This window comes from Sciurus vulgaris, assembly GCF_902686455.1.
Source record: "Sciurus vulgaris genome assembly, chromosome: 1".
Lineage (NCBI taxonomy): Eukaryota > Metazoa > Chordata > Mammalia > Rodentia > Sciuridae > Sciurus > Sciurus vulgaris.
Window position 1 is genome coordinate 211,096,117 of NC_136461.1, and position 136,120 is coordinate 211,232,236.

Genomic DNA, 136,120 nt, shown 5'->3' on the forward strand with positions numbered 1-136,120 from the left:
AGTGGGGCCATGGGAGCCACGCCAGGACCCTGGTCAGTTGGGCACCGCTGGGAGGCCCAGGCAGCATGCTCACCCTCTCTGATCAGGTGGGGGTGAAGGAAGGGGGACCACATTTTCCTGGCTGGACTCCTGCTCTGCAGGTGGATACACTAGTCAGGGTGGACAGGCAGGGCACCAGGGCCAGAGTTTGTGCTCCGAAGCCTTTGTGGCTAGCCAGAGCCACTGAGTGGCCTCTGCAAGCCCCAGCAGGCCAGCGGCCCTGGCCCCAGGGCTCATGCAGGTCCCCTCTGCTCTTTCTCTTCCAGCTGCCACTGGTGGCCATGGGCAGGCCCAAGGGCCCTGGACTCTAGGAGCCATTGCAGCCCTCTCACCTGAAGCTGGGCTCTGTCCCTGTCTTGTCCTCACCCCACCCCAGCTCCTGGCCCCCTGCCCCTGCCCCTGGCCCGGCCCTGCCTGCAGCTGGACCCTGGCATGTCAAGGCCTGGCCCTCGCCTGTCTGCCCAGCCCGCGGAACCTCGGCGGCCCCGCGAGCTAGGATGAGGGGCCAGGCCGCCGCCCCGGGCCCTATCTGGATCCTGCCGCTCCTGCTGCTCCTGCTGCTGGGGCGCCGGGCGAGGGGAGCCTCGGGGGCAGACGCGGGGCCGGGGGCCGAGCCGTGCGCCACACTGGTGCAGGGCAAGTTCTTCGGCTACTTCTCGGCAGCAGCCGTCTTCCCAGCCAACGCCTCCCGCTGCTCCTGGACCCTGCGCAACCCGGACCCTCGGCGCTACACGCTCTACATGAAGGTGGCCAAGGTGTCTGCGCCCTGCCGCGGCCCCGGCCGGGTCCGCACCTACCAGTTCGACTCCTTCCTGGAGTCCACGCGCACCTACCTGGGGGTGGAGAGCTTCGACGAAGTGCTGCGGCTCTGCGACCCTGCGGCTCCGCTGGCCTTCCTGCAGGCCAGCAAGCAGTTCCTGCAGATGCAGCTCCAGCAGCCGCCCCAGGACCACAGTCCGGGGCCGCCGGGCCCCAGGGACGACTTCTCCGTGGAGTACCTGGTCGTGGGCAACCGTAACCCCAGCCGGGCCGCCTGCCAGATGCTGTGCCGCTGGCTGGATGCCTGTCTGGCTGGCAGCCGCAGCTCCCACCCCTGCGGCATCATGCAGACCCCCTGTGCCTGCCTGGGCGGAGAAGCCAGTGACCCTGCCTCCAGCCCTGTGGTCCCCCATGGGGACGTCTGCTTGAGGGATGGCGTGGCGGGCGGCCCTGAGAACTGCCTCACCAGCCTGACCCAGGACCGGGGTGGGCACGGCGCACCAGGTGAGTGACCAGAGGCAGCCCTGTGGGCAGAAGGGCAAGGGCAAAGTGGTCACAGAACTCACGGCAGGTGTGTGGCAGCCCCTTGTCCAGCAGGAGGTCTGCCAGGGGCTGTCACCACAGGCACTCAGGGCAGGATCCTGGCCGCATGGGCCCCATGGCCGGCACTTGCTGAGGGTTAGTGGAGGAAGGAACACCAGGCCGTTTCCAGCCAGCTGGGGGAGTTTAAACTCCTGACGCGAGAGGGTCCTTTCTTTTTCTCAGCAAGGGCAGCTCTAAAGGGGCCGAGCCTTCTGTGGCCAGTGACCAGTGGCCAGGGCCCAATGCACAGGAACAGTGGACGGAGTGGGCAGGGGGCTCTATGGAGATGCTGCCAGGAGGTGAGACCCTCGCCTGTGGCCCGCTCTAGGGGACACAGCAGCCAGAGTAGTCTGAGGGTGCTGCCCTGGGAGCTGCCCCTTCAGGAGGTGGGAGGCGCCAGGAGCCAGCAATGAGCCGCCACTGCAGCAGCGACGGGTGTGCAGCCATGTGCAGGCCTGGCCCCTGCTAGCAAACCCGGGGCTGCTAGCTTTCTTGAGGTCAGGGAGGTCGCTTAGGCTGAGGACTACATTCACGGGCTGGGAGACGTGAGGGGACAGCAGGGTCAAAGCCTAAGATGGGTGAGTGCTTGGTGTGTCCTGCAGCCAAGGGTCTCGGCCAGTCCAAAGGGCGTCGGCCTCTGAGTTTCCTCTGGGGAGGTGGGAGCCCTCATGGAGCAAGCACAGACTGGGAGCCATGGGTGCTGAAGGTCGGGGTGCAGCAGGACAGTCCTGCACACGCCTGCCCTGTGTCCTGAGCCCAAGAAGGCAGTGCGCCTCCAGACTTGGGCTGGAGACCCTGGCTGGGCCAAGTTGGGCAGGGGCAGGAGGCTGCAGGTGACAGGCTACGTAGGAGTGACCACAGGGGCCTGGTGTTCAGGGGCGAGGCTTACAGAGGGCTCGATGTCTGGAGGCCACTGTGGGTCAAGGGGCCCTCAAGGACATCCAGGGCCCTCAGCCCCTCCAGAGCCAGCACCCCGGGGGCTGGGCCCCATAAGCCAAGTGAACCAGTTTCTAGCTGGGCAGGCTGGAGGTCACTGTGACCTTGGCAAGGGCAGCTTCTCTGGCACAGCAGGCTTGGGAGTGGGCCAAGTGGACCTGGGGGAGAACGGAGCAGAGCGTGGAGTGCTCTTCGGGGAAGTGGAGGAAGGGTGACGGCCGGCGTGGGTGGGGGACACAGCAGGGTGGGGCTGGCGGTCACCCGCAGATCAGGCTCAAGGCCTGCTCTGCCACCCCTGGTCCTCTGCACGCAGCCTTGCTTACCTCATCTGCAGAATGTGGCCACCCTGCAGGGCTGTTCTTTCAGCTTGGGTGTGACAGATCGCGGGGGCCAGACCAGACACAGACCTGGGCAGTGCTGGTCAGGTAGTGGCCACACAGGGAGCTGCTAGGATGTCAGAGCAGCATGGAGCTTCCTGGCAGGAGCTGGGACCTCTCTGGGCTGGCGTGGTGGACGCACGTTGCTGGTGGCCCATGGAGCCTTGGTGCCGGGGCAGCACGGGGCTCCACTCCTTTCCTGGCACCTCCCAGGTGCAGCCCTGTGGCAGGAGCCGTAGTGTGATGGCCAGGCCTGTCCCTGCTCTTGTATGTGATCTCAAGGACGGAAGGCCCTGGGAGGGTTGGCAGCAGAGGAGAGAGCAGAATGGAAGTCGGGGGTCCTGGCGGGAGCTAGGACAGAAAGCGGTGTGGGCAGGCATGCAGGAGCTGGCTGATGCTGGCCTGGTCAGGGCCCAGCAACAGGGGCAGGAGGAGGGCTTTCAGGAGGAGCCGAGGGACTTGTGGATGAAATGCTATGGGCGTGGAGGCAGGAGAGACTGGGCTGTTTCCTTGATTCTGGCCAGGAGTGAGGACACCCACTGGGGTGGGGAAGTGGGGGTGGCAGACGCAGAAAGGAGGAAGATCTGGAGGTCAGAGTGAGACAGAGGGTGAATTACCTGGGGGATATCTGTGGGGGTGTTGTGCTCAGAATGTGGGCACCTGGAGCACAGGTTAGGGTCAAGCTGGGGCAGGGCTTTTGAGCTGCACCTTTGGAGCCCAGAGCCTGGGTTCAAATCCCAGCCTGACCCTGGCTTACCATTCCCTCTGGGCCATCGCCATCAGTCCCCTCTCCTAGCTTTCCCCATGAGTGAGAAGTGGTATGAGGTGTCCCTGAGCAGAAGCAGCCTCAACGAAGAGACATCAATATCCTTGTGTGTTATCAGGAGGAGACTCTGAAGGGCCTGGGACAGGCACGGGATGGAGGCAGGGGTGTTGGAGATGGAGTGTGGGCAACTGGGGTGTGTGCACAGACCCTGAGAAAGAATGCTAGGAAGTGGTGCTCCGGGCAGGCGAGAAGGTGTAAGTGCATGCGTGTATGTGTGTATGCAGGGCATTGTGCTCATGTGCACATGTGTGTGCAGCGTGTGGTACACAGGTGAGGAGTAGACGGGCTTGTGGGTTCTGCATGCATGAACATAAGCATGCACCCATGCACGTGTGCATGTGTAGTGTGTTGTTCACCTGTATGTTCACACAATCATGACCCTGCACGTATGTTACATGCCTGTGATGCACGTGCATGCATACAGTGCATTTTCTGTGTGTACAGTGCATTGAGTTTACGTGCAGACAGTGTATTGGGCGTGTATTCCTGCCATGAGTATGGTGTGTGCACCCACGCATGCTGCAGACTGTGTGTGTATGAGATGTGTGTGCACACACTTGTGTGTGCGGGTGCAGAGCGTTATGCTGTGCCTGGTGTGCGTGCACGTGTGTGAGACCGTGTGTGCACAGTGAGGGGCTCTGGGCAGCTCTGTCCGCCATGCAGCGTGGAGTGCGGGCTGCTGTCTTGCGGGAAGACGGCGTGGAAGCGTGTGGTTGGCTCTGGCGGAGTGAAGCAGGGTGCGTGGCACAGCGTCCCTGCTCAGACCCTAGCACCCTCCCGGCACCTAGGAGGCCCTGCTGCTTCCTAACCACGAGGATGAGAATGAGGAGCGCTGGCCGCAGCCGTTTCCCAGGCCCTTAAGGGGTCTCCCCAGGCTCCTGGGGCACCTCCCCCAGCCTGCTCAGACCTGCCTCTTGGGGGCCCACCATGCAGTTTTAAATGGAGCGACCACAGTCTGGCCCCGCCCTGCCTCCCCCTCCAGCATGCGTCACCTTGAGCAGTGCGTCACTTCCTGCACTCGTGCCCGTCACTGGCTGTGTGTGCTGAGAGGAGGCCGGCACCTCTCACAGCCCTTCCCTGGGGTGCGGGGCAGCACTGGCATGCAGCAGGTGCTCAGCAAAGCTTGTGGGTAACAGAGATGTCAGGGTACCAACCCGAGTCGCACAGCTTTGTAAGCAGTAGGCTGACAGAGACTCCTTGGGTTGCCACCTGGGCTTCTCCCGAGTGCCCTCTGTGTGGCGAGAGGAAGGTCAGGTAAATTCAGGAGAGTGGGCCGAGCCTGAGCAGCAGCAGCCCAGCCTCCCCCACGAGCCGGTGCCCAGGACCTCCGCCTCGCCTCCGCCCCCCGTGTAGCCCACTGAGTGAGGTGCCCGACCGAGCTGGGGCACCGGCAGGCGCGGGCGACCCGTGGCCCATTTTCAGCCCTGCCCCCACCAGGCCGGTCCAAATGCCACATGGCCACGTCACGCATCAGATTCCACAAACATTCCTCAGGCCAGAGCAACTGTCCCTCTCCACCCAGCCCTCCACGGCTGCCAGGCCTGCACCCACCCTGAGTCCCCGTGCCGTCCCCATCCCTGTCTCCCCCTCCATCTCTCAGCAGCTTTCTGCCTCTGGTGAAATGGGCATTTCTCTCAAGGGTTGTTTTAAATATTCATGTTTTAATTAAAGAATTTTATTGCAGAAGCGACATGTAAGATAATGAAGAAGCAGCGTCCTGGGGGCGGGAGCAAGTGTATGGGCGTCCCTGTGTGTGCATGTATGCCTGTGCGTGTCCCTGCGTGTCCCTGTGTCCTGTGCGTGTGTACACATATGCCGGGGCAGAGGCGGGAGGCTCAGCTGGACTGCCTGTCTGGAGGTGTGGACATGTGGACACACGTGCCCATGCACGCTCTGCCAGGCATGTGAGGGGCCTGATGGGCTGCAGGCCTGGGGCTGACCTTCCCCCTGGCCCTGCTTCCAGGGCCAATCATTATCGTGTCCTGGCCATTGACCCCCCGTGCAGTCCCACTCCCAGGAGCCCCACTGAGTCCTGGGAAGAGCTGGCAGGGGTCTCACTGAGGTCTGAAAGGCCAGAGGGGCAGCATGAGGGCCAGTAGAAGCTGGCCTGAACTTGGGGGAGGAGGACTGGGGTTGAGTTTGGGAGTGCTAGGGAGACGATGGGGCTGGGGAAAGCCCCAGGGTCGCCACTTTCAGGGATGTTGGGCTCCTCTCTTGGTCAGGGTGGTAGCTTTTTGCACAAGCATCAATTTAGAAAAGTCTAGAATACAAGGCTTCAGTGCCCTCACAGACGACGTTTGTCCAGGTGGAAAGAGCAGGAGGGCTGTGGAGGTGCTGCACTCTCGAAGCTGCCAGCCCTTGGAGGCAGAGCTCAGCCCTGACCATGGGCTGTGAGAAAGGCTGAGAGTCATGGCCTCATTTAGGCACTTCCCAGAAAGGCAGGGAGAAGGGACATCAGCTTGGCCACTGGACAGCCAGAGGCCCGGGGACGAGCAGCATCTTGTCCAGGATGGCCTGAGGTTTCAGACTAGTAATCAGGGCACTGTTCTCAGGAACGGAAGCATCTGGGAGCATCTGCCAGACCCAGAGAAAGAAGCAAGAAAGTTGGGCCCCTGCAGGTGTGGGCCCCTAGTGCGCAGGAGCCTGCTTCCTCTGTGGTGGAAGTGGGACAGGACTTGCTTGTGGGACCTGTGTGAGCAGGTGCTCCACGGGAGGGGGAGCTGCCTGCCCAGCAGGAGGTGGGCTATTTCAGGCCCTGGGGTGACTGGCGGGAGTGGGGCTGAGTGGGGGAGGAGCTGCAGGGAGCCTCCTGTCCTTGTGGTCCTGTGCTCGTTGAGAGGGGTCCTATGGCCAGGGTCGGCCGGGCACCCCTCCTGGAAGCCTGGGCAGAGGACCGTTCCTGCACCTTGCAGAGTGCCCGAAGACCCCAGCCTGGCCGGGCAGGGGGAAAATGGGCAGCAACTCAGGTGCTGCGCAACCTGCTGGACTCGGGCGCCCTCTGCTGGAGGAGGCTGGGAGCGCAGCGTTCCTCTCCGAAGGGGATCCCGGAAACTGGGGAGGCCGGGTGGGGGAAGGGCTCCCGCGGAGCCCCGACGCAGCCCATTTAGGGCACAGGATCTGGAGCCCCTGCCTTCAGGCCGGGTCGCCAGGGTGGGAAGGACACCCGAGCCCCCTCACTGTGCACCATCGTCCCTGGGTGGCCGGCCTGCCTGGCGGCCGATAATTGGCTCTATTCATCGCCATAATGAGATGGAAATGAGGCTTCCAGACAGAGGGGCATTGAGTGGGGGAAGAATAGCGACTTCTTTCCGGGACCGGAGGGGCAGCCCGCCCCCCAGCCCTGCCTACTCCTCTGCTGCCCCCTTGTGTCGCGCCGGGCCCTGACAGTCTTTGTCCTGTGTGATGCACCGCAGGGGACCCCAGGACTCCCCCTCTGGCACCGACTCTGGCATGGACCCATTCACTGGGCAAACATTTATGGAGTGTCAGCTATGTGAGGACACACATTAGAAACGAAAATGGTGGTAAAAATAGCAAATACCTTCTCTGAGCATTCATTAGTGGAGAGAGCATAGCCAAGGTTGGGGATCAGTCTGTGACTGGGATCAGGGCTCAGTATGTGGTGTTGGATCAGGGATCTTATGCCCAGGGTCAGAGGTCAGTTGATGATGAGGAGCAAGGTTCAGTGTGTGACCAGGGTCAGGAATTAATCCGTGACCAGGATCATAGCTCAGGTCAGGACTCAGTGTGTGACCAGGACCAGGGCACAGCCTGTGATTTGGATCCGGACTCACTGTAACCAGTCAGGGCCGGGCTTGTTGGGGGCAGGGGGGCAGTCCATCCTCTGTGCCAGTGGCCCCTCTCCCAAGCCTCTCTCTAAGTTCCCTTCTCTCCCCTCCCCCTCCACATCCTCACCACCTGGGTCACCAAGGTAACCAGCCCTGAAATAGTGGGTGTTCTGGCAGCTGAGGCCTAACCTGGGTCTATCCTGAAAGGCTGCGCAGCAGTTGCCATGGGAACCGAGTGGCATCCTCCGATTAGCCTGGCTTGGACACCCTCTCTCTCCCACCCACTGCCAGTTTCCACACCACTCAGGCTTCCTCATGGGGGCTGGGCTAGGCAGCAAGGGGGCAGGAGCAGCACTGGCACCCGGACCTGTCTCCAGGCCTGCCTCTGAATCGCCCCCTGCTCTGTCTAGAATCAGGATGGGATGGCATGGCAGGTGAGACCCCTGCTGCTGGGTCAGTCCTGGCAGGTGGCCTTGGTGGGGAGGAGTGGGATTTGGAACCTGATCCGGTTGAAGATCTGAATCCAACCTGGGTCCTCTGCGTGCCCTGAGTTAAGGCCTGACTGGGCAGCTGCTGCCCTGTCCTGTCCACTGTGCCTCCCCTTGCCCTCGGCTCTGCCCTCCTGGGGTGGGTGTCTCTGTTGCCTCCGCCTGTGCCCTCACACCGCCTTTCCGAGGCCCTTCCACCCTCTTTGCGCTGGAGACAAGGTGAGATCCGTGCGGTGTCCACACTGGTAGCTCCTGCTCAGGACCTGATGCCCTTACCTGCCCACCTCAGCACCAGTCAGTGCCCGCTCTGGAGACACAAGCCTCACTAGCTGGGAGGCTGCCCCTGGCTCAGTTTCCACTGCTGAGACAGGGTGAGACCTGCCTCGTGCGGGGGGCCAGACTCTGGTGCTGGCACCCACAAAGAGCAGGGCTCGAGGGCCAGGGGGCAGGGTGGGCCACCCATGGGAGGCGAAGCAGCCTACCCTAAAGGTGAGGACCTGTGCCACGTGATGGCACAGTCCCTGAGTGGCCTCTTCCCGGCTGGGTGGAGGGGCACAGGTTTCCCTTCATTTACAGCCCCTGTGTTGTCTGAGAAGTGGGAGCAGCGCGTGCACCCCCACCCTGGTATGGGACACTTCAACCAGACTGAGAAGGGGCTCAGAAGCACTGCCCTGCTTCCCTGTAGCCTGGCTGTGTCCTGCCAGGCAGACATGGACTGGCGCAGTGGACAGGAGGCCTGGCTGCCACTGGCCTTGGCTCAAATGCTCAGCTTCTCGGGAGCCCATGGAGCTGTGGTTCTGAGCGGGGGGCAGCTTCCTTGTGAGGGGCGGAAGGTGCCTCTCCACCCTTTGGCCCTGGGGGAGAGCAAGCCCCCCAGCTGTGACTGGGATTCCTTGCCCTATTTCTGTCACCCACACTGGTGCCCCCTGCTGGCCCAGCCCAAACACAGATGCAGAGGAGATGGGCCATGCAGGGTGCACAGGCCAGACCAGGCCAGGGGTCCACTCTGACCAGAAAGCAGTGCTTACCTGCTGACCTTTCCAAGCCCTTTCCTAATGTTGATCCTACTGCTGGTCAATCCCAGAAGCCAGCTGTTGTCCTTGGGCAGTGATGGGTGTGAGGCCAGGAGGCGATCCAGGGGACCATTTGGCTGATGGGGCTACCCATCCTCTGGGACATCCTGTGTCCCCATTCTCACCCCATGAGGTGAGGGTCCATCCTCTAAGCCACAGGGAGGCTGAGGCACCAGAGGCCCTCCCTACTGCCAGGACCCACTTGCCCTTCGCCAGATGGTTCTTGGTCCTTGGAGGGTCTCTTGTGCGCTCTTGGGCAAGCTATCCGGCTCAGTGCCTCCAGCGGGCAGTATGGGGCTCTGTGGTGACCCTGGCAGCACCATCACCAGCCTCCTCGCCTCCTCCTGGACAGGTGCAGGTCAGGGGTGTCCTCTGCAGAGACCCTGTGCTCTGGGCGGAGCCCAGCCATGAACAGGCACCTGGGGAGGGTTAGCTGCTCTCTGAGTCTACCCGACCCTGCTGCTCTGACATCCGCAGGAGACCAGTGGATGACAGAAGCGGAAGCTGTGCTGTGGAAGGTGCCCCGCAGGAGGCCTGTGGCGGCAGCCCCTCCCCCAGCCTTCCACTGCAGCCTGGGTGCTCTGGCCCGCAGATGGGAGCAGCCCTCCCCTGCTCCTTGCTCCTGGGTGGCTGCCCAGCACTGGCACTTTAGGCAGCCCTCAGTGTTCCCCAAGGTCCCGGGGCCACCAAGGGGCAGAAGGTCTGGTTGTTGGTGGAATGCAGGCCAGTGAAGGCCATGGACTGTCAGGGCCAGGGTGGAAGGAGACCCAGGAAGGGCTGAAGGGGGTGGCCGGAGTCAGCAGGGCCAGAGTCCTGGAGGCCTGTGTCGGGAGCTCAGCAGGTGGTCACCTCTGCTGGGTCTAAGGATTCTGCCAGGCGAAGCCAATAAGTGGGTCTTTGGGTCCCAGGCCGGCCCCGGTGTGGGACCTTGGTGGGTGTGGGGTTGGGTGGGGCTTAGGCAATGGCCAAGGCTAGCCCTCCTCTGTGCAGGTGAGGCGCAAACTCAGGGCAGCAGGTCCTGGGTCAGAGGGCGTGTCTGGTGTGCAGGAATGCAGGCCTTAGCAACAGAGCCTTTTTGCCCTGGGCCGCGTGCTCAAGACAGCCTTGGGAGAACACTGTCCTCCAGCCAACCCGCCTGGGCTGCGCTGGGTACCAGCCCCATACTAGGACCTCCTAGCACAGGACTGAGCTGAGCTCTCCAGAGGGTGCCCAGGAGCTTGGTGGCCCTGGGTTCCCCAAGGCCCCACCGGGCACTTCTGCCACTCTCAGCCCAGCTGGCGTGCTGCTTTCTGCTGGCCTGGTTCTTAACCCGGGTGCGCGCTCACCGCTCCCGACCGGTCCTGACCCCGCCCTCTGGTTTCCCAGGCGGCTGGAAGCTGTGGTCCCTATGGGGCGAGTGCACGAGGGACTGCGGAGGAGGTCTGCAGACGCGGACGCGCACCTGCCTGCCAGCGCCGGGCGTCGAGGGCGGCGGCTGCGAGGGGGTGCTGGAGGAGGGTCGCCTGTGCAACCGCAAGGCCTGCGGCCGTGAGTGCGCCCAGGCGCGCGGCGGGGTGGGCGGGGGCCTGGAAGAAGGAAAGCGACGGTGCAGGCCGCGGGGATGGAAAGCGCACGGCGCGCTGTGCGGGTCTGACGGGTGGGGCCGGTTGGGCGAGTGATGGGGCGGAGCCTAGCCAGGAGCGACGGCCAGGCGGGCCAGTGGAGACAGGTGAGAGCCGGGGGCGGGGCGGAACCGAGCCAGCTGGGACTAGGGGGCTTCCTTCTCAGCTGCGCGCAGTGCCCCTCTTCCCTGCCCGGAGCGCTGGCCACTCCGCCAGATCAGCTCCAGAATGTATCTCTCTAATAAGGCTCTCTAATGACCTCATGCATTTTTTAAATGCTCTCATAAAGTTAAATCAGGCTCTAATGAGATTGTCATTCTCTGGGTTGTTTTTTCCTTGATGAACTCTCCTGGGGAACCAAGCTCATCTCAGGAGCCCAGGGAGGCCCCTGGGCATTGGGCAGGGGTGGGGACAGTAGATGGTATGTTGAGCAGGAGGGAGTGGCAGCGGCTCAGAGGAGCTGTCCTGCAGGTGACCGCTGGCCTGCCAGGCCTCACAGGCTGAGAGGGAGGGACCCTCAGCACCACGTCTTGTGGGCCCATGTTGACCAGAGGAGGAGGGCTGGTGCCAGGCCAGGTGCTCTGGGCCTGGTTTTCCTGCTGCCCAATGGGGCCAGGTGGCCCTGGTCCTTGCATGTGGATGGCCCAGTGTGGCCAAGGACACAAGACACCCCAGCCGGGATGCTGACCTGAGTCTACCCTGCAGCTGCTGGGCGTACCAGCTCCCGGAGCCAGTCCCTGAGGTCCACGGATGCCCGGCGGCGGGAGGAGCTGGGGGACGAGCTGCAGCAGTTTGGGTTCCCGTACCCACAGACGGGTGAGCTGCGGGCGGGATCCAGTGGGGAGGGTCCAAAACTAGGTTTTGGGTAACTGGTCTAAGTAAGTACTGCGATGGTGAGCTGTAACTAAACAACTTGCCTGGTTAGACTCACCTCTTAGGTGCCCGGCTCTTGTCTGCAGGCAGACTGGCTTTGGGGAGCTGGCGTGAGGTGAGGGTTCTGTCCCTGCCAGGCTGCGGGGGCCCCATGGGGGCCCAGGCCGGCCCTTGAGCTGCAGGCCCCCTGGGAAAACTGGCAGTCCTGGACAGCAGCCCAGGCCAGCCAGCCGCCGGCCACTTCCTCCTGGGCAGCCTGAGGGCTGGGCTGTGCTCTGGCTGTGGCCGTGCTGTGATGGGCAGTGTGGGCCTGCAGGTGACCCAGCGGCGGAGGAGTGGTCCCCCTGGAGCGTGTGCTCCAGCACCTGTGGCGAGGGCTGGCAGACCCGCACACGCTTCTGCGTGTCCTCCTCCTACAGCACGCAGTGCAGCGGGCCCCTGCGGGAGCAGCGGCTCTGCAACAACTCCGCCGTGTGTCCAGGTGGGCGTGGCCTCGGGGCGCCAGGGGGCCGCAGGGCAGCTGCCACCACCCCAGAGGGCAGCAGCGCCTTTCTGTCCCTCGACAGTGCATGGAGCCTGGGATGAGTGGTCCCCCTGGAGCCTTTGTTCCAGCACCTGTGGCCGCGGCTTCCGGGACCGCACGCGCACCTGCAGGCCCCCCCAGTTTGGAGGCAACCCCTGTGAGGGTCCCGAGAAGCAAACCAAATTCTGCAACATTGCCCTGTGCCCTGGTAGGTGAGAGGGAGGGCCCGGCAGGGGCAGGGCCGGGCAGGGCTGGGTGGGTCCCCACCCAGGAGCCAGGAGCGCGTGGTGTGCTCAGAGGCTGCACCTCGTGCTGCCCAGGAGGGGTGGGGTGCCAGCCGGGCACCAGGTGCTGGGTGTTCACGCTGGCTTCCCGTCTCCTTCCTCCCCCGGGCCGGGCAGTGGACGGAAACTGGAATGAGTGGTCCAGCTGGAGCGCCTGCTCGGCCAGCTGCTCCCAGGGCCGGCAGCAGCGCACACGCGAGTGCAACGGGCCTTCCTACGGGGGCGCCGAGTGCCAGGGCCACTGGGTGGAGACGCGGGACTGCTTCCTGCAGCAGTGTCCAGGTCAGGGCCCCGCCCGGCAGGCCTGGCTGGCGGGTCTTGGGGGAGGCCGGGCCCCGGGGTTTGTGGCCTGCATGGGGCCAGGGGGGTCCGGGGGCCCGGGCAGGAGGCCTCCACTACTGGGCACCCTGCCGCCTCAAGTCTCTCTAGCTCCTGCCCCTCAGTCCCGGTCCCCGTGTCCTTGCGACCCCATTCCTGCTCCCACGCCCGTTGCTCCCTGACCCTATTCTCTGGTCCCCATCGCCTGTGCCTCTGTCTGGCCATCCCTGCAGTGGACGGCAAGTGGCAGGCCTGGGCCTCCTGGGGCAGCTGCAGTGTCACGTGTGGCGGCGGCAGCCAGCGGCGGGAGCGTGCCTGCTCCGGGCCCTTCTTTGGGGGAGCAGCCTGCCAGGGCCCCCAGGATGAGCACCGGCAGTGTGGCACGCAGCGATGTCCGGGTGAGACCCCTCCCGCCCTGTGGCTGGGCCTGGGGAGGCGGGGGTGCCTGGAGGCCCCGTCCCTTCCCGGCACCGGCTCTCACCATGTGGGTCCTCCTTGGCAGAGCCACACGAGATCTGTGGCGAGGACAGCTTCGGAGCTGTGGTCTGGAAGGAAACACCAGCTGGGGAGGTGGCTGCAGTCCGGTGTCCTCGCAACGCCACAGGTGAGGGCAGGGGTGTGGGGGCTCTTGTGACATCTCCGTGGAGATCCCCCAGGCACCTCTCTGAGGCCCAGAGCCCAGAGAGCCTTGTGTGCACCTGATGCTGAGTGGCCTGGGCCAGGGGTCCCGGACCGCAGTGCGGGCACACTCGGGGCAGGACCCATGCCATGCACTGATGATCCCACGTGGGCCCTGAGGAGCCACTGGGGGGTGTGAGAGGGTGTGGGGAAGTGGGATGGGCTCCATGGGAAAGGGGCTCGGCCATGCCCTGGTGTTGGCCACCTCTCCTGTGGTTTCTGTGCCAAAAGACAGCAGACAGGGAAGGTAGGGGCTCAGGTCAAGCCTTGCCTCTGCCCTCATTTACTGTGTGGCATTGAGGAAGTGATCCAACCTCTCTGAACCTTAGTTTCCTCACCTATAAAGTGATGCCTTAGGAAATCCTCCACAGGGGAGTGGGGTCCTGGGGATAGGGACAACGGTGGGTGCTAGGTGCTGCCAGCCATGCCTGCTGCTCCCTCCCTTTCCTTACACATTCTTGCTGGCATGCTGCACATTCTCAGGAGTGAAATGAAGAAAATATACGCCTCGTGGCACCTTCCCCGGCCTCTGTCTGTGCGTGTGACTGCGCCTCCGGGCCCGGCCTCTGTCTGTGCGTGTGACTGCGCCTCCGGGCCCGGCCTCTGTCTGTGCGTGTGACTGCGCCTCCGGGCCCGGCCTCTGTCTGTGCGTGTGACTGCGCCTCCGGGCCCGGCCTCTGTCTGTGCGTTTGACTGCGCCTCCGAGCCCGGCCTCTGTGCGTGTGAGTGCACCTCCGGGCCCGGCCTGTCTGTGCGTGTGACTGCACCTCCGGGCCCTCTCACTTTTGACCCTATCCTAAACCAGTGGCCAGCGAGTGGCCTCAGGCCACTCTGTGGCTCCTGCTGGGTGACAGGGCTGTGACAGTCCCACATGGCTGTCACCTCCTTTGTACTGTCAGCTGTCCCTGTTCCTCTGACTTCCTGCTATCAGAGGGTGAGCCACGTCTCAGGCCATCTATCCAGATGCCAAACAGCCCCTGGAACTACCCCGTGTCCCTGGGCCGTGTCCCTGGGCCCTGCATCCCACGGATGCCAACGGGGCCAGGTGCCGCTCTCCCCAGGGCTCTGGATGGGGAGGCGCCCTGCGGTGGGGCCAGGGGCCGGAGAGGCCCGGGCAAGCGGCTCCTGCGGGAGCGGTGTGGGACTCCTGGGCTGGGCGCTGAGCCCCACCTGAGAAGTGGGAGGTCCCCCAGGCCTCATCCTGCGCCGCTGTGAGCTGGACGAGGAGGGCATCGCCTACTGGGAACCGCCCACCTACATCCGCTGCGTCTCCATTGACTACCGCAACATCCAGATGATGGTGAGGCCGCAGCCCAGGGCTCCTCTGCCTGTCCCCACACGCCCACCTGGACACGAGGGGGCTGCGGGGGCCCTCCAGCGTGGCAGGCCACACACCCGCCTGGACGCGACCGCCTCAGCCCTCTCCATCCTTCCCAGACCCGGGAGCACCTGGCAAAGGCTCAGCGAGGGCTGCCTGGGGAGGGGGTCTCGGAGGTCATCCAGACGCTGGTGGAGATCTCCCAGGATGGGACCAGCTACAGCGGGGACCTGCTGTCCACCATCGACGTCCTAAGGAACATGACGGAGATTTTCCGGAGGGCCTACTACAGTCCCACACCCGGGGACGTGCAGGTGGGCTCTCGGGACCATCCAGGGGGCGGGTGACTGGCAAAGTGGATGGAAAGCCATCCTGGACCCCAGTCAGAGGCTGAGCTGCAACCCTGGCTGTAGTTGGGGCTGTGAGTCCCCAGCCTATGAGGAAGCCTCAGGCCTGGTCACAGCCAAGCTCTGGTCCGGATGACGGTTTGAGCCGGGGTCCTGGCCGCACACCCATGCCTTGCTCTCTCTTGGTGGCCCTTCTTATTTCCAGAACTTCGTGCAGATCATCAGTAACCTGCTAGCAGAGGAGAACCGGGAGAAGTGGGAGGAGGCCCAGCTGGTATGGAGGGGTGCAGGCAGCCCTGGGCCCCAAGCCCCAGGCCAGCCCCGGGGGCGCCTCCTGCTGGGTGCATGGCTTTAGGTGACCACTTGACCTTGCAAGTCAGTTTCTTCATCTGGAAAGACAATGACTTGTCCTGTGGGCTTGGTGGCAGCACAGGAACCAGTTGACCTCATGGTGTGGCCAGAGGACCATGAAGTGGCAGGTCTTTCTCGTGTGGAAGAGCACTCAGCCTTCCTTCCTCTCAGGCTGACCTCGAGTCTGCCTCTGCGCCTGTCCCAGCGCAGCCCCTGACCTGGGCCCTGAGACATGCCCCAGTCTGGGGCCCCGTGACATCCAGCAGCCTCTCTGGGTCCCAGTGACCCTGTCCGCAGAGTCGGGTGGATGCCAGGGTTCACTGGCCCTGCTTCCTTCCGGTGCTGGCAGATGACCAGCGGGACCCAGAGAAAGAAGAAACGGCAAGGGGAGGGGGTGGGGAGGCCAAGGAAGGTGGCGCTTCCCCCGGCAGCATGTGCCTCCCTCAGCTTCCACTGCCCTCCCCAGATGGGTCCCAATGCCAAGGAGCTCTTCCGGTTGGTGGAGGACTTTGTGGATGTCATTGGCTTCCGCATGAAGGACTTGAGGGATGCATACCAGGTGACGGACAACCTGGGTAAGTCTGCCCTCTCTCTGCTGGCCCTCCACGCCCTGCCCTGCAGCCCCGTGCTGGCCGTCTGCCTTCGTTTTCCCATCTACATGAAAAGGCAGGGCCTGGGTGGGCGACAGGAATCCGTTCTGGGCCTGCTTCTGTCCCCGAGCTCTGGGATCATCACAATGACCATGGGCACCTTAGGCACGTCCCAGTCCCGGGCCAGGGCCCGGAGGCTGCACAGCAGGTCACACCCAGGAACCCGCCTCCAGCCAGCCCCTTGCCCGCAGCCCTGGGGCCAGGCTGTCTCCCCGTCGCTCCCTCCAGCCAGGAGCACCTTGTCAGGGGCCTGGACCTCCCAGCTCTACAGCGCTGGCTGAGCCTGCTTCCTCTTTAAAAACAGGATTCTAATGGCATCCATCTGTAGATAGGATGTGGAGGGCCACGTTAGACTGGCCAGGGCCCACCCTGGAGGTCAGCGGCAGCCCTCCTGGCAAACACACGCTCATTCTACTTAGTGGTCCTCTCCTCGGTCCTCCGACCTCCTCTCAGGCCACAGTCCCCAGCCCTCCTGCCGTGGTCAGCCTCCCCAGGGGAGCCTAGGAGGGAGCACTGGCCCCCGCCGTGATCTAGAAGCACGCAGGAGGCGGTGTCCCCTCCCTGGGGGTTGGCCAGCTGAGCTTTGCTGGGGCCAGTCGGGCCCTCTGGCCCTGTGATGTTGTCCTGGCGGCTGCAGGCGCAGAGTGGTCTGGCCATGCAGGTGCCATATCTCCTGCGATGGAGGCTCTGGTGCTGTGTGGCTTTCTTCAGGGCACTCAGGACCTCAGAGCTGGGTTGTCCTGGGGAGGCCACCTTTCAAACGCAGTCAGTGGCCCCAGCCTAAGGCCGCCATTCCCAGGTGCTCTGAGTGCTGCGTTTTCCTGAGGTGCAGGTAGCCGGGCTTCTGCGTGGCCACCCAGGGACAGGGTGGAAGGGGCTCCCCGCCCTCCTGCCCCAGCGCTTCTTGGTGGAGGGCCAGGCCCTGGAGGGGCACTCCTGCCTCTGGCAGCCTGCCCTGAGCTTGTGGGCTTGCAGAGCCAGGCCTTCGTCACCACGGGAGACCCTGGCCTCCTCACAGCCTCATTACCTGTACCTCCCATGTACCCGAGTGCCCCATGGACCCCACCCCTCTGTCTCTCCACCCGTCTTCTGAGCATCCGGGACCCCTGCTCATCAGCAGAAGAGCCCCCATGGCCCAGCACCATCCAACTTGTCCCTCCAGGGGCAGGCCTGGCTTCCTCCCATAGCCCTGGGACCCTGGGATGAAGGTGGGCCAGGTCCTCCTCCCTCCTCGGGCCTCCTTCCAGATCATTCTCTTCCCACCCCAGCTTGAAATCCAGGTGCTCAGACCCCAGGACCCAGCGGGGAGCCCAGGGTAGCTAATGCCTCATCAGTAACCTGTGACCTTGGGGATGCAGTATTCACCCGTGTGCCCCCATATGCTGACCCCTCAGTTCCCTGGGGCCCGGGGCGTGCCCTGGTCCAGCTCCTGAGTGCAACCCTGAGTCCTCCCTTTGGTACTCCCCACCCCTGCCTGACCCCATCACTTGCCCGGGCTCTCTACTCGGTCAGTGGAGTGCCCACAGCGCCTCTGGTGTGCTGGCCCTGCCCCACTGCATGGTGCAGCTTTCTCCCAGGCCCGCCCTGCATGCCCGTGACAACTGGAAGTCACCAGCAGAAGACGTCCTGCCTTGGCCCTCCTGCCACCCAACCTCCAGTACCTTCTCCACTCTCCCCACTCACCCCCACCCCAGCCAGGCAGACACACTCTGCTCTCCATCGGGTCATTGGTGATGTCCACCATAGAACCCTGTGGTCAGCCGGGCATGGTGGTGCATGCTTATAATCCCATTGGCTCAGGAGGCTGAGGCAGGAGGATCACAAATTCAAAGCCAGCCTCAGCAACTTAGTGAGGCCTTAAGCAACTCAGGGAGACCCTGTCTCAAAATGGATAATAAAAATGGTTGGGAATGTGGCTCAGTGGGTAAGCACCCCTGGTTGAAAACAACACAAGAAAATCCTCGTGGTCTGTCTTGGTGCCTTCGGTATCCTGGCTGCTGACTCCTGGCAGCCGCCCCCCTCCCCATTGCCTCTTTCCCTTCTCCAGACCAGCCCTCCACCTCACAGGCTGGACCGTCTGCTCCTCCCTGGCAGCTCCCGTCCCCCTGAACAGGGGGCCCAGGCTCCCCGCCTTCCCGCACCCATGCCGTCCCACGCCTGTCCCTCACCTTCTCAAGGCCTTAAAATCCCACGCTCCAAGGACTGGCCTCCACCTGCAGCCTGGCCCGGCCTGGCTCCAGCTCGGGGCCCTGCTGCCTTCATGTCCACCAGGTCGGGGCTCCTGTCCCGCTCCCCGGTCAGGCCAGAACCGTGAGGTCGCCGCTCCCTTGGCCTGCATGCCTCCCCTCTGCCCACTGCTGGGACAGCACCATCTTTGAGATGGTCCCTGTGAGCACCCTTGTCCCTTTCCTCCCTGCCCTGGCAGGACAGCCGGGCCTTCCTGGCCTGCCGCCTGCCCTCTGCCCCTACTCACGGGCTCCAGTCTCGGCGCCTCTTCCTCCTCCTCCCTGTTCCAGGGACGTGCCCTCCTCAGCCCTGGGCCTGCCCAGAGCTGCCTCGATAGGAGGACTTACCCCACCCTGTCCTGTCTATATCCCACGCTGGGCAACCCAGGAGAGGTCCGTCTGTCCATTGTGCCTCTCAGGCTGCAGACCAGCAGCACACGGCCGGCACTCACAGAGGAGCGGCAAGCGTGGCATTGTTCCCAGCACTGTGCTGGGCGCTGGCCTCCAGGGGGTGGGCTGTCTCTGTCCCCAGGTGACCTCACAAGGCCAAGGCCAGTGAGGCGAAGCCAGGGTGTGCAGCCCTGCCTCTAAGCTGGGGCACCGGCCATGCCTGAGCTAGGCTGGGCAGGGAGGGGCAGCCTTTGGGGCCCCAGAGCCCCAGGATGGCACCAGAGGTTCTCACGCTCCCCTAACTCCACATCTACGTGAGCGACCCCAGGCCCAGGGACGCCAGGTGAAGTGAGCAGTGTCTGCCTGGGGGGCGCCAGGAATGAAGGGGGCTCAGAGTGGACGGGTGGGAGGCTGAGCCCCTGGGCGGCGTTCCCGAGGCCTGGGTTGACTGGGCAGCATTTCTCCTTCAGTGCCTGAGAGGTGGGTCTCTGCCTGCACAGTGGGGGAGACGCGAGGGCAGGTCACAGACTGGGAGGTGGCAGGCCATGTCCCAGAAGGGAGGCAGGGCCGAGCAGGCACATGGCTCCCTGTGGATCACCCACAGCCACAGAGCCATGCCTGAGCCCACCTTTGACCCTTTTTGGGCCATGGAGACAGAGTTTGGGCCTCGGTCCTTTTGGGGCTGGGCAGAGTCCCCTCTTGGATCATGCTCTCTGGGTCTCTGGTTCCCCATCTGTGACCCCTATGGGAACCTGCCCACCTGGGAGTGAGGAGCCATGTGGGGCCAGTGTACACTGGGAGCTGGAATCTGCAGCTGTGGTGCCCGGGGTTACAGTAGGGGCTGGGAGGTGGCAGCTGGCAGCAGCTGATGGATGGCCCATTCCCCCAGAGCCCTGGGCACCTCTGTGCCATTGCCCCAGCCTGCTCCCAGCTCCCCAGGCTGAGGCTCCTGGCCATGTGACCTGTCTCTGTTTTGTCCCCTCACCATGCTCAGTCCTCAGCATCCATAAGCTCCCAGCCAGCAGTGCCTCGGACATCAGCTTCCCCATGAAGGGCTGGCGGGCCACAGGCGACTGGGCCAAGGTGCCAGAGGACAGGGTCACCGTGTCCAAGAGTGTCTTCTCCACAGGGCTGGCCGGTGAGGGCCCTTGGGGCAGGGGCTGGGAGGAGCTCGGGCCCCAGAGTTGGAGGACCCATCACCAGAGAAGTTCCTTCTTGGGTCCAGCTCACTTCCCCAAGGGACAGGGTTGCTTCCTGCTACTTCTTGGCTCTCCAGAGTCCATGCCCCTGCAGCAAGGCAGTGCCTGGGGGCCACCCTGAGCCCCAGCGGGCTGAGCTAAGTGACAGGTGGACTGGTTTGTTGCAGGGGGAGGGGACTGGCTGGACTTGTGGCAAGGACCCCCATTCACATTGCTGCCGGAGGGACACAGTTCTCCTTCCACCCGAGCCCCAGGCAGTTGCCCCAGGTCCCGGCCAAATGCTGTTGTGGGTGGAAGGGATTCTCTGTGCAGGGCCTGCAGATGGGCAGCATGGGCACGGGTGACCGTGTGCTCTCTTCCAGAAGCTGACGACACCTCTGTGTTTGTGGTGGGCACCGTGCTTTACCGGAATCTGGGCAGCTTCCTGGCCCTGCAGAGGTGGGCAGGTGGGGTGGAAGGAGCCCATTATAGGAGACATGGGGGGGGCCCTGGGAGGGTGAGAGGAGGAGGATGGGGTAGGCTGGCCTCAAAGGGCCAGGAGGGCAGGGGCCCAGAGGCCTGGAGGAGGGGTGGAGGCCTGCACCAGGGAGGCCAGGCCCAGCCCAGCCTGACTGCTGCTTCTGTGGCTCCCACCAGGAACACCACCGTCCTGAACTCCAAGGTCATCTCCGTGACCGTGAAGCCCCCGCCTCGCTCCTTGCTCACCCCCTTGGAGATCGAGTTTGCCCACATGTACAACGTGAGTGCCCCACGGTGCCCTGACACCGGCATGTCTGTGCCCAGGCTCCGCAGGCTCTGCCTGAGGGAGCTGCGTTTATCTGGTACAGCTGGGGAAACTGAGGCCCGGAGGTGCAGCGACTTGCCCAGGGTGGCACCGTGGCTGGACAGGGGTGTGGAAATGGGACGCTAACGCTCCCCCAGGATGCTCTGAGAAGCCAGGCGCAGCTCGGGCTGTGGTGGGGCCCCGCCCCCGCCCCCGCTCCTGACTCCCCTGGGAAGCCCACTCCCCACTGAGTTCAGGGTGCCCTTGTGCTGGGAAGAGGGGGGACACCTGTGCTGGAGCCTCAGGGCAGACGGCAGGCCTAGCCCTCAGGGCCTCTGGAACTTCAGGGCACCTGGGACGACGCCTGGACTCCTGCAGCTGCTGCCCGTGGGACAGAGACAGGTCCCACTCCCCAGGTGGAGCCTGCGGGGTGCCTGGCTGCAGAAGAGACCTGGTGCCATCACTGCTCACCCCGGGCCCCAGGGAGGTTAGGGTCAAAGCTCCTGCAGCCCCATGGCCTGTTCCCGGATGGGCTGAGGGCCAGGACCCCAGAGTCAAGTCGTCCAGGTCACACACACGGGATAGGGCAGTGTCAGGCCACAAACCCCAGGCCAGGGCTGTGGGACCTGGTGGCCCTGTCCTTTCAGCTGTGTGACATTGGGGTTTGCTCAGCCTCTGTGCTGCTACCGTTTTCCCTTATCCAAAAGGGTTGGGTAAGGACTGAACACCTAACCTGGGCTCAAGGGAACAGAGCTGTCCAAGGCCACACAGTGGGCGAGTGGTGGGGCCAAGCCAGCCAAAATGACCTTGGACCAGTCCCACCTCTGCTCTGGGCCTCAGTTCCTTCCCTGTGAAGCACAGCATGCCTGGAATATCCCTGGGGGATCAGGCAGTGGGTGGCCATCCAGTGGGGGCAGGTGGTCCTGACCCCCCTCTTCTCTCCCAGGGCACCACCAACCAGACCTGTATCCTGTGGGATGAGACAGATGTGTAAGTTCTGGGCTTGGTGGCCTTGGGGCTGGGGCTGGGGGCTCCCTTGGAGTGAGGTTTTCGGTGGGGGGTCGCCGTGCCCCATCCACCATGTAGTGGCCTCCTGCCCAGGTCTGGCTCTGGAGCTGGCCAGGCCTGCCTCCTGCTCCCTTCCCAGGGAGGTCCACAGCACAGGTGAGGAGGGGCGGGGTCCTACCTCCTCCAGGCTCAGAGCGAGCCATGTCCTGGTGTTCAGTGTGCAGGTGGGCGCCAGGCGCTGAGAAGCCAGGAGGGCTGATCTGCAGACCAGGCAGCTTGGGGGAGTTTGGGAGCACAGCCATGGCCTTGGGTGTGGGGCCCTGGCCTTTGCTCAGGTCCTTGTTACCCGCTCTGTAGGCACCGGCTGCTCTTGGCCTCCACAGAAGCAAGAACAGGTGGGATGCTCGTCCTGGGCCTGGAGCTGCTGGGTTAGATGCGCCATCACTCATGGGGGGGGGGGGGAAGGAGGGTCCCCGCATCATCAGAGGAAGTGTGTGCAGGGCCAGAAGCACGCCCTCCAGGCCCGGAGGCTCCCACCTCAGGAGCAGGTTGGAGAGCATCTGGGGCTGGGCCCACGGGATTCAGTGTGCGCTGGGAATGGTGCCAGCAGAGCTGGGTCAGCTGCCTGCACCCCTTCCCCAGACGGGCAGTGTGTGGATGCACTCAGCCCACCCCGGGGGCTGGCTTCATGCTGCTGTGTACACGTGTCCCGATTGGCTGGTGGAGGAAGGGTGTCAGGAAAGGCACAGCCAGAGCCTCAGCCAGTTCAAAAGGCACAGGGAGGCCGGGAAGGGCGGACGGGATGGGTGCTGGCAGAGGGGAGGTGCGGCAGGATAGTTCGGGAAGTTGCTTATCCATCTGCCCACCTTCTGATCTCCAGTGACCTCTGCTGAGTCACTGCTGTGTGAGCCCTCAGCTTCCTCCTGTCCCCAGTGAGGAGGGACAGTGGAGTGGGAGCAACCAGGCCAGTGTAAAATGTTGAGTCACACCATCTGCCAAAGAGGGGAGCCAGAAGGGTCAGTGGCAGGTGGACGCAAGCACAGGGGTGTTTGAGAACAGCATTGCGACAGAGGAATAGTTGTGCAGAGACCCTGTGGTGGGAGTGTGCAGGGCCAGACATGCTACCTCACCTGTCTGGAGCCAGCCTTCCTGCCTTGGATCTGGAAGCTGGGCTGTGACGCCTGACAACTTGGGGAGCCAAGGCCCCAGCTTCTGTTGCTGCCAATAGCTTCCTTCAGGTTTTCCAAGTGGTATAAGCTCCTTGTGCAAAAGAGGGTATGAGGAGAAGATGCAGAAGGAAAAGTATCTCCACGCTTCCTGTCCCCAGGTGGCCGTCTTCAGAATTCTTGGCGTTTTGTAATTTCGGGGGTGGAGGTGGAACTGCAGCTGTAGGCCCAGCCTGTCTCCCGCTGACACTGGCACAGGCCCCACCCCCAGAACCCTCCCTCAGGGCTGCTTGCCCACCAGCTGCTGCAGCTGCAGGTACCCTGGCCCCTCCAGGCTAGCCCTTGGGGACAGGAGCCTTCCTGCTTTCTGCTAGTGCAGATGCTGGTGCAACCAGTGACCTGCCGGGACAGCCCCGCCCACATTTCTGCCGGTTCAGGACTAAGTCAGAGACACTGCCCCTGACCCAGGGTGGCCGAGAAGGACCTATAGGCAGCCTTGGGCACCTCCTTTCATGTGGCTGGAGTCTGCCTGCTCTGGGGCAGGAGAACCGCAGGCAAGCCCAGGGGCACTGGGTATCGGCGTGGCCTCCACCTGCCCCTACTCTTGCCGCTGTGGTGGGTGCTCATGACCTGCCCACCACCCCAGATGGACTGTGCCCCCAGGCACCAGAGAACTAGACCATCACAGGTCAGGGCCGTGACACCACAGATGGGTCCCAGATGGCTGTCAGCTGCTGTCTGAGTGGAGCCTCCACCCAGCCTGGGCCTACCCTCTGTGCACTGTCTCTTGCAGCTGAGGCCATGAGAGGCCTGTGGTCCAGCAGAGAGTTCATGGTGACAGGCCTCTGTCCCAGTATGGGACAGCAGAGTCTAAGAGGGAGGGCTGGAGTCTGTGGCGTTGGTCTGACTGCACCTTCCCCTGCCCTGCCTCTCCCGTCATGGCCGGTGGCCACTCCTCTCCCTGAGCACCAGGGAGCAGATCAGGCCTGTGCCACTGTGGGCCTGTGACATGGTGCGCAGGAGGAGGAGTTCAAGGGTCTGAGAGGAATGCTGTGTGCAGGGGAGGCTTGCACAGGGTCCCAAGACAGCCATGTGACCATCAGCTGTCAAAGGGACCTCTTAAATCCATAATAATGAGGACCCCAAACCCCAACCTTACAGAGCCCAGATCCAAATTCAGGCCACACACTGAGCCCTGAGCCTGGTCACACACTAAGACCTGAGCTTGGACACACACTGAGCCCTGAGTCTGGACACAGCTTAGTCTTGACCCTGATCAAACACAGAGCCTTGACCCTGATGACAGGCTGAACCCTGATCCTGGACTCATACTGAGCCTTGATCCTGGCACATACTGAGCCCTAAGCCTTGACATACACTGAGCCCTGACCCTGTTCATGCACTGAGTCCTGGTCACACACTGAGCTCTGACCCTGGACTCATACTAAGCCCTAACCCTGATGACAGGCTGAACACTCCGTGTCTCAGCTGGAATGACTTATCCATGCTCACATGCGCCATGTATGTGTCATGTGCTTGTGGGACCACCTCCTCTTCCAGCCACATGCAACAGTCTACAATGTGACACACTGATCTTGGAAAGAATGAGCTGGAGTTTTCCACCCCCAGTGCAGACCCTCCGCCTACCTTACCCTGAGTAATCTGAGTAATCTGCACACATACCTGGTGCCCAGGGGCTCAGCATCAACACACAGGGGCCTAAGAGACCGGAGTCCCTGCTCCCCTTCATAACCCACCTTCTTGGGTACTGGTACCCTGGATCACCTGGCCCTGAACCCTGGCCTGGCAGCACAGCCCAAGGGCTCCTGCTCCCCCACACCCCTGCTCCAGCCTGGTCAGTGTCGGAAAGGCCTGGGAGCAGCAGTTCTGGGTGGGAGACAGGGAGTTCCCAATGGTTCAAGCCAGAGGAGGCCACTCATGCTGTAGCTCGCCCTGGTACTGTCCCTCAGTCTCATGCAGTGTATCAGTGCCCCAGAGTAGGTGCGGCCTCTTAAGGGTGGATAATGGTTTCTTATTAAGTGGTGGCTGGATGACCAGCAGCTGAGGGCTGAGTGGGTCCCTGTTGGCGGCACTGGGCAGAGGGTGTGCAAGGCAGAGGTTCAGGAGCACAGGGCGATTCCTGAGCAGCTGAGGGAGGAAGAGAGGGATGTCTGAGTGCATGCTGGATGGTGACCAGGAGGGAGGGCAGGTGGGCTGTGGATGAGCCCATGGGTGCACGGACGGGGCTGGGGGAAGGCTGTCAGTTTCCTAGGAGTGCCTGACAGACCACCCAGATTACCAAGACTGGGTGGCTTCAAACGACAGAAATCTATTCCCACAGTTCTGAAGGAAGGGCACGGGCAGGACTGCACTCGCTCACAGGCTCTAGGATGGACTCCTTCCTGCCTCCCTCTGCTCTGGGGCTCTTGGCAGTCCTGAGGTCCCTGTTTATAGCTGCCTGGCAGCAGTCTCAGTCTTTGCAGGGCCTGTCCCTGTCTGTGTCCTCCTCTTCCTATGAGGACATTAGCCCCTGGATCTGTGGCCTTCCGTAAGTCTACTAAGATTCCTCTCTAGATCCTTAGCCCAGTTACCTCTGTGAAGGTCCTACCTCCAAACAAGGTCACATTCACAGGGCCTGGGGTCAGGGTGTGGCGGTATAATGAGGGGACACCAACCAGCCTGTTGCAGACTGAGGTGGAGCTGTGGGTATGTGATGGGGGCCAGGCTGGTGAGCTGGTGGAGGCCAGCTGCCCACTTCGAGAGTTGAGCTCCCTGGTGCTGAAAGGACAGCTCCCTGCCAGCTTCATACAGAGACGTTCCAAGTATTTTACAGTCTTTTTAAACCTTTTAAAAATCCAGAGTTTTGCAGAATATAAAATCAGAGCTGGCAAGATCTTCAGGGACCATCTCGCTCCTCTTGAAAAGTGCTCTGCCGGAGGCCCAGCACGAGGGCTTGTTCAGGTCGGGGCAGAGGCCTGAGGGCCTCCTCATGCTTTAGTACGCCAGCCCAGGGGAGAGCTCTGGGAAAGGCCAGGGCCCCGGGCCCGCGCCTGGGGCCATACACACGTCAACTGTCCAGGCTCTGAGAAGTCCTGCAGTAGGCTCCTGTTCCACAGGGTTGGAGGATCCCTGGCTTTGCTCCTGTCCTCCTGGCATAGAGCTCCCTGGACCCGGCCAGCAGAGCAGACAGGATGGGCTGGCAGAGGGTGTGGTCTGTGCCACACCTGATCCTGCCCTGGAGCCTGACCCTAATCCAGCACCGCTAGATCCTCTGTTTGCTTTGTCTGCCTGTTGGTCCTTTGTGAGCCAGTTTTACAGATGTGGAGACTGAGACCCCAGTGTCCACTGACCTGCCCAGAGCGAGGGTTGTTCCAGTGAGGTCTGTGCTCTTCCCACTCCTGCATACCCACCTCCTGGCAGAGGGCCCAGGTCAGATGCAGCTGTGCAGGGGGACCCTTCCTGGATCCCTGCTCCCTGCCCAAGTGAGCATCCTGGTCCCTTTAAGAGCCTAGCCCCTCCCCTACTGTCCTGGTTCCCTTGGAGAGGGCAGTGAGGGGGCAGGCGGGGGCGAGCGGAAGGCAGACTTGGCAGGGTCCCCAGGTAGCTGTCGACAGCTGGTTCCAAGCCTGATTTCTCCCACGCCGGCTGGTTCCTGATGGGGCAGAGGAGTTGGCAGAGGGGGGGCAAGGGTGGGGGACGGGCCCAGCACAGAGGCCTCTTTGGTAGCCTGGGAAGGGCCTCCACACCCTGGTGAGCCAGGGAGCGGGGAGGGGAGGATGCACTTGGCTTCTCCTTTTGGGGTGGGGCTAGGGACCAGGAAGGATGGAGTGCCACTCAGGTGAGACTTCTGGCTGGCCTCTGCCCCAGCCTGAGCTCCTTTCCGTGTCTCTGAAGTCTCCCTCTGGTGGTCCTGGGCCTCCTTGTGTTGGAGGGGTGGGGGGCCGCGAGTTCCTGCTGCCCAGGGGCAGCCTCCTCAGGCTCAGAGGGGACTCTTGTTGTATGGCCTTCCCTCTGTGGATTTTCTGTACCCAACCCTGGGCCCTCTTCTCCATAGGCTTCATCTTCCAAAGTGGTGACTCCAATCCAGCCAGTCTGTGGGACTGCTCCCAGTGTGTCCCCCAGAGGACAGGCCTCAGGCCTCGTCCACATGGTCCTCATAGCATGCAGGAGTCGGGTGGGCCCATCTTTATAGGGTCCCTCTGGGGACAGGGATCACTCACTATTCACTCGTTCATTCGGTCCCTGAGCACATGTGACCGCGTGACAAGGACTTGCCCCCTGGTGCTCCTGTGTGCCACCCCCTATACAGGACAGCAGGATGCCTGCCCCTGGTGAGCCATGTCCCGATGGGTAGGGCCCTGTGCAGGGAGGACCAGGTGTCAGAGCGCTGAGGCCTGCGTGGACTTGCTGCTGGTCTCCCACAGGGGGCTGCTGGGGCCCACATCCCACGAGCTGGGGTCTGAGCTGCGCCCCCAGCTCAGGGTCTGACTCTGCCCACATCAGCTCTGCAGGCCCAGGCCTGTCTCCTCAGGACAGCGGCTCCAGGGCTGCTGTAGCGAAGGGGACAGCATCTGCACCTCCCAGTCCAGGGAGGTGCCGCCCGCCCCGCCTGGCGCCTGGGAGACAACTGCAGGCTGCTGGCTGCCAGCACACTGGAGCCACCCGCCCCTGCCTGCTGCCCGCCCCCTGTCCCCTCTGCTCGCCTCCTCCTCCCCTGCCCCCTGCCCCTGCCAACTCTTACCCTGCAGGCCCTCTCCCTCACCCCCCCAACTCCTTTCTCTTTCTAGAAAAAACCCTACCCCTGTGTCTGGCCTGTGGCAACCCCCATGAGGTGTGGCTGGGAGGTACTTCACACTGGAGGACAGCAGCCAGGTGTGGCTGGTCCAGCCTCCCTCCCCACCTCCTGGGGCCTGCTCTCCAGGCCCACCTTTCCTGCCCCAGGCTGCTAAGCCTTCCACTTAGATACTTCCTGTCTGTCCCCCATGGCTGTGCCAGTGGGCAAGAGGAGCAAGGCCCAAATGCTGGCCCTACTCATTACCAAAGAGGTCATGGGCAAGTGCGCTTCCACCTTGAGCCTTGGTCTCTACCTCTGTAAACAGGGCTGCTGCCATGGTTGAATGGCATGCTGGGGACTTCCCAGGGGGACAGGAGCTGGGCTCACTGTGAGAGGTGACCTGGAGCTCACCTGGGAACAGGGCATAAGGCACGCTGGCTGTACTTTGGTACAGTGTGTGTAAAGGCCCAGAGGTGGGAGTCAGGGAGCAGGGCCCTCTGCAGGCCTGGCCTCCTGGACAGCCCCTACCCATGTCCCCATCTTCTTTTAGATGCATGCAAGGGAGCTGTCTGGCCTTCGGGGTGGCATTGGGGTGTGGTGTGGAAGGAGAGAGCTAGGCTCTCTGCCAGCCCAGATGGGCAGACCTCAGTCAGGACAGCAGGCTGGGAGGGAGGCCCTGCTCGCCTGAGGCCTCACAGCAGCCTTGTGGGTCTTGACCCCCCCACAGTGACCCTGCAGAGCCTACCAGCCTCCCTCACATCCAGATTGACCCCAGCAACCTGGAGAAGGCCTGCCAGGGTAGGGGTGTAGCTGCAGAGGTCTACACCACAATAGGGCCCTGCAGGATGGGCGCCACCTCCACAGCACAGCTCCTTCTGCTGCTGCCACGGAGTCAGGCACTGGCATCCAGCAGTGAGGCCATGACTGGCTGACTGCAGGGCCCTGACTTGGGGTGTGGGAAGGCCTTCACCTTAGGAGGCCAGAGTGCTTGGGTGTTCCTCCTCCTGTCTGAGCTCAGGTGCGGAAGCGCCTGCAGACTGGGCTGGTGCAGTGACAGAGGTGCGGGGTCTTTGGGAGTCAGGTGAACTGGGAGATGCCAGAGGGGGAGGTGGCAGGGGTGTGGCAGGCAGGGGTGAGGCTGCAGCTGCCCCGGTTCAAACTGCCACGTGCTGGTGAGGGCGATGCTGAGGCCTCCTGCAGAACCGGCCTTCCCACACTGCCCGGGGCCTGGCGGGGACCCAAGACCTGCATGCTGGTGATGGTGGGTGCCACACTAGTGTCCGTCCTTGTGACGGTCATGACACTGGATCTGATGAGGTGTCAGTAGTGGTGATGGCGAGGTCATGTGAGGTTACTCATGGCAAAGGTAATGTGCTGACCCTGGGGACAGGCAGTGATTGTGGTGTTCTTGAAGGTGGTGGCAGTAGTAACGGTTGTGCAGTGGATAGGTGGTAGTGATGGTGACGGTGCTGGTGATGCTTGTATGACTGACAGTGCTGACGGGGTAGTGATGATGCTGAAGGGTGGTTGCTGATGAAATGGTGGTGCTGGTGCTGGGTTGGTGATGTGATGGTGAGGGAGACGGGGGAGTGGTCGTACGCGGATGCTGTTGGTTTGCTGTTGGTTTGTGATGGCCGTGAGGATGATGGTGCTGGCAATGTAATGGTTGATGCTGTTGTCAGTAATGGTGATCACGTGGTTGATAAGTGGTGATGGTGACGTAGCGGTAACAATTGGTATTGATGGTGTTGATGGTGTTGCTGATGATGGTGATAGTGATACCGCCGTTTACTGGTGACGAGTTCTGCTCCTTCTAATGTTGAAGATTGAACACTAGAGAAGCAGCCAAGGCAAGCATATTAAGCAGGTTTTATTTAAAGCTAATAATACAGACTTCTCCCAGCAGGAAGAAGGGGGCCATGGCTGATGTTCTAAAGTCCCAAGAAGTGAGCGCACCCTACATCTTTTATAGGTTAAATTCTCTTTTGTTCTCCAGTTCTCTCCCCCCTTATCTCTCTTTCCTGCCTACGTGACTAGGCCTGGTTTTGCATTAAGTGCAAAGCCATGGGCAGGGGGAGGGCCAAGGTGATTTAGGCAGGCAAGGGCCCAGGGGGCATTAATTAGCAGTTCCTGGCTTGCAGTCCTTGATAAAGGCAGGTAAATTTGGTAATCAATGGGCTCCGGAGATCCTTGACATTCCATTCATTCCAGGGGCAGTCTCCAACTTCCAGAGGCAGATGATTTTATGGCCTCCATTTCCTCGATTTGACCCGATCCCCTATTTCTACACTAACTACCTGTTCCCAATTCTGGCTTCAATAGTGGTGGTGATGATCTTTTTATTTATGAAGGGTTTATTGTTGATGATGGTGTGGCTGTTGATGGTAAAGGAGGTATGTTATTTATTGTGTTAATTTCAATGATGCCATTAGTAGTGGTGATGGTGGTGGTTGTGGTAGTATTGATAATGTAATGTTGGTGGTGATGATGGTAATGAAGATGTAATAATGTGATGCTGGTGATGATGGTGGAGGTATTGATAATGTAATGGTGGTGGGTGATGGTGGTGGAGGTGGTGGAGGTGTTGAGAATGTAATGGTGATGGTGATGGTGGTGGAGGTGGAGATGTTGATAATGTAATGGTGGTTGTGATGGTGGTGGAAGAACTGATAAAGTAATGGTGATGGTGATGGTAATGGGGGTGTTGATAATGTAATGGTATTGGTGATGGTGGTGGAGGTGTTGATGATGTAATGGTGGTGGAGATATTGATAATGTAATGGTGTTTGGTGGTGATGGTGTTGGAGGTGCTGATAATGCAATAGTGGTGGTGGAGGTGGAGGTATTGATGTTGTAATCGTGGTGGTGACTGTGGTGGTGATGGTGGTGGAGGTGTTGATGATGTAACGGGGGTGATGGTGAGAATGGTGGTAGTAATTGTACGGTTGATGTCATCGTTGCTGTGTCTGGCAGTGGTCTCAGTGGCAGCCGTGAGAGTAGAAGCGGTGGTGACACAGGATGTTGGAGGTAGGCTCGGCTCAGGGGAGCTTGCAGGTGCATGCCCCCTGTGCAAAGTAGGACACACCCGTGGCACAGTCAATGAGCCAGATTGCAACAGACATGTAAACGTGGGCCAGGGCGGGTGGGAGAGCTGCTGGCAAGCGGAGAAGAACTTGAGCACACTGCAGTCTGTGAGGGCCTCTTGGAGGGGACAGGTGGGCCGGCTGTGATGGGTGATGGGGTTTGGATCTGCTAGAGCCTGTGGGGGTGCCATGTCCCATGCTCTGGCACAGGGCAGATCAGGGAGGTGTTTGCCGAGTGAGTAAACATGCGGGCCCTGACCTTCCAGCTGAGGACTAGGGGCTGAAGCCTGACGGATGTGGGTCACTGGCCCCTGCTGGCAGGGGCAGATGGCTGGCAGGTAGAATGGGGCTGCAGGTACAGCAGGGGGTCTGAGTGAGGGCTGGGGGCCAGGGCAGGCTATCTGGGTGCTGGCTCCTGAGCTGGGGGATTCAGCAGCGGGAGTGGGGTAGGCACGACCCAGCTCCCCAGCCCAGATCGCTCTTTCTGGGCTGAGAAGCCCAGTGTCCTAGCCTTTCCCGGAGCCTTGCTCTGCTTGGCACACTGGCCTGGGCCTGTGCGCCCTGCTCAGGTGGGTGGGAAGGTCAGGAGAAGAGCCACTGGACCCTGTGTGGAGGGGTTCCAGCCCAGGGACAGGTCTGACTCAGAGCAGCTGGCGCCAGGCAGGAATTGGGAGACTGGCGTCTGGCATGGTAGGGACATGAGAGGCCCTGAAGGCCTGGTCACAGTCCGTGAGCTGGGAGAAAAGCTCAGGCACAGCCAGGGCCACAGGAAGGACATCAGGTCTGAGGAGCGTGGGACTCACCTGGCAGCCACACTGGGAGCAACCCAGGTCAGACGGGTCCAGACCTCTGGGCTTCAGGTCACTGACGAAGGTCTCCTTGGGACGGGCCCTGAGCCGGAAGTGCTGGGGCTGGGCGTGCTGTGGGAGGACTCTTGCAGGAGGCAGGAGGCGACTGCTCACAGAAGCTGAAGGCCAGGCTGAAGCAGCCACGGCCAGCCAGGAGGCGGGAGAGCTGTGCAGGCAGACCAACCATGGGTGGCTCTGCACACTCCTGGGCACGCTGGGCCTTCAGTGAGCTGGCCTGTGTAGGCAAGGTCACCAGGACCGGGGGTCATACTTGAGATGCTCCCAGCACAGTGGCAAGTGGGACCTAGAGCTCGTGGCAAGGGTGGGTAGCAGGTCTGGTCACCTAGGCAGGCCTCTGGGAGGAGGCAGTGCCAGTCTCTATCTGGGTTAGAAGTAGACGGGCTTGGCTGGGGTGCTCCTGATGGGCAAGTTGGCAGGGTGGGCTGCTGTAGCGTGGGGACAGAGCAGGGGGCTGGTTCCAGGGGCACAGGAAGAGGCCGGCTCAGGAAGGCTCTTGAAGGCCAGGGGCTCCCAGAAGCCCCTGCCAGCGGAGGCTGTCTTCCCACTACTTGCCCAGCACTGAGATTCCCTACTGGGGTGTCTGTGCCCACTCCTGGCTTCTTTCTGCTGTGTGGGCGGGCGCCCCATGAGTCATTCACACGAGTGTGCATTAGCCACCAGATCCAGAGGGACCCTGGCAGTGTTCAGTCCTATAATAGCTCCTGCTCCACGGGCCGCAGCAGCACCATGATGGAGTACAGGCCCAGGCTTGGTGGGTGGGAGGTAGCTCTCAGCGCACCCTCTGTTACTGTCCCTGAGGTCCCTTGAGCATGTGAACCCTGTGTGTCCCATGCCCCCAGGTTCAGACAGGGTGTGTGCCTACTGCACAGGTGATGGCTGAGCCCCGAGGGGCCAGGAGGGGGTTCGCCCAAGGGTGGAGGTCTAGTTTTGCTGCCCACTTGCTTTCTGGAGTTGCAATGGGCTTGCCAGGGACTGGGAGAGCAGGGTGCCCTGGGCTGACCTGGCCCAGCAGTGGTGGTCCTCAGTCTTCCACATGCCTGGGTCCCTGCCCTGGGCCCTGTGGGAGCTGCCTTGTGGGCAGCTGCCTGAGCAGAGGCAAAGGGTAGACCATCTCCCCTGGGCAGCTGGCAGTGCCCTCTCTGAGCCACCCTCACCCAAAACATTGGGAGGAGACTGGGGACCTGCCCTGGGGGCTGAGGCAAAATGAGGTGGGGTCTGCGCCAGGTCGGGGCTGTGCTGGGAGCTGTGGCCACCACTGGGTTTGGAGAAGAGTGATGAGTGGGGGCTGCAGGGTGCCTGGGGAGGCCACATTAGGGGAACTGGGTCAGTCCCCAGGAGGTTGCGGGTCTCTGGGAGCAGTGTGGCTCTAACCTGTGCAAGGAGTGAGCCCCGTGAGGGTTTTGAGTCAGCACGTGGTGTGGGGAGGCCCAAAGGAGGAGGATAGGTGGAGGCCAGGGCCGTGGCAGCCCCAGCTCCTTTTCTGGTCCTGGACCCATTGAGGGGAAGCAGGTGTGACTGACCCAAATTCCTCAGACCTGGGCCCAGGAGGGGGGACCTGGCTCCATGACCCAGATACTACAAGTTTCTGCAGCTCAGAGAAGAGGTGGCAAATGGTCTCCCACATGTGAAAGCAGTTGCTGTGTGCACGAGGAGGGAATGACCTGCCTGTGTGCAGAGAGGGGACTGGTGCCCCTGCAGCAGGAAGGACTTCAGTCAGACTTAGGGCAGAGCTTCCAGTTTTTGAGAATTGGGCTCTATTGAAAGAGGCAGGCTGAGGGCTTCTGGCCTTCCTCAGGTGGATGTGTGTCTAAGATGCACACGAGGGCTCTTGTGTCCACCCCCACTAGTTCGTCCTCAGCTGAGGTCCAGTGCTGCAGGGAAGACTCGGGTTACTCCTGGGAAGCCCCCATTGATCAAGTTCTTTTCCCAGCTTGGATGGGCCTGGGGCAGGTTGCTCTTGAGAGTCGCTTTTAGATCTGCCTTGGTCAGGGGTCAGGTGATGTGTGCCTCGGGGGCAGGCAGATGCATAAAAATGGGAATCTGGGCCCCACTGCTGCCTTGCTGTGTGGCCTCAGATGACTGTCCCTTCTCAGAGTGGCGGTTTCTTTATCTACAAAGCTGCCCTACAAAGGATGGGGTCATGGAGAGCCTTAGTGCAGCGCGGCACCACCGTCATGGGCAGAGGGCCAGGAGATGGCAGCGTCTCGGAGCTGCCCGTGGGAGGCCTGACGCATTGCTGGGCCTGCTGGGGGCTGAGAGGCTGAGGATGGGCCACCGCAGGATGGTCCTGCAGGGTCTGCAGCTCACAGAGTGGCCAGCCCTGACTACCTCCTGGATAGGGGCAGGACAGGTGCCTCTTCTGCCCTCCTTGGTCTGCACCGTAGGGGTGGGCAGCCGCTCCTGCATGCCAGGGGAAGCCCCGGCCAGGCACTGGCTCGCAGGCTGTGGACCCACCTGTGCAGCTAGGAACCTGCCCAGCTGCTACCCAGGCAGTCCAGCCTCCCTCCCCCTGCCTCAGGGTGTCATCCTCTCTAAGCACCGAGAGCGCTGAGCAGGAGCTCAAGTCTGGGCTGTGTGCAGCAGAACAGGGATCTAGACTGGACACTAGCGGGCCAGAGCCCCACTCTGAGAGCAGCCACAACCCACACTGGACAGGCTGAGGGCCACACACAAAACCAGCACCTGGGCTTCCCTGGAGCACAGGCACCTGGCTGTCCCCGGTGCTGGCTGTTTGTGTCTGACCCCAGACACTAGGGAGGTGGGGCAGCCTAGGCCCAATGGCTCCTGCCTGGAAGGTGTGGGGGACAGAGGAAGCTGGCAAGGGGGAGCATGCCTCACATGCCTGAGCGGGCCCTTGGAAACTGTGGCGGGCACAGGATCTGGGCTGCCATGCAGAGCTCCAGTACTTTCCAGGGACTCTGTGCTCCCTGTCTCCTTCCTGCTCTCAGATCCTGTCCATTCTGTGGTCAGCAGAACCTGCTCTTTTCTCAAGGAGAGAGGATTTCTGGGCATCCTGTATTGGGACTCAGGGCAGCAGGCCAACTCCCTGGCCTCGATCCCAGCGCCTGGGGGCCTGGAGTCAGTGCTGTGGCTGCCCTTTGGGCCCAAAGGCTCAGAGAGAGCTGTCCCTGGGAGAGAAAGCGCTCAGGGCAGGGCCCTTTCACAGCTCGCACGTCCGCATCCTTCTGTGAAAGGAGAGGGTCCTCAGATGAAGGAGCCTCAGGCCTCCGAATCCTGGCCCCCAGGAGTTTGGCCTTCCACACTGCCTTCCAGGGTGAGCAGGCAGGATGGAGAGCAGAAGGGGCCACACAGCCCAGACCTAACCCTGTAGAGCCCCCAGCTAACTCCTGGGCCCTCTCCCTACCTTGATCTGCTTGTGACTTGGAGACACAGTTTTGTTTCTCTGGAGCAAATCATTCCTTCTGAGCCTCAGAGGAAAGCAGATGCTAAGGGGGTCCTCATCCTTGGGGGTCCCCTGCCCACTCAGAGCATGTTCTTTCTCCAGTGACTAAATCTCTGCTGCTGCTTCCTTGGGCTGCTAGAAACAGGAAAGAAGCAAGGTGCAGCCACCAGAGCCAACGGGCATAGCTCAGGGCTCTCAGACACCTGGAACCGCCCCCACCAGAATACACTTGGGCCTGTCTAACCCTTACTTTAGAGATGAGGAAACTGAGGCCAGGGGCATCAGCCAAGGTCACACAGCTACCATGCAGCCAGGCGTCCTGTCCTGGCAGCCTCTCAGTGTGGGAAGCCACTTGTGTAGCCCTCTGGGGTCCTCTGGGGAGAGGAGCCGGACTGAGCATTGGTCCACAGCGTAACTGGTCAGGGCTTTGGGTCTGGGCTTTGAAGTCCCCATTGGTATAGTAGGGGTGGGCTGGAGATCACTTGAGATTGGAAAGCACCTGTAGCTCCATCATTGCTGGGTGGCAAAGGGCTGGAATTGCAGCTGGATGAAAAGACCTTCTGGGCTGTGTTCTGAAGCCCTGGGGCAGGCACTGGGTCTGAGTGACTTGGGGAGGGCCGAGACCTCCCTCTGCCCTGGGTTTGGATTACCCCCAGCTTTAGCTCTGGCAACCTCTAATTCTCAGGGGTCATCCCTTCCCCTTCACCTGCAGAGCCTTGGGGTCAGGACAGTGGCTCAACCCAGGGCAACGTGTGAGGGTTGGATGCTGGGAGGCCGGACAGAGGGCTACCTGGAAGGCTGTGGGAACGTGGCTCCTGGCAGCAGGAGAAGGGGTGGGGGGCGTGATTCGTGAACAGTTCTGTTCCCGTGGTGCACAAGAACCTAGCAAGTCCTTTGCTTAAATGAAAGCAGGGCAGCGGCGGGCCTAGAGACGCAGGAGGGGCCCCGGATCAGCCCGCAGAGGGAAGTTTCCAGCTGCGGGCCACCTCTCCGCAGGAAGGCTGTGTTCCGAGATGAGCGGTGGACACAGGGGGACCAGGCCTGGGGGAGGTGGCTGCGGGGGACGGAGCAGTCCCAAGGTCACCAGCTCCAGCGGGTGCCCTGAGCCTTGGGGCCGAGGCGCTCTGGAGCGACCCCTGGCCAGCCCCAAGCGCGCCCCCGCGCCCCTGGGTTTGCGCCCCGCTGCACGTGCGCCTCGCGCCCCTGAGGCTCGCCCTCGCTCCCAGGCGCCCCTCCCGCGGGCCGGCGGGGGCGCGGGGCCGCCCGGGCGCGGGGCCAGCGCCCGCCCTCCCCGCCGCGCCCGCGCCCCGCGCTCCCGCGGGCTGCTCTCCGCTCTCGGGCGCGCGGCGGGCGGGCGCAGAGGCGGCCATGGGCGCCCCGGCGGCGGGGCCTGGCGGCGGCGGGGCGCGCGCGGCTGCGGGCGCAGGTGCGGGCGGCGGGACGGGCCGGGCGCGGCGGCGGCGGCGGCGGCGGCGTTCGGGGTCCGGCCGCCCGCCGGCCGCCGCCGCTGACGCTGCCTGTCTCCCCCGTGTCCCGCCGCCCCCAGACCCTCCTCCTCCGCACCCCCGCAGCTCGGGCCTTGGTCGTGGCGCGGCTGCCGCACCGTGCCCCTCGACGCCCTCCGGACGCGCTGCCTCTGTGACCGGCTCTCCACCTTCGCCATCTTAGCCCAGCTCAGCGCCGACGCGGTGAGACCCCGGCGGGCGCGGCGGGCGCGGGAGGGGCGGGGGCGGGGCGGGGCGCCGGGCCGGCGGCGGCGGGGCGGGAGCAGGGAGGGCGCCGGCCTCCCGGGGTCGCTGTGCCCAGCAGCCCCCGCGGGTCCCGGGCCTGGAGAGGGTGAGTGGGAGCGAGTGGGCCGCGGTGTGCAGCCGGGGACCCTCGAGAAGTGACTGTTGGGTGGGTCCCGACTCCGCTCTCCTTGGAGGCTGGGACCTTGGAGAGAGCCAATCCTCAGGGGAGCGAGGACTGCCTGCCCTGGGGCACCTGGGGCCCGGGGACTGGGCATGCCCCTTCACTTGGTCCCCCAACTGCCCAGGACAGGGAGGAGGACGTGCTGCCACCTTCTTGGAACCCTTCTGCACCCACCCAGATGGAGCCTGGTCTGCGGAGGTGGCTGTGTCCCCAGGCAGGGCTCTGGGGGTGGCAGAGGCTGCTGGGCCTGGCCCAAGTCCCCAGGCAGGCCCGTCATCTCTGGGCCTCCTTTTTGTTCCTGTGATTCTTGTGGGGGCTGCTGGTTCCTATGGAGACGGCATCTGGGGCAGCCTGCTGGCTGGGGCCCTGGGCGCTGGCCCAGCCCCCCTGGGGCCGGTGGGCTCTCTCACCCAAGGGCTGACTGAGCTGCACCAGCCTGCCCCAGGAAGGCCAAGCCCTCCCTTGGCAGGTCACTGGGCCAAGCAGCCCAGGTCAGCCTGCCAGGGAGGGCAGGAGCCCCCGGAACCTTGCTCTGGCCCCTCTGCCCAGACCTGGTGTGGAAGGGTCCCAGGCTGCAGTGGGGAGGGGCCTGGGATTTCCTAGGTGTTTGAGAGGCATGACTTGCCCCGCAGAACCCGGTTCCATGGGAGGAAGTCTGTGGGCCTCTCAGGACACTCTGGTCTCCACATTTGTCTCTGGAAATTCAGCAGGTGATACTGCCAGCTGGGTCCTGTCCCCTCCCTTCCCAGGGTTAGACCCAAATGGGACGTCTTAGATCATTGCCACCAAACTATCCACTGATAGGCAGGAAAACAGACCTGAGGAGGAACTTACTCAAGGCCTTGAGGTGGGTCTGGGCTAGACAGGGTCTGTGTGCCGGTCTGTGACCCTCCTGTCAGGCAGGCCCATCAAGTGGGACCGTGGGTGTTGGTTCTGTGGGAGGGTCTGGGGGCAGCAGCAGGGCGGCCCTGAAGGCTCCCTGAAAGAGGTGACTTTCTGCATAAATGTCGGCAACATGAAGGCAGAGCAGAGGCTGCCGCCTGCCTTTCCTGGGGCTCCCACGTGACTGATCCACGTAGCACAGTGCCGGCCATGGGCTCCAGGGGCTGCTGTCCCTCGGGAGTGAGCAGGACCAGGACAGGGAGAAGTGGAGTCCCTGCTTCCCCGTCTAGCCCAGGGCGCTCAGGCCAGCATGGGGTCGGAAGCTGAGGCTTGTCCCTTCCCGCTGTGGCCTGCTTTCTTCCTCCGTTCCTGGATTCCCCCGTAACATGGAGGTAGCATGTACTGTACTCGGGGCTCCTGGTGACTGGAGGCAGTGCTCCCCCCCTGGGGGACGGACCGGAGGGGTGTGGGGCATTCCAGGCAGAGCCAACCTGAGCCAGGTGCCTCTAAGGGAAGAGAATAGGGCCATTTTCAGTGGGTAGGGGGCGGGAGACAAGGTGCTGAATTCCTGGTTGCTCTGGCAGTGATCATGGGCTGTTCTCAGGTCAGCGGTCACCGGATGGGGCATCCTGTCACTGAACACCAGGCAGAGCAGCTGAGGCAATGGGCATAGGAGCAGGTAGTGGCCACAGGGCCACACACTAACCTTGGGGCACAGGGCTGGTTGACTGCCCCTTGGAGCCTATCTCCTCATCTGTAAGATGGGTTGGTAGTCAGTTCAGCATAGTTGTCTGGCTGCATTTGGCCTCCTGGTGCTGGTCCCAGGCCTGAGCTCAGAGGGACACTGGCTAGAAGGAACCAGGGCATGCACAGCCTCTGCCCATGCTCACCGACTCAGGACCCCCTCGCCGCCTTCTCTCCCACCCCACTGCCCCGTCCCACTTAAGCTGAGGGGTGAGCTCTGCTCCAGAGTGTGGAGGGCGCAGGCTGACGTGGGCAGCAGACGTGCTCACACAGACCCGGCAGCCCAGGCTGCAGGAGGGAAGACCTGGTGGCGTGGGGCACAGCAGCAGCCTCTGTCCCTCCTGGTGGGGTCTGGGAAGAGCACCGGGCAGAGGTTCAGAGCAGCGTCTGGGTGTGCAAGGAGTTCACCTGGGTTTTGTTAGGGGTAGTGACAGCCTTCCCAGGGAGGGAGGGAAAAGCAGGAAGCTACTGGGTACATGTGAGAGGTATGGGGCTCGGGGCAGAGGCAGCTGCACCATCGAGGCTGGGGCTGGGGAGGGCTCCACTGCATCCCCAGGTGGGCAGAGGGAGTTGCTAGCAGTGACCAGGTGCTGCAGGATCCCCAGGGGAGCAAGGTGGAACAGCGGGCAGCGGGTAATGGCCAGAGCTGAGCTGGTGGCCCGGGGAGAGATGGGTGCTACTCCCTGCTGGCTGGGCTCGTGGGTGTGTTGCGCATGGAGATGGGGTCTGAGTGGGCAGAGGCTGCGGTGCCTGGGCACAGCATGTCCCACGGGAACTGCCACTCAAACTGTGGCCTGAGACGGTGGTCAGGGGATGGTGCGGGGATGCACCCCAGGAGCCAGGGTGCATGAAGGGAGACGAAGCAGGCCCAGAGCCAGTGTGGGTGCAGATGCCACTGCCAGTAGGTTGAGTAACGGTTCTGAGTCACACCTGTGCGTGGGCCATGCCACCTGTCCTGGAGCTGTGGTGGGGATCAAACTAGGTGATGTATTTATGGTGCTTGACACAACCTGGCATGTAGTAAATGGCCATAAAGGACAGTTTTGGTCCTGCATCTACAGTGGGCCTCCAGCTGTGCTAGCAAGTTGTGGCCAGGTCTCAGCTCTGTGTGCAGCCAGGATGGGGCCCTGGAATGTGACTGGGATCAAGGCTCAGCACATGACTTGGGTTCAGGGATCAGGGTGTGACCTGGGCAAGCTCAGGGTATGATGGAGTTCAAGGTTTAGTGCTAACTGGAGATGGGTTAGCTTTGTGAGCAGTAAGGAACCATAGGTGGCATTGGAGCAGTGACAGGAGAAAGGTATCACTGCAGAATGGAAGTCAGTCTCAGGGGCACAAGGTGTGTAGAGGGCTTGGGAGAAGATGGGGGTAGGGAGTTCTTGTGGTAGAGACTGGCAGTAACCATATAGATAAGAGCCGTTGACAGTTGGGGTGACCAGGACCCTGGAGAGGTCAAAGAAGGTGACAGGGGAGAGCCAGGAAGTGGGTTCAGATGGAGTGTTCAGGGAGGGTTCTGTGTGGAGGTGACTTTGCTGAGAAGGGCTGGCCACGCGAAGGTCAGGGGAAGAGCACCAGGCAGCAGGGCAGCCTGTGCAAAGCCCCAGGGCGGTGCTGAGCCTGGCACGCAAGCAGCCTTCCAGTGGGGGGGCCTCTTTCTGTGCCCACTCTATGGGCACCCTTGAGGTCTCCCTTCTAGTGAGACCTGAAGTTCCCTGGCACCCTTGGTCCCAGGGCTGTTGCCTGTGCCTGTCCCACATCACCCAGAGCTGGACAAGGGCTATCAGGAGTGACCAGTGCCAGGTGGGGAGGAGCAGGTGGGCAGGTGGGAGAGCTAGCAAGCTAGCGGCTGTCAGGCCTAAGGAGGGCAGACGAGGCAGATGGCCAGAGGTCGGGGCCAGAGCCAGCCATGACACAGGTGCGAGACGCTTGCTCAGGCGCCTGTGGCCTGCTCAGGGCCTTGGACTGTTAGCTGAGGCCACCTGTCCTGCACATCCCTGTCCACCTGGCCGCACAGCCCAGTGCAGGTTCTCTGCTGGTGAAGCGACAGTGTCATGGGACTCATCCTGGGGGCACTGCTTTGAAGAAGAGTGGCATCCAAGCGGAGCTCCAGAGGGGGTCAGCATGCTCTGAATGGCTGAGGGGGGCTTGGGTGGTGAGACCACCTGCCTGGTGGTCTGGGGCTCCTGCAGGGCCCAAAACCAGCCAGGGTGCCTAGCAAATGTGCCCAGCACCATGAAGAGCCAGGCTCTGGCACCAGAGCCCAGGAGCGAGCGCCCACGCGAGGCACTCTGTGTCTTGGGTCAGGGTGTGTCTGTGGGCATTTGGACATGTGGCCTGTGTCGCCCCATGGTTGGAGCCCCAGATTGGCCACATCAGGCTAGTTTTGACCTGGAGGGAAGGGTTCTGGAGAAACGCAGCGAGGGAGCTTGGAGGAGCTAGGGCACGGAACGAGCCGAGTCATGAGGTCCTCGCAGCAGGCCTCCGCTGGCCAGAGCTCCACTTGGCGCTCCTGTCAAAATTGGGGCAGCCAAGGCCTGAGGCTTTGCAGACAAGTGATTGGCACGAAGGTGGGTCTCGCGGGGGCCAGGGCCCAGGGGTGCTATAAGCCCAAGGCAAGAGTGGGTGTCAGGCCAGATGTGCCCAAGAAAACTGGACAGGCTGACCCAGAGTATCATCTGGGAGTCCCAGTCTGGGGCCACAGAAGTAAGGGCAGCTCCCGGGGAGCCAAGGGCTGGGGACACATGGGACACCGAGGGCACCCAGTGAGTTCCAAGGTGAGCTCATCGTAGAGCCAGAGCCCCGGCCGTGGCCATGCCCCGTCTGCCCCAAGACCCCAGCCGCGTGTGGAGTCACACGTGTGTGAGGTGGCCACACGTGTGTGAGGTGGCCTGCTGTGTGGCCACGGACACTTCCTTGGTTTTCCCAGGCTGCACCCTCCCCTCCTCACTCTTGGTAGTACCTCTGAGCGGCCTCTGCGTGGGTCAGGGGGCCACCCATAGGAACCAGGGGCAGGGAAGCTACCCAAAGGAGGTGGTCCTTTTGCTATGTGTGGGAAGAGCAGGCCAGGGGTTGGAGAGCGAGGGCAGCCTGGGCACATGCTGCCACCAGCGTGGGGCAGTGGAGAGCCAGGTGGGTGGATGAAGCAGGCCCAGGGGGAGTAAGAAGGGAGCCTCTGGGGTGGGTGTCGGGTGGGCAGGTTCTGGAGCTGTCAGGGGCAGACTCGGGGTGGGGACCAGGAAGCTAGCAGCTTCGGGATGGAGGACCCTTCAGAAATCGCCCCCCCAGCCACCTTCTCCAGCAGCTCCCCACTCACTGCTGCCTCCTCTGGGAGCCGGGGTGGTCTCCCAGCTCCTCACCCTTGCTGGGGTCTGGGGAGGCTCGAGGCACGGACGGTGGGCTGCTTGGGGTCCTGCCCCTTGTATGAGTAGGGACCAGTCTGGCATTTGTGGTCTGCGCTGGGCGCATGGGGAGGGGGGCGCACGCTGAGATCAGAGTGGCCAAGGCGCTGGCCCTGTGGAGCAGGGGATCGTACTCAGGTAGAGAGAGCAGTGCGGCAGAGGCACTGTGGTGGGGGCAGCGGGGAGCCCTGAGCCGGGTGGGGAGGGCCGCCTGGGTGTGGACGTAAACCGAGGTGCGGGGAATGGGGGAGGAGGAGTGGAGCCTTGCTGCGGGCTGTTGGAGGAGGTGGTGGCCGGCTCTGGGGACAGTGGAGTTGGAGGCCCCTGCTGGACTTCCAGCGCCCCCAGTGCTGCAGAGCCTCAGGGCCTGAGAGCTGCCCGTGGGGCCTTTGCGCCTGACCCACCTGCATGTGAGGTCCTGAGTTTGGGTCCTTGATGCGATGGCAACAGAGGGTCCCTATGGGCTTGCTGTGTGGCTGTAATGGTGTCGTGGGGCTCCTCTCAAGGGCCCAGCGCCCCTTCAGGAGCAGCGAGCAGAGCAGGTCCTGGGGTGGCCAGCCCCCAGGCCCCGCGGCACGGAGACCCTGGCTCACCCTGCACTCCCACACCTAGACCATGGAGAAGGCGCCCGCACCGTCCGTGACGCTCATCGTGGGCTGCGGTGTGTCATCCCTCACCCTGCTCCTGCTGGTCATCATCTACGTGTCCGTGTGGAGGTGGGTGCCGGCTGGGTAGTGGGCCCGAGCTCTGTCACCCCCTGGGTCCTGCATCACCCTCCCTAGTCCAGCCCACGCCTGTCCTCTGCACACCCCACTCGCACTGTTGCTTCCACATACGTGGAGTGTCCCTGGGGGGCCACCGAGGTAGGGCAGGGTGGAAGTGTGGACCACACCTTGCTTCAGCTGGCCCCACACTACAGAGGTGCCAGCTCCTTCTGACGTGTTCTCTGACGGAGGCCGGCCCAGAGCCTGCACCACAGCCGCACACACGAGCACCTGTCCCACGCCCACCCAGAGTCCCCTTGGTCACCCAGTACCCCTGTGTGTCCTCGCATGGGCCATAGCTCCTGGGACCAGGGTCAGGCCTCAGGGCCCAGAGCTTCTCCCACTGCCCTACCCGGTGCTTCTTCCTGGGAGGCCACAGGGGCTCAGCACAGGACCCCCAGGCCTGTCACAGGCCCTGTCTGTCCCCTGAGAGGGCTGTTACTGGTAGGGTCTGCTGGAGCCCTGGCAGGTGTGGGCCAGCAGGGAGCCAGGAGTGTGGCAGGTGCAGGCGTGGGTCAGCATGGAGCTGGGTAGCCACAGGTGTGTGTCCTTACCTGGGCTGGCTAAGTGGCCAGTCTCCCTACCATCTTGCCATCTAAATCCAGGCCTCCCTTTTCCCTACCCATCAAGTAGTTTAGGGCAAGGAGGGTAAGTTCAAGGTCACTGTGATGCAGCTGCCCAGTATGACCAGAGGATGTGCAGCCCCTGCGCCTGGCCCCTCCTACTTTTCAGGCAGCGAGATGTCAGCCAATAATCGGAACTGATGGCCTGGCCACAGCCTGAGGTCAAGCAACAAGAGGTCGACATGGGCTGCATGGGGGAGGGGTGACAGACACACTCCTGGGACTGGATAGCCATTAGCAGCAGGCACCCTCTGCTGTCCTGCCCCAAAGCAGAGCATCCTGTGCCCCTCCTCACGGGATCTGCAGGGAACCACGGCTATCGGGTCTCCATTAGCTCTTCCCTGGTAACTGGGTCTCCCAGAACAGTGGGGGTTGGGGCTTGGAGGCCCTGGGCTCCAGCTCTGACTTGCCAAGCTTTTGCTCGTGAGGTTGTCAAAGCACCTCCCTCAGAGCACTGCTGGCCATCCTAGCTCTGGTCACCTGCAGGCAGGGATGGTTCTGTTGGGTCTGGGAGGAATCAGGGACCCAGACCGGGAATACGACCTACCCAAGGTCATATAGCACTTCAGAGCTATGTCAAGGCCCCAGAGCTCAGCTGTGCACCTTCTGCTCTCCACCTGAGTGGGTCTCAGTACCAAGGGCTGACAGTGGTGATGGTGGTGATAATGGCGATGTAATGATGGTGTTGGTATGGTGGTGTGGTGATAGTGATGTGATGGTGCAGGTACCATGGTGATGATGGTGTTGGTGTGATGGCTGTGGTAGTGGTGATGATGGTGGTGATTGTAGAGGTGCCAGCTGTGGTGATGGTGATGGTGGTCACATGATGGTGGTGGGAGTGATGGTTGTGATGGTAGTGGCAGTTGTGATACTGGTGCTGGTACTAATGGTGGTGGTAATGGTTCTGGTGGTGGCGATAGTGATGGTTGTTATTGTGGTTCTGGTGGAGGTGGTGGCAGTGGTGGTGGTGGTGGTGGTTCTGGTTCTGGTTCTGGTGGAGGTGGTGGCGGTGGTGGTGGTGGCGGTGGTGGTGGTGGTGGTTCTGGTTCTGGTGGTGGTAGTGGTGGTTCTGGTTCTGGTGGAGGTGGTGGCAGTGGTGGTGGTGGTTCTGGTTCTGGTGGAGGTGGTGGTGGTGGTGGTGGTGGTTCTGGTTCTGGTGGAGGTGGTTCTGGTTCTGGTGGAGGTGGTGGTGGTGGTGGTGGTTCTGGTTCTGGTGGAGGTGGTGGTGGTGGTGGTGGTGGTTCTGGTTCTGGTGGAGGTGGTGGTGGTGGTGGTGGTGGTTCTGGTTCTGGTGGAGGTGGTTCTGGTTCTGGTTCTGGTGGTGGTGGTGGCAGTGGTGGTGGTGGTTCTGGTTCTGGTGGAGGTGGTTCTGGTTCTGGTTCTGGTGGTGGTGGTGGCAGTGGTGGTGGTGGTTCTGGTTCTGGTGGAGGTGGTTCTGGTTCTGGTGGAGGTGGTGGTGGTGGTTCTGGTTCTGGTGGTGGTGGAGGTGGTGGCAGTGGTGGTGGAGGTGGTTCTGGTTCTGGTTCTGGTGGTGGTGGTGGCAGTGGTGGTGGAGGTGGTTCTGGTTCTGGTGGAGGTGGTGGCAGTGGTGGTTCTGGTTCTGGTTCTGGTGGTGGTGGTGGCAGTGGTGGTGGTGGTGGTGGTTCTGGTTCTGGTGGTGGTGGTGGTGGTGGTTCTGGTTCTGGTGGAGGTGGTGGCAGTGGTGGTGGTTCTGGTTCTGGTGGAGGTGGTGGCAGTGGTGGTGGTGGTGGTGGTTCTGGTTCTGGTGGTGGTGGTGGTGGTGGTTCTGGTTCTGGTGGAGGTGGTGGCAGAGGTGGTGGCAGTGGTGGTGGTGGTGGTTCTGGTTCTGGTTCTGGTGGAGGTGGTGGCAGTGGTGGTGGTTCTGGTTCTGGTTCTGGTGGAGGTGGTGACAGTGGTGGTGGTGGTGGTGGTTCTGGTTCTGGTGGAGGTGGTGGCAGTGGTGGTGGAGGTGGTTCTGGTTCTGGTGGAGGTGGTGGCAGTGGTGGTGGTGGTACGTAGGTACTGGTGGGAGTAGTGGTGGTGGTGGTGGCATTCACTACAGGGAGGAGGCAGGTAGAGTCCCGGTCTTGGGGAAGCCACATGACCCTAGCCCTTGTGGAGATAGTGCTGAACCCAGGCGCCATATTCTCCCACAGGTACATCCGCTCGGAGCGGTCGGTCATCCTCATCAACTTCTGCCTGTCCATCATCTCTTCCAATGCTCTCATCCTCATTGGGCAGACGCAGACCCGCAACAAGGTAGGCGGCCTTCCGCCATCATGTACACATCCCAGCGTCTTCAGGTGGGTAAGGGTGGCCACCCAGCAGGACTTCCTCCTGCCAACCTTGAGTCTGGAAGCTCACAGTGGGGCCTCTCGGTTTGCCCTCCCTGAGTGTCCCATCCTTGCTCCCCACCCTGTGGTCTCCATGCCCCCTCCCACTCAACACAGCAGACTCAGACCTGAAGTGGGAGCCTCTTCTTCCTCGAGGGGCCACCCTGTCTTGTGGGGACAGAGCGCTACCGTGAGACAGAGGAGGCCTGGTCATGGGACCCTGCTGTATGCTGCGGCAGAGGCTCATGGCCGTGGCAGGCCTGTCTGTGGCTTGCCGTGGGTGCGTGGGGGTGACTTACCTACCCTCTCCGGCGCTCGGGCTCTCTACCTGCTGGGCAGGTGGCTTCACCTGGGGCTTCTGAGTGAGCTCTGGCTGACATCTGCTAGAAGCTAGGGAGAAGGGAGTCTGTCCCTGGCAGTCCCATCAGCCTTCGGTTTCAGCAGCCTGTTTTGGCAGGGGACCAGGTCACCCCTCAGCTGCCCCCTGCCTGGGGACTTGGCCTGGTCACAGCTGTGGATGTTGGGTGCTGGGCCTCCCCCGGCCCTGGCTGGGAGCCCCCCAGGGGGTACAAGGGGCTGAGGACTGGCGAGTTCCTGCCCAGCCTCTGTGCCTGCCCACCAGGTCGTGTGCACGCTGGTGGCGGCCTTCCTGCACTTCTTCTTCCTCTCCTCCTTCTGCTGGGTGCTCACCGAGGCCTGGCAGTCCTACATGGCAGTGACGGGCCGTCTGCGGAACCGGCTCATCCGCAAGCGCTTCCTCTGCCTGGGCTGGGGTGAGCATCCACGGGGCAGGCCTTGGTGGGCTGCCCTTCTGAGCCTCCTCCACACTCCGTCCTGGCCCCTGCTGCTCCTTCCTGTCCTGCAGACCCTCCCTCCAGGTCTGCCCCTGTGAGTCCTCCTGGGCCTCAGTTGGTCATGGGGCTCCTCTCTCCAGGCCGGGCCCTTTCACAGGTTGCAGAGAGCACATGGCACGCCCAGTTCAACCTGCCTTTCAGAGAGCAAGCAGCCCTTCAGCAGGAGTGTGTTCTGAGCTGTACTCGGAACACACTTAACTGAAGCACGACTCCTGGCTTATCTGAGGTCCAGGTGTAACTGGGCCTCCTGTGTTCATTTGCTAAGCTGGCGGTCCTGCCCCCAGTACTCTCCTTTGGCCCCCTCCTGTCCACCCCTCACACACTGTCCTCTGGGGTTTCAGATATGTCCTTGCTCACCCCCGGCAGGACTCAGGCGATGGCCAACCAGCTCTTCTGTCCCCCTGCAGGGCTCCCTGCGCTGGTGGTGGCCATTTCCGTGGGATTCACCAAGGCCAAAGGGTACAGCACGATGAACTAGTGAGTCAGGGAGGTGGGGACATGGTGACAAAGCTGCCTGGTTTTCCCAGCTTTCCAGTGCCCAGAAAGGCAAGGGAGCCATGTTCTCTGCCTGTCTGGCAGGGTTCTGTGTCAAGGAGGTCCTGGGTGGAGGCTGAGCCTTCGGGCAGCTCCCTGGCTCCTGCCCAACTGAGGGCAGTGGGTTGAGAAATGGGCTAGGGCCAGCAGAGCCTCAGATGCACCTTCTTGTTGGATTGTTCGCCCTGGCTTCAGCGTCCCCATCCCACAGCTGAGAGCCCCAGGACTGCTCAGAGCATGGCAGGTGCTCCCCATGTACCCCTGGGGCAAGGCAGGGCCGAGGTCCACTTCACAGATGAAGTCTCTGAGGCCCTTTCAAAGGGTCATCTGGGCCAGGTCCTGGGGGCCTTGAATGCTGAGTTGGGGCTCTTGGGGCTTATCTTAAAGGCAGTATGTGTTTCCCTGGTGGGGAGAGAGGACCTGGGCTCAGGAGGGGTTTTGGAGATGAGCTGAGACCCACGGGGCTGCTGGATGGGACAGGTAGGGAGCAGGGCCTGGGAGCGGCTGACGCCAGCTGGCTGTGGAGCCCAAGGGGATATGTGGCAGCATGTTGGAGAGCCCCTGAGGGGCCTGTGGGGGTCGGGCATGGGTGCCAACACACGGGGAGCCCTGTGGGGTAAGTGCTGGGAGGGAAATGTAGCACTGTCCCCAGGGTTGAGAGGGGGACAGATGGGAAGCCACCATGGGGTTCCCAAGGGTGAAGTGGAGTGTGTTCGGTGGACAGTTGCCAGGGCAGAGGGGCTGCCCCGTGGCACCCCAGCGTCCCCAGGTGGCCGAGGTTCTTGTGGGTGCTGTGTGGTGTCCAGCGATGGTGCAGGGCTGCTGACTGGTACAGGTGGAAGAGCCAGGCCAGGTGCATCACGTCCAGAGCAGGAGGGGGACCTTGGTCTTGCTAGCCTGGGCTTTGCTGTGTGGTTCTGAGCAGGCATGTCCCCGGCACTGGGCCTGCTCCCATCTGAAGCAGGGCGACAGTGGCCTTCTGGGGATTCCAAAGCCAAGCGTGTGAAGTGCCCGTTATGCAGGAGGTGCTCATTAAGTGCTGCTCCTCTTGTCCTTGAGGGGCAGGTGGTGCTCACGGCCTCTCTCCCTGCAGCTGCTGGCTCTCCCTGGAGGGGGGACTGCTGTACGCCTTCGTGGGACCAGCTGCTGCTGTCGTGCTGGTACTGACCCCTGAGCCTTGGCTTCCTCCTTGCCCTGGGTGGACCTTGGGGGAGCCTGCCTAGGTGGCCCTCACCCTGGGTGGGCAGTTCCCCCTGCCCTGCTTGACCGCCCCGGCGGGGTGGGGCCAGAGTGTTACTTGGTCCCTGTGGCACAGCTTGCCTGACCATGGGCCCCGGCCGTGCGCCTGTCAGGAGGTTCCTGTAGGTTTGATGAGTGATGGGCAGCTGGGGGCGGATGGGCAGACGGACGGACGGCTGCAGCCACGGGAGCACGCGGGGCAGACCTGGCCGTGTGTGCCTGCCACACCAGTGTCAGAGCTGCACGCAGGGCCAGGCCTTCTCCGTGGTGGGTGCCAGGGACTTCCCTGCATGGTCCTCGAGTTTCCTGTGTTTTGTGAGAAATGTGAAACCAGCACCTTGCACCCAGGGCTGGCATCCCCAGGCAGATGGACTAGGGAATCGGAGGACCTGCCTGGGTCACTGGGTTCCACTGGGCCCACCCAGCTCTGAGCCTGGGTCCTGTGCCTGCCTCCCGGTGCTGACAGGAGCATCAAGATTCTAGGTCCAGCTGGGGGTGGGCTCTTCTCTGCTCTGAGCCTCGTCCCCTTCCTCACCTTCTAGTGGTGCCTAGCACATGCTGAGCATGTCAGACAGGTGGACCCTGGGCACCTGCAGGGCACACCCTGCAAGGCATGGGTGGGGGGAGCCTGGGCTGCACCAGCAGACCAGACCGTGGGCAGCTTCCAGGGGTGGACCCAGACCCTCCTCATAGGCCTGACCACCGGAATCCCTGAAGGTACCCAAGGGGGAGAGACTGGCGGGCAGTGCCTCACAGTGGCCTGGGCCAGCAGGGACCAGGCACTGTTTAATGGCAGGCCTCTGGGACTGGGGCTGAAGAGGCAGGGCTGTCCCTGCTGGTCCTGTGTGCTGTGGGACCCCCAGCCCGGAGCCCCTCCCATGACAGGCCCCAGCACAGTTGCTGCAGACAGTGACTGGTCCAGGGCCTGCCACACTTCTCATCCTGGCCATGTCCCCCAGCAAGGTGCCCAGGAAGGATGTCCCTGCTCAAGCCAGGTGCTCCTCGCTGTGTCTCCTGGGGCTTTCCTGTTCATGGAGCTCCAGTGGGAAGTCCCTGTGTATGGGATCCTGAGCTTGTGAGGCCATGGGGACAGTGTCAGCCACCCTGGGCTTCTGGGTGGGGGCACCCCAGGCTCCTGCAGAGTGGGAGCCCCAGGGAGCTTATGCGCTCTCTTGCAATGGCAGTGTGGAGTAAGGTGTGAGTTGGGACTGCCCCACCCCAGCAGAGAAGGCCAGAGAGGCAGACCCCAGGGCCCCCGGGGCATAGACATGACTTACATGGGCCCTCTGGGAATGGTGTCTTGGGTGGTAGCTTGGGGAGCAGCATGGGAGATACACCTAAGTCCCTAAGGACCTCCCAGGATGCGGGTACCCAGAGGAGGCAGTTAGCAAGGTGACAGCAGAGGTGAGAGAGGGGTCCCCAGGACAGGCTGGTGAGGGGTCCGAGGTGAGTTCCCTGTCATTGGAGAGCTGGGGGGAGGGGCATTGGCAGTGTGGGGCGCATGGAAGAGAGGTCCTGCATGGACGGCAGCTGAACTGGAGGCCCCTGAGGCCCCTCACCTGGCCGGACCGAAGTCCACGTGGTGGAGGCGCTGGAGGTGACCTCTGAGCCGAGGGCACCATGAGTGTCGCCGCCGTTGGCCGGAGCACGTGGGTGGCCCAGGCCACACCTCTGCTCTCTGCCTGGCAGGTGAACATGGTGATTGGGATCCTGGTGTTCAACAAACTTGTGTCCAAAGACGGCATCACCGACAAGAAGCTGAAGGAGCGGGCAGGGTAGGCCTGGCCGCCGTGGCGCCTCGCCCACTTTGGGTTGCAAGTCCCAGAGCCTGCCCACCCTGAGCCCCACGGATGGAGGTGCCATCAGTCAACCTGGCACTGCAGGGAGACTGAGGCATAGAAGCAAAGACCTGCTTAGGCCACAGCTGCCCTGCCTCGCTCCATGCCTCAGTTTCCCCATCTGACGGTGACAGGGTGGGGTCTTTAGGGTCCCCAGGAACAGCAAAACTGCTCACAGAGACCCCCCTATGCTGGGCTCTGGGTGTGGGAGGGTACCCCAGGGCTGGAGGCCTAGGTTCCCTGGCCCCTCTCCCCACCAGGCTTGCTGTGCAGCCCTGAGGCAGGACCTTGCCTGTCTGGGCAGCCGCCTCTGTCACAGGGGAGGATGGGACACCAGGGGCCATGCTCCTTCAGAGGGCTCATAGTACTGTGGCGCCCTGGTGGGGGGAGAGTGCAGCTACTCGGCCCCCATCCCGGGGCAGGCTGGTCACAGCGGAAGCTGCCCTGCCTGTGAGCCCTCCTCCCCTCCCTCTGCCTGCTGCCCTGTCTGTCCTGCCACTGGCATCTGTGTGGGGTCCCACCCTTGTCCCCTCCCCTCTGTGCCAGTCTTGCTTGGTGTCTCTCTTTCTCTCTGTCTCTGTCTCTCTCTTCCTGGCTCCTCCTACTTGCCTCAGTGGACAAAAGCGGCAGAGTCTCCCCTGGGGTGCCCAGTGGGTTCTGGTCCCTGGTCTTGGCTGGCAGCCACTAAGCAAGCTGGAGCTTCTTGGCTGAGCTGGTACCTGTGCTGGGCCTGGCTCCCGAGCTAAGCACGGAGGTCAGAGCAGACTTCCAGTTGGCCTTGCCCGCCCACCCTATGTGCTCCAGGGTGGTGCTCACACTCCGGAGAGGACCCAGGCTGCAAGCTGGACTGGGTACCGCCCCTCTGGCTGCAGCTGTGTGGTCCAGAAGCAGCTGTAGCCCAGAGCACTGCCTGGGCCGGCCTGTTGTGTTGCGCCTAGACTGGCCTCTGAAGCAGGCTCCCGTCTTACAGCTGGGTATGCTGAGGCTCAGGGAGGGTGGGTAGCTGGTGGAGCTGGGATTGGAGCTGGTGTGGACCTCCGGGTTGCTGCCTGGCCTCTCACCACAGAGCCGGGGAGGCGCCCACCTGCTGGTCTTTGCACACATGACAGTGGGGGGCACTGCCCAGGCCAGCTCCCAAACAGGAGGGCTCTCCGTCCACCCACCCGCAGTGCCTGGTCCCCAGTGGGCTGGCAGGCAGATCCCTAGGGCAGTTCAGCAAGCAGGCAGTCCCAGCATCCCCCGCCCGGGGAGTAGAGGAGGCCGGCAGTGCCTCCCTCGGGGCGTTTGCTGGCCTGTGTGAGTCAGGGAGAGAGGCCTTCCGTCAGCTGATCGGGGCGCCAGAGCCGGTTGGAAGCCCTGCCCACACCCAGCTCCTTGTCCCGGGCCCGGGCCCCTGCGTGGTCTTGCCCGCTCTGCTGCCCCGTTGGTTTCCATGGGACGTGTTTGCTTTTCTTTCAGCCTTTGATTTCACTTGCAGTCAGCTGCCCCAGGCCCCCCTCGGGCGCGCCCTCAAGTGTGCCGAGTGTGGAGTCCCCTCTGCGGCCGACGCCTCCTGCGACGTCACCAGCAGCGCCATGTTAGTGCCTCGCTGCCACGGGGCGGCCGCCTGGCCCCCCACTCATGTTTGTCTGTGTGCTCACGTTCTCCATTCTGCTGACCCGGTTTCCCAGGCAGCCTCCGCCTCGCCTTGCCTCGGCCCGGCCGGCGGTGGCTGGGGTGGGAGCAGTCATCCCTCAAGGGCCAGGGCCAGGTGTGGGGCTGACTGCTGCTGCTCCCTGGCCACACCCCCAGAGCCTGGGCACAGGGGCCCTGGCCTGCCTCCGTGTGCTCTGTGAGGGTGAATGTGAACACGCACGTCTGTAAACATGACGGACGTGTCCACAGCGTGTCTAAGCCTGCACTGTGTAAGAGTGGTGTGTGTACACTGTGAGTGCTAGTGCACACATGTGGGTTTGCAGGCATATGAGGTGAGAGTGGGTAGGTGTGAACATGCGTGTGTGGGGTATGCGTATGTAGTTATATGAGCATCTTAGCATATGTGTGCATGTGACTGAAAGTGTGTGGATGTGTGTAGAGGTGTGTGTGTGTGTGTGAGTGTGTGAATATGTGTGATATAGCCACAGCCAAGGGAACAGGTGGCCGGGCCTGGGGTCAGTGGCTGATGGCAGACTGGCCATCACAGGGACTATGAGCAGTGCCAGGCAGTGTGGGCTTGAGTGGGCAGGCTCAAGGGTTGAGTGTCCAGGCCTCCAGCTTCCTCAGGTCACAGTAATGGCCAAGCCCCTAGACCCTTACCCACCAGGCCCCTCTACTCCTGAGCTGGGCACTGGAACCTAGCATTTAGGGACCGAGCTGCGGGCAGAATTGTGGCAGGATTGCCCTGCATGCACACAAGGCCACCCAAGCAGTGTGGCCTGCCATCATGTCCTGGGCCCTCACTGCCTGAGAGACTGGGTGCTCTGCCCCACGGAGGGCCAGGTGTGTGGGGTTAACTGTAGTGCTGGGTGGAGGACCCCCACCCCAAGTGGGGGGCTGTGGGAAGTTCTGCTGCAGCCTGAGGAAGCCTTGGAGAACCCTTGAGGTCAGGTGGCAACCCCAGGCTGTGCCCAGAAGTCCCCCCACACCCCAACTCACCTGATTCCCAGAGTGTGTGGGGCTCTGGGGGCCCTCCCAAGCTGTGTGCCACCCTCTGCAGAGTATTTGTGAAGCCGCAGAGGCTGGGGAGTTATATGTGGGTCCCCAAGCCCAGGCCGTCCACCAGCCTGGGAAAGATGGACTGTAAATGTCAGGCCTGGGGGCTGGTCCCTGTGGGCAGACAGGGAAAGTGACTTGGGGGGGTCAAGAGGTCTGAGGTGGGGAGGCTCTGCTCCCCTTGTCCAGAGCAGGTGAGGTGGGGCATGCAGGCTCCCTGGTCAAGAAGGTCTGCCTGGAAGGGAGAAGAGGTTCTCAGACACCCCATGGTAGGGAAGCAGAGGCCCAGAGCCAGAGGGTCCTGCTCGGAGTGACAGTGAGCCATTTGTTGGATGTGTGAGACTTGCAGAAGGCCAGCTGGCATGGTGCTGTGCCAGTCTTGGGCATGTGGAGTGAGCAGGCAGCACGGGCTGGAGGGGAGCTGTCAGTGGGGCTGGGCTGGCCCCCCAGGCTCTCCCATCGTGGCAGGCTGTGGCATGAGGGGCTTGGAGTTTGGGGTGTGCCTGGCACAGAGGACCAGGGAGGGGTGCTTGGGGAGAATCGGCCGTGGTGTGGATAAACATGCTCTGTCTGGGGAGGGAGGGAGAGGGGCTTCCTGGCCTGAGCCAGAGGGAGCTGCCCCTGAGATCCTGGAGCTGCTGGCTGGGGCAAGAGCGAGGCAGCCTGTCCTGGGCATCCCATTGTGCTCGTGGGGGCAGGCAGCTCCCCCAGAACAGCATGCTGGGAGAGGACAGGGCTGGCCTGGCATGGGGGTTGGGCCTGAGGGAGAGGAAGCAGGTGAGGCCAGCTCTGCAGGGCCCCTCAGGTTGAGAGATGAGGATAGAAGTGTCCCCTAGCCCACATGGGCCTCAGTGCTAGCGTACCTGCTGCCCTCCAGGACCCCCGCCAAGCCCCACTGATTTGGGGCTCTTTTACCTGAACTCCAGGTTCTTCCAGCCCCTCGCCCACCAGCCCTGCTGCCCCGATCCCACCCCCAGACCCACTCTGTCCAGTCCTTCTGCCATCCCTCCCGCTGCTACTCCTGGGGGACAGAAAGGTAACCCCAGGGGAGAAGGGGAGCACGTGGCCCTGGTGCCAGAGTGCCAGCAGCCCGGAGCCTGGCCGGCAGGAAGCAGGCTTGGCAGTGGCCCCCGGAGTCACCACGGTGCTGGGTGCCGGTTCAGCAGCTTCGCCTGCTCCTGCGTGTCCCACGGCCCTGAGGCAGCACAGCACCCCCTGTGTGAGCCAGGGGGTACAGGGCACTCCGGCCCTGGCCGAGGGGTAGAGGTAGAGCCCCAGGCAGGGCGCCGTGGGCCCGGGAGGGCAGCCCGAGAGGAGGAAAGGCCTGCCGTCTCTGTCCCCGTCTGTCTCGGTCTGTCTTCTGACCCTCTGGGCCTGTCTGACTGTTCACCTGTGTGTTCCCTCAGTTTCTGTCCCCCCCTTCTCCGAGTCCCTGCCTCCTCCCTTCCCCCCGTGGGCCTCCTGCCCTGCGGTTCAGGCTCCAGTCTGCTCCCTGGCCTTGGCTGGCCCTGGAAGCTGGACCTGGGGCTCCCTGCCTTGCCCACTCTCCTGACCCATACCAGTCTGCCACGCCCTCCCCTGTGAGGAAGCTGGGACTCTCCCAAAGAGCTTCTCCACCTTGCTGGGCCCCTGCAGGCCCCTGGAGACCTCCTCCTGAGTCCTCAGGTCCCTCAGAGCCCGGGGCCTGGGGGAAGCTCTGGCCGGGCTCTGCTGCAGCCCCAGGGACCAGGACCCAAAGGGGAGGCAGGGGAGGCCGAGTGAGCGGGGGAGGTGGGCGGGCAGGAGGCGGGCGGGAGGGGCAGCTGACGCCCTCCATCCCCAGGGCCTCCCTGTGGAGCTCCTGCGTGGTGCTGCCGCTGCTGGCGCTGACCTGGATGTCCGCCGTGCTGGCGGTCACGGACCGCCGCTCCGCCCTCTTCCAGATCCTCTTCGCTGTCTTCGATTCGCTGGAGGGCTTCGTCATCGTAATGGTGCACTGCATCCTGCGGAGAGAGGTGGGTGGCCCTCCGGACCAAGGTCCACCCCTGCCTGCCCACTGCTTCTGTGGCCCCCACGTTCCCGCCGGCTGCAGGGACCTGGCGGGGCAGGAGCCATGTGGACACCGCCCAGCCAGGGCTGCACGAGTGCTGCTGTGGACCAGGCTGGCTTCTTCCTGGACCCCTGGGCAGACGGGAGCACTGGGGCTCCATGCTCGTGGAGCCTGCTGGACAAGAGAGTGGGTAGCGCGTGGCATCGGTGGCCAGCCAGTTGACTAGGGGCAGTGGAGAGGTGGGCATGTCCCCACCCGAGAGCCTCGAGTGTGGGAGGACATGCACTGAGACCAGAGGGCTGGCTGCCTGCTCTGCTCGGAACCGGGGTGTGGTGGGGGCAGGAGGCGCTGGTCCTCCCCTTCTCCCCAGAGCCTCCTAGGACCGTGCCGGGGACTCTTTAGAAGCACAGGGACGAATGAGGAGGACTGAACAGAGCACGGCAGCAATGGCCCTGGGAAGTGGGCTGCGGGACGAGGGGTCGTGACAGCTGCCGCGGAATCCAGGCTAAGGCCACAGTGGGGACCTGGCAGTACCTGTACCCGGCCACCGAAGCCCAGAGAGCTGCTGGCAGGGGCCTCTCCTAGGATCTCGGGCGACCCAAGGAGGCACCCTCTGAAGCCACAGTTCCCCCTCCTCCTGGACGTCAGTGCAGGTGGTCTCCCCCGGCTGGGCCTGCTGCCCAGGAAGAGTGCACCAAAGGGCCTAAAGATGGGCACCCAGCTGAAGACACATGGGGACAGTGGACACTGCGCCTCAGTCAGCTCAGCCCCCAAGCCCACTCCTCTGCAAAGTGACCCTGACCCCACCAAAGAGGTGGACCTGAAGTTCTGACGCCATGCTGCAGCTGATGGCCCCTGTGGAAGCCCCTGCCTACAGTCCCCAACCTGCTGACAGCCTGTCAAGAGGCCCTTAACTATAGGCAGCCTCTGATGTCCAGGGGAGCTGCTGAGGGAGAAGCCATCAAGTCAGCCAGACAGGAAAAGGGCGTGGGGAACAGGCAGCCCCTGTGGGAGGAAGGACTTCCCCAGAGCCCACCCTACCATCCCAAAGGCCACTTGGCCTGGCCACCTGAGCGCCGCTTGCACCCTGCCTGGTCCCAGAGGTCAGCAGCCCCATGATCAGGTACATGACTCCCCACCTACCAACAGCCACTCTGGCCCAGCACGGACTTGAAGTTGCCCATCTGCTCCAAGGTCTCCTTTTTGCCTCTGGTCCCTGCCCTGGCTGCTTGGCCTCTATGAAAAAAGAACAGCAGACCGTGAGAAAGGAGCACCCTGGGAAGTTCAGACTGCAGAGCCGCCACTACAGAGCATGGCGGGTAAACCAGAGGCGCCTTCCCCCTCTGTAGAAAGAGGGGGACTGAGGAGAAGTTTCTCAGACACTTGGAAGGCCACTCCTGGGGGCTGCCAGCTGAAGTAGGTGGTGCTGGGACTGAAGCTGGGTGAAGGGCAGTGTCCCTGTGGAGCCCTGGCCCTGGCCGTCGCCCTGCATGGAGCCTCAGGAAATTCTAGTCATGGGCAGGGTGCAACTCTGCTGCCCCAGCGCCGGGACCTTGGGGGCGGCCCTGTGTCCTCACACTGAGGGCCCCTGGACCTCTGATCTCCACCTCCTTTGGCAGCCACTGGCCATGTGGACAGGACAGGCAGAAGCTGCAGCCCCACCCACATGACGGAGGTCCCTCCAATGAGGGCATTGCCCTCAGTGGCTCAGCTGGAGAAGGAGCAGGCTGGCCATCCTGCAGGTGCTTCTGCCTGCCTGCTGCAGTGGAGGGGGCTTTGGTGGCACAGGACAGGCCTGGAGGCCAAGTGCCCCCTTTGGGCCACTGGAGGTCCTTGTCCTGACTCCAGCCAGCAGGGCCTGCTGTGTTTGCCAGGGGACTCCAGGTTTCTTCATTCTTGTGCCAGAGGGCACGAGAGGGTCTCAGAGATGGAAAGAGGCCTGTGGCCTGCTGTGGATGTGTCCTGTCCCTCCACCAGCGCCTCTCAGTCCTCTGGAGGGGAGCCCCACATGGCGGCCATCTGGCTTGGGGCCCTGGCTGCCCGCTGACACTCCCCGTCCCCCTGCCTAGGTCCAGGATGCTGTGAAGTGCCGCGTGGTGGACCGCCAGGAGGAGGCCAACGGGGACTCCGGGGGCTCCTTCCAGAATGGCCATGCCCAGCTCATGGTAGGACTGGGGGCCAGGGGACACAGGCACCCCACTGCGGACCTCCAGGGCCTCCCTGCGCCCTGAGCCATGCTGGGCTGAGCCCTGTTAGAGGAACTCTGAGCCCAGTTCGTGTTTGAGGAAACTGAGGCTCTCCAAGGTGAAACCCCTGATCCAGAACTTCAGGCTGGGAAGGGTGGGGGCTGGTGTCCACCCCATGTCCAGCTGTGCGTGAGGCCTGCCTGCTCTCCTGCCTTCCTCGAAACTGGCCCATTCTGAGCACTGCATATAGGCCCCTGCAGAGTCACCAGTTCAGGGCCTCCTGAGCACCAAGCCTCTGTGCAGCAGCCCACGTCAGCCCCCGTGGACGCTGAACTGTCCACCCCACACCCTCAGCACCTGACTCCTGGCAGCCTAGTGCCCCAAGGCCCGACCAGGAACCTGCCATTCACTGGTCCCCTGTCTCAGTGCTGACTTGTGTACCTGGGGGCTAGTGAGGAAGATGGAGTCTGGCCCCTCTGGCCCCCCGGCCTGGGCCTGGCAGCTCACACCTAGGCCCAGGCTCCTGACTTCCCACCTGCTGGCTTCCTGACCTCTGGCATCACCCAGGCAGGGCGAGGTCCAAATCTCTGCGGTGGCCTAAGCTTCCCCATCCCGAAGGGGGCAGGTGTCGGGGTCTCCAGCAGATACGGGGTCGCTTGGGACACAGCCTCCTCCCTGATGCCTCTCCTGACTGACCTCTGACCTTAGTGGGAAGACTCATCTTCCAGCCAGCCATGTTAGCAGGGGAGGAGCTTCCAGGTTGAGAGCCAGGGCTGGCTTGTCCCCTGGAGCCCTGTGGCCTCTGGATGGGCCTGGTCTTCTTCCCTTCTCCTCAGCGGCTGCCTTCCTCATTGCAGGGGGACCAGGCCACTGCTCAAAGGATGGCCAGTGCCAGCCCTGTCACCACCATCTGTGTCCCTCACTTGCTCTGTCTGTCCCTGGCCTCTGGCCTCCCTGCCTCAGCCCCAGCAGCATGGCAGGGGCCCCCGGGAGGGGTGCTGCAGACTCAGGGGCAGCTTCTGGGCTCTGGAGTGGAGGCTGTGGCCAGTGGGGCTGGGGCAGCTGCCACGTGGTGGCTCAGAAGGCACATGTGCCCAGACAGGAGCGTGCACACACCATCCCGCACGCGGCGAAGCGCTTGCAGAGGCACAGACACGGCCTGCACTCCGGCACCCAGTGCCTGCCGTTCAAAGGCTGGTGTGCGCTCGGCCACCTGTAGGGCGCTGCAAATGCTGACCGGGTGCTTGGGGACAGCGCATCCGCGCCTGGGCACCTCATGGGGAGCCAGTGGCTCCTGACAGCGCACACGCGCACAGCGGGCCCCAGGTGGGCGCTGGCTCTGGGCCCTGCCAGGCCTCCCTGCGGCAGCCCTCCACCCCGCCGGCCCTCACCCCGCCCACCATCTGTCTTGCAGACCGACTTCGAGAAGGACGTGGATCTGGCCTGTAGATCAGGTGAGCGTCTGACAGGTGAGACGACAGGTGGCCGGTTGGCCCAGCTGCTTCCTTCTCTTTGCCCCAGCATCTGTGTGCTGTCTGTCCTTGTCCTGTGCCTGTCCCTCACCCCCAGGCTGCAGGAGGGCTGCGGTACTGTCCAGGAAGCTCCAGAAACCTGTCCCCGAGCCTGACGGGCAGGCGCCAGTGCCCCGGCCAGAGCTCGGCGCAGGCCCAGCTCTCCTGCACCCTGCCTGACTGCCTCACCGCCTCTCAGGCAGCACGCTGGGCGCCCTGCCTGAGTGCCTGCCGCCCGTACTTCCTGCTCCTGCTTCCCCACCCTCCCTCCAGCACCCTGTTCTGTGTTACCTTCACTTCATTAGTCCAAGCCCAGGGGAGAGGCTGCTTGAGCTTTCAGGGAGAAGGGCCTACTACTGGAGGTCTAGGCTAGAGCTGAGCTTCCTGGAAGCAAGTGCAAAAAGAGAATCACCTGCCTAATAAAGGAAGCTCCTGGCCCCTCCTCCAAGTGTCAGATAACAAGGGTCTGCTTCCTCCTTCAGTGGAACCCTGTGAACCAGGAACCTGGGGCAGTGGCAGGCAGTGTCTGGCTGTGGAGGGGCCGCCTAATCCTGTTCCCTCTGGCTGGTCAGGTATTTAAGGGCACCATCTCTAGAGGTAGCCATGGAACTGGGACATTCAGGTGAGGAATGTGAGCTGCTACCAGGTGACCCCAGGAGGCTTCCTAGAGGAGGCGAGCCGAGGCTGGACAGAAAGGCTCTCCCACCTCAGTCTCCAGCTGCACCATTGGTGGAGGTGACCCAGACCTCAGGTGTCAGGGAGGTGGCCAGCCCTGCATGGGTGCCCACTGGCCTCCCTGGGCCCCAAGAGTGCACGATGCCTTCGGGTGACTTGCAGCCAGCAGATGGGGCCACACGGCCAGTGCTGGACACAGGCAGGGGAGGCGCACCGCCATCCGCAGTGCTGGACGCTAGCTCTGCTGTGCGGAGTGCCTGGGCCTGAGGGTGTGGGGTGGTGCTGGGTGGCCAGCCCTGGGCCAGGCGTTGGCTCAGACGGCCTTGACCTCGGGAAGGGCATGCAGGCAGATGGGAAGACGGCTGGCCCACCCCGGGTACAGGGCAGAGGGGATGAGAGACGCACCGCTCGCTGGTGGCGAGAAGGCGCCAGGTGGCATAGAGTACTCTGAGGGCACTAGGGAGTGCCAAACCAGGGGTGGCGCTCGCCTGGGCAGCTGTGGGGGTGGCTAACACCAGCGGGTCCAGCTGCCGATGAGCTGGGATGGAGGGAGCAGCTGGTGTCCACTGGCAGGTGTGGGTGAGGCCCAGGGTTGGGTCTGGCTCTTTAGAGCATGGAACTGCTAGCAGGGTGTGGGGAGAGGCTGGCATGGGCGCTGGCAGTGGGCAGCTGTGGGCTATCCAGTGGCCAGTGGAGGCTGGGATGGGATATGGGCTAGCTGATCCCAGGTCAGAGGGCAGGCTTCCTGGGGCAGCTGTCCAGGGACCAGATGGCCTTCAGAGTGGAGGGTGCCTACCAGGCACAGTCTTCCAGGCTGCCAGGTACAGCAAGGTAGGAGGTACCCATCTGGGTGCAGGCTGGAGTGCCCCGGGAGCCTGGGTCAGGCCCCCCCACTGACCATTCGGCACTCCTGGGCAGGGCCACCCTTACTTGTCTTTCTGGGCTGCTAGGACAGACCACTCATGGAGGACAGTTGTTTGTCCTCTTGGTGGGCAGAGAGAGGCACCCCGTGTGCCAGCCCTGCTTGAACAGATAGGAGCCCCCACGGCTCCCCACCAGGCCTGGGCCCCGGGGCTGTGGTCCTGGCCAGGCCGGGCCCTCCCTTTGGGAGCCGGCCTGACCCGTCCATCGGTCTGCTGTCCCTCATGACCCCGCAGTGCTGAACAAGGACATCGCGGCCTGCCGCACGGCCACCATCACAGGCACGCTCAAGCGGCCATCGCTGCCCGAGGAGGAGAAGCTGAAGCTGGCCCATGCCAAGGGGCCACCGTCCACCTTCAACAGCCTGCCGGCCAACGTGTCAAAGCTGCACCTGCATGGCTCGCCCCGCTACCCCGGCGGGCCCCTGCCGGACTTCCCCAACCACTCGCTGACCCTCAAGAAGGACAAAGCAGCCAAGTCCTCCTTCGTTGGTGACGGGGACATCTTCAAGAAGCTGGACTCCGAGCTGAGCCGGGCCCAGGAGAAGGCTCTGGACACGAGCTACGTGATCCTGCCCACGGCCACAGCCACGCTGCGGCCCAAGCCGAAGGAGGAGCCCAAGTACAGCATCAACATCGACCAGATGCCCCAGACGCGCCTCATACACCTCAGCATGGCGCCCGACGCCGGCTTCCCCACCCGCAGCCCGCCTACCCGCCAGCCCCCTGGCAGCGGGCCCCCAGAGGCACCCCCTGCCCAGCCCCCGCCACCTCCGCCCCCACCACCTCCGCCACCCCAGCAGCCCCTGCCTCCGCCACCCACCCTGGAGCCGGCGCCCCCCAGCCTGGGGGACACAGGGGAGCCTTCAGCCCACCCAGGACCCAGCTCAGGGGCTGGAACCAAGAATGAAAACGTCACCACCTTGTCTGTGAGCTCCCTGGAGGTGAGGGCACCCAGGGACCAGCTGAGGCAGCGAGGGCTGGGGGGCCGCGGGTCGGGCTGCACTCAGCCCCGGTGTCTGAGGGGGCCCCAGGTGGGCCGGGCAGCCGCTCAGCCTGCAGGGAGGCTCCCAGCCCCTCAGCAGCCAAGGACAGGCCCATGTGGACAGGGCTGACTTTTGCCTGCACCACTGGCCAGAGCAAGGCCTGCCCGGGACCTGGCTGCACGTTCTGCCCTCAGGCCCTCGCAGGGCAGCCTTCCACAGCCCGTGCTGGAAGCCCATGCTTGTCACATGTCCTCTCCCAGACCCCCAGCCTGGGTTCCGAGTCCAGCCTCCTCCCCCATGGGCAGTGTGGCAGTGAGGGGCCCACGGACCAGCCTGGAGTCGGAGTTGACCTGCGTGACCCTTGGAGACTCACTCGGCCAGTGGGAGTGAGACTCAGGGCAGGTCCCCAGGAAGCCAGTGCCCTCCCTGGGGACCTGCTGCACCTCCAGGCTCCAGGCCTCCGACGGTGCACCCTGGGTCCTGAGTTCACTCTTGGGTGAGCCCAGCCTTGTGGCCCTGCCTCAGTTCTGCTGACCCTGGGTGGCAGGTCCTGGTCTGGCCGAGCTGGACACCAGTACCCAGCCTGGCTCTGGCCCCTGGCACTTGCGTGGTGGAGGAGCTGCCCTGAGATGGCGGCAGGCCCCGTGGAGCTGGGAGAGGAGGCTGAGCTCCCCAGGGGACCTTGGCCTGTCCTGGGGAGGACGGGCTCCTCACCAGGTGGCTGCCGGCCCATTGCTGTCAGCTTTCCCTCAACCCCAGCGACCCCGCTGCACTCCCGAGCCCCCAGGTGGGCCTTGCTGTGTCCAGGGAAAGGGCAGCTGGCAGCAGAACCTGGGCCTTCAGGCACACCCTCCTGGTCTGGCATGGATCCTGAAGGCAGGATGGGGGCTGGTCTCCCTCGCTCCCCAAGGGAGAGCCCTGGTCTCGTGGTCTGGAAGTTTTAGAGAACCAGCAACAAACGAGCATGTACTTGTCCCCACAGCGGCGAAAATCGCGGTATGCAGAACTGGACTTTGAGGTGGGTGCTGCTGTCTCCCTCCCTGGACACTGGGGCAGGCAGGGAGGTGGAGGCAGGGGCTGGGGCTGACCATGGGGCAGGGTGGTCGGCTGGACCCTCCTGCTCAGGGCCGCTGCCTTCCCAACCACAGAAGATCATGCACACGCGGAAGCGGCACCAGGACATGTTCCAGGACCTGAACCGGAAGCTGCAGCACGCCGCGGAGAAGGACAAGGAGGCGCTGGGCCCCGACAGCAAGGTCTGGAGGGCAGGGGGCGGCACGGGAGCCCTGGGGGGGCCTTCTCCCTGCTGTCCTGCACCCACTTCTGCCCACGCGGTCCACCTCTCCTGAGGACTGGCCTGGTGGGGCCCGGGCTGGACCCCCAGGGCAGGATGCAGGTGAGGCAGTGCAGGGAGTCTGGCACCTGGCTCGGGTGCGGTCAGGGTGGGGGCAGCCAGCGCGGGGCCAGGCAAGTTCCAGGCGGCCCTCCCTGCAAGCCCCAGACCCTGGCCCAGCTGCAGGGGCAGCACCCGCCCCAGGTCAGGACGAGATGTGCATGGCGCTCCTCCCTCGCTCCTGGGCTCCCTCCCTGAGGCCCCTTCCCCCTCTCCTGATTTGGGTCTGCTCCCTCTTCTCCCTTCGCCTCTGCATCCTGCCTCTCGCCCCGTCCGCGCCACGGGCCTCACAGCCAGAAAAGCAGCAGACGCCCAACAAGCGAGCCTGGGAGAGCCTCCGGAAGGGCCACGGCACGCCCGCCTGGGTGAAGAAGGAGCTGGAGCCCCTGCCGCCTTCGCCGCTGGAGCTGCGGAGCGTGGAGTGGGAGAAGGCTGGGGCCACCATCCCACTGGTGGGCCAGGACATCATCGACCTCCAGACTGAGGTCTGAGTGGGCGGGCAAGAAGGAGGGAAGCTGCTCTGCCCGCTCCGGCCGCAGGACGGGCACAGACACGCTCATGCGCAGGCCAGGCCTGCACCGGCCTCAGGGTGCACGGACGACCAGGCAGAGGGCCCACGGTGCTGGGACCAGAGCCAGACACAGGACAGGAGGCGTCGCGGCCCAGCGGGCACAGGGCTCCAGAGGCCCGAAGGTGCCTCGGACACTGCCCTCCTAGGGCGAGCCGCCCCAGCGGGCAGCCGTCGTGGACAGCGGACAGGCCTGGTGGGTCCAGCGTCCCCAGGACACCCACCTGCGTCTCTGCTGCAGAGGACCAGCCCGTGTGGCCCGCTGGCCTGGCTCCATTTTTTAGACACCCCCCCTCGGGAAGCAGCCAGACCCCCCTCCCTTCCAGGGCCCTGGGCCCTCCCAGACCCAGGCAGAGAGCACAGCCCTGACCCGAGGCCCCCATGGGCAGGACTAAGCCCATTTTGGGAAAAAACAGGGTGGGGAATCTATTTTTTCTCTCCTTTTCTTTTCTTCAATAAAAAGAATTAAAAATCCAACCCACTTTGTGTAGTTTCCTGTCAGCAGCTTGTCTGGGCTGGGAAGGGCCTGGCCACTGGCCTTGGTGTCCCCAGCTGGCCCTGGACCTCCTGCCCCGTCTGCCACTGTGGATCTGGCCTTGGGCTCCCGGCAGTGGCGGGACCCTGGGAGAGCCACGTCTGGTGCCCCTGCCCCTCGCTGCAGTCCTCCTGGGGTCGAGCCAGTCTGACCTCAGCCTGGTGCCTGGCTGTTCAGACTCCAGGAAGCACTGTCAGCAGCAGCGATTTAAGAAGACAGACTGAAGGGGTAGAGGAAATGTGGGCAGCTGCAAGGGGAGGGCGCTCAGGGCTCCAACGGCCACTCCACCGTGCCCCCCACCGCAGGCTCCTTTTGTCCATCACCAGGCACTTGCTGTCCCCAGACCACGTGGCCCTGTCTGTCCAGGGGTGAGTTCAGGAAGCACATGTGAAGAAGCAGAGCCATCCCAGACCCAGGGGGAGCCCCCACCCCTGCAGTCTGCCCACCCTCCCTGGCTGAGGAGCTTCTTCCTGCCTCCCTCCAAGTCTCCAGCAGGGGGCAGCATGAGTCCCTTGAGGAGCCTGGCGGAGGAGCTGCGAGACGGGTGGCCAAGAGGCGGGGTGGGGGCATTGGCCAGCCCCTTCCTCAACTGCTCCCAGCCATGAGAAGCCCCAGGACTGCAGAGACCCTGGGTCTCAGCAGGCAGAAGGCAGCCCACTGCCTCCTCAAGCCCCATAGACCTGACAGCTGGACTCAATGCAGAAGCCAGAGGCTGCTGGCCCTGAGGTCTTGAAAGAGCACAGGACAGGCCCTTTGGAGTCCCCAGCACCCAACCACGTCATCCAAAACAAACCCGCCAAGCCAAATGGGAAGAGGGGTGCAGCCTGGCATGGGTCCCCTTGAGAGTCTTGCTGTGTCCCCACCTCCCTCTGGGGATGTGTTCCTGTGAGTCTCACGGTGGGTAGACAGCAAGTCCCTGAGAGCTTGCTGACAGGTAGGGACAGACTGGGCACATTCCTCGCTGGGCATAGAGACCGCAGTGAGCACGGTGACCAGGGACAGCCACGCATGTGGCCACAGGTGCCACGTGGGAGAGGCAGACGGTGGGCTGACAACAGGGAGAGAGGGCAGCACATCTGCAGTGACCCTAGTAGGCTACTCAGAGGCCCTGGGCAGCATCAAGAAGCTGCACTCTGACAACTCAGCCCGAACTGCAGGCCATTCGCTCCAAAACAGCATCGCAGTGAGATCTGGCACGAACCCAACCAGGGCACACCCAGTCCACTGGCACCTGTGCGTGCACGCTGGTAGTGTCCGCCTCAGGGCAGCTCCTGTGCCTGGTGTGCCCCTCCTGGGTGGTGTGTGGAGTGTCACGCCTTCTGAACCCAGAGGCCTGTTCCAGTCCCTCTCGCCGGGGCTCTGATGAGCTGCGACTGCACCCTTCCTCCCTCCTGCTGTTGAGGGAAGCCGAGACACCCCTGGGAGCAAGTGGACAAAGCCTGAGCCCCCCACCCCTCCTGTGCAGGCAGCACAGAGCCCAGGGCCAGGGCTGGAGGGCCAGGTGGAGAGGCCCAGGCATTGCTGGGTAGCTCCCTGACCTCCAGCCTCCACTCGCACGGAGCACCACCTGCGACAAGAGAAACCGCAACAAAACCAAGCACAAAACGGCACGAGACCAAGCCCATGCTCTGCAAGCAGGGGATTCCAGGAGTGGAGCCAGCAGGCTCGGGCTCAGCAGCCCCATGGCAAGACGCAGCCGTGTCCAGAGGCTGGCTGCTGCTCCCCTGCAGGGCTCCCTCCCAGGAGAAGCCGTGTCCCTCGTCCTGCCTCAGCCCCACACTTGTAGCTGCCCCACACTCCTTGCTCTCCTCCCACTGTGACCCTTAACAGAAATTGCTGGCTGTTCTCTCTCCATGCACAAAGCCAGCCAGGAAAGGCCCACTGGAGCCAGCAAAACCCTTGGGCCTACTCTGGTGGGCCCAGTCTCCTTTGTGCTACGTCCTGTGCTGGGCAGTGCTTCAGACTAGGGGCCCAAAGATGCTCAGAACTAGAATGAGGCCTCCCTCTGGACCTCTGCAGCTCCCACTGGACCTCATCCAGTTGTTGAGTATGGTGCACTCCTGAGAGTGGGCAAGGCAGGGGCCATGATCCATCTACGCTGAACACACCGGACCCTGGTGGCCCATCCTGCTGCCAGTATCCCACAGGAGGGAGGGCCTGCTCCAGAACCAGCTCTCCTGCTCCAGTTGAGGACCCTGCCCCCTACTGAGTGCCTTACCCAAGATAGCTGTGGTGTCTCCACCAGAAACCACTCCTTTCCCGTGGAGTCAGAGCCAGTCAGGTCTCCAGAAAGATCTTCCCAGACCTTCTGTGCCTTCCCTCGGTTGCCTCAGCTTCTCTGAACAAGTGCCATTCTCTTCAGTAACCAGCGACTCTGAGACTACCTCCTCTGCCACCCTCTACAGTAATCAGCACCACCCTGCCGTAGGGAGAGGGGGTGGGCTGAGGATGGTGGTGGTCACCAGGAGGGGCAAGAACATCATGGGGCCAGAAAGAGTGGTGATAGCTTCATGGATAGAGCTAGAGCTGGGGATTTGGGGGGTGACGATGCTGTTGGTGACGATGATAATGGTGTCGTTAATGATAAGTGATGCTCGTGGTAGTGGTGGTGCGGATAGTAGTGATGGTGCTGCTGCTGCTGCTGCTGGTGCTGGTGGTGGTGCTGGTGGTGGTGGTTACAGTCATGGTCATGGCCATGGTTGAGGTGGAGAGGGATTTGGATGCTGGAGGTGGCCACCACCTGGTCTCCATTGCTGGTAATGGTACTTACAGGGTTAGAAACAAGGACCTCACAACTTACTCTGTCTCCTGCTCCTATGGGTTGGGGGAGCCAGAGGATCGGGGGTAGAAGGAAAGGCACATGAGGACAATGACGAGTCTCTGAGTCAGCTGGGGCATGGAGCCTATGGGAGCAGCAGCTGCCAGGACCGTGCTCCTCGCCAGCACCCACACTCCCAAGATCCACAAACTCCTCGCCGGTGCCGCCTTCTCATCCTTTTCCTGCCACCAACACAATGGCACTGGAAGGTGGGGCCTAAGGAGCCCCTCCCGCCCCGGAGGCAGCCCAAGCCCTTTGCACCCTCCCTGGCCCCGCTCCCCACCCTGCTCTGGCCAGATTGCTGTCGGCAGGTCCTTCCTCTTCCCCTCCTTTCATCCTCCCTGATTGCCTCTTACTGTTGCCTGGGTTGCCATGTTGCTCAGGGTGGCTCCTCAGGGCCCTCCTGGTCTTGCTCCAGGTGAAGGCCAGAAGCCCAGCTGGGCCCTCTGCCTGCCCCCACCAGGCCCTGCCTTCCACGGGGCTTGCCACCAAAGAGAAACCAAGGCACCACGTGCTTGCTGCTGGGCTTATTCCCAAACCTTCCTAACCCTGCCTCGTCTACCCCTCGCTCCCTGTGATCTCCCTGTGGAATGGGGAGTTCTCCACGCTTGACCGGGCAGGTGGCAACTCATCTAAGAAGCCCAGAAAAGAAGGGCAAGAGCAGGGTGGCCAGGCGGCCCTCATCTCAGATGTAGTCGCATGGTCCTGCTTCTCCCTCCCCCAAGAACCCTGTGTGTGTCTTGGCTCAGAGGTATTGCCCTCCTGGAAAGAGTGCCAGGAACCAACCTGCAGGGGCCACCCAACCTTGACCTCAGGGTGCCCTGTCCACTGGGGCATCCTGTGCTTCCTGGTGGGTCTGCTCAGACAGTCCCACGGAGTAAGACCCCAAAGTGGAAGGCGCCCAGGACGGGGAGGTCCAGCCGGGCATGGCCTTGTGCTCCCCTGCTGACCACAAGCCAGAGGCCAGGCCAGGTCCTCCCTGGGTCAGACCTCAGTTTCCCCATCTGTGCTGTGGGAACAGGCGCCCTTCCTGGCCCAGGGTCTGTGACTTGGCACTTCTCGAAGCCTCAGGAAGCTGCGGGCTCCCCTTTGTCAGACCCTAAAAATAACCAGGAGGGAGGAGCTCTCTGAATAGCTGTGAATGTGCCAGTCACCTGCCCCCCGCAGAGCGGAAACTCCTCCAAATAAGGCCTTGGCAGAGCAGGAAGCCAGCACCCAAGCCCGTCACTGCTCACGTCAGTCGCAGGTTCCCGAACCTTCCCTCCTGGCACCCAAGCCTCTCCCCCAGAGGCCGGTGGCTGGGCTGGGGGCCCGGAGAGTCTGGCCATTCCAGGGATCCAGAGCCCACCAGGAACGGCAGCTCTTGGAACTTCGGGTCCTGGCACTCATATTCATGGGTCTTAGAATCTGCTGGTGCCGAGACTCGAATTTAGATGTGTGAATATTAGAACGATTAATCACACCCCTTCCCCCAAAGTTCAGAGGACACTGGTTCCACACGAAGGACTGGAGACCCTCCCCAGGAGGGCAGGGTGGGCACCCCAAGGAGCCTCACAGGAACGCGGAGACCCCGTGGAGGTGGGGCGGCACCCAGCTGTCCCTGGAAGGCGGAGGAGGCGTCGCTGGGTTCATATGGCTTCCTGGGAACACCATATGGACTCCACCCAGGAGTGGGGGGAGGGAGGCAGCAGGCAGTGCCCTGTGAGTGGCCCCCTGTGCTTCACCCTGGAGTTCCCAGGGTGGAGGCTCAGTCAGGGTCCAGGGCGGCTCAGGAGCTGGGGACCTCAGTAGCTCACCTCTCACTGGGCTTGCAGTGGACCCCAGGCTGTGCTGCCCTCGAGGGTCTGCCTGAACTTTGCCTCTCCTCTGGGTCCTTCCTGATGCCTCCCAGCTCCTTTCAAGACTTAGGGACCCCCCCGACCCTTGGAAGACTGAACCCCAGCCTCCCCAAAAGGCAATTCTTAACCTCACCAATGGACAGGGGTGGGCCTGGGGTCAGGACAGGGGTTGGGATGAACAGGTCCCATGAGTGGGATCGGTTCTGCTGCACCTGGAGAGCCGGTGGGTGGGAAGGACAGCAGGGGCACCCTGCAGGAGGCACCGGGCTGAGCCTGGAAGGGGAGGTGGTGGGCACCACAGGGGCTGGCCCTGCAGGGTCTGGTGGTAGCAGTAGCCACTGGCCAAGTGTGGAGGATCTCAGGAGGGCGCCTGTCCTTGGGGTTCTGGCCTCAGCAGAGCTCACTGCCTGCTGGGCAGAGGGACAGCTCAGCTCTGGGGCCTCACCAGGGGGCAGATTCCAGGAACCCACCCAGGTCACCGCCAGGTCGTTAGGAGAGCCGTGGCCGAGGTCACACACGGGAACCTGGACCTCTGCTCGACCAACACCAGAACGCTCGGGTCACCGCCCCAGCCAGCCTTCCTCCCGCAGACACGCATCCACCCCTCACCAATGTCCCCCTCTCTGTCCTGCCAGGCCCTGGCTGTTTCTCTCCAGAGTCACCATGTGCCTAGGGGTGGGAGGCGGCTCCTCTGAGGACAGGCCCTCCTGAAGCCCAGGTCCGCCGGCTTTCCTGGAGACCCTCATGGGCATCCGACAGCAGGCATCCACAGACCACCGCCCGCTCCAGGTGTGAGGGACACACAGGGAAGAGGGGTGGTGGGAGGGGGCAAGCTCAGGCATGGAGAGTGGAGGCAGTGGCCAGGCCTCAGGTCCAGGCTGCTGGACCATGGGTTCCGCTGGCCTCAGCAGCCCTGGGTCTCTAGGCAGAACCCCCTGTGCAGGTGCCAGGCTGTGGTGAGAGGCTGGGAGCACGAGGGCTCCTGGCAGAGGCTTCCCAGAAAGGGGCCTCGTGAGGGGCAGGACAAGCTGTGGAGGCACTGAGGGACGGGCACCATCGCATCACCTCCTCCACAGAAGAGGAAAGTAGGGCACAGAGAGGGTAGGTGACTTGCCTGCAGTTGCAGAGCTAAGCCAGCAGTGGGTTTGAACCCAGGTGCTGGCTGTAGCAGCTACACCGTTAGCCACCATCTGTACACCTGTGCCTGAAGTAGTCACAATGGCGGAGTAGGGTCAGGAGACAAAGTGAATCCGTTCCCAAAGCAAGAGCCAAGACCCCGTCCCCACCAGGGACATCCAGGCCTAGTGCTCAGGGCTGTGCCTGGGCCGGCATGGCCCACACAGGATCAGGTAGGGCACCTGCAGCCTACTCTCCCAGAGCCATAGGCTCCCCGGCACCAGAGCAGAGGCCCCGCCACCTGCCTCCAGGGAGCTGTGCCACCTGCCCTGCTCCGCCCGAGCTGCCGGTCCCTCCTGGAGTCGCTCTGAGTACACCAGACTCTGAGGTTCTCACGAGCTCAACCAGGTCTTCAGAGGTGCTGGGTTTGTGCTGCTGAGCAATGGTCTCCTATTACCTTAGACTTCCGGCGTTGCTGTGGCTGGTCCTCTTGGGCCCCCAACATCTGAATCCCGCTCTCTCTGCCCATCCCACTCGCCCTGCCCGCTCTTGGCAGCTGTCGGAAGAACTCGAGCTGCTTCCGTGGGCCACCACGCCGCCTCCCTCACCTCCTCCTCCGCGCCTTCTCACTTCTCTGGGTTCATTATGAAGTTTACGACTGACTTCTTAAGCCCAAGTCTTAACACATTATTTTGAATCTTTCTTATTGTCTAATAAAGATATTTAGGCTATAAAATTTCCCTCAAATGTTATTTTAGCTCCATCTGCAAGTTTCCATATGTATTACTTTAATTACGATTCAGGTGTACTGAATGTTTAAATTTCCCTTTATGTATGTTTTAAAAGTTCCAAACCATGGAGTTTAAGAAATCTTGTGTGACTTCTAATTTAGTTATACTACTTTCATAGAATGTCAGCTATATGAGAATTTCTTTGTTGCATGGTACGTGATTTCTATAAATACTTCATCTGTGACTTCTAGGTGTGGAGAGTAGATGCACCTGCCCTGAGTTACTCCAAGACGTACAGAAGAGCAGAGTCCGAGATGCGCCCAGCCCTGGGCTTCTCCATTTGAGGGCAATGCCAAGGCAGAGTGACTTGATGATGTGTCTGGGCAAACATCACTGCCAGATGTTGGACATACAGAATCCAGGGAAAAGAATGACCCCAGCTGCACAGCATAATCACAAGGCACAGGCTGATAAATACTAGTGCTAATAAAAAATGACTGCATGTGAATTGACCAGTTAAATCAGAAGCACGTGAGGCATGGGTGTGTCAGACCTATCAGAGAGACCAGGCCTGTGAGCTGATCAGACACCAGACCCTCAGCGGTGCACCCCTCACCTGAGAACCACAAAAGGAAGGGCACTTAGACAGAGGGGCACACACTGGCCACTGGTAGGGCCTGCAGGCTGTTGACTCCTGACTGCCCCAGGCCTGGAACACGCTCCACCCAGGCCCGTGAGCCCACTCCTCGGCTGGGTGTGCCCTGTGTAGGCTTCCTGCCTCGCTCGGTCCCGCCCCTGCCATCCTGCAGCCCGTTCAGCATGTGTCCAGTGTGACGTGCCACCTGAGTGTTGAGAATATCAGTGATTAAGATAGAATGGAGTGAAAGAAACGGATTCCTGCACCACCACCAAGTGAGCTGGGAGACGGGGAATCAAGCCAACGGAATGGACACGCCAGGGATTCCTTGTATTCAACACTTCTGGCACGTGAGGCACGGGTCACTCACGACAGCAGGACACTGTTTTCTGTGTGTTCGTTAAGCCAGGGTGGTCCATTTCCCTCTCAGATCTTCTGTATTGTGATATCGTGACATTGGTCCTGGCTGTGGGTGCAGCTCAGTGACAGCACTTTTGACCAGGCAAAGGAGCCCAGGTTAGACACGATGTGCATCCTGTGTGCTGATGACCGCTGGCTGGCCTGGGCAGTCGCAGGAGGAGCTGCTGGCTGGAGAGACCGAGGTGGGATTGGAGCAAGGGCTCTGCAGCCCCCGCCCAGCCTTCAGGGTGGAGGGAGGCTGAGGGTCGGGTCATCACCAGTAGCCAACGCTGGGACCTATGGTGCCACATAATAAAGCCCCTAAGGCCCCAAAGAGTGTTGCATAACTGGACAGAGCAGTTTCTTGGGCCCAGGGAGGGCGTGGGAGGTCTGCACCCCCACCTTGTCCTCTGCATCTTGTCCAGTGCCCATCTGCATCCTTAGCGTCTGTCCATCATGCCAATAGCAAACAGGAGACAAGTGAGGTGTGTCCCCAGGGCACAGCCTCCCGTCTCCTCTCGCCTCAGCCCTGGGCCCTCGGCCTGGGGGGCTTCTCCTTGGGTCCTGCTGATGCCTCTGTGTGTTTTCCTGAGTGGCAGAGATTTGGGTCCTTTTGCAGTAGCCGTCTCTGTAGGGCGTGAGTGGCTATGAGCCCTCACGGGCCCCTGTGGAAGAGCCCCTCCGTGGGCCCAGAGTGGCCCTCCCAGCCTGTGCCAGCTCTCAGATCCCATCCTGGAACATGGGGCTTCTCCGTGACGCTACTGAAATCACCGATGTGTTTGGACCTGCCTGCGCTCTGCGTCTGTCCTTACGATCCTTGAAAGAAGTCTCCAGGCTTCTGGAATATCTATTTATTTAAGCTCCAGGCCTACCTTCCACAGATCTGGAAGCTCCAGACTCCTCCTGACACTGCGTCGGGGACTCACTGCGACCAGGTCTAGGTCTGGCCACCAGTAGCCCTCCCAGCAGGCCTGGCCCGATTCCCACCTTCTCCTGGGCTCATGTGGTAACACTGCCTGCTATTTACTTCATCACACTACTCGCCAGGCAGTGCCCGAGGTGCCCACTTGTCTGGGTACGGTCCCACCCTGAGCTGCCCTGGAGCATGCACCTTCCAAATCCCTGGTCCAGCCTGTGGTCAGCTGTTGGGTGCTTGTGACTTGCTCTCTGCCCCTGCCCTCCCTCTCCTGCCCTCCCTCTTCCTACCATCCCCCCTCCTGCTCTCTCCCCCCTCCTACCCTCCCCCTCCCCACTCCTCCTGCCCCTCTCTTCTCAAAAGACTGAGCTAATCACATCACCCCGGCTGTGTGAAAGCCCAGGTTCTGTTCCTTGGTTCCCCTGTACTCCCATAACACTTCCCTAACCTATAAGCAACGACTAATTTCGTGGCTATGTAGTTTTTATTTGTGAGTTCTTTTCAGTTTTCGATCATTTCAGGCCTACAGAGACACAGAAAGAGTGGGGAAAGCTTGTCTCGAGCTTCCCCACAGCTAAGGTCTTACATAACCAGGGTGCGATGATCAAAGCATATTCTTATTCAAGTTATATTGTTCTATATCTCAATCTGTCTTTTAAATTTTTCCACCAAGCACATTTTTAAAAAGAGCCATCTGGTTGCAGTGTGTGTATCCGATCTGTTACTTTTTCTTTTTCTTTCCTCGACATGGTTTACTTTAATAAGAAGCATGGCCCAACGTGGGCCACAGATTACCCGGAGCGGCGCTGACAGAATTCTCTGCGCAGGGCGACTATTGCTGGTGTGAACGTCACGTTTTTGTTCAGCTTGATGGAGGCACGGTTCACACGAGGCACTAGGTGCTCAGTGGCCTCCATGAGTGCCCGCATGGCCAGCCCTCCTCTGCAGGTGGGCTCAGGAACCTGCACTGGAGCCCAACCTCTCCCAACCTCCACCCTGGCAGCGGCGGCTCTTTTTCACCTGGATACCTGGCCTTTTCTGGAAAGCCCTGGAATGGGTCAGCAGTACGCAGCCCTAGAGGCCGGCTCCCTCGAGTTGTCAACATCCATCCTCTGCCTCCTTCCACTGCCCAGCAGTACCTGCCCCGGTGGCCATCGTTCACCTACTCGCCACCAAAGGCGGTCGGAGCTGCTCCAGATCCTGGCACTCACGAACAAGCCGGCACGAGCAGATGCCGAGCCCGTGGCAAGTGCACGCTTGACTTCTCGGGAAGCCTCCAGGGCGGAGCAGCTCGGGCCGGTGCTGTCCTGCGTGAGAGCCTGGGTTTGATCCCAAAACTGCAGAAAGAAACGGGGAAAGGAGCCACGACGAGTCCTGTCCTCACCCGTGTGGGGAGCGGCATGAGGAGCCCGCGGCCTCCTTCTCTCGGGAGTGTCTTCTGGGGACAAGCCTTTCACGTGTCCCCTCTTGTGGCTGAGTTTCGGTGCCCTGTGGAAGAGCTCCTCGCCGAGCCCCGTCACCGAGGCCGAGGGTTCCGCCCGAGCGCTGCGTTAGACCTGCATGGACGGAGCTGCTTCGGGGCAGGAGTCGCATCCTAGTTTCCCTTCATCTGAGGACGCCCTCCCGCAGCGACGCTCGGCAGGGATTTCCGCGGGAGGACGCGGAGATCTCCCCAGTTCTGTTCTTTCAGCATTTAAGACATTCCCCTGCTGCTTTCTGGCTTCCAGGTTCTGGGCTGGGGATCTGCTGTCTCTCAACGCGCGGTTCCTCTTCCCGTCCACCTTCACCTGGTGGCGTCAAGGTTTTTCTGCCTTTGGTTTTCAGCAGCTTGACTGTGCCATGTTTGGGCACCGATTCCTTGAGTCTGTCCGTGGTTCGCATCTGAATCTAAGTCTGTCTGCCCCGCGGCCGTGTCTCAGCCGCGGGCCTCAAGCCCCTTTCCCGAGCAGAGCTGCCTCCCTGCCCCGCGGGCAGCTGGAACCCCAGGCCAGAGCGAGATTGCTTCACCCGCACCAAAGGCTCCACACCAAAGGCTCTGCGCCTCTGTTGACCTCGTTTGCTCTGATTGTTCTGGGGGGACGATGTCCACTCATCTATCCTCAAACTCACTTGATGGCCATTGTGCTATTGAGGCCGTCCAGTGCCTTTTTATTTCAGGCATTGCATTTTTTGGTTTTTGAAATTTCTATTTGGTTCTTTTAAATTTTTGTTCACTTTGAACTTTTTAAAATTTTAATGTTGGAGCTTCTCTCTCTCCCGCACACACTTCGCCCCTCGCCCACGTTTCCCGCCGGGATCACCAGCTCGCTCTTCTCTGGTCTCACCATCACAGTTAGTGAACCGGCGCTGACACATCGCATCAGCCCAGGGCCACAGCACACTTAAGGCTCGCTTGGTGTTGCCCGCCAGGGCAACCGTGCGCCCACCTGCACAGTACCCTTCAGGACATCCCCTCCCCGCACGCCGGGTGCGTCTCACGGTCAGTCCCCGCAGTCCTTCATTCCTTGTGCCCTGGCTGCTCCTTCCCGGGAGTCAGCCTTCGCCCGGCTCCTCCCCCTGGCCACGTGTGCGTCCCCCGTAGCCTCACGCTCCCTTCACGTCAGCTGCAAATAAGGTCCACTGTCTGGACAGTCCACCATCCACTCATCTGCTCACCAGCTGAAAGGCATTTGGGGCCGTCCCGGCGTGGGGCCATTTCACTAAGGGGGCCATGACGCTCTGCACCCGGGTTCTGCACGGACGGAGGCTTTCTACTTTGGATGAAGGCCTTGGGCTGAGTTGCCGGAGGAGGCTGAGACCCGGGGGGTCTGTTGCACCACCAGCAGGGAACGAGCGTTCCTGCTGCTGCCCATCCTCACCACACTCCAGTGCTGGCGGGTGGCTTGTCCACAGCCATCGTGACACATGCGGAGTTCTGGAATTCTGTTGCTGTTTTACCGTCCAGTTCCCTGGTCTGTTTTCGCATGCTGATTTGCCACCTGTATACATTCTTTAGTCTGTTTGGTCCGTTCAGATATTTTGCCCATACTTTAATCAGGTTGTTTGTTTTCTTATTGTTGAGTTTTAAGGGTTCTTTGTATATTTTGGATCACGGTCCTCAGACAGGTGCTCAGTAAGTATTGTCTCCTGATAGTGACTTGGCTCTTCATTCTCTTTTGAAGGGCAGTTTTTAATTAAGGAGTCTAGGGGCTGGGGCTGTAGCTCAGTGGTGGAGCGCTTGCCTCGCTCATGTATGGTACTGTTGCATCCTCAGCGCCACATAAAAAATGACATTGTATCCATCTACAATTTAAAATTTTTTTTAAGAAGTAGTCTTTTGATTTTTTCTTTGTGTTTTGATGTTGTTTCTAGAATTTACTGCCAAATCCAGTCACCCAGGCTCTTTTCCTTTTGTCTTCTTGGCGTCTGGTGGGTTTTCCTGTTCCATCCGGGGCGAGCTCGCTCGGAGTGGGCTCTGCAGATGACTCGAGGCCACCTCTGCTTCCTGAACTGGCTCAGCCCTCTGGCCAGCGGGCAGCACTGCCTGCACGGGTGGGTCTCTTTCGAGACGATCCTAGTGACGGTTTTCGCACTCTTTCGCACTCGTTCGGTTCTATGTCTTCTATTTCTACCCCCCAGGGGCAGGTCTGAGCGCTGGGTGATGGTCTGCCCCACGTGTCGACTCAGAGCTCGTGCTGTGCTGTTTAGGGTCAGACCGAGGTGGGCAAGCCAGGTTCTCCTGCTTCCTGTGATTGCTTTCCCAGCTCTCTGGGATCTCCCAGTGCTTTGGCTCTTAGGGGATTCCTATCTTGATCTTCCAGTTAGAAACGGGGTTTTCTTTCCTTGGTTCTGCTGTGCATTGTGTGACTGCTTCTGTCTCCTAGGTCAAGTGCCAAGACAGCAGAGGAGAAAGAAGGGCCACAGACATCCCTCCCTCCCATACTCAGTTCCCAACCTTGTGACTGCACTCCAAATTCCTGGGGACTAGAAAAACACGGAGAGAAAACACAGAAAGGTCAATGGGATCGCCTCCCTTCCCCTGACACACGGGATCCCCCTTCAAGCAGAGGGCTTGACCAGAAGCTCTTCCTGCCTGTGTCTGACTACGTCTGGGCGTGAGACTGGCTTTAAGTCTAGGTGGGAAGTACAAGGGGAAGCGAGGCACGCCTCGGGACAGGTTTACCTCCCCATGCCTGCTCGCCCGGGGCTCAGGCCGCCAGCTGCTGCTGCGTGCGCACACCCCGGGAGGCACAGGTTCATCGGTGGAGAAGCAGGTGCAGTCTGTACTTCCTCCTACCCAGATCCAACAGGGCCTGCGCCCTTACTCCACGCGGCTGCCTGGCTCCCTCCCCGCGGTACCCAGCTCCTGTACTCTGTCACCCACTCCCAGGCCCAGCCCTCATGCACCTTGCTACAGGTGTGTTTTCACGCAGGGCCCCTTGGGACCAGCATGAGAACTGCTTTCTTTGCAGACTCGCGTGGGGTTCCTGGCTTATCTGAGAAGTGTGGCCTCGTGTGGCCCCACAGCATCACACAGCTCTCTGCTCGTCCACCACGGGCATCCCGGCAGGAAGCACCAGGGCTCTCCCCAACACTGGGCACCTGCCACTCTGATTCTTGCTGGTCCAAGAGTCCTAAAGTGACACATTCTGCCAATATGCATTTGCTAGTTACGAGGGTCGATGCTCCTCTCCATGCGCTTGTTGGCCTTGGGGTCTCTTCCTTGAGCTCACTTCTACCCGTGCCCACATTCTGTGGCACTGCTTGTTTGCAGAAGTCACCTCTATGTTCTGGATCATCCTCTCTCTCGTCTCACCCAGCTCTCCACTTTATCTACCATGTCGCTGTGTGGACCACGGTGTGGGCCGGTTCTGGGCTGCCGTGGAGCGCACTCCTGGTCTCCTCTGCCCCAGTGGTTTTCGTCTTGACTTTGACGTAAGCAAAGCCATCACTCTATCTGACTCGTGCTGGCCAAGTCCGGCCTTTGGAGCTTTCTTTGCATCATTAGGCCTGGTGCCAGCTTTGGCGTGGCATTGGATAAGGCGCCAGTTCATTTTCTGCAGGCAGAGAACTATGGTTGGTTCTGCCACCTTCCCCACGGCCCAGGTTCCCCTGTGTGAGCACGGACTTGTCCCTGATCTCCCGGATGCTCTGTTGGTCTGTTTTTAAGCCCAACAGCGGTTTGCTTTTGTCACTGCTTCTTGTGTTCCCTGGCATGGCTTTTCTGTGTCTTGCAATCTGGTGTGACCCTGTCAGCCATAGATTGGTGCATTGAGAGGCCATGATTCTTGGTGCTCCTGCTCTTGTGCCCGAGGTACTTCTCCCCCAGCTTTTACTGGCACACACCTCCACAGCACCTGGCACGGCGGGGCAGTCAGTGGGCTGCATCTGAAAGCGTCTCTTTGGCTTTCCTGCTTGCAGTAACTTGGCTGGGTCCACAGTCCCGGGTGGCAGCAGCAACGCACCATGTGGCCCTTCCTGATGCCCGGGCCCCGTGAAGTCCTCCGAGTTTGGTCAACCCAGGCGGGGAGGGGCCTCTTCCTCTCCGGCTATTTTCAGGATGGGTTTCTCGTGCTCCACACATCATGCCTGCAGGTGGAGCTCTGTTTACTTGGCTAGACAGGAGCTGTACTACCCACAACTGTGGACGCGAGTCTTGCGCCAGCTTTGGAGAATTTCTAGCAACTTCACAGAACTTTCAGCTTCGCTCCTTCTCTCAGCTGTCTTACACACTACCTAATTCAGCCATGGATCCTCAACTGTCATTCCCCTTATCTTGAGTTTTGATCCCTTTGGTGCCTGCTGGGCCACTGTGACGTCTCCTTATCCTTGCTCCTTTCTGGGTCCATCTTGTGCTTCTTTAATGTCTCCAAATGAGCATTTTGACAATTAAGCTCCTGGGTGCCTAAAACCATGGAGACGTCCCTGCTGACTCACAGATGGGCTTCTGACCTCATGTCTAGGAGCCAGGGAGCTAGGAGGGCCACCTCAAGCTGTCCCACGCAGGGGGCTCTTGTGGAAGTGCAGCCGCTTCTGCCGGGCGAGGGGGTGCCGCTGCCGCGGGGCCCTTTCAGGGTCACTCGCGCTCCTCGCGAGACCCGAGGCCCGTGTTCCAACCCCAACCCAGCTTTAGCTTCAGTCCCAGGATGACCCGAGCTTTCCTGTCACTTTTCCTTGCCATACTGGTGTCCGTTCACTGCTTGGGGGCTCTTAGGTTCCGTTTTGTCTACAAGCCTTTAGGATTTTCCAGCAATACATTGAAAAGTGCATTCATTGGCCAAGAACAGCAGCGCACGCCATGACCCTGTCACTCGGGGGGCTGCGGTGGGTTGTTGAATCCAAGGCCGGCCTGGACAACTTAGCCAGACTTTCTATCAAATGGCTCAGTAGTAGAGAGTCCCGGGTTTGAACCCAGCATCGCAGGGTTGGGGTACATTTCTTGCAGTTTCCCCAGGACTGAGCTGTATTCTGGTGGGAGAGGACGTTGGAGCACCTGGTCCCGAGTGCAGAAGTTAGAAACTGTGTCCTGGTTCTGCCCGAACCCTCCACACCAGGTGCTCTGGAGGGACTGTCCTTCCCACTTTCCTCACCCCAGCCCCTGGGCATCCAGGCAGTGTCCCTTCCTTGGTTCCCAAACTCCGTGCTGCCCTCCCTTTCCTCTTACCTCTCCGGCTGCTTATTCTGAACCTCCTCTATGGGGCCACTGTCCCCCATCCCCACACCCAGGGGGCCTTCTCCAATGCCCCCCAGCCTGTTTCTTCCCCAGTGACCCCACCACACCATGGCCTCAGCTCCTTCCGTACAGACGCTGAAACCCAGTCACCACGACTCGACTGCCCTGGGCTGCTAGGGTTGGGTCCGAGGCATGGTCCTCCCGCCCCCACACCCCTGCCCTAAGCGTCCCTGTCCCTCAGCACACAACTGGGAGGAGGGACTGGCTGGGCACGAAAGGGCAACCACTGTGGGAGCAGAGCTTTGGCCTCAGGCCTCTGTCCTTGGCTGCTGGAAGGGGGCTTGTCCACGGTCAGGCCCACAGGCCCAGAGCCCCTGGGCACATCCTCAGCCACCCCAGGCTGAGCCCAGAGCCTCCCCCTCCTGGTGCCTCCAAGGTTGGGCCAGGGCACCACCTTCCCCCGGAGCTCCCCTCCAGGGTGATTTCTAGGTGTCTGGGGTCCTCCTGGGAGGGCCAAGTGCTGTCCCAGGATCAGGAGCACCTCAGGGCACCATGTCCACCACGCCCCGGACCTCCACTAGCTGAGTGGTGACCACGAGCCCAAAGTGCCCGAGAGTGCTCAGTGTCCCAGTGCCACGGGAAGGGGGGGCCACAGCACTGGTGTGGCCGGGACAGGCTTGGGGAAGGACAGACGTTGAGAGGGGGGAGTGCGTATCTACGCTGGGAGCCCTCACAGCAAAGCAGCCAAGCTGAAGGGCAGCAGTGTGTCCCTGAAGGCTGGGCGCTGGCCTCGGCAAGAGGGAGGGCTTGAGGCTCCGCAGGGCACGTGGGCTGCTGGGAAGACCAGAGGGACTGCTGCAGACCGCGGGGCCAGGGACGTGGGGAGGTCAGAGGGCCAAGGCTGCAGGCCGCGGGGCCAGGGACGTGGGCATGACCAGACGTGCCTTAGACAACTGCTTCCGCAGGGGGGTGGGGAACAGACGGTGGGGAAGGGGGCAGGTGGCCAAGCTGGGGGGCTGAGGATGGGCAAGGAGGACAGCGCTGCCACAGAAGCCTCTGAGGACAGTTGTGACAAGATCGTTCCATTCCACATCCCCTGCTGGCGTCCGGTGGAGGGCAGAGCCTGGCCCAGCCCAGGCTGCAGGCATGGAGGCGGGCAGGAAGGCCTGAGGCCAGTGTGCACTGTCAGCATTTAATACAGAGAATTCAACAAGGACAAAGACAAGGACGGGCAGGTTGGGCAGTGGCCGAGCCCCGCGGCTCAGGTCACATACTGGGACAGCTCCGTGATGTCCCCCATAAGGTTCAGGTAGAACCTGCGGCATGTGGAGTCCGGGTCCTGCCTGAGGGTGTCCAAGTCTGCAGCAGAGACCCCGGGTCTGACTCAGCAGCCTGTCCCACTGGGGACCTGTGTGCAGCTGGGGAGTCCTGCCTGCCCCGGCCCGACTGGAGGGAAATGTGGGGCTCCACCCTCAGAGGCACCTCGCCACCAGAGGACCCTTCCGGTGCTCAGGGAGAGACCCGCACTGCCCAGCCCTGGGGCACAGGGTGCGGCTCACATTTCTTGAGGGTTCTTATGTCCCCTTTCTTTAGGTGGAAGCAGAGGTCAGTAAAGTAGTCCTGAAGCATTCCCCCTGGGACAGGAGGGGTGGTGATGGGTGGTGGGCACAGGCCTGCCAGCCTGCAACCACCAGCAGGCTTCAACCATGGGGGCCGAGCTGGGCGCAGATCAGCACCTACCAATGAACTTCATGGCTGCCAGCTTCAGGTTCTTGTGGGGGCTGTTCAAGTAGGTCAGGGCCTGCATGAGAAACTGGTGGTAGTTGCCAAAGTTGCTCTCCACCTGGGGGCACAAGAGGTGGCCAATGGCCAGGCTGGGGCCCAGGTAGCACCTGGCCTCTGTGACCCTGCGTCTGCCGGAGGCCCCCATGGCAGTGCCAGGGAGTGAGGGGGCACTCACGCCAAGCTGGGCCCTGAGACCCTCAGTGTGGCAGGAGGGAAGCAGAGCCAAATCCCTGTAGGCCCAGCTCCTTCACCCATCGACCTCAGGGTCGTCAAAGGGTAGGGACCAGCCTCATCTAGGGCCCTGGACATCCTCTGGAAGGATGTCCTTCTGCTGCTATGCCCGGGGCCCAGTCCAGCCCCAGCACAATATTGGCTGCTGTGCTGAATTAGAGTGAGACGCCGGGAGACCCTCTGGGTGAGCAACAACCATCTGCAGGACTAGCAGGGCTGGAAATGGCTGGAGAGGCCCACTCTGCTCCCCTCCTGGGCAGGCCTGCTGTGGAAACAGGACAAAGCCAGCCAAAGTGGCAGGGTGGGGACCTCACCTAGCCTCTGATCAGGCCCCGCTGCAGCAAGCATCCAGCAGCCCTTTGGTCTGGTAAACCAGTTCGTCTGAGCCTGTTTGAATCTGCTTTTGGGCCACTGGCATTCCAAGGATCCTGATGAGTATCATCTCTCTGGCCTCAGCCCCCACGCTCCCCACAGGGCCCTAGGGACATTTTGTACCCAGCCGCGCTGTTGTAGCGGCTGCCATGGTCAAGGTGCTACCACCACCCGGCCGTCTCTGCCCAACCTGGGATGTGCTGATGGGCTTCCACCAGCTGAGTGGACTGAGCCACCCACAGCCGCCACCTTTCTGCCCAAGCCGGGCCTAGCCTAGCCTTCCACACACAGCCTGGAGGCGACCTGGGGCCTGTGAAGTTCCTCCCTCCAAACCTACCTGCTCACCTCAGCTCACCTCCAGGCAGAAGAGCCCCTGCTGTCAGCAGACCCTCAGCTAGAAGCTGCCACCCCCTGCTGCCTGCCCTGCCAGGTCCACCCCGCCAGCAGACAGACGCTGGCTAACACCAAACTGCACACGCGTCCTCCAGCTCCCCAGCTCTGGCCCATCATATGATTTCCCACTCCAAGGAACCAGGACTCCCTGCAGGCCTGATCCTGTGGCCAGGGTGGGGAAAACCAGGGGGGTCAGAGCGTTTCCATGTAATCAGGGAAGAATGTTTCAGAAGGACTCCAGGCAAAGGGCAGCTCCTGGCCAAGATGTGTGACCACCTGCCATCGAGGCGGCGATGCCACCAGTTCCTGGAGCGCTCTCTATCATCTGCCAGGGGCCCAGCGCCTACTGCTCCGAGACGGAGCCTCGCGCGGCTGGCAAGGGTAAACCAGGTCGTCAGGGTGGGCCCAGTACAATGGCTGCTCCTCATGGAAAGGTGACCCTGGCAGACTGGCAGAGGCAGCCCAACTGCCGAAGTGCGCGACCGTGCACCAGGAGCTGCGGGCCTGGAGCCAGCCTCCCGGGGCAGTGCAGCCCCTCCTGCCAGAGGCGACCATGTTCCTGGCTGTCTTGCCTGTCAGCCGGCAACGGTGCTTTGGTCAGACGAACACGGGCCAGTAAGCGGAGAATCATGAAGCAAGCAGGAAGGAGGTGAGACGGAGGGAAGGAAAGTGGGGCGCAGCAACTCAACTTCTGGTGTCGCCTACTCATGACTTTGACCCACGAAGCACTGATGGGAGCCGCTCCCGCTGCAGAACCAGGAGGCACCTTGGGCGGGGCTGGATGGGACTGTGGCCATCGGCCTGTGGTACGGGTCAGCTCCAGGCTAGGCAGCAGCCAGCGGGACAGGCTTTGCTGGCCCTTGCAACACTAGCCATGACACGGGGTCCACAGGGTGCCAGGCGAGGAGCTCCACCTGGGCTCACAGCTGGGCCGACAGCCCAACAGGAAAGATGCCGATTCTAGAAGTCAAGTCTGTTGGCCGGGCACGGCGGCCACGTCTGGCATCCCAGCAGCTCCGGAGGCTGGGGCAGGAGGATCTCGAGTTCACAGGCAGCCTCAGCAACAGCAAGGTGCTAAGCAGCTCAGTGAGACCCTGTCTCTAAATAAAACACAAAACAGGGCTGGGGATGCGACTCAGGGGCCGAGTGCCCCTGAGTTCAATCCCTGGTACCAAAAAGAAAAAAAAAAAAAGAAAGAAAGAAAGAAAGAAAAGAAGAGAAAGAGGAAGAAGAAGTCAAGTCTGCTTCCTAGGACAGTCAGAGGTCGCTGCAGCCAGATCCTGCGGCCAGCAAGCCGTGATGGTGGCCGTGACCAGGTGCCCACGTGGGGACCCGACACTGGTTCACACTTGGAGCCGACGCTGGTGCAGACTGATGAGCTACAGACAAGCCAAGGGGTTCAGACTAGGGAAAGCTCTAAGGGCCTGGGAAGGTCCGGCAGGGAGGGACGGCGGCAGTGCAGACGCACACTCAGACGACCACGTGAGGGTCTTCAGTGCTGCAAACACGGAGAACCTGATGCTACAACGTAGGGTTTCAATTCCGTGTCAGAGCCGTGTGATCATTGTTATATAAATGTTCAAGGAAATTCACTTTGCTAAGTAAGTCTTAATTCATAGACTGCCCTAGTGATGGGCAAATGCAATGTTAGCAAAGTTGACCTTTAAGGCTTTACAAGGTGGTTTCGATGAATAAGATTTCCGTGTTGGGTATTAAGACAATAGAAGCGGTCGTGCGTACACCTCTCCACGTAGGATACAGCTCCAGGATCAAAGACCCGTCAACAAATCCCTCCTAACACCCTTCAAGCAAGCTGAAGAGCACGGCGCTCCCCAGGCAGGCCTGGAACCAGAGCTGAGGCCAGAGCCCAGCGCGCTGCGCTGCCCGCTCGGAGGCTGGGCTCAACTCCAGCACCCCATAGCACCCAAGAGGGGGCCCCAGGGCAGGCAGAGGCCAGAGAGTGGCTCTCCCCCCGCCGCTTGAGGGGGCCTGAGCCCAGGAGGGCTGCAGTGTGGACTCACAGCCTGCATGTCACAGTCAGAGGTGGGAAGGAGAGGACAATGCACCCCGGGTCAACAGCAAGCACAGATGCCTCCCGAGCACATGGCCGCAGGATTCCCATCAAGGCCCCTGACGCACAGCAACAAGGTCACAAAAGGGGAAACTGGAGGGATGGAGGGAGAGCGCGGGGCAAGGCTGAATCCTCAAGCCATGCGCAGGTGAGCCACCGAGCTGCAGAAAGGACAGACACAGCAGCAGGACGAGGCCCTCTGTGCTAGCCAGCTTTCTGCCTCTGTGACCAAAACACCTGCCCAAAACAGCGTAGAGGAGGAAGGCTGATTCTGGCCCACAGTTTGAAGGTCTCAGTCCATGAGTGGCTGGCCCCATTGCTCGGGGCCTGAGGGCGCAGGGAGGAGAGCTGCTCGGTGGGGAAGGGGCAGGTACAAGGCAGTCCCCTAAGGCCACACTCCCAGGGACCTCTTCCTCTAAGCACATCCCACCCACCTACAGTTCCTGCCACCTCCCGCTGTTTATTCAGATTATTAATCCATCAAATGGATTAATCCACGGACAGGTCAGGCCCCAATCACTTCCTACAAGCCCACCTCTGGACACTGCTCACTGGGGTCCCCGTGGGGTCACTCCAGATTCAAAGGCGAGCCTTGAAGATGAGGCCGACGGAACTGCAGCCATTACCCCAGACAGGCAAAGATGTCTGAAGAGCAAATCAGAGAAGGAGGGGCCGCCAGGGGCACCCAGAGGACCCCCGGCACCCAGCCCAGAGCGCGGCACCAGATGCAGGAAGAGGAATGCAGAGCAGGGGTCAGGCACAGGCAAGGCGCGACCTCATGCTCCTCGGACTTGTCCAGCTGTGTCCACTGTGCTCACCTGCAAACAGGGTCAGGGCCCTGAGCACATCCCTCTGCCAGCTGGCCATGGAGGGTCCCCGCAGGGGAGGGTCTGCCACCCGGGGCCTCCAGCATCACGGAGCATGGCGGCAGCTTTGCCCCAGGACTCCTGGGACGTGCTCGCGTGTGTGGCCCCGAGCGGCCTTTCCGAGCACCCCCAGGTTTACAGCAGCACTCCATTGCTTCTCCACTCTCAACCCCGTCGCCCCGGAAGGCGTCTTCCTTGGCACTTCTCTTAGAGGAATAGCTACTACCGGCGACATATGCCACCCCTGTATCCTGAGTCCTCTCCACTTCCTGGGGCTGATCCCTCGTTCCCACAGCCACCTGCTGCCTGCTCCAGAGGGCCTGACGCCAGCGAACACTTGGCCAGGACTCTGTGCTCAGGACTCTTGTCACTGGCACCAAACATGTCTCATGGTGACCCTGGTGCTACTGCATGTAGTGTGTGAGCAGCACCCAGCTGCATGGATGGGGAGTTCAGCACCACGGTCCTGTCCACAGGCACGGCCCAGTATGTCCTCCGTCCACAGGCACGGCCCAGTATGCCCTCCGTCCACGGGCTCAGGCCAGTATGTCCTCCGTCCACAGGCACAGCCCAGTATGCCCTCCATCCACGGGCTCAGGCCAGTATGTCCTCCGTCCACGGGCTCAGGCCAGTATGCCCTCTGTCCACGGGCTCAGGCCAGTATGCCCTCCATCCACAGGCTCAGGCCAGTATGTCCTCTGTCCACAAGCACAGCCCAGTATGTCCTCCGTCCACGGGCTCAGGCCAGTATGCCCTCCATCCACAGGCTCAGGCCAGTATGCCCTCCATCCACAGGCACGGCCCAGTATGTCCTCCATCCACGGGCTCAGGCCAGTATGTCCTCCATCCACAGGCTCAGGCCAGTATGTCCTCCGTCCACAAGCACGGCCCAGTATGTCCTCCGTCCATGGGCTCAGGCCAGTATGCCCTCCGTCCACGGGCTCAGGCCAGTATGCCCTCCGTCCACGGGCTCAGGCCAGTAATGCCCTCCATCCACAGGCACGGCCCAGTAATGCCCTCCATCCACAGGCACGGCCCAGCTGGAGACCCTCACCACCCCACTCCTGGGCCTTCCCCTCGCCAGCGCAGTCACATGGAGCAGGGAAAGCACAGGCCAGACAGGGGACACAAGTGACTCCCCTACAACAAATTCTTCTGCACAACCAGAAACGCGTGAGCAAAGCAAAAGGCCGAGCTGCTGGCTGGGCGGGGGCTGCAGCACGGGTACAAAGCTGAGAGCCCATCAGGGAGCAGGGCACCCACCCACACTTCCAAGCCCGAGACCAGCAGTCTGGGGTCAGCGGGATGGCTCTGCCGAACACCTGGCGCCTGAGAGCAGCCGTGAGCTGTCACTGCCCCCAGGGAGGCCAACGCGCTGCAGCCAGCCTGGGCCCTGCCTCTGCAGGAAGGCCTCCCAGTCTGCTCCTGGGCCTGGAGACCAACTCCACCTGTCCACACCTACCACACGAGGCCTGCTGGTAGTGCCAAGACCAGCCTGGCTGGGCAGCGTCAGGAGACTGCCACTGGTTTCCCTCTTCCACATCTCCCCTTGGGCCCGCGAGCAAAGGCTCTGCCCTACATCCACTGGAGAAAGGGTGGGGCAACAGAGCGGCACCTTCCTGCCTTCTGGTCCCACAGACCTGAACCCTCAGGACACCGTGGTCATTCTGATCAGTGGAGGAATGAGCCAAGGAATGGCAGGGGAAGGACAGCAGAGATCAGGAGGCCTGTGGACAAGACATCCCCAGCTTGTGGGCCCTGGCTGTGGCCAGACCCAGGGAGGCCTGAGGGCTAAGGACAGGCCTGTAGCATCTTCTGGTAACCTCAGTCCTGCCCCGAAGCTTGGACTGTCATCTGAACAGCCTGGGTCACTGGTAAGACAGGAGAGGCTGTCGCTGAACAACAGAGGGCAGTGTTTCCTGCACCCACTCCCTGGCCCAGCTATGCCTGCGGTAGAGCTTTAGCCCTTTCTCCATCAGGTCTGCACTGGACACAGGGCACCATGTCCTGAGGTCCCTCCACAGTGGCCTTGGGCACAGTTCAGGGACATGGTGTGGGGGCTGTGTCTCCCCAGCCCGCTGGAGAGGACCTGGGCTCCACTATGGAGGGAGAATGCTCCCCTCCCAGGGGCTGAGGCCACTTAACGGAAACCTGCAGAACAGGCGCTCCAGTGCTGATGGACCACACTCAGTGGGCTGGGGTGCCCAGCACAACCACCTCCCCTCCCTGGCCTGGGCCCATTCAGGGAGGGCCCACACCTTACCATGTAGATAAAGACGTCATTCTCGGCACCCAGGCCTCGGCCCCACGCCAACTTGCTGAACAGCTCCTTCTGGAACTCCCACTTCAGCAAGATGGCGCAGCGCAGGAAGGTGAACTTGGTCTTCTGTAGGCAGAGCAGGTGGGTCACCCCAGGGAACTCAGGCCTTCGCCTTACCACATCCCTCCCAAGCAGGCCCAGGGGAGGATCCCACAGGGACAATGTCCCAGCACAAATGCACCCTGCTGGGGTGAGGAGACTACGCTGCCAGAGGAAGGGGCGACCATGTAAGAGGATCGCCATTCCCTAAGCCCCATGTTGCCCTGCTCTAATTTGCATGAAGCTTCCAGAGAGGCAGTGGTCACCCTGGCTGCCCAGGCCAGGCCTCCTTCTTCAGGCCAGGAAGGAAATGGGCTGAACAACACAGAGAGGGGCATCCGAGGAGTCCAAGGAGGAGACTCTGCTGTCTGGGAAGGAGCCTGTCTTCCAACAGGGTAAGCTGGAGCCCGGACCAGGTTGCTCAGTAGTGGAAGGTGAGGCCCTACTCCCAGAGTCCTGCGATGACAGTGGACAGCCTAACGCTACAGAGTGGTCTGCAGAGACAGATGTGACGAACCTGGGAGCCCCTGGGCTACCCCGTGGCTCCTTGTGGAAACAGAAACTCCCGTCCAGGGAACTCCCGCGGATGGGGGCAGGGGAAAGCAGGTACTCTTGTGCAGGATGCGTCTGCACCTCCGGCCGGTGAAGGGAGGGCAGAGGCAGGAAAAGGATCCTGAAAGCCAGGTTTATTTCAGGCATGTGTTTCTGCAGCAAGGGCGTTCCAAAGGCAGGACCATCTCCTGGGTGGGGTCCCTTCCTTTTCTCCATCTGCCTGTTCCCCTGCAAGGCCAGATGTGGCCCTTCCTGGCCGAGTGGGTCCAGGTGGCTGCCCTGTTCTTGTCTCTGCCCACGGGGGGAGTCCTCCAGCCCCACCGGCAGGTGTGCTCTCCCTACACCTGGCTCTCCCGGCCCCCACGGCCAGGCCAGAGCCTGCTCACCATGACCACCGCAGGGCAGGGGTCTGCCAGGTGGAAGAGCAGTGGCACCAGGGCCTGGAAGGCGAAGGTCTTGAGTGCCTGCCGAAACTTCTTGCCACCACTGTGGATGACATCCCCGAACAAGAAGATGGCACCTCCTCGCACCTCTTCCCTTTCCTGCAGAAGGAGGGCGGGCCTTCCGCTCAGGCAGGCGACGTGCCCTAGCCCTACAGCCCGTGTGGCCGCTCAGCTGCTGACTGCCTGCCCTCCCTCTCTGCCCGAGACTTCAAGCGGCTGTGCCTGCCCCACTTGGGCTCTGCCCGCTCAGGGCAAACCCCAGCGCTGCCCGCTGCGCGTGGGCTGAGTAGCTGAGCCCAGCGGCTGCCCATGGCTCCGCTGCCCTCTCTGCCCCAGCTAACTCCTCCATCTCCTCAGCTTCCGGATTGACTCTCCTGGCTTTCTCTCCTCTGGGTTTCTGACAGCTGCCACTCAGGGCTCCCCAGCGGGCTAGAGCCAGATCTGTCACTTCTTAGCTCCGTGACCCCTGCAAGCCTCCTTTCCTGAGTTTTGCCTTTGGCGACGGCAGGAAACAACCTTGCCTTGTCCCTGCGCCTGCACCGCACCTGGCCAGGTCGGCCTCGGTCCTTCTGCCGCCGCCCACCTCCCCCGGCCCTTCCCCAAGGCCCGCACACGCCTCGGGGACAGAGCCTCGCGCCCAGACTGCCTCCGCCGCCGGCCTCCGCGCCCCCACCGCCGGTCTCGCTCTGGCTCCGCCTGCTCTGCGCGAGCCCCGGCCGCCCGCTCGGCCCGCCGGGAGCCGAGGAGCCGAGGAGCCGAGGGCACGCGGGACGCCTCGGTCACCTGGGGGGCGAACGCGGTCCGCAGGGCCCCGCCCTCCCCGGCCCAGCTCCCCGCGGGGCGCAGGGCTCGCGGAAGTTGCCCGCGAGCGCCTCGAGCACCTCAGAGCGCCGCGCGCACAGCGGCCGGGCTTCTCGGATGGACACTCGGGAGAAACTGCGCAGGCGCCGTGCCTGAAGGGCCGGTTCCGCCTGCCCGGTCCCGCCCCTCTGTCACCCTGGGATCTGCTCACGTCCTCGAAGAAGAGCGGCAGGTGCTCGGCGATCTTGAGACTGGCAGCGCCGACGCTCTGGTCGCCCAGGCGGTGCAGGATGTCACCCAGAATTTGCATCAGCCCCAGGGGATCCTTGGGCTCCGGCTGCAGGAAGTCGTCCAGCAGCTCCATCAGCCGGCTCTGGAGCAGGGCCACCTGCAGGGAGACCCACCCAGTGTCTCCAGTTTCCCCTGGTGGGGCAGGTCGTCCCCGGGCTGGTCAGAGCTGTTTCAGGCAGCCGGACTCCTGGATCCTCTCCAAACCCACCTGACCTGGCAGGGCCTGCGGCAGGGCTCTCAGGTGGATGGAGGACAGAGTGCCTGACTGAGACCTGTCAGAGGCTCGCTCGCTCTGCGCAGACAGGGGAGTGGATGATCAGGGCAGCTTACCCCGGGCCTCACTCCCAGCCCGGCAGTAGCACCCTAGGGGCACCGACCTGTTACCCAAGGCCAAGGGCAGGAGGAGGTGGTGCAGCATGAAAGGAGCTGACAGTGGCTGGCAGACAAGGGCCTCCTACCTGCAAGGAGGTCAAGGCGCTGATCCCAGAGGCCCCTCTGTCTCAGAGTCCCTGTCCTAAGCAAATGCTGCCACCTTCTCCTGCTCCAGGCCTGAGTGTCTTTCCTATCTACCTCTTCCAACAAGACATCTACCCTGCCCCCTTCCCCTTGAAGTCCTTAGGATGGGAGCAGGCTTGTCCCCAAGTTCCTCCATGTCCCTAGCTCACCTTCTTTTGGTGCATGAGGATGCTGCTGAGGGCCTGCAGGCTCATGGCCTGCACCAGCTGGTTGGGGTTTTTCAGGTTCTGGTTCATGAAGTTGACCATGTTCCTCCGATTCACATGCTGGAAGACTTCTGGACTATTGAGAAACTGAGCAGAGTTGGCATCATCAATCTACCTGTCAACTACAACCGCCAGGTAAAGTCAGCACCACAGCATGAGATGCTGGGGTTAGACATAAGGAAGCACTTTCAGGCAGCAAGCAGATCTGATGCATCAGGCACAAGTTAGGATGTCTTTTATCAGAGGAAAGTGTCTTTTTATCCTGAAAGTAAGGAGCAGGTCAGGGTGGCAGGGGAGAAGCTGACCTCTGTGAGGATGAGAATAGCCACAATGTTGTCTCGCTCCTCATTGTTCTTCAGGAAGATGATGGCTTGCCCCAGAATGGCCTTGACCTCACAGTCATAGTGGGACACAGCCCTGTCAAAGGGAGGGGCAGACATGATCCCAAGTGCTTTTCTAGGACCAGGCCCAATTGGTGGTGGGGAGGAGCTGGGGACTGGACAGTGGCCCCCACCCCCGCAGACCTCATTCACTGCATCAGATCTGCTTGCTGCCTGAAGTGCTTCCTTATGTCTAACTCCAGTGTCTCATGCTGCACCGTGGACTCTACCTGGCAGCCGCAGTGGGCAGGTGGGTTGCTGAGGCAGCCCCGCCAGTTCCCAAAGCCCAGACGTCTTCCAGCTGGCGTCTTGAGTACAGAGTGCAGGGTGCAGTGGGGGGTGTGCTTCAGCCCTGGGCTGCTGCCCTTCCCGGCCCCTCCTGGGCTGAGGGGCTCCCGGCTGGGGACTCACCTGGCCAGGAGGCTCACGCCCTCGGGGTAGGTGTCCAGGCACTCCAGGTGCTGCCAGCCGTCCAGCAGCTTGACGTGGGCGAACACCTCCCAGGAGTCCGTGGTCCAGAAAAGGCCCTTCAGCGCTTCCAGGCAGGTTCTGGGGCAGGGCGGTGGCAGAGGGAAGTCCCCTGGGGCTGGGCCGGCTGCCCCCGGGCTCCCTGGGCCCACATCCTCACCGCTGTTGGCTGCCCCCACCCACAGGACAGAGCTCATGCCTTGCTGGGTCCTGAGCGTCCAGCCACACCAGCGCCCACCAGGGACTCCCGTGCGGTGCGGCAGGGGCCAGGAGGCCCTACAAGGGCGGGCCCTCCTCTGTCGCACCTGCAGGGCCCGAGGGGCCTGTCCTCCAGGATGTCCTCCTGGTAGTCTGAGAGGCCCTCCACCATGCCCAGCTCCAGCAGGTAGTGCAGCTGCGTGAGCAGGCCCATGAAGAGGCCGGCGAAGGCCCAGCGGACAGTGGCCCTGTACTCCCGGGTGTAGAGGAGCTCATAGATGGTGTTCAGGGCCTGCAGCGGGCAGAGCAGGGGCCACGGGCCTGGTGAGTCAAGGGTGCAGGCCCCTCTGTCCCGCAGGCCCCAGGCTCTGTCCCCAGACGGCCCTTGGCTGCTTCTGGCTGGCGGTGGGCTGGCTGCACCCCAGTCCTGGGCAGCCCCAAGGTGGGACAGGAGCCCCTCGACCAGGGCTCCGCTTGGACCCCAGGCCCTGCCTAGCTGCTGCACCCTGGCTTTCCCCGGCTTGGCTCCACCCTCTGCAGTCCGCTGGCTTTGTCCAGGTGCCCTTGCCGGGGGAGGGCCTTTCCAGAGCATCCCCCTTGGCGACGGCCATGCCTGGTCCTGCTGGCTTCCTGGCCCTGGCCCTGGTTTCAGGAGGCTAACCCTGTGCCACCGCATTTTCTTGGGGTGGGACTGTGAGTGCTGCCCCCTGCCTCCTCCAGCCACAGAACTACTCCCCCATGTCCTTGGCGGCCACATGGCCCCACAGCGCCTCCCCACCCCAGGTCCTCCTGGAGCCGAGCCCCTCTGCGGCTTCCCCTTGCCCTTAACCACAGCCGGGCACTAGCAGCCTCGCCTCCTTGTCTGCCCTATCCTCCCAGCCCCTGACTCCTCTGTCCCTGCAGCACCGGGCAGTCCTGCTGGCTCCTGACCTGCTCCCTGGGCACACTTGCTCTAAGTTCTTGGGAGCCTCCAGTTTCCTGTTCTGGCCAAATGGACAAAGCAGGGCATCCCCTGGAGATGCCAGTGCGGGTGGCAGCAGGGAGGCCCTGGGGCTGGCGGCTGTCAGTCACCAAGTGCAAGGGGTGGCCACTCCCCCTCGTGGAAGATGGTGACCTGCCCATGACTGGCAGTGCACCAGGTCACCGTGGCCGAGGAGACCGTGGTGGGGCCAGGCCCTGCTCACCCTCAGGCAGACGAGCTGGGCCTGGTGGGTGGGCTGGACCAGCTCCCTGGGGGGCCGCAGCTTCAGCTTCATGTACAGAATAGTCATGACCTTCCGGGCCAGCCGCAGGTTGGTGGCCAGGGTCCGCCACAGGAACAGGGTCTTCCTGGGGAGACAGAGGCCCGTGCCACTGCAGGCAACTCGGTAGAGGCTGTGCTGCCTGAGGGCCCAAGGCCCACTGGGGGCCTTCCCTGTACCCTTAAATGGTGCCTCCTGAGCTGGCTGTCAACAGGACAGCTGGCCGGGCGTCCCGAAGTGAACACAGCCAGCCCTCAGGAATGGTGACAGGCGGGTCCTGGGGTCAGTGCCCTGGTGACTGCCGGCTGGGCCCTGCTCCGGGCTCTGAGCACAAGGTAGCTTTGCCCCACGTACGGGCTGGCTCCCTCCTGGCGCCCGCTTGCCCCTAACTCCGAGCAAGCAGCTGCCGTCCTCAACCTGCCTCCAGGAGCAGAGAGGAGACCAGGAAAACAGGAACCACGGCAGGCTGAGCTGCCAGTCAAAGGCTGTGACCCCCGGACAGGCCAATGTCCCCAGCACGCTCAGACTGCAAAGTGTGTGCACACCCCGTGAGGTGGTTGGCATGTGGCCACTGACCCCACAGGGCCGGCCAGGTTCGAGGCTGTGTTCCTAGCAAGCGCCCTGAGCAGCTCCGGAAGCCCTGTGGCACAGTGGTGGCCAAGGAGGAGCCAGCCAGGGGCTCGGGGCCATCAGGCCCTGTGTCTTCACAGTGCCAGGTTGGCCTCAGGGCCTCTCGGAGCCTAAGGGACGTTCCAAGTTGAAGCCCCTTCCTGGGAGCACTGAAGCCCTACATAGTCCCCTCAGCCCAGGGCACCTTTGGGGCCCAATCCAGGCTGGGCCCTAGAAAGAAGTGACGGGCAGGAGCTGGGCTGGTTGTACTATCTCAGCCTGGAACTGCGCCTGTGGCCTGGGGCAGCGAAGACTGGAGGGTGGACACTGGGTGGTGGATGGTGTCCGTCTTGGGGTTTGCGGGCAGAGGGAGGACCCACCTCTCTAGGGGGTGGCTCAGGGACAGGGTCACCTCCACCACCTCCTGGGTGTGCTGGTTGCCCAGCACTGCCGTGGCCTTCATCATGGTCTGCTGGACACTCTTGAAGCGGATGCCTGGCAGCTCCTGGAGCAGGCTGTGCAGGATCTCAGCCACCTACAGAAGGGGCAGGCAGAGCGTGGCCCCAAACAGGACAGTCCACACGGGCCCCTGTGGGTCCCTGGGCGGGACCCAGCCCTGCGGCTCATGGCACGTGCCACCTGCCTGTTTGCGTTCCGGTCCCTGGTCATGGGGGAGGTGGGAGGACACACTGTGGGGGCGGATGTGGCTGATGCAGAGCAGTGCCCAAGCAGGAGTGTGGGTGAGCCTGAGTTTAGTGGGCCTCGCCAGGCTGAGGGGCAGCTGGAGCTGCTGCCTCCTGCAGACTGGCACCCAGGTGGCCCTTGGCTCCAGTGGCAGTGGCAGGGCCTGCCACCTTGTGGGGCACAGGATAGGAGCAGGTGGCCAGGGGCCTGGGGGTGTCCCTGGGCTAATGGGCAAAGGCAGCCGGAGGCAGGGCTGCCAGAGGCCGCCTCGGGGGCTGCACAACTGCAGGGAGAGGCGCCTGGCCGTGGAGAAGAGGTGTGGAGGTGGGCACGTGCCACGCAGCCCTCGAAGGGGGCTCTCCCCGGGGCTCTGCAGGGAAGCCCCCTCCTGGCTGACGCTGAGGACGTGGCCCTTGCCCGCCCAGAGGGGCCCTGGTGCCAGGCCCTACCTGCTCAAGCTTGATGCCAGCGTCCTGGAAGATCATGAGGAGGAGCCTGGAGGCCAGGTCACAGCGCAGGTGGCTGTGGCTGCGGAGGCCGTGCAGCAGCGTGAGGACCAGCTGCGTGTGCTGCGCCACCGTCAGGTCCCTGTGAAAGGCCTGTGCGGGCGGGGCTCTGCTCAGCAGCCAGCCTGACCCGCTGTACCCAGGCCCCGTGCCAGGCAGAATGAGCGCCACGTGCACCTCCACACAAATGCCCTGAGCCCAGACCTGCCACGGGCCAGAGTGGCCAGCACAGGCCCAGCTGCCACCTCACTGGAGAACTGCCCTGGGGACAGCAGGAGCCAGCAGCCCTGCGGCCCCACGCGCAGCTGACCACTGGCTGCCCTGCCCACGTGCAGGCCCTGCCTCTCTGTGCAACCCCTGGACCTCCTGCTGCCAGCGGCCTTCCTGCCCCGCTCATCCTGAGAGCCTGTCCTAGTGCCTCCTTTGCCCAGATTCCCGTCCGCTGTCCTTGGGAGGGGCTCTGCCAGTGCTCTCCTGAGGGGACTCCACTGCCCAAGGCCTCACTGCCCTACAGTAGCATGCCCTGGGAGCAGCAGGATCTCAAGCCCGAGCGACCCTCACTTGAAGGTGGGACGCTGAGGTCCTGAAAAGTGGAACAACAGGCCCAGGGCAGCCCACCCAGTCAGAGGCAGAGCTTGGACCCAGCCCAACCCTCAACTCCGGGTTCAGTGCCAGGAAAAGCTTGAGCCCAGAGCCAGGTGTGTGGGGAGGGAGCAGGACCCTCCTGGCTTGCCTGGCATGGAAGGGCAGTGCCAGACCATGATGTCCCAGCAAATCAGGCTGGGCCACCACCCTTGCAAGTTCAAGAGAGGCCCAGCAGACACCAGCAAGAACGGGGGCCTGCACTTCCAAGGGGGCCTGCGTCCAGTCCAGGGAGGGACCGAGGCGGGTGCTTCTCCTGGAAAGAGCCGTGTCTTGAGCCCTCCTCCTGGCCCTGCCCACACTGCTGCCCTGCATGGCCACTGGCAGCCCCAGCCCAGCGGGGAAGCCTCACCTTCACCATGCGGCAGAGCTTCATCCCCCACTCCTTGGAGGCCTTCACTTCAAAGTGCCTTGCTCTGTTCCAGGGCGTGAATTCCAGCGCTCTCCCTGCATGAGGCTGAGGGTCAGGGGAGCCACTGGGCCCGGGGGCAGCCCCTCCTCTCCAGCACTGTTGCCCCAATTCACAGACCAGGTGTGAGCCCGAGGAGCCCAGGGATCCTGGAGCCAGGATGGTGGCCAGGAGCCACCCGTCTCCCTCTCCCTGGCAGCTCACCCTTCTGCTCAACCACAAGATGGAGGAGGAGGGAGACACACTGCTGAGAGCGGCTCCGGGTGACCTTGTCCTTGTCCCGACACAGCAGAGTCAGCAGGCCTATGTGGTGGCCCAGCATGGAGGGCGTGGCCTCTTCCTGTGGAGGGCGCCAGTGAGCAAGACGGGCAGGTAGGAGCCACCTCTGTTGTCTGGGGCTCCAGCTTCTGGGAGGCGCCCGTGCTGGGACCCAGAGGAGGCCGTCCCAGGTCTGGGAGACCCTGTACCTCGCTGGCCTCAGTTTCCTCGTGGAAAGGGGGCTGTTCCCATTACTCATGAGAAGTCAGGGAGTGCCATTGCTGCCTCCCCAAGGGCACGCAGGCACAGGGGCACCTTCCCCGTGGGCCACCATGCCTGTCCCTACGTGCCTGCACACTAGTGTGCACACAGCTTGTTCTTTTGGGTTTTTAAGACTTTTCTACTTCATGCTGATTTTCATCAGTTTTGGTTCTGATGCTCTTGGATCCGTGGGTTCAAACTTTTCGTCGGGTTTGTCAGTTTTGATGTTCCATGGCCACCTACTCCTGTCCCCTGGGGACTTCAGTTAGCTTGACATTGTTCCACAGCTTGCTGAGGCTTTAGCTAGTCTTTCTTTTTCCTTTAGTTCCTATAGGTCCTGTGTTCTGTCTTTGAGTTCACTGGCCTTTTCTTCTCCAGTATCTGACCTACTAGTAAATGGATCCAGTGGCTTTTGTACTTCGGATCTTGTATTTTGTTTGTAGCTCCATTTGATCCATCTAGTTGCTCCCATTAGTTATCCCTGGATGTTTCATATCTATTCTTTTATGGTGTTCATGTTTTCCTTTAATTCTCCCCAGTACTGAACACAGGTGCGCTCTACCACCAAGCTACACCCCTAACCTGTTTTATTTTTATTTCAGGACACCTCAGACCTGCAGCTCTCCCGCATCAGCCTTTGAGTAGCTGGATGGCAGGCGAGTCCCCAGGGCCAGTTTTCCCATTAATTTTCTAGCATGTAGTGTGCACTGCACCATGTTCCATGGCTTCCTGTTGCCATATGCATGTTTCATGTCAGTAAAGTGGGGTAGAGAGATGGAGTCTTTAACACAGTGGGGAAAGGGGCTTCTGTGGTGTCCCCTCTGGATGTCCAGCCTTGGAGACCAAGCAGCTGAAGACTGGGTCAGGTAAGAGCTGCTTGTGGGGCCAGGCAGTCCAGCCCTGTGCAGGCCTCGGTGAACCTGGCCCACAAGGGCTGGGAGATGTCCACGACCCTCCCCAGCCTCTGTTGGCTGCGGGGAGCCCTCCACCCCGTTTCCTCAGACCACCCTACCTGTGCCTTGGCCACAGCACAGCCTTGTGCGCCCCACTGCCCTTCCCCGCACACACAGACCCGCTGACCACAGGAGTCCTGGGCTGCTCCCTGGGGCAGGGTGTCCTCCTGGTGGCATCAACCCGATGGTCCTCCCCCACCTGGGTGACCGCGAGGGGTAGGGCTGTGGGCACTCACGGTGAGCCTCAGGGAGTCCACCACATACTGCAGGAGCAGGAGGATGGACTGCACCGCCCGCTTGCGCTCGTGGCTCTTGTCCGACCTCAGCCAGCGTTCCATGTGCTGTGGCAGAAGGGAGGGCAGAGCTGAGCATGGCTGCCACAGCCCTCCTCCACCCCACCCCGCACAGACAGTGGGTCTCCAGGCCACTCAGCATGTTCAGTTACAGGGTGTTGTCGCCTTGCATGCCAACCAATTGCTACCAAGCAATCCTGAAGTGGGTACCAGCTGAGCACTCTCCAACTCCATCCATTCCAACACCACTTACCAGGAGGGAGTGTCAGATCCCACAGACTAAGGTCTCAGTCACCAAGAGGGCCCCACTTCAATTGCAAGCCCCAGGTGTGGCCTGTTGCTTCTACCCAATCAGCTATAAATCAAATGTATTGGCCCATCTTTCATTACAATAATGAAATACCTGAGGCAGGTACTTCATAAAAAAGAAAGGTTTATTTTTGTTCACAGTTCTGCAGGTCCAAGGCCAAGGGGCCACACCTGATGATGGCCTGCTTGCTGGCAGAGTCCTGAGGCAGCACAGGGCATCACATGGCAAGACACACAGAGTACATGTGTGTCTGTGTCTCTTCTGGTCTCTGTCTCTCTGCTTCTGAAGCCAGCAGGATGCAGTCGTGGGCTCCGTCCTAAGGACCCTCTCTAATCCTTTCCAGCCACCCAGAGGCCTCTTGACACCACCATGGATTAGGTCTCCACCTCTCAGTGCCTCTCGGTGGGAATTGAATCTCCACACAAGGAGCGTGGGGGCCACTCAGATCCCAGCCACTCACAGTCGCTCCTTGGGCTCTGTCCACCTCTAGAGTCACTCTCAGGACCCAGGGAACACCAGTATGCTCATATCCTATCATGAGGGCATGGCAAAGGCTGAGCCAGACCCCAGATGGAGAGGGACAGAGGACAGGTGGCAGGGGCTCCACGCCCTCTCTGCACAGTCCTGCAGGTGCTGCGTGTGCTCGGCCCAGGGTGAGCTCCTGAGCCCAGCCTGGGGTTTATGGAGCAAGTCACCAGCCTGGTCGAGCCAGACTCAGGGCCTCTTGCCTCTCTAAGAAAGGCATGTGGACAGCAAGTGACCCTTCAACCAGGCAGTTGGGTCCCCTGGCAACCAGCCCCCAGCTGCCAGTCAGCACCTCAGCCTAGGGCTTTAGGAGCTGGGAGTCGAAGACCAAATACCTCACCACACCGCAGGCCACACCAGGGCTTCAGGAACGGCCAAGAAAGCCCTGGGCTCTGCACTCGGGAGGCAGCCGGTGTCGGGGCCCGGGTTGCAGGGTCTGCTGCTGTGTCAGCATGCGTGGATTTGGAGCAGGGACATCCAGGGAGCACCTGTGGTCTCTCTTCCCTCTGCATTCCTGAGCCTCTCCAGGGGCTTTGCAGGGAGAGTGTCCTGGGGGCCCATCCCCTTGCTCTGTGGTTCCTGTCCCTGAAGGCCCATGTTCCAAGCTGGTTCCCAGCTGCCTGCATAGTATCCCTGTCCCCTGCCCTCAGACCCTCAAGGACAGGTACTAGCCACTCTCCCCTAGACACATACACCTCCTGCAGGGTCCCTACAACAGGGCGTGGCTGAGGGGACATTTCTGGCCTGAACCAAGCAGTCCTGGTCCCCACCAGGGTCAGCCAAACTCCAGTCAACCCAGAGCACTGGCCACTGTGCATGGCTGGCACCGGCAACTGCCTACAGCTCAAAACCAGACCTCACCCTCTAGCCGAGGAGGGCTGGCGCCCCACACGGCCCAGCCTCCCTTGGGCCATCCTGCCCTGAAGTTCCCACCAGAGCTACAGACAGGCCATGCCTGGCCCCTCCATGGCCCTCGGGTGGCACCTGGCCTCCAGCTCCACCCCCAGGCCAGCTGTCAGAGTAGCACAGGGCAGCTCTGGACACGTTCCTCCAGGCCCAGCCCCTGTCACCCACACATGCCCGAGCCTCACAGCTCTCCTGGGACACACCTGAGCCCACTGTGCTGCCCCAAGGGTGAGGACAGCACTGACCCCACACAAGGCTGGGGGCCCCTTTCCCTACCTCCAGCCCCCTGTGAGGTCGGGGCAAGGGCGGCCTCCCAGCCCATTTCCCTTATCCATCAGAGGAGGGCACGGGGGCACTCTGGACTGGAGGGATTAATCCTGGCAAAGCACAGAGCCCAGGGCCAGGCACCCTCTGCCAACCTCTGTGGGGGACCTCAGCGGCATGGCTGACTCCGGCCCACCTGCCCAAGGAGGAGCCGAGCTCGGAGCGGGACCCCTCGAGCGCCCTTTATCGTGTTCAGTGACTGAAGCGGGGAACAATGCCATCACAGGTGGGCAGCGTGAGGGCACCGGCCCGGAGGGACGCCAAGCAGGCCCTGGGGACCGGGAGGGCTAGCCGGAGCGGGGCCTCACCTGCAGGAGGAAGCAGAGCTCGTCCATGCTCGGGTTCTCCAGGAAGAAGTTCTGGAGGAGCAGGTTCAGGGCTCTCTCCGTCTTCCCGTACAGCGCCTGGCAGAGAGGGGTCAGCCGGTGTCACAGGTGGGCCACCCTGCCCCAAGCTGCTGCTCCTCCCGGGGCTGTCCTCCCACCCAGGACAGGCCAGGCCAGGCAAGGCTCTGATGCTGGTGTCTCCAGGAGACGACCGTGTGCACGTGTGCGTGTGTGAGCATGTCCCTGCTGCTCGGGCCATTGCTGGCCCTGCGGTCCCCCCCATCCCCGAGCTCCTGGGCCTGCTGCCAGGCTTTTTCCTTTTGCTGCCCTGGGCACTGGGCTCCTGAGGACACAGGTGTCCTCTTTCCTCTGGACCTGCTTTGTTCTCCTGGGAACCTCAGGTATGTGGAACTCAGCAGGTCCAGCCACCTACAGACCTGCTGCCCTGTCCACCCTGGTGCCCTCTGGGCCCTGGGAGCTGCCTAGGGACTGGGGGCTGTTAGTGAGGGAGTCAGCCGCCTGGGGCGAGTACGGATCTGATGTGCTGCAGGCCCTCAGCGGCTGCCCGGGACTCTGCCAGGGTCTCGCCCAGGGTGACAGACGCAGCTGGCACAGGTGAGCCCTGCGCCTGCCGCCGTGCCTTCCTAGTTGACTCCGTAGCCGCGATTCCCTCTCAGGAGCAGGGTGCTCACTGGGTGTGTCCTGGCCCCCCAGGGGAGGTGCATCCCCAGCGCAGATGGGGACGCCAGAGCTCCAGTGGAAATCTCTGATCCAGAGAACAGGTCCGAGCAGTGTGTCCGTGTGGGGAGGAGGTCAGCAGATGGCGGACAACCATCCCTGGGGTCCTGGGGTGGGCAGCTCCTCGCTGCACAGAGGTCCCTCCCTCCCACAGGCACAGAGTGACAGGGTGGGGCTGCAGAGAGCGTGGGGAGGCCAGCAGGGGCTGGAGAGTCACCCAGGGGTGAGGGGACCGTGTCCAGTGCTCCAAGTGCTGGTGCAGCTGCTGGTCATGTCGGCCTGAGCAGGACACTGCTGGCCACAGCCCAGTCTCACTCACCATGGCCCACGTCCTTGTGCCACCGCCACCTACACACACACGCGCATGCACACACACATTCCACCAGGAGTGCAAGCCAGGACCTCCTGAGCCCCACACTTTCTCAAGATCAAGAGATGGACTGAGGGATGGACTGACGGAGGAAGGGTAGGTGCAAGCGTCGCCGCAGACAGCTGTGCGAGAGCAAGCGGGTGACCTGGGACAGCTGGACAGGACAGCACAGATGGAGAAACACACCAAAGACGCAGACCACAGGCCCAGGCCACCCTGGGCACAGCAGCACGTAATGGCAAAGCCGTGAACCATGTATTGTAAGACGTTCCGCAGGGCGGGGCCCAGGCTCAGCGGTGGAGGCTGGCCTGGTCTGTGCGAGGCCCTGGGCTCCATCCTCAGCACCGCATACGAAGAAATGTGTGAAACTGAGGGTCCATCAACGACTAAGAAAATATTTTGAAAGAGAAGTTCTACTGATTGAAAAGGCAGAAAGAGAGGAAAGGAGGGACAAAGACTGGACAGAGAAAAAACACCTAGCAAGACAGCCGTAGGGCAGACGCCTGAGGGCCCCTCACCTCCACGGAGAGGCGGAACCGAGCCAGACCACTTCACATGCTTCCCAAAGAGCTACTGCGGGAGTAATGGTGCCAAGGTCAACCACAGGGGCCAGAGGGAAGGCCAGCGCTGACCTGGCCGGGACAGCAGGGGCAGGCACTGCAGGGGCCCGCAGTGAAGACCGCCATTCCTGCAACACCAATGAGACAACCGAGGCCTCAGTCTTTATGGCCTAATAACAGCTTTGAAATCCAGCGGCCACCTCCGGGACACAGGGGTGGACAATGCAGCTGTGGCCAGCATGGGCATCCCTTCCCATCACTGATGGTGCCAGGTGCCCGAGGGACAGCAGAGCACTGCTCCTCAGGGGACACACAGCTGGGCACCTGCGCCAGCCACGTTCTGGGCCAATGGATCTGAAGGGATCTGCACCATGAAAAGTGTCTCCTGACAGAAATGGAGATGTGAAGGTGCTCAGCATACTTCTAAGTCGTCAGCAGGTCAAAGAGAGAATAGAAGCTGAAATCAGAGAACCCAGGAATCAAACCGAGTGAAAGTGGAAGCAGCGCACCAACATGGGTCACCCCAGGGGCCCTGGAGGAGCACGTGCCCTGCTGCCCATCTGCTGGACCCTGACCCTGACCCTGATCCTAACCCGAGCGAGCACAGCAGGCTGAGGATAGAGAGGGAGAACCTCGACCAGGAAGGAGGGATGGACCACCTTCAGGCAAGGAAGCCACGTGTCCAAGCCTGTGGGATCCGGGAGCCCTGGAGGAGGGTGCGGCCAGGCGGGGTGCGAGACACTGTGTTCACGAGCACCGGCAAGGAAACCTCCCAACACCACGGAAAATGGGAAATTGGAAAGAAAGGTTGGCCAAGGGACATGCAGGACAGCGGCAGGAGAGTGGAAATGGCCTGACCACCCCCAAGCAGCCAGCCGGTCCCACACCCTCCGAGTGCGTGCAGCCAGTCAGATCCCAGTGGGCAGACTGCACTTCACCAGCTGATCCTAGACTCTTCTGGAAGTGCAGGAGCCTAGGACAGCAGAAGTAACCAGGAACAAGGGCGAACGCGGGGGTCTGAGCAACCTGACCCTGGGACCCAGAGAGCCCCGTCCATCCTGGCTGTTGGAATAGAATGCCGTGCACCCTGTGGCTCACGGGCCACAGGAACACAGGAACATCTGCAGGCGTCCAGGAGCGGGGCACCACCGGCACCCCATCCTCACGAGGAGAAGGCAGACGAGCCACCTCAGGCCCCGTGTGAGGGTGCGCCTTCATCACGTCGCCTGGGGCCGCATGCCCCCTGTGGATTTCAAGGGTCCTGCGCTGCAGTCCACTGTACCCCTGCCACTGAAGCAGTGTGACGGTGGCAGATCACAGATCAGGGGCAGGACGAGGCGATCAGAATCAGAGCCCTGCGTCTGTGCAGGCCCATCCTCAACGAGGTGACCGAATCAAGCCAGGAGGGTCTGGGTACCACGCACTTCTGCAGTCCTAGGTGCTCATGCCCAGAGTTAAACTCCAACCCACACGGTGAACCTCACAAAACCAGCTCAAAGGAGGGCCTGAGCCGTCACAGCCTGAGCGTCTCTGTCCCCCAGGCTCTATGCTGACGTCCTGGCCCCAGGACAATGACTTCAGGAGGGGGCCTCCAGAGGGGACCTTGGGAGGCGCCCATGATGGTATCAGTGACATTCCAGCTACAGTACCTGGTGCAGCTGCCCAGACAGACCCCGACAGAGCCCAGGTGTCATCTCCAAAAGAACAAAACTTCTAGCAGAAAATAGAACATCTGTGCAACACTGTGTCAGTGGACTTGGTGAGCACTAGGCCCAGTGCACCCAGGCCCTGTGCACAGCTCTTGCTCGGACACAGGGTTCAGCTTCTGTGCACCAGTCCCTGGGCTCGGGAGAGCCAGGCGACTTTTTAACAAGTTGCCAGACTCTTTTCTCAAGAAGCTGCACTACTCCACCAGAAAAAATGACCAAACTGGATCCTCCACATTAGCAACTTGAACAGAGAAGAGGAAGCCACAAATTGGGAGAAAATAGGTCCAGATCCCATGTCTGATGACAAAGGGCTCACATCTGGAATCAAAAGGAACTCTAAAAACCACTTAAGAACCCCAGAAGTAACTCAGTTTTAAGATGAGCCAGGAGGCCTGGACAGCTGCCTCCCCAGAGAGACCACAGAATGGCTGGGAGCGTGGGAAGACAGAAGGAGGCTGAGAACCAAGGTCTGGCCACGTGGCGCTGTCCAGGACCGGGAGCATGCGACCCTCACCCTCTGGCGGACATCATCAGTGCAGCCTCTTCGGAGAGCAGGCCAACGGCTGGATCATCAGTTAAACCCGAGCCCCCGTGAGCTCACTAGCAACTCAGCAGAAACAAACCCCGTAAAGACCTGGCCACACACTCCTGGCTCCTTCATCTCTAACAGCCCAAATTGGAACGACCCATGCCACCAGCCAGTGTCCATGAAGGCAATGCCACCCTACTGTACCAGGAGTGGACTGCTGGCACAAGCCAGGACACAAGCTGGCAAGACCCTCATGGTGAGTAAAACAAACGTGGGCAAAGTCAGCATGCTCCCATTCATAGGAGACTCTGAAGAAGGCAGACCTGCCTTCCTTGGCTCTCTGCAGCTGTCCAGGATCCTCTGCCTGGGGGTCTGCTGGGGAACGCAGCCCAAGGTGCACAGGGAAGCCCCCAGTTGGCCTTTGACCTCGGCTGTCGCCCGTTGCTTGCTGACCAGGCTGTCCCTGTCAGGTGTGGCGCATGTCTGGCCTGAGGGCCTCTGTTACTTGCTTTGCTCTGTTTCCACAGAGCCTGGCCATCCAGGATTCTGTGCCGGCATGGACACTGGCAGCCTGGCCCCTGGGGCTACCTCCCAGCTCAGCTGCTCCTCCCTGTGGACAAAGGGCCTGGCCCAGCCTTGGTTGAACCCTGGAACGTGCTTCGGGTCATGGAGTGTGAGGTGGCCCTGCTGCATGCTGGGTCCAGGCGGGAGCAATTGAGGCCTGTGAGTGAACATCAGCCTGTCCCTGCCTCAGGGTCCTGGCAAGGAAAGACCCGGGCCTGTGTAGCCAGGGTGAGGAGTGCCCGAGGATAAGGGTGCTGCCCGCACTGCAAAGACCGCTGGGCAGGTCACGCCTCATGGAACACCAGCAGCATGACCAGCCTCCTTAGGCTGGAACACCTAAGACTCAGGGTGTTTCCAAAGTCAAAGTCAGCCAGGAACAAAGGCTGGACCCTGACTCCTTCTTCTGCCCTCCCAGGCAGGGCTGGACAGCCAGGCCAGTACCCAGAACCTGCCACGCAGGAGGAGGGGGAAAGGCCCAGGAGCACAATGTCACCATGACATCCGGGGCTGGCTCCAGCGGAGGGGACTTGCTCTTCAACTCCTCTGTGGGGGGCAGCAGGTACACACTCTGCAGGCAGGTCTGCAGGATCCTGGACTTGACCAGGGGCTTGAGGCTGGGCCGCAGGTTGCTACAAGAAACCAAAGACCAGGCTTTGCAGGGTTGTTGGGCTGGGGCCAAACTCTGGCTGAAGCAGGCTCCTGGTGCTGGGCACAGTGGCCACATCTATAATCCCAGCAGCTTGGGAGGCTGAGATGGGAGGATCACGAGTTCAAAGCCAGTCTCAGCAAAAGCGAGGCACTACGCAACTCGGTGAGACCCTGTCTCTAAATAAAATGCAAAACAGGGCTGGGGAGATGGCACAGTGGCCCAGTGCCCCTGAGTTCAATCCTGGTACCTTCCCCCCGCCAAAAAAAGGGGCTCCTGGTGAGGACAGACTGGCTCAACTTGAGACCTGGAAGTGGACCTGGACGGTGACACTCCTGACACTGCCTGGGGAGGGTATGGGAATGGCGCCCACCATCCTGGGAAGGGCCCCTAGGGACAGGGACTGCAGCAAGCTGTCCCAAGGGCTCCACTCTCTCGGGTCCTTTGGTATTCGTGAAAAACTGAGGGATTACTCTGGGGTCAGTCAGGGCTGTGAGTGGGATCAAGGGCAACTGGTGCAAGACCAGAACTTGTTTGTGGTCAGGTAGGACTCTAGGGTGACAAGGCCAGGGCTTGACCAGGATCAGCGCTCAGCATGTCACCTGGGTCAGGGTTCAAAATGTGTTCAAGATCAGGGCTCAGAGTGCGACCAGGACCAGGGCTCAGCATGTGCCAACACAACCGCCTGTCTGGCCCTGCAGAAGGAAAGTGTCCTGGCCCCAGCCCTGGAGTCCACCCCAGCTCTTGCATCCTTTTGCACACTGAACCCTCTCCACACTCAGAGGGCCTGGCCTGTCTTTGTTTCTGGACCCCAGGGGGAGTCACCTCAGGCCCACAATGACCAGTATGATCTTCTGCCGGCAGAGGGTGACCAGGAAGTCGGGCTCCTTCTGGAGGATGCACTGGGAGGGTAGAGCAGGCACCGATGTGGCAGTAGCACCCGACCAGCCGTGGGGCCTGCCCGCCCCCTGCAGCCCTGGGGGCACCGCTCACCAGGAGGCATTGGATGAGCTCTGGCGTCTGAGTGAACTTGTAGTTCTGGGCGCCGTATTTCGGCCTGAGCACCCTTGTGAGCAGGATGGACGCGGAAAGGAAGCTCGATTCTAGGATTTTGTCCTAAAGGATGGGCCAGGTCAGGGGACAGTGGCGGACAGTTCCCCACAGCTGCCATGCAGCCCAAGCAGCCACCCTGACCAGGGGTCACAGCATGTATGTACGCCCACACAAACACACCCGTGCAGGTGTGCAATGCACACCCTGCACGCCGGCCGCCATGCACAAAGACACTCACGGGCACAGCAGCTCGCACAACTCACGCCAGGGGCTGCCTGGGGCCACGTGCGCCACGCGGCACACACACACCTCAGCCCCAGGGGCCAGCAGCTCTGGGCCGTTGAGAGCCAGGCGCCCTGCCCTCCCACCCTTGTGCGGAGGGCCGGCAGGGCTCACGTAGTGACTGCAGGAGAAGTAGTACACCATCCTGGAGATGATGTTGTCCACCCAGGGTAGGATCCGCTCCTTGGCATGTATGGCCATCTGCCCGTAGCACAGCAAAGAGGTGCTGCTGACCCACTTCCAGTGCAGGTCAGGGTCCTCCAGCTGTGGGCGGCAGAGGGCAGAGGGTCTGAGGGCTCTATTTCTCAGCCCCCCTGGCTGCCCTCCCAGCCTGCACCCACCTGTGCCCCAGGAGGGCCAAGCCCTATGCTCAGCTCCTTGTGGTGGTCAGCTCCTTGGGGGTCCAGTCCCAGGCCTGGCACCAGCCCTGCCCTCCAGGGACTCCTTGAGCTGGTGCCCTCAACCCCCCTCCTTCCCAGGCAGGCAGCCCCCTCTGGGGCTCTCTGGTAGTCTACTTCTCCCAGAGAGGATTCTGGGAGCCAGTGGCTGGGGAAATGAGCGGCTCGACACACCCTTCTAGGTCTGGCACCCAGAGGAGAGACCGAGTCCAGGCCACACACAGCCTGGGATCACGGGAGCCCCTCCACTCCAGATCCTCAGCCCGGGATTCTCGTCAAGTAGAGAGGGGCTTCGTCCAGCCTGTGTCTCACGCCAGCCCCTCCAGAACCCTCCTGTCACCAAGGGCACCTGAGGCCGAGGCCCGCCCAGCCCCACACTGGCAGCACCTGGGAGTCTACCTGGCTGCCTGGGGATGGCAGGGCCCACCTCAGGAATCTGGTGCGGCCCATGTGCTCCAGCAGGGCCCACGCCTGCTCCAAGTGCGTGGTGGACGCCAAGCCCACAGAGAGGGCGATGCCCTGTGGGCAGAGGTTCCTGTGAGCGGCCCCAGGCCACGGTGCTCTCCCTCCCAGCCTCCGAGGCCCCATCCTCCCAGGGAGGATCACTTAGTGCCTGATGCAAAGATCCCCCACCTGAGAGTCACACAGATCTCCACGCAAGTGAGGACTGGGGACCGGGAAGTGGCCAGGGGCCTCATGAGGCACGGTATGGAGAGGGGGAAGCCATGAGCACGAACCCACCTCTCGCTGGCTGCAGGACTGGTGGGAGGACTCCAGGAGGCAGGTCAGGTGCCTCCTCACCAGGTCCACGTCGGTACACTCTCGAAGGAAGATCCCATAGAGTTGGAAGAGGAAGCCCTGGGCAGAGAGAAGGAAGCGCTGGCCCGCAGGCAGGGCCCAGCCCGGTGCGCAGTGCACAGGCTGTGGGGCGGGAGGGGCCTGCTTGCTCCACGCGTAATGGCTACTGCAGGTGAAGCCCAGACTGTCCATCGACAGTGCTGTCCTGGGGCTCAGGCCCTAGGCCCAGGCCCTGTCCTTCTCCCATGGGTCCCCCGCACACACCTGGAGTGGGACAAACCACTGCCCCGCAGGCCAGGCACTGCGGTTGGCCCTCACGCCCCTCAGTGCTTCCCGCGCAGGCAGGCTGGTGTCTTGTCAGCCTGGGAGGTCGCCCTCTTGGGGGCCTCTGAGCAGCAGAGGGAGGCCCTGGGGATCTGGCCTGGGTACTGACCTTGTCCTCAGCCTTCTGGGGGTCCAGCTTCAGGAACTCCAGCAGCCTCTGGATGTCCATGCCTGTGTCTGGCACCCGATGCTTCACCACCAGCTGTGGGCAGAGCTCAGAGCTCAGGTCCAACTCTGCTTCCACCCACCCTGCCAGGGCAGGACAGAGGCTGAGCCCTTAACACGGCCAGAAGCCCTGCCTGCATCCCGGAGCACTCCCCATCCGTGCTGCCGCCATGCTGGCCCCTGCACAGCCGGTTCCCGCGGACAGGACACTTCCCCACCCCCAGCTCCCAAGCCTGGCTGGCAGGTCCCCATACCCAGCTGAGTGCTGGGCAGCCTCCCTCTACAAGCCTGGCCTGCTGCAGCCTGCCTCTGTCATTCCCCAGACCTCAAAGAATCTTCCTGAGTGGCCCAAGGGTGTGGTCAGCAGCCTCCAGAGGATGGAAATGAAGACTGGAGCAGAAATTTGGGGGATGGGGTCAGGCTAGCCTCACCCACTTCAGGACCTCAGCAACCTCTGGTGGCGGCTCAGGCCATCAGGCTGGTCTGGAGGAACAAGTCTGGGTCCTGCTGCCCCACATCCCACAGCTGGTTGGAGAGCAATTGCAGGAGTCCTGAGCCCGGGAGCCTTGGTGAGCAGCAGCAGGCAGGCGGGAGGAGGCCCTGAGCGGGCAGGAGCCCGGGCCTCAGCTCTCCCGTGCTTCCTCCACCTGCTCCTGACCCCCGTGCCCTGACTCCCTCACGCCTGGCACCTCAGGATGGCAGAGGCCCGTGGGAGCCTCGAGGGCAGAATGGAGGTGAGCCAGGAGGTGAGCCGAGTGGGGCTCAGGCTTCAGAGCCCCGTGACTCTGGGGCAGGCCGCTGTGGGCGACAGCAGGCCCACCCTTGTCAGGGGGAGAGTCCTGGCCTACCTGGCTGTGGTCATACAGGTGGATGCAGATGGTCTCCAACACCAGGCTTTGCTCGGTGACCAGCATGGCCCTGGCTTTGCTGACCAGGTGGACCTCCCAGGGGGGGTTGTAACTCCAGCACTTTCCTGTGTCTCCTGGGAACCCTGAGTCTGAATAATCTGCAGAGGGCCCAGAAGCAGGGAAGCAGTACACTCTGCCCACCAGTCCCAGTGACCCCAGACCATAACCCTCATGGGTGTGAAGGAGAGGCTGGGCTGCAGTAGTAGTACACTGTCCTGGAGATGCTGTTGTCCACCCAGGGCAGGAGACCCCCCAGCAGCCCACACCTGTTCCTGCGAGGACCCCTCTCTGGACCTGCCATCATGTTTTCTTTAAAATGTACTTAAAGCAGACTGAAAGCACGGATGTGGAGGGAGGGCTTGCCTTGCTGAATGCAGGGACATGTCACAGAGGCACCACGACCACTCAGAGTAGGGTAGTGTGCAGCCAAATGCCCTGGGGACAGGGTTCTGACAGCCCAGGGCATAGGGACCAAACCCACAACCAGGAAACTGCAAATCAACAGGGGAAACATAGATGGGTCAATGGTGCCAAGTCATTTCTAATCGTTTGGATCACATTGACCTGGATCCCTACCTATTTCTCACACCAAAATAAATAGCAAAGAGCAGCAATGTCTGAAGGGTGAAACGGAGCTGTGGGCTTATTCTCTATGACCCCAGGGTGGCAGAGGACAGGGACGGGGAGACCACTTCTGCAATCAGCAGCACAAACCGTCCTCCACAGCAAGGACAGACTGAGGAGGTGCTTCCACAGACACGCAGGGCTCGGTTAACCCGCGTCTCCTCCACAGTGGCCAGCAGTGGGCCCCCCTCTGCAAAGGAGACCTGCGGGCCATCAAACCCAAGATGGTGGTGCCCACCAACGACCCAAGAAGAGCGAAAACAGCAGGTGTGACCTTTTTTAATCTGTCAATGACACAACATGAGAGATCATGAAGAAAGACATTCTCACACCCAGGAGGGCGACGAGCCATTAAACTCCAGGTCTCAAAACACAAATAAAAGTGTGTTCAGAACCACAGGTGTGGGGTTCTTTTCTCCAGGCAGAGCGAGACCTGGGAGCTTGCCGGTGATGCCGTGGACTCCGCCTGGCCCAGTGCGCTCAGGAGAGCTAGCCCTGCTTCCATTTGCAGAAGGCTGTGAGCCAGCCACGCTGCGGGGTGGGCAACCAGGTCTCTCCGGTCAGGGTCCCGCCCCCACCTGGCGTGTTGCTCATGAGGAAGCTCAGTCTCTGCCACGCATCCCCTGGGGACTAAAGGCCAGCACCGCCATGCAGGATCCTCTCCTGAGCCTCGCAGCTCCCCCACGCCTTCCCACCCTGGCCCCGGCCCCATGCCACCTTGGGGAGGAGCCTGCTGTTGGCATTGAGAGTGTCGCCAGCCCTGACCCTGGCAGGTGGCCAGGAGGGGCTGTGTGGTGGGCTGGAACTCTGTTGCTCATAGATCCATGCGGTCATTCACCCCATAAAATCCACTGACTGTCCACCTGATCAGCCCTGGGGCTGCCAATCAGCCCAGATGTGTCTGTAATGGCTTTTGGAAGACCCATGCCACCTCCTCTGGGTCACCCAGCTGACCCTGCCTGCTCCAGGAGGCTCTGAGCCCTTTGTCCTTGGATGTGAGGAAGGATGTGAGTAAGGGGGAGTGAAGATGGGCTGGTGGGGGACAGAAGGGGGCTGCCAGCAAACCCCACCTCAGGCCCTTGGGGCCACTGAAGCCATCCCAGGCTTGTCTGCCCAGTCCCCTTGCTAGGAGGTGGGGTCTAAAGGGACTGCGATGCCCTTGCACAGTGCAATGGGAACAGATGACCCCCTGCTGAGTCTGGGAGCCTTGGTACCCCCAGCTTTGTGCCCGTACCCCAGGCTCTGCCCGCTGACCCCTGCTCACCAAGCTCCAGCTCTTGCTCCTCCCTGGGTGACAGGCGGTTGGACAACCAGAGGGGCTGGTGGAAGTCGTGGCTGGTTGGGGCCAACATGGTGCACAGTGCCTCGGGACCTGGCAGGGACAGGAAGACTACGCCTTGCACCTCACCCCGAGTCAGGCCATGCGAGGTCTCTAATCACCCCCAGCCTGATCAGGCACACCTTGGACTCCTTGATCCTAACCAGTACTCCCCTGGTTACCCCAAACTCAACCACAGCGCCCTCAGCCACCCCTAACCCTCCAGGGCCCTCACCATGGGGCCTGGGAAGGAGGGAGAGGTCCCCGTGCTGCCCTCCTCAGTGGCCTGGGCCTGGGGTCTGCTTGGCTGCGCACACTCACAGGAGCTGAGAGTGGAAGGGAGCCCAGCACCCCTGAGACACAAGGGTCAGTCTGAAGGCAACACCAGTGGCCAGAAGCCCCTGGGCCTGGGTGAACGTCCTGGCACCTCCTGTGCTGCGGCCTCTCAAGGCATGTGGGGACTCGGAGCCTCTGCTGCCCTTGCCTCCACCTGGCCTCCCCTCTGATGTCCATCAGGGCTCAGATCAGCACCTTCCTCTCGTGCCCCAAGCCCTCCCTAAGCAGTCTACCCTGTCCACACTTGCACCAGGGTCACCTGGGAGCAAGTGACAGTGCATTCTTTTGCAGCCATGGGGCTGAGCCAGAGCTGCATGTCCAGCTAGCCTCTGGGGACCTGCGGGGATCCAAGGTCGCTGCAGGCCCACAGAGCTCTCTGAACACCTGAACCCAGGTGCCGGCCAGACTCACACCCACACTTGGGTGGCCTCCCTCAGGGTACAGAGCCCCTGCCTGCTCAGCCAGGATCACCAGGCCAGGCTCTGGGCGAGCAGGCCTGTCAACCTGACAAGTGAGCCCTTGGTGGTCTACCTGGCCCGCCCTGCCACCACCCACACCTCTGCCCAGCAAAGGTTCCCATGGGTCTCCTGAGGCCACTTCTGGGTACTTCTCCACCCTGACCTGGGACTGAACCTGCAAAGATGCTGTCTCAGTGGGCCTTGGTCGCCCCACCTGTCCTGGGCCCTCACTCCAGCAGCCTGCCAGGGCCCTGTAGCAGCCCTCCCGTTGCCCTGTGACCCAGGCAGCTTTCAGCACCGCTGCCCCAGGCCTGGTGTGCACCCAGCCTCCACATGACTCTCCCCACCACCCTCCTCACTAACCCTCTGCCCAGGAGCCTCTGCCTCTGCCTGGAGTGAAGGCTCCCGAGGGCAGCGGGGTCCTCCTGGCCCTGTTCACCTTCAGGTCTGTGCCCCACAGGATGCCTGGCTGGCCTGGCAGCGCTCACTGTGCAGAGCGGTGAGTGACCCATATCGATATGTGGGAGTCGAGTGGGCAGGTGGGAGCAGGGCCACCGTGAGTAAAAGGCCTCATCCTCCCTGTGGCAGCAGGCACTGCAGTGGGGTGCCTGACCTGAGTGGCATTAACTGTCCTGTCAGCTGAGGACCTCAGGGCCCTGTTCCATGAGCCAAGTTCATTCCATGTCCCCAGATCCTCTACTGTCCATCATCCCTGGCCCTGTGCCAGGCCCACCCCACCTCATCTTCCTCTGTCCCCTTCCATCCCAGTCTGAGCTGCCCATCTGCTCTCCAAGATGCACTGGCCAAACCACTCAGGAGGCACATCCTGGAGACCCACTGGCTCCACACCAGTCCTGGTCTCAGCTCCTTCATGCCTGGCTTCCCCCCATTCCCCACCCTTGAGCACCCCATGGCCCCTGCTCCTCAGCTACAGGGTGAGGCCTGGGTACCTATCTCAAGGACCGCCATAAAGTCTCCCCTCAGGGACTGCTAAAGTATTTGGAGGAGTTGGTTTTGTTGGGAGGTCGAAACCCCTCTGGAAACCAGTTCTTCAAATGCTTTTCATGGAGATGGCAAAAGCCATTCTTAATCCATTGCCTTCCTAACCTGGGCTGAAGGTGCCAGAGGATGTGGGTCTGGAGGGCTTCCTGGAAGAAGTGAGGTGAGACCAGGGAGCCCGAAGTCAGGACCACTAGCTGAGGAGGTGGGGTCAGGGTGGCCTGAGGCGATTGAGCCCCAGATAAGGGCCAGAGAAGGTCGACAGCAAGGACTTAAGCCAGCCTGCACGTTCCAGCCCCCAGAGCCACCGCGCTGGGGCCAGTCCACCTGCGGCTCCAACACATCCTCCACCTGTGTCCTGCCTGTCCTGAACTCGCTCACCTGGAGCCTCTTTCCCTCAGCCAGGCCCCAAGCCAGTACAGCTGCCCAGAGTGACCGGAGAGAGCCCTGGAAAACTTCCTGGCTCCCTGCTGCTCTCGGGCAGGGGGGTCCCAGCACCTGCAGCCTGGTGTGCTGCCAGCTCCCTTCCCTGCAGCAGCTGCAGCCCTGCCCTTCCCCTGGGCCAGCTTCTCTTCAGCTCTCCCTGGCAGGCAGCTGGGACCCGGCCCTGCATCTCCACTCTGGCGTGACACTGCAGGGAACATGCCTTCCAGGCGGCCCCCGCCCCGGCCCAGCTCACCTGGTCAGCCCCTGCCTGCCCTCTCGCCCCTCGAGCAGCCCTGTTCGCTTCCTGTCTCTGAGGTGGCTGCTGCATGTGGACGGGGGTGGGAGCTCCCTGAGGCTGCAGGTGGGACAGGCACCCGTGTGGCTCAGGTGGTGTGGGAAAGGCAGCTCAGATGCCACCTCAAGGCCAATAAAAGAAGCAAAAGCTGAGTGCCCACAAGCGCAGATGGCATGAGCATCATGAAAGGCAGGAGGCCCATGGCCCCCGTGCTGCCAGGGGCCCCTCGCCGGGGACACGCTGGCTTGCCCTGAATCCCACCTCTAGGAATTAATCTGTAGAAAAATTTGGAAGTGCCTGAAAGCCCATGGCTCGAGGTTCCTCCCGGGTTAAGGCAGCCACGTGCACAGGAGGAGGCCGGGCAACCTGAGGGACTCCTCTTTCTCAAGACTTGGGCAACATGGAGGCTGCTGGGCTGAAGGGAGGAAGGTTCTGAGTCTCCCTCAAGGTCACCTTCTCTCCAGGGACTGGGGCTCCAGGAGCTCTTTCTCCCCCATCCTTTTTGAAAGTTCCCATTGAGTCTGTAATGAGCATGACTCACTCTTGTCAGGAAAAAAACAAAAACAAAAACAAAAACAAAAACGATGCTTACTTAACAACCAGAAAGGATGTGGGATTTCAAAAGACAAGAAAAGAGAAGCCATCATTCACTACCTTTGGCCCCACAGGGAGCTGGATGGCAGCACCTGGCCCAGGGCTCCGTCCAGTCCTGAGGTCCGAGCCTGGTGACCTTGGCAGCCTGAGGAGAAGATGGGGGGGCTCAGGCCTTCCAGGGTGGAGCTGCCTGGCCAGTCGGGGCTGTGTGAGTCGGGAGCAGGTGGCTCTCTGCTCCTTGGCCCCTGGGCATACTCGCCGAGGACACCCGTCTCCAGGCGTGTCCTCCAGCTGTGCTGCTTCTGGGGAGACGGTGTGAACGACTGAACCCACACAGCACCACTAACATCTGGTCTCACTCTGCACCTGTTCCCAGGGCCACCTCCGTGGGGAGCCCCACAGCCCTGGCCAGGAGGCCCGCCCTCCTCTCCCACAGAGCCACTTGTGGAGTTTTCTGAATGTCATCTGAGTGTCCAGAAAGGCCCCTGTGCTGGGGAGGGACCCTGGGCAGACGGGGCAGAGCCAATACCACAGGGTGACAGGGCCCAGGGAGGGGCCGGAGGAGGCGGGAAGGGTCCCTTCTCAAGGGGCAGAGCATGGGAATGTGTCCCTGGAGAACATTTTGAAAGGGTTCCTGAGCCCCCACTGTGGGCAGGGGACAGGCTTGGAGGTGTCCTGGCAGGACTTAAAACTAGACCATGCCCAGACCCAGCTGCCCAGCGCCCCCCCCCCCCCCGGGCAGCCTGACAACTGTCATGGGGGGTGCCAATACCTCCCCAGAGAGAGCCTTCTTCAAGTCTGGATCAGCGAGTCCCTGTCCCCAGAGCTCAATGGGGATCACGTCCGGAAAGAGCCCAGGAGAGGACAGGGTAATGAGGGGGCAGTTCCCAACAGTCACTTCCTAAGGCCTGGAGATCGAGGCTCATTGACCCCTGAGAATTCCGCCCCCAACCGACGTGGAGGGCAGTTGAGGGAACTTCCCAGCAGGGAACTTCCCTGGTGACAGCTCTGGTGACCACGGTGCCTCCCAGGCCTGTCGGAAACTCAGCCCTGCATCATGAGAGGAGGGGCTGCCGGGAAGAGCTGGGACAGGGCTCAGTGGAGGGGCCCGCTTCTGAGCCCCCAGCGCCTCCTGACGCCAGCAGGAGGGGCGGGAGGGCACCTGCCCCGGGCGGCTGGAGTCGCACATCCATGCTGAGCTCATTCCACGGGTTTGGGCTGATGCCCCCGTGGCTCGGCTCCGGAGTGCTGTGTAGCTCGAGTTTTGAGATTGCTCGACCCCCTGAGAGCAAGAACGAACTCTGGGAGACTCCCTCAGGCCACAGGCTCTACCCTGGGCTCACCTGACCGCCCCCTTGGATTTGCAGTGCCCTCCCAGGAGTGACAGTTGGAGGGGGTGTGGCTAAGTCGACTGCCACCCTCAGATCTGAGAGCTCCAGCAAACTGCTACTGAGACGCTCGGCAGGCTGAGGACAGCCACTGTCCCAAAGAGCACACTGCCCTCGGGCCCCTGGCCACTGCTGCTGTGTGGCCTTGGGAAAGACCCCCAGATGGGGCTATGCCCCCTCCAGGGCAGAGCTTGTGCCCAGAGCCTGGTTTATGCAGTGCAGAGCCCACAGGACTAGGCTCAGTGGCTTGTGTTCAAGTTTTCTCTCGGGAGAGCTGTGGACCCTCCCGGCACCCAAGGAGCCTCTGGGAAAGGTAAGCAGTAACTGGCCTTGGGTCCTGTGCAGGAAGGCCACAGACAGTGTGGCTCTCCACGTCCAGAGGCGGAAAAATCTCAGAAGCTGCAGGGCCCAGGCACGGAGGGTCTGCAGGTGCAGAACTGCCCCAGCAGAGCAAAGCTAGACCTCCCCTTGACCAAGATCAGGGCAGGCGGGTGGGCAGATTCAGTGGCCACCCCGTAAGGGTGGGAACCTGAATGAACCCCAAAACAGCCCCCACGAGAGGGCCACAGGCGGGGTCTCAAACCTGCAGTCTGTCTCCAGAGGACTCAGGCTCTGAAGAGAACTGAGTGCTCAGGGTTAGAGGCCAATCTTGGGCCACAGAAAGTTCCAAAATGAGGATCCCTGGGCAGTTGGGTGAACTGCCTCAGGCCATGTGGAGGGGCTTCACGGACAAGAGTGCCTTCCCTTCCGGAAGCAGTGACTGGGTCCCCCTCCAGTGGGAGTGGAACCATGACAGAACACCGAGAATAGCTGTCACAGAATGAAAGCCATCTGTAGTAAACAAGGAGACCACAGGCAATCCCTTCCACAACTGTCACCAGGGCAGCTCACCTGGGCTGGGGATGCATACTCAGGAGGGACAGGCGTCATCACAGGCATGGGGGACAACCCTGTCTACCTCCCATGTGGTGCAAACAGGCTGCTGCTCTTCCATGGGTGCAGATTTGGGCATTACAGTGAAGAGAAGCTCAACTTTTGGTGGCTGGTGTGCTGTTCCATGCCAGTTGCTGCAGGGAGGGGCTTTAGGTCAGGTCACATAAGCAGTGGCCTAAGCAAGTCGCTTTGTTCCATTGTCTGGCCAGCCTTCCAAGGAGCAGCTGCTCCTGCACATGTGAAAGTGGCTTCTACACATGGTTCCAGCTGACCCGCTCTCACTGTGTGTCCCTCAGGACGCTTATCTGGACATTTGTTCCAGGTCCACTCTCATGGTTCCCTGGACTTGGCCAGGTTCGTGGGAATGCAAAGGGGTGTCCTAGGGACATGGCGTTTCACTGTCCTCCTCCTCTTCAGGAATGACCCAAGGGGGCACAATTCAAAGGTCAAGACTGGTAGCTACCCGCGGTCTAAAGGAGGAAGCAGGTTCAGTTTGAGAGGACCCTTTTATCTGTGTCCACATTTGTGTGCCGAATTGGTCCTTTGCTGGGTCACAGGCCCAAGGTGCCTCCCATGAAGTTTGAGTGGCACCTGTGCTGGTCTGAGCTGACACATTCATGTAAAAACAGCCTGCCTGTTTGCCAGGGTTACCTGCTCTTCCAGGAGGAATCGGGCGATTTGATCACCTACGATCATGGCTGCCAAGGAGTCCAGGGCTTCCAAGGCGGCTTGCAATGTAGCCCATTTCATCTCAGGGCCTTGGTGGGAGCGGCAAGCCTTTGGGTCGTGGCTGAGTTTTACATGGCTCTCCTGCGGGACCCAGCTGCAGCCACAGGCCTAGTTACCCCCATTCCACCTTTGAGAAGCCATACTGAAGTCAGGGGCATAGTCGTGTTAAATGTGGGTGAGGCCTTGGGGTCTGGGCCTCCTCTTCCCAGGCGCCAGTAGCCTGAGTCCCTTGGGTCATTGAGATGGGAGATGGTAGCCATCCTTCCTGGGGGGCAGACTCAAGTACACCAGTCAGAGGCCTTAGTTCATCTGTGTGGTCCTCCTCACAGGTCATCAGCCTGAGGGAGACACTGGTGCAGGGTGGCAGGAACTCAGCTCAAGGACAGAGAAGGGGAGGGTTCATTACCTCTGGAGGTGGCCCCACAGAGTCACAGGATGCATGCCACAGCTACATGGCAAGTCAAAAATAGATGGACTGTCAGGGCTCCACCCGAGGCAGCCCAAGGCCAGGAGCTCTTACAGAACCGCTCGCCCAGAGACAAGAGACCTCTGTTTCTGGAGGAACCATGTTTTCATGTTGCTTTTTGTTTTGCAAAAAAGAAGTAAAAGACATTTAATGAGCTACAGATTTGACCAGCCATCCAGCCACAGATTGAGCAGGAAAGGGAAGTAAGTTTAAGAGCCAGGGCTCAGACCTCAGGTAGACAGACAGGGGACGGAAAGGCAGAGGAAAGTTGAGGTTGGGTGTCCCCCGGAGACAGAGAGTGGGTCACAGCCTGGCACTGAGGGATCACCCCAGGCTTACGTGGCCCTGCTCCCGCTGCACAGGAAGCCATTCCTGCTTCCACCACCAAGTCCTGCAAACACCCAGACACCAGGCTCCGGTGACAGCTATAAACCCCCGAAATGCTGTGCCAAGGACCCAGCATCCTTCCCGCCTCGGGGCTCCCACCAGGTCCCTCAGCAGTGCTTGGGCATCCGCACGAGCATCGAGAGAAGACTGGCCCGAAACGTGGCCCTAGCCGGGAGAGGGTTCCACAGACTTCCACGCAGGTGCTTCTGGGTCACAGCCATCTATCTGTCACCAGACACCTCTTGGTGTCAACTGAATCAGATCAGAACCCTAAGAACAGCTGTCACATGGAGCAGTATTTATTTGCAGCAGATAACGAGACCTCCAGCAATCTTCCAAAACCACAACTTCCAAAGCCAGGGCACACTGCAGCTAGGGGCAGGGAACAGGGACGCAGGAGGGGAGGTGTCCATGCATGCAGGGTCATCCTGCCCAGGCACAGCTGGCAGTGGTACTCCCACACTGTGGACATGACGTGGTCACTGGCTCCTGGGGTAGCCAGTGTGACGTGACCTCGCTACTTCTGAAAAGCAGCTCTCTTGGGGCTTGGGGCACTGCATGGAGAGACCTGGCTTCCCTGCAGCCCATGCCCCTGATCAGTGGCTTGTGAGGACGTCAGTTGCCCAGGGTGCTCCTTAGGGACCTGAAGGCTGCTCTTGCTGGAGACAATGACTCTTCCCTTGGCCTGCAGGAGTCCACAGGGCAATGGAGAGGTGGGGCCTCCCTTCAGGTCAGAGTCTACCAAACTCTGCATGAAGACACGTTGAGCATTTGAGAAATGCTTTGTTCAAAACTATAATATAGGTTAACTTGACCTGGACTTGCCTAGACCCCACCCACTGGAGGCTAAAGACACCCACCAGCCAACCCCTGACCTCAAACATACCGTGAAAGGAATGACAAGAGGTGGTGCCTGAGTTCCCTGAAGACCCCTCCCCTTCCCAGGAATGGGGCAAACACTTCTCCCCTCGTCCACCTGTCCCTTTCCCTCAGGACTCCTGTGTCTGCGACATAGGGCCTCAGCCCTGGAGGGGTGTCATGAGCAAGCTGTGCCACTAACACAGACCAAACACAAACTAGCAATGAAGTCCAGGCTTCACAGCTAGGCAGTGGCAGTTGACTGACTATGAGTAGATCACCTGGTGGTCATGAGCCAGGCAATCCCAGGTTCTTACTCCATCTTAACTGCTAGTGTCTGTAGCTCCCAAGTCGCACACCATGCTTCACACAGTGACACACACGCAGGCCACAGAACAGCTAAGAAGGGGTCGAGGTGGCCACAGGGGGCGTGGAGGCTGCTGAGAGCAAGGGCAGCGAGCAGACAGAAGGCGGCCACTGCAGGCGGTCAGATACGACCAGAACCAGGGCCAGAGCTGTCAGCCGTCGGGGTGCGGGAGCTTCTTCTAGGCCAGGGTCCAGTAATCGGCAGTTTCTGAGCATCATCTTGGTCAGCTTGAGGGGTCAGCTTGGACGTGGTCGTCACTGGCAGGAGACACCGCACTCTGCTAAAGCCCAAGGACAGGGATTTGGAGGTTCTTTGTGACTTTCCTGGGCAAGGCTGGTGACGAGTGACTGGGTGGTGGCGTTGGGGGCCATACTGTCCAGTCACAGGGTGGCCCTCCTCTGATGGGCCTCGAGGGAGGGGGTTGCGGTGTTCCTTGGTCTGGAGGGTCTGGTGAGCTCGTGGGCTGGTTGCCCACCGAGTTTACTAGGGGCACGCCGTGCCTCTGACCCACTGGACAAGCTCGGGGCTCTTCTCAGGGGGATCGACCTATCAGCCTGTGCCTCGTGGCCATGCCTGGCAGACGCTGGTGGCTGGCACGTGCAGAGAAGGTGTGGAGTCGCTGCGCCTCAGCCCTTGAGCTGGCATGGGGTCGCCCGTGGCACACTGCTGCCGCGTGAATGGGCAGTGGCGGTGTGGGCAGAGCCTGGGAACCGCTGCTCTCCCCAAGGGGCTGCTCCCTGCCAGTGAGGAAGCTGTCCCGCAGCAGAGCCGCCTCTTCCCACTCCCTGGTGACTGAACACAGCCTTTTCTCCTCCCCAGTGTGTGTGCTGCGATTTTCATTGGACGAGCCTCTGGACCTGGGTTGAGTTGCCCTGGGAGAATCTGGGCAGGCCTCACGGAGGAAGGGGCATTGGAACTAGGGCTTGAAGCTCAGAGAGGAGACGGCCAGATGGCTGGGAGAGAACAGTCCCATGGAGAGGGCCCGGCACGCACGGGCGAGGGGTGAGAGTGGGCGCTTCCCCCTGGAAGGCCCATGTGGCCCAATGGCAGAAAGGGCAACGCCCTCTAAAACTTAGGGCACCTCACAGCAGAAGGACAGCCTCTGAGGGCTCCAGCCCCGAGGCGGAGGAGGACCCCAGGCCCTTTCAAGAGGGAGGCACGCTGAGGGAGGCCGAGAGGCTGGCCGCCCGCTTCAGTCACTCAGCTTCCCAGCAGGCGTCCAGGAGGCTTAGGCCTGAGCGGTCACTCATCACAGGACAGCAGCTAGAGGTGGGCACCACTGGGGGCCTGGGCAGCTCTTCCTGGGAGCCCCCGGCCACCACCGCCCCCCTCAGATCCCCCCACACACCTGCCATCTGCTGCCCATGCCTCATATCCCAGCAGGCCAGTGGGGTGGGAGGGGCTGGGGGCAGAGCCTCCGGGAGTGTGGGTGGGGTGAGGCCCTTCGCAGTCAGTCTGTGCAGCACCCTCTTCCTGGCCCAAGGGGCCAGACCCAGGGCGTTTTGGAGCTCAGCCCTGAACCCCACTCTTCCACTATGTGCCGTGCGACCTTGTCACCGAATCTGCAGGCTCCTTCCCCACGTAGCACCCTTGGCAACCACCCCAGCAGCGGTGGGGCCGTGGGGTCTTGCCCAGTGGGCACAGCCTGGAGAAGGCGGGTTGTGTCTGGAGGTCGGGACCAGCCTCGCCAGGGCAGGAGAGGGCAGCGTGGTGCATGCACTGTCGTGGACGTCTGCGCGGACAGGCGGCGACTCCGGGGACCAAGCGCCACCCCCTCTCTTCCCCAGCTTGGGCACAGTGGGTCTGCCACTTGCCGAGGTGTTTCCTCACTACAAAGAGGCTGTGGGTCCAGCGCCATCGGGAGCGTCAGCACGGCACCTGGACCAGAGGGCGGGTCCAGAGCTCCGGTCAGGGGACAGCTGGGTGGTGGCACCCAGCTTCAACTCCTGCGGTGACAGCGTCTGAAAGCAAACAGCTGATGGGGAGGTGGCAAGACCAGGCCTGGCCGTGACAGGACGTCAGGAACGTCAGGCAAGAGGCCGGTGCCGGGGAAGGGCCGGCCTGCATCTAGGCCTGCACGGGGCTGCAGGGCTGCTGCCCGTGGGTTGGGTGGTGCGGTTCATGCCTGAGCAGGTGATGTCCTGCAGACGCAGGAAGGAGCCAACCTGCACCCAGTGGGGGGCTTCCAGGCAGAGCAGCAGAAGCAGAGGTGTGGGGAGGGCAGTGCCCAGCTCAGGGAGCGGGGCCAGTGAGGAGGCAGCATGGGGGCTGCAGGCCACCTTTCGGAACAGGTTCTACTTTCCTGCTGCCTCCATCCAATTGACAAATAAAATAAGCACGCGCCATGGTCGTGCAGAGCACTGGGGGAGGCCAGGGCCCAGCTGTCGCGGTGGCCTGCTTCTGCCCCACCGTGAGCTTCCCAGTAGGACTGGGCTCAGTCAAGGGAAGGGCAGGCTCACGTGACCACCAGGCCCTAACAGCCGGCGGTTCACAGTGGTGCTCAGAGTGCACACGGCTCCCCCTGAGGCGGGACTGCTGGGCCTTGAACCCGGAGCACTGTCCCTGAGGGGCAGAAGGTGGGTGCAGGGTTGCCCCAGAGGAGGGAGGCAGGGGAGAGAGGGAGGGAGGAGCTGCCTCAACCCTGGACGGCTGCAGGGCCAGGGAGGGCACGCCACGGGGGCCTGGAGGACCCAGCCGGAGGCCGCTGGTTCCCTGCTGCCCCACCCGTGCACCCAGCCGTCCTCCTCCTGCAGACTGGACCCCTCCCTCCCCTGGCCTCCCCACCCTCATGAATTCTCAGCCTCTCTCCGGCTTTCTGCCTTGCTCCTCGGCCCTTGTGATGCTCAGCATGTGTTGAATGAATGAGGGACCAGCTGACAGAAAGCGCAGGCTCCCCATTCGGGCGACGGCCAGCTCTGCACCTGGGGAGGACCAGGCAGGTGAGCACCGAACGCACAGAGGAGGCTTTCAAAGGACAGCAGCTCAGGGATGCCGACGGTTGCCCAGGTTCTCCAGGCAGAGGGGCCGAAGGCAGGTCTCAGGACAATTCAGGGAAGAAAGCCACAGCGGCCCAGCCCACCAGGGCCCCCTCCCCACCCCAGGGCATGCAGCCAAGGGCCCTGGCGCTCACCAATCGCCCCCGCCCTGAGCAGATAGGACCCCAGAGCCATCATGCGGATGGTGGGTTGTCATTTCTGTCATTCGTGTGTCTGTCCCTCCATGAAGACCAACCTCAGTCACTGTAGCGATTCAGTGGCTTCGAGCTGGGGGGAGGGTTATTCTTCCCACTCCTCCTCCTCTCAGATTGCTCCTTTCCCTTCTCAGACGACTGCTAGTTCTCTTGTATCGACGCAGGTGTGTTCGGAAGTGAGGCGATGGGACTGTGAGAGCTGTGGCCTGCCAGTCCTCCTGGTTGGATGGACCCACCCAGGGTGACTGCAGGCAGGTGGGAAGTGGCTGGAGGAGGCGTCAGGGGCGTGCCCTGGAAGGGCGTCTGCCTAGGCCCCGCCCCTCTCTGCTTCCCCACGCTTCCCTGACGCGATGCTCTGCCTCTGCTGGGCCCAGAGCCATGGACTCTGCCGACTGTGCACTAAATCTCTGAAGCCATGAGCCAAAATACAGCTTTCCTCCTCTTAAGTCGCTCTTGTCACTGCGTGAAACCCAGCTCTCTCTCCTCGGTGCTGCCTGTCTGCTGTGGGTCGAGGGATTCCAGCTGCATAGACGGATGAGGCAGGGTCCTCTTGCATTTGCGTTGGAGATGGGGCAGACCTGGTGCTGCCCCTCTCTGGACCTTTGCTGGGCTGTGGCTGCAAGAGTCTGCAGACCATTTTTTAGTGGGTTTTTAAATTCCAAGTTTGTTTTCATTTCTCACTGGCTCCCTCGTTCACTAGTAGTTAAATAAAGGCCTCAGCACGTATCCCCTTGATATTCCCATGAATCAAGATTTTACTTTTTGAAAATATTCTTTTCCAAACATCTCTTCTCCAGCTAGTGAGACCAGAGGGGGACTCTGGAAGGGCAGTCAGGATAGGCCTGGTGGCGCGGGAGAGTGGGAACAGCTGACTGAGGGTCTGTGGTGCCACGGGCCATGGTGGGAGGGAGCTGGACTCCCCACCAGGCACAGAACTGCCAGCCCTTGGCCCCGATCCACTGCCCCACGCTCATGGGTGGGGCTGCTCATTGGGACCTGCCCCCATGCTGTCTCTTGCACCTGGCACACCCCTCACCAGAGGGATGCTACTCTCCTCACCAGCACAGAAGCCACGGGGCAGCTGTGGGACGCAGGTGCCCTACACAGTCCTTGGCCTGGGGGTTGTCCTAAGACACCGGTTTTCTCTGCAGGCAGGGAAAGAGGCCTGTGAAAGGCTGGTTGTCCACCCAAGGTCACCTGATGGGGTGTGGAGGACAAGGGTGGGCCCCTGTGACTTCCGCACAGGGATCCTGTCAGGGGGCTTTGCAGGTGCATGCAGAGGAAACCCGAAGCCCTGGGCCCTGCCACCCAGCTGCCCCTGGTGATGGAGCCTGCCCTGCGTGGGGCTGGGCTGGAAGGACAGCAGACTCTGGTTCCCTCCCCTGCGGTGGACACCTGGCCTACCTCCTTGGGGAAGAACTGTACACTGGGTGCCAGGCATGACCACACTTTCTCCCCACCTGGCCACTGGGAAGCTGGGTCTGAAGTCCAGGAGACTGGTCACACCTTCACCACAAGAGGACAGGTGTGAGACACCATGTACATTGTCTGGCTGGAGAAGAGTCCTGAGCACGTATCTAAAGAAGACAAAGGAACTTAAAAGTAGTGTTGGCCTGGTAGGAACTTAGCTGGCCCTTTCTTCCCCAAGTGGACTCCACCCTACAGGGGTGGCCCACAAGTCCTGTGGAGGTATAGTCCAGTGGAGGCCCTACTATCTTTTGGCCTGGTTGATCCTGATTCTGTCTATGGGCTGTGTCTCAGGCCCTGATGACTGTGCAGGACAGAGGAAGGTCTGGCCCTAAGCTGCCCATCTAGTGGGAAGGGAGACCAAAGTGTCCCCAGCAGAGTTGGGCCAAGAGCAGAGGCACACTCCAGGGCACAGCCCGCACTGCCGAGGGACTCTGGCAATGATGCTCAAGGCCTCGGAGATGGCACAAGGATGCTCCCTCATCTGTCTGGCCATCTCACAACCTCAGGCCTCAGAGGCCACCCCCAGCTGGCCACGGGGCCTAGGAGTCTGAGCAGAGTTCTTCCAGGGCACCTGCCTGGCCCAGGGGTGAGGAAGCTGTGGATGGAGTGCCAGGGGTACCAGGGCTGCCTGGCACAAAACGGACACCCAGGGAGTCCAGATCAGCAACCTCAGCCCCTGACACCCAGGCTCACTGGGGCCAGGCCCAACCGTGTTTGGGAAAGAAAGCCATCCCTCGTGCTGTCCCCACCAGCCTTCTGAGGGCAAGGACATGTGGGTGGCATCAGCAGCACCTCGCAACAGAAATGCAAAGAGCCCCAGTGTGACTCAGCAAGTCCCACCAGCCCCAGGAGAAAAGGAGAGGTTGGTGAGATTGATTTTGTCATGCTTTGGATCTGGAATGTCCCCCACCGGCTCACGTGCTGAAGGCTTGGTCCCTAGGGCAGCTGTGTTCAGAGGTGGGGCCTTTGGGAGGTGACTGGCACAGAGCCATGCCCCTTCCCCAGCTTACCTGTAGGCAGGCATGCAGACTGGGGGCAGGTGGGCTTTGGTGACTTGCAAACGGCCCAAGTTCCCCACCGCAGTCGTGAGGCAGGCGGCAGGGAGCCGAGGGGCTCACCGGAAGGCCTGCAGGCCAGGCCCGTCCCCGCCCCGAGTCTGGCCACGGCCTGCAGCCCTGTTGCCCTTCTGCTGCTGGGAGGGCCGAGGCACGGCAGTGGGGCATGAGTGGGCCTGGGGAGCAGGAGGCCGGGATCCAGTTTCCCACAGCGGCCGGGGGAGGCCAAAGGCAGGAGCGGGAAGGGAGCCAAGGCTGCCGTGGTGGTGGCTTCCCCAGAAGTGATGTGGTGCCGCCCACGGGGCTCACAGGAGAGAGGAAGGGCGAGGGGCAGTGGGCTGGGCACGGGTGGGCAGCGGGAGAGAGGAAGGGCGAGGGGCAGTGGGCTGGGCACAGGTGGGCTGCTGGACACATCGCAGGACCCTTCTCTGTCTGCACACAAGGCACACGCCACACACACACCTGTGGCCCTGCCTGGGCCTGAAACCCATCCACCAGGGATGCCATGGGTACCCCAGCCTGGTTCCCATAGCAACGCCTGGATGGTGGAGAGGGGAGAAGGTGGAAATGCAGAGAAATGGCTCATAAAGATCAACAGCTTCAAACTGAGCAGCAAGGGAAACAGCCGTGAGGGCAGCCCAGGCCCTGGGCTGAGGCCATCAGATGCGGTCCTGCTGGTCCTGCTGGTCCTGCTGGCTCTGCAGCACAGGCAGCGTGGCCCTCATGCAGCACCAGTGCCTGGGGCCAGGCAGGGCAGCCTGGCTCCAACTCCCCCAGCAGAGGGGAGACGGGCGACTCTCCCCCCAGCCCTGGGGGCAGCTCTGAGGACAGGCTGTCCACAAGCCCATGGCAGCCCACAGGCCGACACTGTCGTCTCCCCATTTCACGGATGAGGCAAGTGAAGCACAGAGCGACCACACAGAGCAGGGACACTGCAGCCAGGCTCAGAAAAGGCCGCCAGGGACCTGCGGGGGCCCTAACAAGACCGAGGCTCAGTGGCCCACAGCACAGGCATCCATCTCTCGTGGGTCTGTAGGTCAGCTCAGCCCTGCGCCCTGCTGGGCTGAACTGAAGTGCTGGCGTGCTGGCTCCCTGGGAGGCTCAGTGGAGAGCCCACAACCCTCGGAGCCGCCAGAGCCACCCACGCTCCTGGCTCCAGGCAGCTTTCTAGGTCTTGGAAGCCAGCCACACAGCCCGGCACCTTGGGGGAGTCACTCTGGCCTGGCACTGTCCCCAGTCCAGCTCTCACTGTCACCCATGCACTTTCTTGGGCCTTGTGAGTCCACTGGGCCCAGCCAGGTAGCTGGCCCCCTCCTCCTCTCAGGGTCAGTGATAAGCACCTCTGGTCCCCCCAAGCACGCCAGCAGCCCAACAAGGAGGTGCGGACGCTGGGGGCTGTCCTGTCCACCACAGGTAGGATAGGCAGGACGGGGGTCCTTGCTAGGGCCGAGAACACAGGGAGCTGCCCAGGTCTGGCACGGTGGGGGTTGGCCGGGGCAGAGGCCTCAGGGGCAGAGGCTGGCTGGAGGAGGGTGTGCCTCAGGGGGACTGCCACTCCATATGGGGAGGGCAACAGGGCGGGCCTCCGGGCCTGGGAGCCAGGGAGTCCAGATGCTCGGGGACCCCTGTGGTCCAGGGCTGGAACCCCTGCTCTGCCAGTCAGCGCTCCTGGGTGACTAGCACACCTCCTTCCCTCTTCTGGCTGAGAAACCTGCCTCTTCCGGTCTCCGTCCCCAGGGGCCCACTTCCAGCCCAGGGAAGCCCAGCCCACACCCCATCTGCTCTTGGAGGGAAGCAGAATTGCACAGCCTCTGCCTGCGGAGAGGGCTCCCAGAGATGTGGGGGTCCGGGTGGATCACAAGCCTCTTGCTTCATCCCAGGATCAGTGCCTCTGCTCTCTGAAGCCAAGCCCTGTGTTAAGCTGTGGGGGCACCACCCCGTACTAGGGGATGTCAGAGCCTCCTGCGAAGTCCTCCTGAGTTGTCGTGGGGGGCCAGTGTCTCCTGAAGTGGACAGAGATGGGGGTTTGTGAATGAAGGAGGTTCTTGGCCCCCATCATGGCCCCCCACTCCCATTCTGGTGGGAACAGGGATGCTTTTCCTTAGTGGCTCTGAGTGTGGAGAGAAGAACTGACGTTTTCCAGCAAGATCATACCAGGCACGGGGCAAAGCAAGATAATGAAGGGGCACAGCAGAGGCTGAGAATAGCCTCCTCTACAGCCCAGCCTCCTTCAGGGAAGAGCCAGCAGCAGAGCCTGGGGTTCCAGTCAGAGAGGGCTGTACTTCGCTGTAAGGCCACTTCTGGGATTGTGCTGGCCACAGGCATTGCAGGGCTTACTTGGGGGTCTCTGTCCTCAGAGAGTACCCAGTAAGGGCCAATCCAAACAGCGGGGTCAAGGATGCCCACCGCCCAGCAATGTCACCTGGGTGAGCCCAGGTCTCCTTGAAGAAGCTGAGAGAGCCGTGTTCAGGGGAGAGGAGATCGCAGACGGCGGCCAAGCCCTGCAGAAAGGGGGGGCTCCGAGGCCCCCATGGGACACCCCGAGAATCGGAAGGCAGCAAGGGTGTGTCACGCATGGCACAGGGGCCCTGCCCAACCTGCTCCAGGCTGAAGAGATGTGGGCCGTCTTGGCAGGGACTCAACGGCCCCCGTCTGGATCCCTTGGGCAGCTGCCACTTGTGACTGCTGTCTTGGGGACAGCCTTCCTTGCAGCACCCCTGGATGTTCTGACCGCCCTGGGCCAAGGCCCTGCGTGCTCTGCACAGGGATGGGGGGATCAGGTGCTGCTAGCCGCAGGTCCAGTTCCTGGAGAAGGGAGAAGGCACGCTGGAGGGGCCCTGGGGGACTGAGTTGAGCAGAGAACCCCTGGAGAACCTCGGGCAGGCAGGGTGAGCAATGAAGGGCCCCAGGGAGGGAATGAAGTCAGGAGTCCACACCTCGCAGGGGCTCCAGTGAAGAAATCCTGGAAGGACGGAGAGCCTGCAAGGGCCAGGAGAGGCTAGGACAGTGGAGAGACAGGGAGGCTGAGAGGCAGAGGGAGACAGAGAGACAAAGTGAGACACAGAGGAAAGAGTGAGACAGGGAGGCAGAGACAGAGGGGCAATGGAATCTGCAGACCTGACCAGGAGAGTGAGATGGGGGTGTCCTGGGCCTCCTGCTGGGCCCAGGAGGCTCCCTAGATTTGGACCCAGCTTCCAGAGTCAGGGAGTCCACCTAGAGGCCTGGGGAAGTGACAGAGGAGCCAGGCCGCTGCAGGACAGGCAGGCTGTGGACAGGTGGGAAGTGGCCACATCTAGGGATGGTTGCCCAGCTTGCCCAGGGCATCCAGGGCCTCTGGGAATGGGGAGGGCAGGTGGGTGCCAGACCTGGGGCTGAGGACACTGCTTGGGATGGAAGCAAGATGGAAGAGGTGGGGCAGTGGAGTTGTGCCCGTGGCCGGGGGCTGGGGGAGGATTCTCGTGGGTGCAGAGAGCAGAGAGGTCGTGGGGGCGGGGTCACCCCATGACCAGTGGGGTGGGGAAGCCAATGTGTACCACCCCATGTCCGTAAAAGCAGGGGACCGACTGGGTGCTCTGGGCAAGCCTGGGGCGGGGTCAGACGTTAAGGCTTCCATGACGGTCAAGAGCCTCCCCTCACCAGGTCATCCTCCTGAGCATCTCGGGGATCCAGGGGCAGGACCCTGAGTCCCAGCCTCGCTCCCTCAGCAAACCTGGAACCCAGTGAGCTCACATCTCCTCATCTCTGGCAGGAGAGGTAGGTGGGGGTCAGAGTGGGCAGTAGCAGGAGGTCACCTTGCCATTGAGGATGGTGGCTCCTGGAGTGGGGGACAACTGGTGTCCCCTACAGAGCACTCCTGACCCGGGCCAGGGCCAGCTCCTGAGGGTGGGGGCAATGCCCTGCACCCTGAGGCCCTGGTGCTAAAGCCAGCCCGATCAGCCCCCTGGTTCACAGGGAGCACCAGGGCCCACAGTGCTGCCCACACCTGTGCCCACCCAAGACTTGCCTGCCTCCTGCCCCACCTGGTCTCAGGCCAGTGTCCCAGAACATGGGCAGGTGCCTCACTGAGGCAGAGGCCCCGGCCTCCAGCATGGGCTGGGAGGGAGGAGGGGCAGGAGGAAAGAACCCAGGCAGGAAGTAGGGGGCCTTGGCCATCCCAGCAGGCTCAGGGTTAAAGGGTGCCCTGGTGTCGCTCCACTTGGGCAAGGTGGGCCCTTGGAGCCCATGTCAGTGAGCCATGGGCCGCAGCACCTCCCAAGGCACCAAGTATCCCCAGGCCCTCAGTGACAGCAGGGAGCAGATGGGAAGTTGACAGGCCTTTCTGACAGGCCGAGAATGCCTATGGGGCAGGCCACTGCTCAGGACTCCTCTCACTGGCCGGCCAGATACAGTGGCCTCTTTGGGCAACTCCACCTACTTCTGTGGCTAGCTGCCCCATCCTGGGTTGGGGGAGGCTGGGTCTGTGTCTGTCTGGGTAGTGCTGGGAAGTTGGCCTTGGACTCCAGGGCGGGAGAGTCCTGCCAAGCGACCGGACCCTGGTCCACGTGCACAGGCCTCCTTTTGTTCATCAGACCTTCTCTGTCCTTGCGGCAGGGAAGGACTGACCTCTGTCCCCCAGCCCAGCACTTGGGTGATCTGGGGAGGGAGGAGCGGGGGTGAGCAAGCACCCTCAGGGCCAGGCATGGCCTCCGAGTACCTCTGGACCCCTGGCAGAGGGCAGGGGTCCAACCCTCTCCCATCTTTGGGGAGGGGCTCTGCTTGGAAGGGCATACTGATGGCAGATGCTGACCACCTGTCACTTGGACTGGACATCAGGGCCTCTGCAGCCCTGCCTCTCCCACATCACCCTCACTGCCCTGGGGTCAACTGGGTCTTGACAGGTCCAGGGAGGATTCAGCATGCAGTTTCCAAGTGGCCTCCATGCTGCTCTCTGTGCCCCGGTCTGTTCCTGAGGAAAGAACTCAGCGCTTTGACACTGGCAGGGCGTGTGCAGAGGCAGAGCAGGGCTGGAGGGAGTGGGACCAGGCTGCCCAGTCTGGCGATCCCTCCCTGCCCCCCGGCAGGCCCAGCCTGTCTCCACTTCCTCCCTCCCTCTCCCACCTTGGCCCCCAGGCTCAACGCCCTCTCCTCCCTCTCCCCCCTCTTCCCCCAGCTCACCTCCAGGTCCCCACCTGCGTGCCTGTGGACGTCCAGCCTGCACCCACAGAGCCACCCTCCTCTGAGGGGGCACCCCAGCATCAGCCCAACACGTAGTGACGGGGTCAGGTCACTGGGGCAGATCGTGGATCATGGTCTCTGCACCCACAGGCCGGTTGCCCAGGGACAGGGCATAGCTGCAACAGGTCTGGGTAGGGAGCCAGGACTGAGCTGTGCTGGGCCATGGCCTCCTGCCCCTCCTGGCCTGGGCTCCCTCATCCCCACCTGGGCCTCCTCACAGCTGGGCTCTCCTGCACCTTCCTTTCCCACTTTGGACAGTGCCCTTCACCCCTGCCCTACCCTGCCAAGTGCTCCTGCTCAGGGGCTGTCTGTGGGTCAGTGGGGCACTGCCCTTCCCTGGCCCGGCGCTTCTGCAGCTTGCTTCCTCTCTCAGACCCGAGGTCAGGCCAGTGCACACCCCACTCTGGGCATGGAGGTTCCTTGGTTAAAACTTGGCACCACACAGCCTGATGCCCACCCTCCCATCCTGGTGCCTGCTTGCTGAGGCAGACTTGATTTAAGGGAAAGGCAGTGGACGGCATGTGGCAGCCCTGGGTTTTTTGCCTATGCCCACCTGGCCAGAGACCTCCTGCCAAGCTGGGTCTGCAGGTGGGCCCTCAGGTCTCCCCGATGCCTGCCCCAGTCTCGATTCCGTTCCAAAACCCCAGAGCGTCCCCTCTTTGTGTCCCAATCTCCCTGCTCCACGGCAGATGAGACTGAGTGGCCAGTGGTGTCTCCTGGGCAGGGTGGCCAGGGTCAAGGCCACTTTGGGAGCCTCCCAGCCTGGGGACTTGGGTCACAGGACGGCCGGGCTGCCCCACCCCATGCCATGCCCTGCGGCCAGGCCCTCTGCCTGTTCTGGGAACAGACACCAAGCTGCACTCCAGCCTCGTCAGTAACTTATTAAAGGGAAGGCCCATCCCGGCTGCCAGCCTTTCATGTGAGCAGTAGCGCGTGGGGCACAAAGTGCTGTTCCCCGCATGGTGGCACGGCCTCCTGTCCCTGCCACTCTCCTCTCCCCCTTCTTGTCAGCAGTTCCATTATTTAAAAGAATCACAGGAGAACAGGGCAGAGGAAGCCCTTTGTCATGCAGGCTGCACTCAGGCTGCCCGCTGGTCCTGCCCGAGGGCCACATTTCCTGGCGGCAGGTGGCTGTCTTCCCTCCATCTGTGTCCTGGCCCCCAGGCCTCCTCTCTATGTCCCAGCAGGCTCCATTCTGCCCCAGCAGGTGCAGCACGGCCATCCTGTGGCCAGGCGCCCAGCAGGGCCAGCTCAACCCAGGCTGGACTGGGCTGGCACTGCCTGCCCTGCCCTCACAGTCCCCCAGGGACCCCTCGGAGCAGAGCAACCCCGTCAGAGGGGTCAGTGGGTGATGGAGCGGCACCTGCAGGAAAGCTTGGTAGTCAGTCAGTCAAACCTCCATCTGGTGAAGCTCCAAGGTGTTTTGTGGATGTGAGGAATGCCCAGAATCTGTCGGCTTACGGAGACAACCTGCAGTGCAGGTGACCTGACAGCGTCTGGAAGGCCACAGGGCAGAGGGGAGGCGCCCCTGCGAGGCTCTACCTGTGGACGCTGACTTCACACGGTGCAAGAGTTCCAACTGCCCACGATTCTAGACTGTCCTAGTGCCAAGAAAACAATTCTTGAGACAATTCCCTCACTGTCTTCTAGCAGCCCTGTTTCTCACTGACTGGTACGGGCTTCAAGCCCCTATAGGCCCTCTCCCCCCGGCTGGGAACCTGGCACTACCCCAAAGGCTGGCTTCCTACAGGCAGCAACTACCTCACTTCCAAGTTCCTGAGCCCAGGCACAGATCCCCTTGAGGGAGAGTTCGCCCTCAGACAGCGCGCCCAGGATCCCGCAGCCAGGCCTGGCAGTCCCTCCTGGCTGGGCCCTGCTTTGGCCACATCCCTCTGGCTCCAGGGCCTGAACAGGCTGTGGATCCAGCTGTGGCAGTGGAGACCCCTTGGCACACCCTATACTCCTGCAGAACTCAGAGGGACAGTCCTCTGCTCAGCACGAACAAGGGCTCCTGCCCCACGGCCTCAGGCCTGGAGGCTGCAGGGGGATGACCTCTGAGGTGGAGCCTCAGGTCCCGAAGGCTGAGGACCAGGACACTGGAGGTTTCTCTTGGTGGGAGCAGGGGAGGATGCAGTGGTGCTCCCCCACCCCAAGACTCTCCCTGCACCACGGGTCCTCCCTCAAACCTCCCCCACAGCCCAGCCTACCCCCAGAGAGGCAGCAGGAACACTCTACAAGTTTCAGTGTTTTATTAACAAAATCTTATAAAAAGAGTCTGTCTTCGAGGTAAGGTGGCAGGGGTTCAGGCCTGGCTGGACTTTCAAGGCATAGTTTGGGGGGTGGCCACACCCTCTGAGGTCGCCCCAGGCCCCAGGGCCTCCCTGCAGCCTGTGCTGGCCAATGAGTATGAGTTATGGCTTATGTGCAAAAATAAAATCTGTGGAGGTGGGCAGGGACACAGGGTGGGGGATCATCAGGTCATCTGCAGAGTTGGTCCCCAGAATCTGGAACCCATATAGGCAAGGCAGAAAGAGAAACCTCCAAAACTTCAGCTTGGGCCTGCTCCAGCTGCAGACATGAGTGGCCCAGTACCAGCACAGGGTCTAGCCTGGGCAAATGCAGGGCCAGGGCAGGACAGAGAGCCTGGGCCAGCCCAGGAGTAAAGGCCTCAGGATCTCCTGGGGCTGGGCTTGGGGCTGCTGTGCAGGGGTTGGGGCCCTAGCCTCGGGGCTCCTGAAAGGATCTGGCAGGAGGCCATGGCCACACAGCAAGCAGGGGCTCCCTGCTGGAAGGGCCAGGGTAGTGGACCCCTGGCTCTGGCTGCAGTGGCTCTAGGGGCAGGCAGCCGGTGGCCAGCGGGGCAAGCAGAGCAGCAGGCCCTGGCCCTCACGCTGGTCCGTCCTCAGCACCAGCTCTCGGGCTGAGCTGGGGTGCTGCCCTGTGCCAGAACGCTTCCCCTCTGCAGCGGCCCTCTCGGCCGTCCTGGGCTTCTGTGCAGGCAGCCTTGGGAGAGGGGAAAACGGTGCCAGGCTCAGCAGCAAAGACTTCAAGGCAGCGAGACCTGAAGGGAGAGAAAGCAGGGCCGTTAGCAACACAGCAGTGGGCTCGCAGGCGGGACGGGGGACAGGTGCTGGGGCTGGAGCCCCTGGGGTCCTGGCACAGACTCGGCTTTCCCAGAGTTGGGATGAGTTCACGCCTGGGCGGGATGGCAGCAGGCAGTCAGGTAGGAAGGATGGGCTGTTACCTGTTGTTATTCTCCTGGCTCCCGGTGCTGGCTGCTGCCTCAGCCGGATTTGAGGACTTGGCCCCTCTGGGACTCTGCGCCCGCCACAGCTGAGTCACCGAGCAGAGCTCAGACCTTTCTCGTCTGGCATGAATCACTATGCTGGGATGAGAAAGCACAGGGTCCCTGTGAGCTGGCTTAGCAAGCTCCCCCAGCACTGCCTCCCACCCCAGCCCTCTCCTTGATCCTTGGGGCCTCTCTGCACCCCCATGATGTCGCCTTCACCCCATCTCTGCAGCCAACTTGCTGGGGAAGCCTCTGAGCCTCAGTGAGCTCACCTGGAAAATGGGCTGGGCCCTGGATCACCCCCCCAACTCTAAGCTGCCACAGAGGCAGGGACTCACCTGGGGGCCAGGAGGCGCCAGGATGCCAGGTCTTCTGCTGCTGCTGCTGCTGCATGTGCAGCTTAGGTTCTCCCTGGGAAGGGAGCTGTGCTGCCCGAGGCTGGCCGTCTGCCCTGAGGGGCGACGAGAGCCAGCTGGCTCTGCAGTGTCTGCCAGGAGCGGGTGGCGTACCGGAAGTTGAGGCTCGGCACTGGTTCTGCCTTGCCTTCTGCCTGGGTGCCCTGTGAGCGGTCCCTGCCTTCTGGACATTTGGTTTCCTGTGTGCCAGAGGCACTGAGCAGAATGAAGAAGCTGGGGATCTTCTGTGGTGGCCTGAGAGTGGGGAGGGTGGGGCTGCCCCCGGGCCAAGTAAGCAGGACCAGGAAGACAGGTGGGGGCGACAGCAGGAGCCCTGGAGAGGAGCACCCCTGCTGCTGGGGCGCTGCACACATGTGGGTGTCGTGTCTGCAACAAGGCCTGGAGACTGGGGGTGCCTGGATGAGGGCTGCCCCATGGGAATCAGTGCCAGATCAAGTCCTGGTTAGCGAAAGCCACAGGTTGGCTGTGGCGGGCAGGCTGGGGGCCCTGGGCTGCCCTCTATTCAGGCTGGGTCCGGTCACTGGCCACAGACTCACTGGTGAGAGCGGGAGTGAGGGCCTCTGCCTCATCCTCAGTGGGCGCCTGGGGGCCGGCTGGCTCCACTCCCTGCTCCAGGCCGTCCTGCACCTCCATGCCTCTCTGGATGAGCTGCTCCAGGGTCTTGGGCAGTGGGTGGCGCAGAAAGCGCTTCAGCTTGGGCTGCAGGGTGCCCACCACATACTGGATGATCTCCTCCTCCTCGGCGTCCACGTACAGTGTCTGGTACAGGTCTCGCTTGCGCCACAGGAACTGATCCAGTGGCTCGCCCTGCTTCTGTGGCAGGTCCAGCTCCCGCTGGATGGCCTCCCGGGACAGTGTGCCCTCGCTGTACTGCAGGAACTCCTTCTTGAACTCCACCCAGTTCTTCACAGAGCCCTGCTTGAACTCCCACCACTTCCTGGCTGGCCCATTCATGTGGTTCTGAATCTGGGACAGCCAGTACTCTTCAGAGCCACCCACCTGCCGCAGGTACTCTTCCAGGTGGCTCAGGAACTCCCGAGGGTCCTCAAAGATCTGTGTGTCCACACCGGGGCTTGGCTGCCCATCCTCTCCGGGGCCCCAGGGCTGGTACTGCTGGGCCTCGGCTGGTTCCTGACCCGGCAGCTCACCAGCAGCTGGTGGCGGGGTGATGGCATAGGGGCTGACCGTGTAGTCATAGGCATCAGTCTCATGGCAGTAGCTCTCAGGACCCCCCACGCCCACGGAGACCGTGTGGCGGGCTGGCTCATTGCCCACTGGGTACTTGCCGCCCATGGACTCCAGGCGGTCGGCCCACTTCTCCAGTCTGTAGAAGACCTCCCGCCACACATGCATCTCGCGCTTAACCCAGCGCTCCAGGTTGGCGATGGTCTCTTGGCAGCGACACAGGCAGGCCTTGATAGACTTCTTCCAGCGCTGCGAGTCGCCCGTGGGCACGTAGCCGTCCAGGTTGTTCTCCAGCTTGCCCACAGACCTGTGCAGCCCCTTCAGCTCGCGCTCCACCTGCTTGGACACCTCGGTCAGCAGGTGCCGATGGGTCCTCCGCACGTGCTCCAGCATCTCGGCACGGCACTTACCGATCTGCAGGATCACGTTAGGCTTGGCCGCCGGCCCGCCCCGCGGCCCGGGGTAGGCGTGGAGGCCGCCGCTCGTCATGTGGTCCAGCTCCATCTGCGCACAGGTGGCGGCGCTCCGGACAGGCTGCGAACTATTTATTCTGGGACAGGCGCTGTGAGAGCGCAGGGAGCCGGCGGCAGCGGAGCGCGGGGCGGCGTGCGGAGCAGCGGGAGCCCGAGTGCAGCAGCCGCGGTGCGGCAGGCACGGCAGGTACCTTGCGGCAGAGGGTGAGCGAGGACGCGGCGTCCGAGCTCTGCGCCGAACAGCCGCCGCGGGCTCTTTATGCTGCCCGCGGCCCGTGGGCGGCCCCTGCCGAGCCCGGCTCCCATTGGCCCAGCCGCAGGCTCCCGCCAGCGTCCCGCCCGCGCCCGCCGCCGCAGGCCCCGCCTCCCCGCGCCCACGCGCCCCGCCCGGGCGGGCGGTGCGAGGACCCGCCCCCTGCACACTTCGGCTGACTAATCCGCTCCCCTGCGCACCTCCCACTCGGGACTCTGGCTCCTTCAGCCTGCCGGCCCAGAGGGGCCGCGCTGGGGACCAGCGAGCCCGGCGCCCTCGCCAGCGCTGGGCAACGAGGGTGCGCAGGGACAGGTTGTTTACCTGCTATATCCGCCCAGGGTCTCAGGATATCTCACCCGAAAGCAGCGCGGCCCGCTGGACACTGCCCTCTTGGATCCTCGCTGCCCCTGCCCCTGCCCATCCTGGCTTTGCAGTATGAGCAACCGCGGAAGAGCCCTGGCAGGACCCTTTCCTTTCGGAACCCTTTATCCTCACCTGTGGTTTCAGGGGCGCGCGCGCGCGCGCACACACACACACAAGCACATGCGAGCGCGCACACACCGGCTCCTGCCCAGCTCTGCCCCCAGTTCCTTGAGTCCAGGTGCTGGCCTGGTCCTCCCAGCTCTGTGTGAGACATGCACCCACGCAGTCTGCCTGGGCACTAGTTGTGTGACACCCAGCAGGGTGGCCATGGGTGAACAGGACTGCATAGTGCCCGCAGCAGGTCTTTGGTGCTGCCAGAGACTTTACTTAGGTCTCCAGGTGATCTGGAAGTTGCTACCTAGGGACAAGGGTGGGGGTTGGAAGAGATGCAGGATCATTCAGCCCCCAAAATACTGACCCCAAACCCCGAGGTCACAGCCAGAACCTGTCCAGAAACTGCAAGACTGAGGATGGAACAGGGAGGAGGGGCAGGGAGCAGGGAGGAGGAGGGTGCTGGCAGGCTGGCAGCAGAGATGCAGAGGAGAGCAAGACACCATATAAGGAACGGGGCTCCGGAAGCTGCGATTCCCTCAGGAGGGAGGCCCCTTCCGCTTCCCTGGCAACCGCAGTGTGTTGGGGGAGGGAGGGACATCCTTTCTGGATTACTCCAATGCTGGATGGGTGGGTCTGGGTCTCACACCTTCTGATGTTACCTGGAAGCAGGTGACACACTAATACCCCCTCAGAGAGTCACAGATGCACAGTGACAGCCAGGACGCCTTATTCCCCACGGCTCCTGCCTCTGCCTCTCTCAGGCTCAGGCACTGCACACTCATGCCCCCCACTCAGCCCACCACGTACTCACTCATGCCCCCCGCTCAGCCCCCCACGTACTCACTCATGCCCCCCACTCAGCACCCTCTGTACACTCATGTCCCACGCTGTCTTGCTCACACACTGACTGCAATCCCCATGCCCTGCCCGCGCCCCCTGCCCCCACCCCACTCTCTCTGCCCCCCTCACAGCGGCCTGTCTCCTCCTTTCCCCCCTGGGCTTCCGCCTCTGAGGGGAATGTCTTTCTGGAAAAAAAAAAAAAAAAAAAAAAAAAAAAAAACTCCCCAAAAATGGCTCTCCTGGCATTTCTAATTAAAGGCAAGTGGGCGGACAGAGAAGGGAGGGCGGAGGGGCACCTCCGAGCTGGGAGGGAGAGCCAGGCAGAGAAGCTGCGAGAACAGGGACCAGCCTGAGTCTTTGCAATGAGGATTCCCAGAGCCGGAGGCTGCAGGATCTGTGCCTGACCCTGAAAGGTCTGGGCAGCAGTCACCAAAAGAACCAAAGG

At 62.0% G+C, this 136,120-nt stretch overlaps 4 protein-coding genes across 11 annotated transcripts; 2 read left to right on the forward strand and 2 right to left on the reverse strand.

The window, feature by feature from the left end:
* Positions 1-303: 303 nt before the first annotated feature.
* Positions 304-63,247, forward strand: ADGRB1 (adhesion G protein-coupled receptor B1). Of its 8 annotated transcripts, none has more exons than XM_079153773.1 (31): positions 304-1,302; positions 10,234-10,395; positions 11,175-11,285; positions 11,659-11,823; positions 11,909-12,073; positions 12,267-12,431; positions 12,701-12,865; positions 12,970-13,071; positions 14,339-14,445; positions 14,583-14,777; positions 15,016-15,084; positions 15,628-15,736; positions 19,421-19,564; positions 19,988-20,063; positions 20,262-20,364; positions 21,335-21,378; positions 36,238-36,379; positions 42,239-42,342; positions 45,170-45,272; positions 45,969-46,119; positions 46,608-46,677; positions 47,828-47,894; positions 49,663-49,748; positions 51,289-51,387; positions 54,325-54,496; positions 56,601-56,696; positions 58,132-58,186; positions 60,061-60,767; positions 61,792-61,827; positions 61,958-62,065; positions 62,496-63,247. In XM_079153773.1, exons 1-31 carry the CDS (start codon positions 537-539, stop codon positions 62,691-62,693), a joined length of 4,842 nt encoding a protein of 1,613 aa, XP_079009899.1. In that variant the 5' UTR covers positions 304-536; the 3' UTR covers positions 62,694-63,247. The 8 variants fall into 8 exon arrangements, with proteins under 8 accessions (XP_079009899.1, XP_079009897.1, XP_079009900.1 ...); XM_079153771.1 differs by having other exon boundaries at positions 11,909-12,072; positions 12,257-12,431; XM_079153774.1 differs by having other exon boundaries at positions 11,909-12,072; positions 12,257-12,431; positions 58,132-58,171.
* LOC306654500 (uncharacterized protein) lies at positions 43,679-45,032 on the forward strand (the record flags this gene model as incomplete). Its single annotated transcript, XM_079128170.1, has 2 exons — positions 43,679-43,686; positions 44,075-45,032. The coding sequence occupies 2 exons, from the start codon at positions 43,679-43,681 to the stop codon at positions 45,030-45,032; spliced, it is 966 nt and encodes a 321-aa protein (XP_078984296.1).
* A 16,359-nt stretch (positions 63,248-79,606) lies between the features above and the next one.
* Positions 79,607-106,387, reverse strand: LOC306665367 (maestro heat-like repeat family member 5). Its single transcript, XM_079146811.1, has 26 exons — positions 105,840-106,387; positions 105,070-105,306; positions 104,701-104,823; positions 104,533-104,609; positions 103,555-103,690; positions 101,358-101,549; positions 98,574-98,669; positions 96,144-96,248; positions 94,640-94,775; positions 94,207-94,473; positions 93,136-93,629; positions 92,575-92,729; positions 91,414-91,673; positions 90,452-90,665; positions 90,090-90,227; positions 89,952-89,986; positions 89,604-89,884; positions 89,242-89,385; positions 88,497-88,673; positions 88,268-88,437; positions 88,025-88,207; positions 87,428-87,578; positions 86,394-86,516; positions 80,153-80,255; positions 79,972-80,046; positions 79,607-79,771 (listed from the first exon to the last, which is right to left on the reverse strand). The coding sequence occupies exons 1-26, from the start codon at positions 106,026-106,028 to the stop codon at positions 79,674-79,676; spliced, it is 4,359 nt and encodes a 1,452-aa protein (XP_079002937.1). The 5' UTR covers positions 106,029-106,387; the 3' UTR covers positions 79,607-79,673.
* Positions 106,388-130,982: 24,595 nt separating this feature from the next.
* On the reverse strand, positions 130,983-134,334 carry ARC (activity regulated cytoskeleton associated protein). Its single transcript, XM_079153947.1, has 3 exons — positions 132,370-134,334; positions 131,987-132,127; positions 130,983-131,803 (listed from the first exon to the last, which is right to left on the reverse strand). Exon 1 carries the CDS (start codon positions 134,134-134,136, stop codon positions 132,946-132,948), a length of 1,191 nt encoding a protein of 396 aa, XP_079010073.1. The 5' UTR covers positions 134,137-134,334; the 3' UTR covers positions 130,983-131,803; positions 131,987-132,127; positions 132,370-132,945.
* Between the last annotated feature and the right edge of the window lie 1,786 nt (positions 134,335-136,120).

What these genes read in the sequence shown, in the direction of transcription:
- ARC (XM_079153947.1), bottom strand. Translation starts at nt 134,136, where the DNA reads ATGGAGCTGGACCACATGACGAGCGGCGGCCTCCACGCCTACCCCGGG.
- LOC306665367 (XM_079146811.1), bottom strand. Translation starts at nt 106,028, where the DNA reads ATGGGGCCTCGGAGGCTGGGAGGGAGAGCACCGTGGCCTGGGGCCGCT. An exon ending in CTGAGCCACCCCCTAGAGAG is followed by an intron (nt 91,674 to 92,574) that starts GTGGGTCCTCCC and finishes CTGTCTCCCCAG; the next exon opens with GAAGACCCTGTTCCTGTGGC. An exon ending in TCCTCATGCACCAAAAGAAG is followed by an intron (nt 88,674 to 89,241) that starts GTGAGCTAGGGA and finishes GTCTCCCTGCAG; the next exon opens with GTGGCCCTGCTCCAGAGCCG.
- ADGRB1 (XM_079153771.1), top strand. Translation starts at nt 537, where the DNA reads ATGAGGGGCCAGGCCGCCGCCCCGGGCCCTATCTGGATCCTGCCGCTC. An exon ending in GCAACATTGCCCTGTGCCCT is followed by an intron (nt 12,073 to 12,256) that starts GGTAGGTGAGAG and finishes CTTCCTCCCCCG; the next exon opens with GGCCGGGCAGTGGACGGAAA. An exon ending in AGTGGGAGGAGGCCCAGCTG is followed by an intron (nt 15,085 to 15,627) that starts GTATGGAGGGGT and finishes TGCCCTCCCCAG; the next exon opens with ATGGGTCCCAATGCCAAGGA.